The sequence below is a fragment of the Balaenoptera ricei genome, chromosome 3 (assembly GCF_028023285.1).
Source record: "Balaenoptera ricei isolate mBalRic1 chromosome 3, mBalRic1.hap2, whole genome shotgun sequence".
Lineage (NCBI taxonomy): Eukaryota > Metazoa > Chordata > Mammalia > Artiodactyla > Balaenopteridae > Balaenoptera > Balaenoptera ricei.
In genome coordinates, this window is record NC_082641.1 from 125244552 (window position 1) to 125388730 (window position 144179).

Consider the following 144179-nt stretch of genomic DNA (forward strand, 5'->3'; position numbering starts at 1 on the left):
CATTGTTAGAGAGCTTTCCCTTTCAATGGAGTCATAACAGCCTCTAACTAACTTCAGTCAGGTTCTAGCTTTACTTTCTTGGGTTACGTGGAGTTAAACTTTTTTTTTTCTGCTAGATCATAAAGAATTTCAAGACTTTCCTAAGTATTCAAAATGCCAATGAGTAACAATTCTGGCTTAAGGTGGGTTATAAACAGATACTATGATTTATAAACATGTGAATGCTTGGTTTTCATCTAATGAAACAATAAGAAATATTCTCTCATGTAATTTCTATAACTCTTGACTACCTCTCCTTTGTTAGGTACAAACACTTTGAGTGGTAAAAATGTCCTCTTGGTGAATTGGTATCTTTGTCATCATGAAATGATTCTCCTTATCTCTGGTAATATTCTTTGCTCTGAAATCTACATTGTCTGATATTCATATAGCCAATCAAGCTTTCTTTTGATTAATGTTAGTATCATATATCTTTTCCCGTCCTTTTACTTTTATTAAGGTGTGTTTCTTGAAAGCAGCAAATAGTTGGATTTTCCTTTTTTTATCTAATTTGACAATCTGTCTTTTAATTTACATATTGACATATAACACATATGTTTATGTCTAATACATTTATATAGAATATATTTACATTTAATATATATTTTACATAAAATATATATGTTTAAATATAATATAGATTATTGATATGGTCAGAGTTGAGTCTGCCATCTTTTTGTTTTCTATTTGTCCTTTCTGTTTTCTTGTTACCTTTTTCCTTTTTTCTGCTTTTGGATAAATCAAGTATTTTATGATTTCATTACATCTCCTTTGTTAATTTACTACCTATAGATCTTTAGTTCTTACTATTAAAGCAGTTATTTTTTAAAGAGATTTAAATAATAAGAAAAATTCTCATATATTTACCCATGTAGTTATCCTTTCTAATGATTTTCTTTCCTTTGTGTAGATCCATATTTTCATGTGGTATGTTTTTTTCTCTTGCCTGAAAATCTTCCTTTAATATTTCTTCCAGTAAATGTATGGAGTAAGGGATGAATTCTTTTAACTTATATACATAAAAAAGTCTTTATTTCACCTTCCTTTTTAAAAGATATTTTTATTGGGCATAGAGTTCTAGATTGACAGAATTTTCTTTCAGTACTTTAAAGCTGTTGCTTCACTGTGTTTTTACTTGTGTTATTTCCAAAGAGAAAATCTGCCATTTTCCTAATTTTATTATTCTGTATATAACAGAGCCTTCTCTCCCTGCCCCACTCACCCACCCCCCTGCAACTGCTGTGAAGATTTTCTCTTTCTCACTGTTTTCGAGCAACTTGATAATGATGTGCCTTGGTATAGGTTCTTCACATTTCTTGTGCTTGGAGTTCATTGAGATTCTTGACCTGTTGGTTTATAGTGTGGAAAATTTGGGGCCATTACTACTTCAAATATTTTTTCTGCCTTTCCAGGCCTACCTTTGGGGACTCCAATTACACTTATATCAGTCTTCTTATATTAGTTGTCCCACAGCTCACTGATGCTCTTGTCTTTAAATTTTTTTCCTCTGTGTTTTATTTTGTATAATTTATATCATATGTCTTCATATTCACTCATCTTTTTTTCTATGACATCCAATTTATCATTAATCATATTTAGTATATTTTTCATTTCATACTCCAAAGTCCAATTTGTATTTTGTTTTTATGTCTTCCATATTTCTACTTTATATTTTTGAATATATGGACATATTTATAACTGTTTTAATGTCCTTGCATTCTAACATCTGTAACAGTTTTGAGTTAGTTTTAATTGATTAATTTTTCTCCTCACTATTTCCTTGCTCTTCATATTTTCTTGCTTCTTTAGCATGCTTGGTAATTTTTTATTGAATACCAGACATTGTTAGTTTTATATTATTGAGTAGTGAATGATTTTGTATTTCTATAAATAATTTTAAATTTTGTCCTAGGACACAGTTCTGTTAGGAAAAGTGTGTGTATCCTTTTGGATCTTGCTATTACCATTTGTTACGTAGGACCAGAGAAATATTCAGGCTAGAACTAATTATCCCCTACTACTGAGACATAGCCCTTTTGAGTACTCTATCCAATGCCTTATGAATTTTGAGATTTTTCCAGTGTGGTTGATAGGAACAGGTACTAGTCCTGACCCTGTATGAACATAAGGTGCTATTCTAATTATTTCAGATGGATCTTTCTTTGGTCTTGAATAGTTATGTCATGTGCCTTTGGTAATCAATACTGTGCTGAATCCTTAAGTGTTACTCATATTTCTAGGGTACTCACTCTGTTCAGCTCTCTCATCTCTAGTATTCTGTTTTGGTAAATTCCAGCTGCTTTCATCTCTCTGGAATCTCAGCTGTCTCCTTAACAGAGTCTGCATGGCTGTGCCTGAGTTTCTCCTTCATTCTCTATGACTTGGAAATTGTCTTAAGACAGTAAGCTGGGGCAATTTTAAGTCTCAGCTTGTTTGTTTACTGTCTCTCATGGATCACTTGTCTGCATTTCAAGAGACTGTTGTCCAGTATCTTGAAAACCATTGTTTCATATATTTTATCTGTTTGTTTTTATTTGTTTGTTTACTTATTGCAGGCAGCAGTGTAACTCCAGTTCCTATTACTTTCTTTTGGCTAGAATCATGAGTCCAGTCAATTCTTTTGATTGATTTTTCTTCTTAACATAAATTCTGTTTCCTGTTTCTTGGTTTGTCTGGTAATTTTGGATTGTATGCTAGTCATTTTATGTTTACTTTGTTCAGCGATGAATATTTTTCTTTCCTCTAAATGTCCTTGAGGTTTGTGCTGGGACACAGTAAATTTACTTGAAAATAGTTTGATCCTTTCTAGCCTTGCTTTTAAGCTTTGTTAGGTGGAACCAGAGCAACCTTTTGTGGTTAATTTTTTCTCACTACTAGGGAAATACCATTCTCAGATCTCTAACTGAATGACAGGTTTTTCCCTTTGATTGGTGGGAACACAAGCCATCTCCTCTCCTGTTTAACTCTGGATATTATTCCCTCTACTTCTTAGCACCCTTTTTCCCACAGCCTTGAGTAGTTTTCTCACACACAGTTACTGACTATCACTCAGTTGAAGACTCTAGGTGGACAATTTGCTACAAATCTCTCTTTGAAGTTCTCTCTTCTTGGTTTCATGCCATGTAAATTTTACCTCCCTTGGTCTCCTCAACTCTCAGCTTTGTATCCTCATCTCAGGGAGACTGCTGTGCTCTACCTGTGTTTTCTCTCTCTATTCAACAGACTGGAAACTATAGACAGTAAGCTGTGGCAATGTAGAGCTAACTTGGGTTTTGTTCCCACTCCCAAGGATCATGACCTGCCTTATCTAATGTCCAGTGTCAGAAAACTATTGTTTCATGTAGCTTTTTTTTTTTAACTAATTTTTTTCTTTTATTGTTTCAGGTGGGAGGAAATATTCTTTCCTTGTTACTGCATCTTGGCCAGAAGTGGAAATCTTATCCTTAAAAAAACAAAACAAAACAAAACCTGGTGTATCCCTTAGCATACAAATTTTTTTGTTTCTCTTTTCAGAAAATAACTCAGGTATTTTAGTCTTCTTATTTGCCTTCTCATCATTTTCTTCCTAATGAAATTATGAAAGCTTCAAGCATCTTTCACAGTGTTCCAGAAGGATTATTCTGTATAAACTACACATTAGTCTTCAGTAGAGTATCTTTTCCTTTTCCTTTTTCCCCCTTTTTTCTTTCTTTTTTTCCCTTTTTCCTTTTTTTTTTTTTTTTTTTTTTTTGATTTTGGTTGTTTGATGTGCAATATGTTTTTGTATGCAGGTAGTAAATAAACTTTGATCTTCCAAAAAAAAAAAAAAAAGCCAAAGGGCATAGGGAAAAGACAATGGAATCTTGATTGAGTAGACTTCTGATTCCAGCTTTCACCACTTATTGTTTGTATCTTTGGGAAAGATCTCTCTAAATTTTAGTAAAATGGGGATGCTAGCAATAATGTATGTCCAACCTACTCAAAAGGTTGTTCATGAGGCCCAAATGAGAATATGTATTAAAAATTGTAATTTGTAAAGCATTTTACATGTTAATATTGCCCTTCATCACCAAGATTGGTTCAAACTTGATTTTTTCTCTCTTTCAGTATATTTGGTGTCCTTCTGTTCTCTTTATTTTCTTTCTGAATACATGCCTCTCTTTTGTACTCTTTCGATGTTTTCTTCTTTCCTATCCTAATCTCACTGAATTTGTGTTTAGACCTCTGTTAAATATGGTAGAGTGTGAAAAAAATATATCAGAACAAATACATATATATATATATATATATATATATATATATATATATATATATATATGTATATATCAGGAAACTTGAATTCCTGTCACAGCTCTTCCACTTATGGCTAACAGACTAGAGGAAAATCATTCAACCATGCTGATTTTCAGTTTTACTGACCATGAAATGGAAATAAGATATTATCTGCTTACCTCAAAGAGTTAATGTGAGGATCAAATATATAAAATATAGACAGTATATAAATATTTTTATATATACATATTGTGTACAAATTAGTATTGTACTCTATTATTATATAAATATTATCCTATTATAAAAATAAATTTTATATGCAATTGCTCTATAAGTACAATAAGTATATTAATAGCCTTTATTAATGCTAGTAACTGCATAGAGTTCTTAAATAATTTCCTATACAGTTTTACAATACTTCTCAGAAGCATAAGTAGTATTTTCTATCTAGAAGTGAGAGAAAAAATAATCCCTATCTATCTTACACTGTAGACTAAAGCTGGTTATTGCATTTTCCAAGGTTGTGTATGTAGATAACAAATAAATGTACACTACTTACAGCTTCTTGCTCAGAAATATTAAAATTACTTTCTGGAAAAATACCTTCTTAAATAGAGGTGTTTTATAGTAAGGACATAGTGATGAAATGCATTAATATCATGTGGGAGGTGTTACTCAAAATAAACAAAAAACCCACTAAATGCAAAATAATTTCTATATTCACTTTTAAATTCACTTTTAAATAACTCCTGCCCCCACCAATAGTGTTAGTTAACTAACTAGTAATATAGTGGAAACTAAAATTCAGATAAAAGAAATTACTACAGCAAAATTTCATTCTCTGATTCATTTAAAATATATATTTTTAAATTTTTATTGGAGTATACTTGATTTACAATGTTGTGTTAGTTTCAGGTGTAGAGCAAAGTGAATCTGTTATACATATACATAGATCCATTCTTTTCTAGATTCTTTTCCCATATAGGCCATTACAGAGTATTGAGTAGAGTTCCCTGTGCTATACAGTAGGTCCTTATGAGTTATCTATTTTATATACAGTAGTGTGTATGTGTCAATCCCAATCTTCCAATTTATCCCTTCCCCTCCTTTACCCGCCGGTAACTATAAGTTTATTTTCTACAAGGAATGATTCATTTTGATTAACTGAATTTTTCAGATGATTGAAGGCTATACACCTTTTTAACCCCAGCTTATTTTCTTAAGAATTGAGAGTATCATCAGGGAATTCCCTTCTAGAGGCCAAATATCTGTATTATATGCTAGTTTTACTCTATGGACATTGTTTTTAAAAGATTTTCACAGATTCAGGTGAACAATGATTTGTATGATTATTTTCTACTTCTTCCACTAGACTATAATTTCTTAGAGATTAGAGCCCACATCTATTTTATTCACAAGCTTAACGCTGGGCTCTCACATGATAACAGATAATTGTATGCATTCAGTAAATATTTGTTGTATTCATGTGGGGAGTATTATAGAATCTATTGGAATACCATAACATCTAACTTTGGACTTATATTTTTAACTTGTTAAATCACATTTTGGTAATTTGGTCCCATACCTGAGGATTCTCTGATTTATTATTCATTCTTACTGCTTTTTTCTGTCTAGTGAATCAAGATTGTTGTATGACACAATGGCTGGTCTATTTAACTTGCTACTTGTTTGAATGAAATTTTTAAGTCTTAAAACCTAGATGTGAGCCACAGCTTGACTGCTTGCAAACGATGTGGCCTGGTGTAAGTGACTGTGCACAGGCATCCCTGGTGTCTCTCTCTACATCCAAATTTCATCCTATAAGGGCACCAGTCAGTTTGGGTTAGGGCTCAACCCTAACGGCCTCATTTTAACTTAATCACCTTGTTAAAGGCCCTCTCCTCAAACACAATCACATTCTGCAATACTGGGGTTTAAGACTTAAAAATATGAATCTTGGAGGGACACGGTTCAGTCTATAACAGGAAGTGTCTGAGGTAAACTAGTTATAGGTGTAAATAGTATGGTCACTACAGTGTGTGTTATTTTAGAGCTTGGACTCTGGATTTCACTGCCTTTATTTTCATTGACTGTTATCATTTGCAAAGACCACTGCTTACAGGCTGTATGACCTTGGAAAAGTTATAGAAGCTCACCAAATCTCCATTTTTTAACCTGTAAAAAAAGAAAAAAATGATACTTACTCTTTATTGTTGTACCTGTCACTTAGTAAGTGCACCATAAATGATAGAAAATTTTATATTTTTTTGCAAATAATTTAATAAAGATATATATACCACCTTTTCCTAATTTTGCTTATAAATCTAACAGTTTTCTTCTTATTGTATATATACACACATAAAAATATTTCACTGTAAAATATGCACTACTTTTTTTGCCAAAACTCATTATACTAGCTACTTCAGAATTAATTCATTGTGATTTTTTTTCCAAAGGACTGTAGCTCCACAAACTTGTTTTGTACAGTCAGAATGAATCCTAGGAGACTTGAGAATGTACAGAATTTTCAAGTGATGGATAGTGTAGGGTCATGGAATAGGAGTTCCAGTAGCATCAACTGTAGGGAGAAGCTGGATATTGTATTTAAGAACAAAATATAACCTGATACATAAAATTTAATACAGTTAAAAATTAGGTATTAAAACATTCCTGTTTTCTTAATCCTAATCTAACATAAGCAACAATTATATCTATAAATAGTAGGGTCTGTATGCTTAGTGATCAAAGAATGCCCATCTCATCCTGCTCTTAGATAAAATGATATGCTTATCTTTATAGTTTCTCAGCCTTTCTAGACAAACAGAAAGGAACTCCCAGAGAAGGAGTAAAGGTACCTGTTAATGGGACATTTCAAGATAAGAAGGGGGGTAAAAGCTATTTTCCAGTTAGTGTCTTTCAAAAAAGGAGAATACAGACATGTTAAATTAATGGGGGAAAACATGAGAATTTTAGGAAAGGAAATTAAAAATTAAGAAAATAAAAAAGAAATTAATTCATCTTCTAAGAACTGTTAGGACATATACTTTTTCAGTCATGGTCACAACGTAATTCTTTCTGTCATTATGGGTTTATGGTTGTGTGTGTGTGAATGTGAGAGCAGGGGATAAACAGAAAGGACTACCTTAGCAGTAGAATGTTGAACCCAGTTTAAAGCACTGTTAACGTCCGGATTCTCTCTGAACTGTCTGAAATGCTATGCGATGGCCACATAGGGTGTAAAAGGTGAGAAAGTGGCAAGGCTGGTATTATCATCCAAGCTAGTTCCTACTCTGAGGTTTATCAATGGCACCATTTTTGGCAGGTAAGGAAAGGACAATAACACCTACTCTGCTGCATCACTGCATTGCATAAACAAGTCATGAGAGCTAATGGATGACAGATTGTTTGGAAAGATGCAGAAGGTGATTTAATTGTAAGGGACTATAATTATTTATTAAACTATTGTGATCATCAAGGATATCTCAGCATAGAAAAAGAGAAGATCTGAGCAATGATCTGCTAACTTTGGATTTTGGAAATAACCTTTGTCTTTAGTAACATTACTGATCTACAAAATCTTGTTTACTTTATATTTTTCTCATCTCTTCCCTCTGTGTCAGTATCCTTGATGTGAATTCAGATTCTGGGCCACTTGATACATGTTTTGAATTGTAAAGTTTATACTTTTTACAACCTAACTCCATTCCTTTTTAATGAGAAGAAAAAGGGTTTTACACGTTTGATGAATAACTGAAAGAGCTGGCAAAAAAAAAAAAAAAAATAGAATTTAGAATTTCAGGAAAGTACTCTGATAACCTAATATAAAAGTACTCTATTAACCCAAAACCCAGTTCTCTAAAACCTCAGTCCCATTCATTTGAATTTAAAGTCCATGGTTTTCAAAAATAAGGAGTGATTAACAGAGTGTATGATTAATCACCTCTGGATTTACATTTCTAAAATGAAATGCAGAAGTAGGTCTGATGACAAGAGCCAGCTGACATGTACTTCCAGTATTGGGGGTGCTCACTGAATCTTCTCTTGACCATCTTATTCTCCTGGAAGAGGTTATCAGTCTGAATCCTCTTATTCATCATTTCAGAAGGTTCTGGGTGGTAGTAAGGAACTCTTCTCCAGTAAGAAAGAAACCAACTCCTTCAACCTTTCCTCATAGCAGGGATACTTTAGAGATGCAATCATCTTTTGGTTCTTTTGTTACACCCTATCACTACTTCCACTCCTGGGAATACTGTCCATTTGGGCTAGATTTGGTGTTCATCAGAGCATAGTACACAGTCACCAATTCTATTGTAAGGCATTAAACTTTTCTACCATCAATAACAGAGTGTATGGTTGGGACACATTTCATATGGTCTAACAGAGCAAATGGAAGATTAAAAAATTAGTATTGGTATGTCATTATGCAGAGGAGGATTTTTACAGACATCAGTGACGACCGAAACCTAGCAATGGCTTTGGCAAAGTTTAGATGGCTAATACTTTGATCTATTTCAGGTGTCATGGTTTAGAACACAATGATAGGATGAAAAAGAGAACCTATATCCTGACTTTTTGATTTTACTTCAGAATGTTTTGGGATTGTTATTTCTATGCCGAGTAAACCTAAATCTGTCATTGTGGACCACGTTTAAGAGATGTTGACTTTTCTTGGAGTCTTAGAAATTACCTAGTAAATCACATCATTATAATGAGATAAAAATGCAAGGCCAGCTATCATTAACTATAAAACTTACCACATATGCTTGGAATTGTTCTAAACATTACACACACACACACGATTTACCTCTAACTCTTACAACAATTGTACAATATAGTTTTACTATCTCTATTTTACATATTAGGAAACTGAGGCTGAAAGCAAATAAGTGACTTGCCCAAGACAACATAGCTAGTAACTCAGGAGTCAAGATTTGAACCCAGATCTATTATGCACCAAAGCCAGGTTCATTTCCATTACACTGTGTAGTTGCAAAGACAGGAATAGAGACAAATTTTCTGACTCCCTGTCCCATTCTTTTTCCATTAAGCTAAGACAGTCAATTTTCTAGCCTGTGATAGTAATGAAATTTGAACTTGTTTTCCATGGTCACTAATTTCACTAAACCACTGGAAAGAAAGCTAATAGCACAGACCTTGAGACCAATGATTATATTTTATAGGAAAGAAATTAATTCATGAAAAAAAGAAAGGGAAATATTCTAGCTTTGATGGGATTCAGAATATTGACATGATCTCAGCGTTGTATAGCCTTAGATCAGTTTTCTGGAACAATATTTAAAAGGGCTTTGATCCCATCAATTCTAACCTATGTATGTGTCTGTGACACTGAATTGAGACACTTTAGAACAGATGCAGATGTAAGCAAAAGGAATCCTAGGTGCTCTTGCTATAAGCAGCTTTCTTCAGATGTAGAAATCTTTAAATCTTTACTTGGCTTGTAGGACAACCCATCTGTCTTCTTTTTCCCTCCCCTCCCACTTATGAAGGGAGCTGAGTTAGAAACATGTTTGTCTACGAGGAAATGTGTCTGGTGTTGGTGAGGAATTCAGTTCTGATATAGGATTATGGAGTATTAAACTTTGAGTAGGGTCCTTGGACATAATCTGTTGCATTCTAGGGGAGGTATCATGAAAACACATTAGAACTACTTTCGAAATAGTGTCTGTTCAAATCTGCCACCTTGACAGGATCCTAAAAGATGGAAACTAAATTGATGTGGTATATTAAGTTTAGCATGACCTTGAACAACTGGTTTTACAGTTTGGCTGTTGTTGTGGGTGTCACCCACAGCATACTATAAAAGTGAGCTGCATCTCCACGGGTTCAGTCTTAGAGCACCAGCTGGTGAGCAATGCAAGGAGCAGACGTGTAACCAACTTACATCATCTTCAACATGAAGATAGCTACAGTGCCAATGCTTCTGACCCTGGCTCTTTGCCTCATACAAGGTGAGCAATTTACCTGTAGTCTAAGCCTCTTGCCACACATCCCAAAGCTCTGGGCAGGGACTTGTCTCTCTCCCTCCCTCTTCAGTATATATATATATCCACACATATATATATATATATATATATATATATCCCTGAAATACCTTGTCAGACATAGAATTTTGAAGAATTACATATGTGGTTTTATAACTATGTTATCTTTAGAAATGACAAGTAGATTGAGATAATCTGAATTTTTATCCATCAGAAATTCTTCCATTAATTCAACATTAATTCTGAAAAGCTAATAGATTCTTCTCCGTATTCCCCTCACCAAACATAAAAGTTCATAACAATATGAATTACATATATTATACATACATAGGATATTAAGTCTATGAATTGATGCTGATATGAATTATGTGTATAACAGATATTTAAAACTTAGATGTACTTAATATATATATTTTAATACTATATTTGTAAATAAAACATTAAAAAATCAAATTCAGTCATCTGTTTTTATTTTAAAGCAGTAGTGCTTTTAGCAAATTTTATTCTTGTGTTTTCAAATCCTAAATGGATTGAAAATATTTCATCTAATTGGTAAGGGACTTCTATGGGAGCTAGGAAGTAGGTTTTTCCTTTTGCTATTTGAATTTGAAGGGAACACAAGATTGCCTAGACTTAACCTGCTGTGAAGCATTTACATATTTTAAAAGGAAACCTCAGAGATGGAGAGTGAGGAGACCATTATACACAAATGATGCCCACTTTCCTAAAAAAAGTGTATAGGTACAAAAAAAGTCTGTTAATGAGAGAGTATATTAGTCTGTGATTTTAATTAATCTTAATATTTACCAGATCTCTAATTTTTGTGGCTATAATGAGGAGGCAGAGATACAAGAATTCAGAAAATTTAATTTTATGTATATATATGATATAAACTGTATGCTACACTATACCTTAAAACTATAATTGATATATTTGATAGGTGTACTATGTTATAATTTTAAAAGAGGCCTGCAATACTTTGTTCTGAAAGGATCTTTTAGAAATTAGATATTTTGAGGGGGTCAGAAAGCATATGAGTAAGTATTATTTTTCGAAGTAATTGGAACTTTATGAGCGAGAGATCTTTGTGACTGTATATACTGCCTGGTGCAGTGCCCTCACTTCATTTGCCATGGTAAATTTTAATGTGTTCAAATCAATTTGTGGTTTTAAAATACACTGCCATTAAAATAAGCAAGATACTACACTCAGTACATTGTTTGTTTTACTTATTAAATGTTTTACATTCCCTTAACTTTGGTTTCTGTATTTTTGTCCCAGATGCTGCCAGTGAAGGTGAAAATCAGGTTAGTCCTGCTTTTGCTCTTCATTGAATTCATTCCAAGATCCCTAAAGAAAAATGTTCTGTGGCCAACACCTTCATATTATAATACAGATATATTATACTCATGGGTACTAATAGCTCTTGTTAAAAACACAGAAATAGGTCTTTATGAATCAAGACATGAATCACACACACACACACCAGTCAATGTATTAACGATAATGGATATCTGCAAGAGGCAATCTACCACACTAAAGGAGTGCTTTAAAATTCCATAAACAAACACACTAGTGAATTACTATTGTTCAGTTTAACAGCTGAAAAGTCATGATACACATAGGAAGCTGAAATAAGTTTTCTTGTGATCATTATGCAAAAAGGGGCCATCTGTATCTTGTATATAGTCAGTGTATATATTTCATTCAATACATATTTACTGAGCATCTGTTGTATGTCAGATCCTGTTTGAGATGCCAGGGATATAAAAACAAAAAAGAACCCTGCTGTCATGGAGCTTACATTTTAGTGGAAGAAAACAAACAAGTTAATAAGTAAATTAGTAAAATATATACTACATTAAATAATGATTAGTGCTAGAAGAAAAATAAAACAGGATGGAAGACAGGAATTTCTGGGGATGGAGATGGTATCAGTTCAGGTGGGAGTGAATCATGAAGTTACTTGTAACTCACAGCAGACCAGGCAGAAGCACCTGTGATGGCAGAGGCCCTAACACTGGAAGGGTCTGTACCAACTCTTAGGGATCTTTTGATTGAGAAATGAAGGAATCATTTTCTATAGAAATTAAACATTTTTTAATCTATTTGAAAGGCACGTTGAAAGAGCCAGTTACACACACGCACACACACACACACACACACACACACACACACACACAACTGTGCCTTTATTTCAGATTGAAAATATTTCTACTTATGTAGCAGATATTTGCTATGTTTCTCAAAGACCACGAACATTGAAAGAATAAAATAGTAAAAAGATTCTTTTCTACACCAAAACTCTTATAAATGTGGTTAAAATACTCTTGCTGTATTTTATTGTTACATTTTTTTTAAAAAAAGGAACAGGAATATTCTAGAGAATTCCATTATAGTCTCTATTATTTCATTTAAGTTTGCTGATTAAAGAGAGGTTCAGAAACTTCTATTGCAGAAGTAGAGTGGGATGGTAGGGTAGAAAAAAGCCTGGATTTTTGAGAATCGAACAGCATGCTCATTTGGATATTTCATATTGGAAAAAGAAGGGTATTGTGTAAATCTTACTGAGCATGAAGCCATAATTTTCTTTTTTCAGTGTCTATGATAATGGGTAGTAGTTTTGGTGGATATTTCAAATTTTGCACTGATATTTCTCATACTATTGAACTCTATTTCACTGAAAAACATTTTAAAAGCAGAAATTTAGCCACCTCTCATGTTGGCATAAGCAAAAAGAATATAAAACGTAATTATTTATCTGGAAATATTTCTGATCATAGTCTTTGGATATTTTGTCAGAAATGAAAACTATTAATTTAGTCTTTCTTATAGTGCTGGAAATTTTATTTTCCAAGTTCAGTAGCTCAAGTTCTTTCTAGTACCATAAAAACATGTTGAATGTTACAAACATGAGCCAGAATAGCACAGAAAAGCACTGGAGTAATCTGCAAGGATCTTTACCATATGCTTAAATTTGTCATCCCAGAAGGGTTATTACGAAGCCACGGCAACCTTGTTAGTGCTCTAACACAGAGCAGGGGTGATGCCAGCTCCTGAGGGGTTTATGATGATGCCTGGGGAGGAAAAATGGAAAACACTGGGCGATATCACAGCCAGTGAAGGAAAACAGAAAGAGCTTGGCCCTACAGGGCTCCAGTTTCTCTGAGACAAGTGGAGAAAACACAAAGAGCAACTATAACAAACAAAACAAAACAAAAATGAGCCAAAGACTGGAAGTTAGATTGCAAGTAATTGGTTGCTGAGAAGTCATCTCACCAACTCAGGATTCCTTTATGGTCCAGACCTGTTCCTGTTTCAGCCCTCTCTATTATGATCATTGGGAGGCTATTTCATTTTTCCCAGAGAAAAACACAACTGCTGATTTCAATTTTTATGGCCTTTTCCTATTTCCCAAGAGAATACACTGGATAACCTCATGACTCAGAAAAATAGCATCAAGTTCCATCTTTACTAATGACAAACTGTGAACAAATTTCTTAACCTGTTCTCTGGGACTCAGTTGTCCATTCATTATAAAAATAAAAGTGTGTCTTTCTAGGATTTAGGTATTTTTCTAATTATGACATAGGAGAAGTCCAATTCAGGAATTATCTTGATTGATAATGTTCTTTTTCAGTTGACCGCTAAAAACTATTTAAAGCTTCATTCTAGTGTTATGAATCTTTGTTTTCAGCACTTTCTTTAAGACCTACCTCACAAGGGATATATTTCTATTACAGAGACACCAGGCTGTTCTCTGATTCCATGACAATGTTTTTATCTAGACTTTATAGAATCAGTTATATCCAGCCAGCTAAGCAGTAACTTGCAATACTGGCATAAGATACTATAGAATCAGAGACCAGACACAAATCTCAAGATGCCCAGTTGTCAGTCTGTTGCCGGAAATTATTGCTCTGCTACTCAGATAAGATCACTGGGTAGTGATAATAATCTTAGAGATGTTTTAGTAGGTCACCCTTAGCGAAATTTCCTAGGGCTGGTCTCTGAAATTATTTATTCTTCTTCACCATTAATCATTCATTCTGCAAGTGCTACCAACTGCCTCCCGTCTATAGGATGCTAGGTTAGTTACATGATTATCCATTAGATGGTAAGCACCATTTAGGCAAGGATCCTTCCTACCTTATTTAATGCTGTATCCATGACACCCAGAAAAGTATAGTATCCTCATAATAAGTGTTTGTTGATTAACTGAATTATTATTATAAAGATATAGGAGGCTGAATAGAATTCTATAATCTGTCCTTTGGAAGAGGTTGCATATGTCAGAGTTGGAGCAAAGGCTTGATTGATTTACTTAGTTTTTCTGGTACAATGATCTTTATGCTTTGTTTTTTCAAAGTCAAAACAAAACAAAAAGCCAAAAGAAAAAGAAAAAAGAAAACATAGATTACAAAGGCTTTAAAGGACCAGTGGATTTCCTAAACTAATAGGTAGTATAACATTTTAAATCAGTACTTTACTAGGTAGTGCAAATGCACCATTAATATTAAGCTCCTAGAAAAAAAGTGAGTGACATATAGCAGGCCTTCATCAAATATACTGCAACATTTTCATATACCTTTTAATGGCAAATATTATTGAACTGTGTGCTAGGTATTTTATATGCATCATCTTAGCATACTCCAATAATAATAATGGCAATAGCAACAACAACTATAATAGTAAAGCAGGAGGAAGAGGAGAGGTAGAGAATCTAATTATTGAATATCTGCTAGGTATCAGGCACTCTTCGAGGGATTTACATGCTTATGATATTTAATCCACACAAAACTTATGAAACACATATACTTATATCCTCTGTTTTTACAGATAGGGTAAGTGAGCCTTTGAGAAGTTCATTTGCTATGGCTGTTGGGCTTGTAAATGCGAACCCTGGAAGATAAGCTCAAATCTTTTGACTCCAAGTCCCTTGTTCTTTCCATTTCACTAATGATTTTAGATGAATGCTTTTAGGTGAATTTTCAATCTCCAACAGACAATCCAGACTCATTACTTTTATTTGTATTATCTGTATCAACTGAGTGAATGTTTTCCATACAAAGGGGGTGGTGGTCATGAAATAATATTGTTCTTAGAAGGTAAAGTCTTGCTTTGATGAGGTTTCTGTAAACACTTTTTTCATATTTTCCTAAGGAAACATGCAATGAATATAGGGCACTGATGAAAAATGGAAAACTGTTCTGTTCCCAAGATAAAAACCTTTTTCAAAGCCCTGATGGAATAGTGTTCATCAACAAATGTGCCACATGCAAAATGATATTGTGAGTAAAGTTTAATCTTTCTTTCAAGTGTTTTGAGTTACCAGTTATTCTCTGAACTACTAAATGTTATTATTTTTATTTTCTGTCAAATATATTTTTCTAAATCTAAGTGGGTAAATAAAAATGCTTAGCAGATCACTGTGATACCTAGCATCAAGTAAAGTTGGATAAATGCCACCCACTCGGAAAGATTTTAATAATCACTCATGGTATTCCAGAATATCCCAGAGGGCTTGGTATCAATACCTTATGCAGCACTTAATAGTTTTTTGAGGATGTACTTCCAAGTTGAGTTTTCTGACCCTGGGAGAAAAGAATTCTTGAGCCTGTTAAGACCTGACTCTGTTGTACCCCTGAGAATGATGCCAGACTCTTCTTGTGAGAGCCAACCAGGAGAATCAGGATACACCCTGACTCTGTGAGCTGCCAGTGTCTTCAGACATCTAGGATTATGCTAGCATGAGATGGACACTAGGATTGACTGTGGCTTCCAACTCCCCACAACTCAGAAAGAATTAATATCCCGGAGGTTTACTGACATCTTTGCAATGCTTTTTAACTATTTCCTTCTCTCCAGTGACACTCCATAGGTGGTAAAGGCTTGAGTTATCAGTTGCAAGTCCTCACATCAAAGGGACTGAATTTGTTTTTGAACAGGGAATTCATTCTTGGTTTCTGACCACCATCAAAAAACATCAACTCTGGTACCAAGCCAATACAAAACTTACCCACTGAAGATAATTATGTTATAATCAGCTTTTAAAATGCCAAGTTGGTAATGTGTCAAGGGATTTAATCTGACATAGTCATTAATATTGGGATAATGAAGCTCTGATCACATGTGCTGCTACTAATGAAGACACTGTAGGAAGATGAAGGAAGGCAGGGCAAAATTTAGGGAGGGAGGACTCCCAGGGCAAGTTGAACAATCCTTTCTTAGTCTCTTGAAAGCTGAATGTAAACCAGCAGGTGTAATATTTACTAAAGAGTTTCCTCCTTGTTACATAGGATGTTTCGTTAGGAGACTGAAACTATAAATAGAATAAATTTATTGAAAAATAATTTAAAATAAAAATTAAATGCCTTTAGACATACAAGGCAGGTTATTTATCACTTTGAAGTCACTCACGCAATTATTATCTTTATTACTTATGTAAATTATGTTGGGATAAACTTGGCTTCTTAACCTGGAAAGGAGGAGACTGTATGAGGCATTAAAGTTATCTTTAAATTGCTGAATTTACTCTGTGGGTCCTTAGAGATTGGAACCTCAGACCAAGACAGGTGGGTAGATTTTGGATCAATCTGAATATGGTCTTTCAAAGAGAGCATTCCAAAAATGATATAAATTGCTTTTACAGTTGGTGACAACCTGGATGATGGAAGTATTTAAGGTGGGTAATCTGTTATACAGTTAACAGTAAAGATTCTTGCCTTTAATAGAACCACATTTGAGATATATTTCAGCACTGAGGAGAGATTTACAGTACCTGTGGTCATTTCCAGACATACCTCCACTTCTGACAAGCTAGATTAAGCTGAGAAGAATAGCCAAAATTAAGTTTACCATGTATGATGTTAGACCTAAAATTGGTCAAGCATGTCTGAGCTATTCTATTCTTTGCTCTCTTCCAGAGAAAAAGAAGCAAAATCCCAGAGAAGGGCCAGGCATTTAGCAAGAGCCACCAGGGCTACTGCCCCAGCAAAGGTGAGACTATTCGGAGTCAACTTGTCATATCTGCTTTGGAGATTACGTTCGACTCTATTTAGATCTCTTTATTTCCTAATTACTAGGTCATACCTGTTGTGAGGCCAGCTACTTAGAAGGGAGGGAACATGGCGTAGTACATGGGTAGGCTAAATATCTGGTACAGCTTGTCCATAGGCCCAACCCATGACCCAACTCTCTGAAAACATTTAGGGCACTGACAGATGCTAAGAGGTGGTGTCAGCCAGTGTGATGTCTGCCTTCCATGGCCATTTCTCATTTCTACTGTCCTGTCTTAGTTCCACAACAAGAGACTTCATGGGACTGTAGAACTAAGTTCAAGTCTCAGAATTTGGACAATTTATGTATATCTGGGTCTCAATTTTTTCACCTGTGAAATGGAATGTGGATCAAATGAGAAACTAAGTTTTAAAAGCCAGCTACAATGTTTAACATGTGTTAGCAGACATTTGACTCATTTTATTTCCTTTCTCTTTTCCTCTTTTTCTTCCGACTGAACGTATTTTCTGATACTTGGAGATTTCCCCTAATTCAAGTAGACTTGCTTGTTTATATCTATTTTGCAAATTGGGATTCAGGCTAATATTTGTTGGAGAAAACTGTTCTGGGGTAAAAATTTTTTTTTAATTAAATAAAATGAAAGAAACTCTACAGATGCAACCCAACACATAACCATTTCCCTTTATAAATAATTTATTATACAAAAATTCTTATTTATACAAAAAAATAAAAGTTCTAGGCCCAGACTGGGTGAAATCTCTGTCTACAACGTCTTACAATACGTTATTGACAAAGCTGGGGCTATTGCCAGGTATTCTGACAACTACTTATATTATTCCAGGTCTCCTACATAGCGTCTTCTCCAATATCTTCTTTCTCTTCCTCCTCTCCTGCCTCTGACACATAACTAAAATGATCGGTCAGGGAAGGCACACCCAAATTACGTTAATATCCCTGGTCTAACCAAGCTACCATCCTCCCTGTCAGTGTTACTCAGGACTGTCTGAGCAGCTCAGCCTCCGAAGTAGACTGAGTCAACCAAAGTCTTTGCCCCGGCTCAACCAGTCTCACTTTTAAAACAATAACATAGCTCAATTGACCACACAATTGGTCAATAACTACAAACTCTTTGAGCAAAAGGGAGCTGCTTCTATGTTCCCCCAAATCTGTGAGGGTCAGAAAGCTTTACTGGTACTTTTCAAATCTGCCTTTCTTTGTGACATTTAGAGAGAGGCTTACTCTAAAAAATCCATTCTCTTCCTCCTCCTCCTTTTTCTTCATGAAAAACTGATATATCATTGGTGTTTAAAAATATAAAATACCAGAAAGTGACAAACAAAAATCCCCCAAATACACACACACACACACACACACACACACACATCATTCTTAAACCTACTATTTTAAAACATTACTAGTGGTATGTTTTCATATGTAGACACACATTTACTGAATTTTAATGAAATAGGATTTTTAAGAAATAAAATTATAGACTATTAAGACATTATACTTCTCTGTTACAATTTTATGCCTGAATTATAATTTTGACCTCTAGATAAAGTTCCTATGGTTACATGTTTTGCTACCTAGGAAATTATTTACTTATAAATTAAGGCATTTAATATTTGGCTGTTTGCCTTCAAGTAATTTCTGTCTAGATGTTTACTTGTCTGTGTGTGACTAGATTAATGCAATTATAGTATGTTTTTACTGCTGTTATTTTCCTCTTAACTGTAAAAGAAATCAATCTACTTTCTCTGCATAGATTTTTCCCATCAAAAATTAACCCTTTTCTCCACACCCTCTCCAGCATTTATTGTTTGTAGATTTTTTGATGATGGCAATTCTGACTGGTGTGAGGTGATACCTCATTGTAGTTTTGATTTGCATTTCTCTAATGATTAGTGATGTTGAGCATTCTTTCATGTGTTTGTTGGCAATCTGTATATCTTCTTTGGAGAAATGTCTATTTGGTCTTCTGCCCATTTTTGGATTGGGTTGTTTGTTTTTTTGATATTGAGCTGTGTGAACTGCTTGTAAATCTTGGAGATTAATCCTTTGTCAATTGCTTCATTTGCAAATATTTTCTCCCATTCTGAGGGTTGTCTTTTCGTCTTGTATCCTCTTGCCCTGTTGGTAGGAATGTAAATTGATACAGCCACTATGGAGAACAGTATGGAGGTTCCTTAAAAAACTAAAAATAGAACTACCATACAACCCAGCAATCCCACTACTGGGCATATACCCTGAGAAAACCATAATTCAAAAAGAGTCATGTACCACAGTGTTCATTGCAGCTCTCTTTACAATAGCCAGGACATGGAAGCAACCTCAGTGTCCATCGACAGCTGAATGGATAAAGAAGATGTGGCACATATATACAATGGAATATTACTCAGCCATCAAAAGAAACGAAATTGAGTTATTTGTAGTGAGGTGGATGGACCTAGAGTCTGTCATACAGAGTGAAGTAAGTCAGAAAGAGAAAAACAAATACCGTATGCTAACACATATATATGGAATCTAAGAAAAAAATGGTTATGAAGAACCTAGGGGCAGGACAGGAATAAAGATGCAGACGTAGAGAATGGACTTGAGGACACAGGGAGGGGGAAGGGTAAGCTGGGATGAACTGAGAGAGTGGCATGGACTTACTTATATATACTACCAAATGTAAAATAGATAGCTAGTGGGAAGCAGCCACATAGCACAGGGAGATCAGCTCGGTGCTTTGTGACCACCTAGAGGGGTGGGATAGGGAAAGTGGGAGGCAGATGCAAGAGGGAGGAGACATGGGGATATATGTATATGTATAGCTGATTCACTTTGTTGTAAAGCAGAAACTAACACACCACTGTAAAGCAATTATACTCTAATAAAGATGTTAAAAAAAAGAAAATTAACCCTGCTTCTTACTCTCAGAATAAGATGCTTTGTTCAAGAAGTTTCCTCCTATAGACATCCTCTCTCTCTTGCATCATCAATTTCTTCTTCATTACTATGTATGTCATTCTTTAACCTTATGACTCTGATATCCAATCCATCAACAAGTCTTGGTTTTGCCTCCAACGTATATTCCAATTTGACTCCTTTTCATGATTTCCATTCCTACCACCCAAGTTTTCTGAAATCCTCCATAATTTCTAATCACTAACATCTTTGGCCTATGTAGAAACTTTTGTTTTTTAATTGATCAATTCATTCATTCAATGTTTCTCATTAAGTTGCCAACTTTGTAGGATATTGAATTTATAGGTGTGCATGTATGTGTTTCTAAGTTCCCTTTTTTGTTCATATTGTTCATTTCTTTAATAACTAATAAGACAAGTCCCCTTTCTTAGCTCACTTTTTCAAAGTTGACTTACCTATGCACAGATATATATTTTTCCACATATATATTTGAAATAAAAAATTTACTAAGTTTATTAAAAATCCAACTTGAGTTTGGGAACTCAATGTGGTTACAGCTACAGAGAATTTATAAATTAATTTGGGTAAAATTGACTTTTTACGATAGTAACTTGCCCAAGTCAAAGGCATAGAATATCTTATTAATTCATATAATTCTTGTGTATCTTATGAAATCTATGAAATATTCTCCACAGGTATTTTTTGCCAATACCTAGAAAATTTGTAATTTTATTGCTCTTTTGAGTGGTATTTTGTTGTTTATGGTATTTAAATCTGATTATTGTTGGCATAGACAAATTCTATTGATTTCTATAGGTTTATGTTCTGTTAAAAACCTTTCTGATATCTTGTTAATCCTTATAATTTATCTGTTAATTCTGTTGTCTTTTTCTTGGAAGTTGATCACATCATCTGCAAATAATAGAAGCTTTATAACTTCCTTTTCAATCTTGTCACTTCTTTATTTCTTTTTCTTTCCTTATATCATTGGTGAGGATCTAGAGTTCAATACAGTAGTTCAACAGTAGCAATGATAATGAACTTCAATCTGCCCTTTCTCTGCGTATATTAAATGCAATATAGCTAAAGTTTCTCCATTAAGTATAATGTTTACCATAGGTGTTTTTTCTATAAACTTTAGTCAGTCAGTTTAGGAAGTTCCTTTCTGTTTTTATTCTTCTGAATATGTTTTGATCATTATCACATGCCTTCTCTGCAACTATTGAAATAACTTTATAATTTTTCTCTTTCAGTCTATTAACGTAATACATTTTTTGATAACCATGCTAAATGTTAAATCATTATTATCTTCTTAGGGTAAATCATACTTAATCATAATGCATTTTTAAATACACTGTTGAATTTGCATAGTTATTATTTAGAAAATTTGAAAGTATTTTTGTAAGTAAAATGAGTCTATACTTTCCCCTTGCTAATTATTCTTATCTGGTTTGGGAATCAATATAAAATTACCCTGAGGGGTGGCACTTCAGACTATTGCTGAATAAGGAGGTCAGCTAATTCCCTCCCCAAAGAACAACTATAAGGCTACACAAAATTGAGTAAAACAACCATTTTAGCATTCTGGAAATTGACCAGCAGCCTGTTAATCTGACAATCAGTTATGCTTGAAAAACTGTTGAACTCTGGGTAAGAACAATGGAATTCTGTGATGTTCTTGCTTAATGATAGTCCCATCTCACTCCCATGGCTTGGTTGATATGGAGGGTCTACCAAAGCAGAGCAGGCTATGTGGATCAGCAACTGCACTGCAAATGTTGAAAGGGGTTTATTTAATTTTGAGTAGTTGGAAACTGACATATCCAGAGATATTTTTGGTTACTCCAGTAAGGAGAATGATCTTAGGTTATAGCAGTAAGCATATTTCTGGCTATGTCTTCATAACAGGGCAGCAGAGACAAAAAGGGACTAAGCAATTCACAAAGTCCTGGACAATCATAGGGATGTGTGCAAGCACTTAGAAGACACAAGAAAATCCCAGTGGAAAGCAAATGCTAGGGTAGACGTAAAAATAGCCTGAATTTTGAGTACCCTCTCCTACATACACAGGTCCATCTGTGGAGGATGGACACCTTACTGGCTTGAGGCGTTTGAGCATAAACTGTGTCTAATCATTGGCCTACTGCTAAGTTACACAGATCCAGGGAGAAAAAACCTAAAAAGTCAGGCTTAAAAAAAACAAAAAACTACAGTCATCCCTCCATGTCTGTGGGTTCCACATTCATGGATTCAAGCAATCACAGACCAAAAATATTAAAAACAGACAAACTCCAGAAAGTTCCAAAAAGCAAATCTTGAATTTGCCCCATGCTGGCCACTATTTACATAGTATTTATATTGTACTTACAACTATTTACATAGCACTTAAATTGTATTAGGTATTGTAAGTAATCTAGAGACAACTTAAAGTATACAGGAGGATGTGCATAGTTTATATAAGGGACTTTAGTATCTATGGATTTTGGTATCCATGGGGGTCTTGGAACCACTCCCCCAATGGATACCAAGGTATGACTGAATAAACATTTTCTTAGCGTACACATCAACAGCTGCACACTATGGGAGAGCAAAAGATCAGAGATTTAGCTCAACCAAAGAAGCAAACAATAAAACAGTGAAAATAATCTTTGGAATAAAATCATAAATTGAGTTGCTAAACTATATTATCTATAATGTCCAGTTTTCAACAAAAATTATGAAATAGGCAAAGTAAATAGAATATATGAACCATAGTTGGCATGAAAAAATGTTAATGGAAACTGTCTGAGTGGTTCCAGATGTTAGTTTGACAGACAGGGACTTAAAGTAGCTATTTATAAGGTGTCCAACACTAAAGAAAACAATATTTGAAGAGTTAAAGGAAAATGTAATAACAATGAATAGAGATTTTCAGTGAAAAGTTATATATAACACCTTCATATACACTTGTATATGTATATGTATATATATATACATATATATATGTATATATATAACCAAATGAAAATTCTGGAGATGAAGGGCACAATAACTCAAGTTTTAAAAAATCAGTAGAAAGGCTCAAAAGCAGCTTTGAGATTGTATAAAAAAAAAAGAATTAGTAAACTTGAAGAAAGATTAATAAAGTTTAACAAAAGAAGTACAGAAGGAAAAAATATTGACAAAAAATGCACAGAGTTGCAGAGTCCTTGAGACATCAAGAATGCCAGTACGTGTGAAATAGGAATGCCAGAAATAGAAGAGAGAGACTGGATAGAAAAATTACTTGAAGGAATAATGGCCTAAAATGTATCAAATTTGATGAAAGAATGAATCTTTATATTCAAGAATTTCAACAAACTCTAAATGGGACAAATCAAAGAGATCTACACTTAGGCTCATCATGATCAAAATGTTGAGATCAAGAGAAAGTTTTAAAAGTAGCAAAAGAAAAATGACATGTTATATATGACTGGCTTCTCATTCAAAATAATGAAGGTCAGAAGGCAATGGAAAGAGATGGAGATATTCCCATATCAATGAAATCTGAGAGAATTTGTTGCTAACAGATCTGTCTTATAAGTAATAATAAAGTTCTTTAGTTTAAAGGAATGACCACCAGATGGTAACTTGGAATTAGAGAAAGAAATAAAAAGCACCAGAAATGGTAAATATAGGGGTTAATATGAAGTACTCTATAAATATATGTCCCTTATTTTCACCTAGCTTCTTTTAAAGATATAATATTGTATATAGCAATGATTATAATGCTGTTTTATTGGGTGTATAAATATAACATGTATGATAGTTACAGTACGAAAGGAGACAGAGAAAATAGAGCTACAATTGGGGCAAAGTTTCTATATTTTTCTAGAATTAAGTATTAATTGGTAGTAGATTGTGATAAATTAGGATGCTTATTGTAATCACTAGAGTAACCGATCAGAAAATGACATGTATAATAAATGCATAAAATCAACAGGAGAATAAAAAAGACGCACTAGTAATATTTAACCCAAAAAGAAGGCAATAGTAGAAGAACAGAGAAGTAAAAAGAACAAGAGTATATTAAAACCAAATAGAAACATAGCATATGTAAATACAATCCTATCAATAATTCTATTAAATGTAAATGGTTTTAACATCCCGATCAAAAGGCTGAGACTATTACATGCTAAAAAAAAAACCCCAACTATGGCTCCAGTACATACTCCTTAAATTCAAAGTTTTAGAAAAATGTATTTTAAGTCTATTAGAAATGGGGCATTTTGGGGAGAGAATATCTCAGACCAATGTATCAGTTAGTTAATATAGTTATTGATATGTTCAACTTTCCTCCTGCTTAGTACACCAGCGGAGGTATTTTCTACTTTTTTTGTAGCCATGTCTCCATTTTGGTTTTCAAATGCATTAGCGTATGGATACTCACAATATGCTTTCATTGTATTATTTCTCAATGTTCAATTATTTCCAATGTCATTATATATATTTTTAAACTGTCATCTTCTCTTTCTTTCTTTTTTTTATCAGTTGTACTAGAAAACTATAACATTAGCTTTTTTATTAATTTTCTCTGTAGTTTCTGTTCTTTACATCATTCATTCCTATTTGTTTGCTCTGCTGCTCATTTTACAGTGAATTGAGCAATACTTAGTCTTTAAATTTTAACTTTTAAAATTTCATGACAAGGGTATTTGAAGGTATCAGTGATCATCTATCTCAGATTTGTACTTGAAGTGTTTTCATTTGTCTTTCTTTGCCAAATATTTCTTAATTTTCCTCCCTCCCAAATTTATTTAGTAATACATTATTTGATTTACAAATATGTGGTACTTTTTTTCCATTTTAAATTAACTTAATTTTATTGAATTGTGGTCAAAGAACATGGGCCATATGACACTGATCCTTTGGAATTTCCTAAGACTTTCTTTGTGGCCTGATAAATATTCTACTTTTATAAATGTTTTATATCTTCTGAAAAAATGTTTATTTTCTGTCTCTTGGATGTAGTTTTCTATTAAAATCTAATGACTTAAGCACCTTAATTTTTTCCTTTGATATATCAGCTTCTGAGAAGTGTGTGCTAAAAACTCTAACACCAGTTATTGATTTATTTAATTCTATTGGTTATTGTTTGACATATTTAGAGCCTGTATTATTGAATGTATGCTCATGATTATTATACCCTCTTGTTCTTTTCTTCTTTTTAGTTTATGTAATGTCCTTCTTTGTTACTTATGATGCAATTGGGACTGAATTCTATATATTAAGTATTAATATTTTTGCGTCTGCTCTCTTCTTATTCACTTTTGCCTTGTATCTTTTCTTATCCTATTATAATATTTGTGTGCTTTTTAATTTTAATTTTTCTGTAGTAAATTTTTTTCTGCTAAAGTGAGTTAGAAAATATTGAAGCCAAGCTTCAGCCTCTGCCTCTCCTGGTAAGTGTCAGGAGAGGACAAAGGATAAGGCTCAGAGATGAAGGTTCTAGAACCAGTGTTAACTACAGTTTGCTGCCACTTCACCAGGTCAGGAATCCATCTGTAAGCTCTCAGAAATTGTCAGTATCAGGAAGAATTGTTCTCTGTAGGCTGTGACCCACCAGCCCTTGGGGTTTGGAGGAGGAGGAGGTGGAGTAGTAAATGCTTACACCTGTTCTCATCACCTCCCAGCTGGGCTTTTCATCTGTCCATCAGCCTGCCAACATCTGTGACCTAGTATGCTGCTGTTGATTTCACTGGTGAAGCGGGAGAGGAGTGATGGCCCCAAGTTGATTGCTTGGATCCCTATCCCCATGCTTCTGCAATTTCTCCAGAAATGATTTTTGAGAGAAAACCAGCTTTTCCTTATGCTCCTGCTTTTTCCTTATGCTCCAGCCACACTTCTCTTCTTTCTGCCCCTTAAACAGGAGAATCTAGTTCCTATCACAAATCTTTTGCAATTGCAGTTCTCCATGCCTGGAATGTTCTTTCCGCAAGTCTTTAATGCCCGGCTCCTCCTCATTAATGCCATCTCACCTCAAATGTTACCTTTGCAGAAAGATCTTTCTTGACACTATATTTAAAATAGCCCCTATTCTGGGTGCTATCATATCGTGCAGTTTATTTTTCATAGCACTTGTTATAATTTAAAGTTGTTGTATTTACTGTCTATCTCTTCCCCTCAGAATGTAAATCCCTTAGAGTACGTATTCCTTTTCTCTTTTTTTGCTGGGTCAGGGTCACAGTCTAGTGGAACGCCTAGAGCCTAGTAAATGTGTAATGGGTTTTGAGGAATAAATGAACAACCAAGTGAATGGGGTAGCACATATAGCCATGACTTAACCTGTTTTCACTCTATTTTTAACTTCTTCCTAAATATATGACATGAAGAGTGGGGTATGTTTCATAGATTTTCTTTTCTAGTTTAAATTCTTTTTCCTTTTTAATTGTCTTCTAGGAGAGTTCCTCAGTGTAATCTTCTGGTTCAAAAATTTATTTTACATTTGTGTCTATCCTACTTTATTCTTGATATTGTGTGCCATACTAAGTCACAGGTCCATATCCTAAGTTTTCCAAATCTATAATTAAGACATTTTTGTTACGACAATAATGACATCAAAAAATTTGTTTTGCAATGTGATATCATATTCTTTGGTTTTAGATAGAAATTAAATCCAAGTTAACTCTGAATCAGAATATCTAGCTTATGTCACAATAATGAGTTGCCAAATAATGTTTCATAACTATTTATTTCTTCTTCACCACAAGCCTGTAATGTGGATAGGGTGTGAATTCCCATTTTTCAGATAAGGAAAGTGAGAATCAAAGAGGTGAAGTGAGTGGGTGGAAGATCTGAGATTCCAATACTAGTCATCAGTTATTACCTAGTGCAATTGTTTTTCTCACCAAATGGGTTTGTTCTTATGTATATGTCATATTATTAGAGCAGAGATGTTGGGATTTCTCTCATCATCCCTAAAAGGTGTTTAGCTTTATTGGCTTGATTATCAGTAAAGAAAACATTTAAAAAACAACAGCAACAACAATAAATGGTCAGGATATGCTAGGTACTGTTCTAAGAACTATACATGTATTAATACATTTAAATCTCTTTATAATCCTGAGAAGCTGGTAATATATGCATTTTGCAAATGAGGACACTATAGCACAGAGTGGTTAAATAACCCAAATCACACAGCTAATAAGTGGCAGATTTAGAATTATGAACCCAGCAATCTGGCTCTTGATCATTACTCTAATCTATAATACTATAAACTTTATTGTAGCTTATAGTTTGCAGAGAGCTTTCATATCCATTGTCTACTGGACCTCATGAGTACTCTATAGAGAAGGCAGGCAGGTTTTGATTGACATACAGTTTGCTAAGTTTCAAAGAGGTGACTTGGCCCACCTCACCCAGATAGCAGGTGTCTGAAATCATTTTTTCTGAAATCCGATTATATGTTTTTGTTCTTGGACCATGCTTTATTAACCACGATTTTATTCCTTCACTGCAGTCTCCTTATTATGTTTTCCTTCTCCACTGAGTTATATTGTTGTGGGCTTAAAATATTAATCTATTTATGCATCTAAGGAATATTTTATCTCTTATAGTTTGATGTTCCTTGATCATGTCTCTTGCAGTTGAATTGCAATGATTTCAAGCCAGGAAAAAGGGATGAGCATTTTCTATGTACCCTTGATTATACACCTGTTTGTGGCACAGATGGGAAAACATACAGCAACAGATGTGCACTATGTGCTAGGAACGCGTGAGTATTCTCTGAAGCAGGCTTTCTCCCTAAAGCATGTTCTCTGTATAATTATATGACACATTTTTTTCTTACATCTTTAAGATAACAATCCATTTTGTGGGAGTTAGCCATCTATAAATTATTAGGATCACTTCTTTTACTATTCTTAAGAGAAAAAATATATAGTATAACACTTTATATTTTACAAGCACACTTGTGTGCAATTTATCAGATGGTTGTCACTTTCTGTGAAGTAAGACATCTTATATATCTATACCTGTATACACACACATACACATATATATATTCATACATACACATACATACACATTTATCTGTTATCTATTTATCTATCTCCTTTCTACCTATTTAGGAGTATATCCTTTTTCATAGAGAATTATTTAATTATCAAATGATATTTATTTATTAAATGCTCAGTAATTTATAATATTAGGGTAACTGGGACTTAATATTGAACTTCTTCCCATCTATTCAACATTCACCAAATGTAGCTAAAGCATCTCACTGCCCTATATTTTGTCCTCATTTGGTTCTTTCTCCACCCGCAGTGCTAGGTTTGGTTATTGACTGTCTTCAACCAACAAGATGGCATACCTGCTTTGCAGATTCTGGCTTATGACCTCAGTCTTGAATTGGCTGCTCTTCAGTTTTTACAAATATAACAACCAATGTTTGAGAAGGCTAGTAAGAGATAATGATAAATATTCAGTCTTAAGGTTCTACAAGCTTTATCCTTCCTTATATTAAGTATCTTTACCAAACCACAACTGAATTAAATCACTCTGATCCCTGACATGACTGCATTTTCAGAAATACACTCTAAAACTATGTCTTCCACTTTCACCAAGGGTCAATATAAAGAAACAGAAAACAGAAAATAGGTAAAGAAAGAACAATTTTTTATTACACATGTATTTGTAACACTACTATGAACACACTGTACACTAGTTCTTACCATGTTTTATGTGGGGAATCCTGATAGCTTATTTAAGCCTCTAATTTCTGGTATATGACTTACTATTATACAATGAGAATCATCCTGCTCATTGTGTTTCTTTCTTAGTTCTGTCTGCTAGGAAACTCTGCAATAACACTGGAATCCAATTTTTATATTTTTCCTCAGCTGATCTCTTTTGGTATAACTTTTTTTCTTATCACTTTTAACTACTTAGGTTTTTTCTTTCTGTTGTTTTTATTATATTTTTATTGTTATACAGATGTTATAGATCTTTTTAGAGAGTGAGAAGTGTATCATATTTATGCTACTATGTTTTCAGATATGCTTTTAAAGTTCTATTAGACTGAACAATACTAATTAGGGCCTTACATACTTTCCATGAAAAACAAAATATTAGTTATCATAACCCAAATGAAGAATGGTGTAATAGTATGCTGGATACTATAAACTTGAACTCGATTATTTAAAACAACATGATCATCAACAACAACAAACTTCCTTGGGTGGCATCTAATATCTAGTTACAAGATTTACTTTTTCCCACTCTTCTGATATGGGTCCTCTCTGGAAACAGGAAAAAAAATCTGGAAATAACATTTACAGGTCTGAATCTTATCAGCTCTCCAACATGCTCTCCAAATTTCTTTGACTGTAATTTATAAACACAGACTTGCATTAGAAAAAGTAAAGAGTGCAGTGTGACACCTATTTTCAAAAGCAAAGGAGAATCACAATATATAAAGAAAAATTCCATTTGGTGAGAAGTTCCATGATATTAAACTGCTGTGTCTACTAACTTTTAATTCCAGTAAAACCAGATCTCAAGTTGGCATAAAAAGTGAAGGAGAATGTAAGAACAGTAATCCAGAGCAGGTGAGGACGAATGTCAGAGTTGGGGGGAACACTGGGGGGGCTGACTTTGAAAAGAAAGAAGATGGTCTCCTCTTCCTTCTTTGATGGGGGTGTTTGGAAAGAATTCATTCTTGCTGCACCTGAAATGGAATACTGCTCATTTAGATGAAAAGCAACTGGTAGTTCCCAAAACGGAAGCAGGTTACTTTGGTATTTAGACCTTTCATCTCTATTTCTGCTTTCTATGAAAACAAAGGAAGGAAGGAAGGGAGGGAGGGAGGGAGGGAGGGAAAGGAAACTACATGTGTTGTAGAAAGGGAACTACTTCAGTTACTTAACCTGAGTAGAAAACCCAGCACTGTCACTTGCAGTCAGGAGATTTTGGGCAGATTACTTAACCACACTTTACCAGTGTTTCCATATCTAAAAATGACAATTGGACTAACACCTTTCTATGCTAAAATTCTGTGAGCCTGTGATAATAGGGGAAGTGAGTGAGGTTACCCCCATCAAGACATTTAGCACATTGTATCTTTTTCTTTAGATTTATTTAAACTATACTTTTTGTCTTTTTTAATTGAAGTACAGTTGATTTACAATGTTGTGTTAATTTCTGCTGTACAGCAAAGTGATTCAGTTATATATATATATACACACATTCTTTTTTATATTCTTTTCCATTATGGTTTATCAAAGGATATTAGCACATTGTATTTTTTTTTTTAGCTGTATAGCATTATTTTTATGAGAAAAAGATAAATATATGTATATGTGTGTAAATATGCTTTTGCTTTTATATGCTTAGGGAAAAAAGGGAGATACCTAAAAAATCACAAATACATTTATCGCTGGAAAGTAGGATTACTCTAGGATAGTGGTTTTCAATGTTTTTTGTCTTAGGACTCATTTAAACCCTTAAAAATTATTGAGGACCCCAAGGGGCTTTGTTTATGTGAGTTATATCTATAGATATTTATTGTATCAGGAGTAAAAACTGAGAACTTTAAAAATATGTTTATTTTTCATTTTAAATTACAATAAACCCATTACATGTTAACATAAATAACCTATTTATATAAAAAAGCCACATTTTCCATAATTAAAAAAAAACAGTGAGAAGGTAACATTGTTTTACCTTTTGTAACTTTCTCTTTTATTGAAGTATAGTTGATTTATAATGTTGTGCTAATTACTGGGGTACAGCAAAGTGATTCAGTTATAGATATACATTCTTTTTTTAAATATTCTTTTCCATTATGGTTTATCATAGGATATTGAATACAGTTCTCTGTAGCACGTTGTATTTTAAATGTCTCTTTGTATCATCCAGTAGATCATGAGCAAGTTGAGGGAAAGGACTGTGTTCTACCTTCGTTCTAACACATCATAGGTTATCCATGTTTACTAATAAATGAATAAACAAGTAAACGAGTTCTATAGTTAACCATGTGAATTATACTTACTGACCTACTTTTACATGACTGGCATTGCTCTAGGTAGCTACTGTGCACTAGGCAGAGGGGCACTGGGCTCTATAAAATTTCTGAAAATAGTGTTGTAAGCATTACCATCCAGATGGTAAATGTCAAGTTTCTTTCCCTGTTCTTCAGGATCTATGTAGTGATTTTCGGCCTTATGCGAAGAATGGAAGACTTGGATGCACAAAGGAAAATGAACCAGTTCTTGGTCCTGATGGAAGGACACACAACAATAAGTGTGTGATGTGTGCTGAGCTATTGTAAGTATCCTCACCCCCAAGCTGGCCAGCAGGTGGACCTGATGAGAATGCACTTGGTTGCTGTCCTGAGAACCACTCCACAGAGAGATAAAGTCCTTTTCCTCAAGCATGTTATCCTTTGTCTTTATAAGGTGAAATGGGCCTTGCTCCCAGAGTGGCTTCTTCTCTTTTTAATTCATATTATCTGATAAAGTTTCTTAAAAGGAGTGGATAAAGCGGTTATGCTAGTTATTTAATTTATTTAATTATAATGACTTGAAAATGCACAGTGTTTTATAAGGCATAATATTTCAAAATTTAAAAGGTGCTCTCTTGTGGAATAACCTAGGTCAGTCATTTGACATGCATTGCTTCATTCAGGCATGTATAGAGACTCTTACTGAAGATGACAGTCTAATTTAAAATAATGTCATGTGGCTGAATTTATTAGTTGTATAAAAGGTGGGACTTTATGAAAGGGAAGAACTGGTGGGCTAATCTTTCTCTCAGTGCCTGACACTGCTCTGAGCACTGAGACACAGATATGAGTAAGATTCAAAGAGTCTTTCATATTCTGGCTGTTAAAGCACAGATTCTCTAATCTGTTTGTCAGCAAGCCTTAAAGTGCTCTATTTATATCACTGGATTTTTAAAATCAGGAGAGAGAAAGATTTAACAGATTAAAGGACTTCACATCTGTCTTTGAAAATTATACTATGCTGTGTGGAATTCAAGGGCATGTCCTCTCAGGTTTAAAAATAGTTATTATAACTGGTTTCCAGACAGGAAATCATCCTCATTTCCACTTTCCTATCTAGGAGGCATGCACTTTTAGTGCTCAAACCTGCCCTAATTCTATGATTCTGTGTTTCTTTTCATGTGCTAGCTAAAAAAGAGAATCTGACCTCCCTGACTCCTGGTTGGTTTCTTCCTCTGTAGAACTAAGATAGTCTTGTCTATCTCCAAGTTGAACTGCAGTTAGGTAATAGATCTGAAAGGACTTAGAAGCTCAGTTCAATGTAGCTTTTATTGACAAGGGTGCTTTTACGTGAAGGCAAACAAGTACTTTACAAGGTATAAAAAGCTATACATAAGGGTGTGGATGACAACATGTACTTCAAATGCTTAGTTTGGTTTCATCCTTGTCACAGCATTGTTTTAAAGCTCTTGGTTCTGCCTGCTAAAGCAAGTTTTCCTGACAATCTTCTGTGTGTCAATCAAGGAGTCACACCTGTCCAGTTTTACAGAACAAGGCTTCTAATTGATTGTCAGTGAGTCAGTTTCACACCCATCCTTATCATTGGCAATTTTCTGGCTCAAACATTCAAGACAGGGCAAAGCTTGTCTCATGTAAGTGGATGGGTTGAGCAAGTTGAGCAAAGGATATGGAAGTGCTTAGCACAGAACTGGACACTGAAGATATGATAAAGTCATAAACCGACCAACTATTTTCTTTTCTTAACAGCTTAAAAGAAGCTGAAGAAAATGCCAAGCGAGGTGAAACCAGAATTCGACGAAGTGCTGAAAAGGTAAATTTCTCATCAACACAATTTGGTTCTTGTGGACATAAATATTGACAATTTCTACTTGAACCTTTAAGGTAATTCAATAATGTCATTGTTCTTCATTATTACATTGAACTTGTCTCCTTAATGTTAAAGTTCCCCAAGTTGAATTCCTAGTACAATATTCCTAGTATAATATTCCTAAGTATATTAATCACTAGATTCAAAGTTAAAATAGCATTTCCCACCTAAAGCTCAAAATACTCTGCTTGCTTAAAAAAAACAGGAGAATATAAGACAAAGCTTATGCAAATTAAATTCTGCTTAGTTTCCACCAGATTTCTCTTTGACTTAGTGTAAATTACTTTTGCTTTGAATAAATTAGTTAAAAAAGCAACATAATATAAATTTGACAGGAATAACTTGAAAATAATTCCAGAATCTTTTAAACAGTATATTCACTGGTGTATTTTATGTATATTCCCACTGATGCAAATTAGTTATTCAGTTTTTCCATTATGGTTATTATGTTCAGAGAGGCGTGCATTTATAAAGGTCATGCTTCTGACTAAACAAAAACCTCAAGCAATTATTGATATTGTTGTTTTTAAAATAACCTTAAAATTAAGGTTTTTCAAATTATTCGATGATTTAGTTTTTCAATCTAGTATAAAAAATTATTCTTTTCGTTAATTGAATACACATTGTAGATAACACAGCCTGGATTTCTTAAATCACCAAGGTTATTAAACCCTACTTTCATTGAAAGTGATAGCAGCTACTTTGGTAATGAGTAGTCTTTTGTTGAAAAGTCAGAACACCTGAGTTTTAGTCCTGCTCTGGGTGTGTGAAACTGAGCAACTCATCTCTTCTGTCCAGGTCTCAATTTTCATTATTAGTAAAATAAGGAGGCTGGGTAAATGATCTCAATTTTACCCTCCTGTTGGATTCTGATTCTGTGTCCTGCACCCTTTTGTGCTAATAAAAAGATACTATTTTTGTGGATTGTAGGGCATATGTTTTCTTAAGGGGAGACACAGGTGCAATTTTTGGTAGTTAAGAGCTGAACTTCCACTTCATAATGCCGTTCAATGAAACAAATGTCCCACCCTAAATAGGGCATTCAGAATTTAAATTAAGAAACACAGAGCATTCATAATTATCCATAATGTGTTCAACACTCACTGAGATTTGAAAAGCAATTTTGTTGTGGTGGTTGTTAAATTTCAGTATAACACTTCGGGTCATCTTGTGATATTCAACATTTTATTACTTCATAAACAGGGAGTTTCTTTTCCCTTGTCTTTCATCATGCCTCAGCTACTTTTCCTTCTTTTTGTCTGTGGCTGGGGTCATTGTTTTGGTGGGGTCATTGGACATGATTATGTTGAACAGGACTGCATTATTGTGATGGCTCAATATTTGCCCCATAATTAACCTGTCAGTGGGTTGATCACACAGCATTTCTTTAGAATCTCCTTGGATGAATCACAACTTATAAACTGAAATTATCATTGTTTCTTTTTGGGAACCATTGAGCATTAATTTTATTACCACACTGTGATTATCAGGTGACTGTCTTCTGCGTCTGTATTCCCAGATTGTTACAACCAGGAAGTTCGGAACACACCCATTACTCCTCTAAAGACAAATATCTTCTCATTAGATTCTCTTTTAAAGTGTCCTAATGAAGTGTAAGTTATATATTTTTTTAAATCAGAGAATACTAGATCTAGAGAAGGTCCTAAAGAGAAGCTATTCTGAAAACTTCCTTTGTGTTGGTAGTGAGACTGAAGTCTCAAAGGTGATGTGACTTTGCTCTGGTCTCCCAGTGAGTTAGAGCCACAGTTTAATTTCCCTTCTGACTCCAAACCACACTCTTTTTTTAAATAAATTTTTTAATTGAAGTATAATTGATATGCAATATCACATTAGTTTCAGGTGTACATCATAGTGATTTGAGATATATATATATATATATATATATATACACATTTCAAAACGGTCACCATGATAAGTCTAGATACCATTTGTCACCATACAAAGTTCTTATAATATTATTGACTATATTCCCTTTGCTGTACATTACATCTCCATGACTTATTTATTTTATAACAGGAAGTCTGTACCTCTTAATCCCCTTCACCTATTTCCCCCATCCCGCCCCACTCCCCTACCCACTGGCAACCACCAGTTTGTTCTCTGTATCCATGAGTCTGTTTTATTTGTTCCTTTGTTTTGTTTTTTTAGATTCCACATATAAGGAAAGTCATACAGTAATTACCATTCTCTGTCTGACTTATTTCACTTAGCATAATACCCTCTACAACCCATCCATACTGTCACAAATGGAAAGATTTCATTCATGACTGAATAATATTCCATCCATACATACATATACATTGTATATACGTATATATCACATCTTCTTTATCCATTCATCTACTGATGAACACTTAGGTTGTTCCACGTCTTGGCTACTGTAAATAATACTGCAGTGAATAAACCATACTCTTTATGCTCGCATTTTTTTAGCTGAAATGGGAAGATGAGGGTCATACAGTTGAAAAAGGCCACAGAGAAGCATTTTTATAGATTATATTATAGTAATATATGCTATCAAGTAGTGTTTTAGTATAGTGTTTTAAAGTTTATATATATATTTATCATATATAATTAAATATAACTATTTTGTATACACACATACCCACACACACATATATATGGCCCTTATCAAATAGAATTTTCAAAACACAGAGAGAAACTTGAAAATACTGAATCCAAGTATCAATCAGGAAATTTGTGTGTATAAACCTCTTCTGAATTTTGGGAGGAAGTCACAACCTTTTTAGGTTTTCTAAATAAAGATTAGTCTTGATGGTCTGCATTTCTAAGTGGGTAATGAAGGAAAATTAGGTTCACTCCTTCTGAGGTTTCCACCTGCAGTGTTAGAAATGAACATTGATAAAGGTGGCAGAGTATATAAAAATGATCCACAGATCCACAGAGAAAACAAATAGAGTAAGCATAATGCTGTTGGATACCATCTTATTCCTTTTTCCTTGCAAACTAAGTAAATTGTTCTTGACTTGTTCCATATTAAGTAGCTCTTAAGTATCTCATCTTACAGATTCTATATTCTGCTCATTGGCAACACTTTTGTTTTGTCTTTGCTGCTGTGTTTTGTTATGTCTTTGTTGGAACCTCATGACAGATCTTTTATTTATTATCTTTACCCATAGATTTGAAAGTTAACAAAAACTATCTGATTTTAGAAAATATTTGCTCAGCCTTATTCTTTCCTAGACTCTTTTACCTTTTAATAAATACATGACATAGTATATACAGGTACCAAGTAATTTGACAATGTAATTACTATTTCTCATTAATATGTTGTGTGTGTTCACTAACACTTTCTAGAGATGACATTCTTTGACTATAAATCCATGATGCACATTTTCTAGATTAAAGAGTAGAAAAGTGCTAAATGTAATTACTTGTCTTTTTAAAGAATTTCTGCAAGGAATATGAAAACCACGTGAGGAATGGAAAACTTTTTTGTACACGGGAGAGAGAGCCAGTCCGTGGCCCTGACGGCAGGATGCATGGCAACAAATGTGCCCTGTGTGCTGAAATTCTGTAAGTATAGATGTGGTTTCTTCGGAGTTACTCAAAAGGTGAAGTGGAGGTTGACTAAAATGATGAATAAGAACAATGTTCATGGGAAGATTTGTTGTTGAGAATTCCTGAGCAGTTTTATGTCCTCTACAAATCATAATACCACCTAATAAGTAGGCTCTAATGCTATATATTTCTTTTTTAATACAAATGGATTCTAATTTCCAGTAGGATGATTGGATTACAAAATACTTGTTAACATTTTCTCCCATGACCTTTGTAAGCCTTTTTATGAGCTAGTCATAGTACAGAATGAGGGTTAAAAGCAGGCACTAGGACTTTGATTCTTTTCCTTCAGTAATTACCCCATTGTGGCAGAATAGACGGGATGCCCACAAAAAAATCCATGTTCATACGTGAACTGGATTAACTCTATCTTTTCATCTTGGACATCTGACCCTGGGGGAAGAGCAAATCCCACAACATATAAATTATGGCATTTCTAAAGATGGCTCAGGAAAGGTCTCATCACATTTTCTTTCAGATCCTTGAACTCTATGAGCTCTTTCCTACACTTTCCAACTGCCAGTTCTTGTTTTGGCCAGCTAATGTCTCTTCCATGGTTTGCATTTCAAGATTATCCTTCCTTGGATGAGATCTCCTAAAATCACTAATTAAATTCAATCTTTATAACACTTAATAATTTTATTTTATAATAATCATCATAGTTGGTATTTGTATAATTATTTCTAGTACTATTTGTTGACTGTCACTCTTCTCTACTGGTCTGTAAGTTCTAAGAAGATAGGGTATGTGTTTATACTGTAAACTACTGTACTATATGCCCAGGGTGCTGTCCAATGCTTGCCAAAAAATAATTACTAACCAAATGTTGAATAAATAAGTGAATGAATGTATGGACAAAGATCCCTGCTCTCAAGAAGCTTAAGGCTAATAGCAAAAATAATCCTTGGATGTACACACACACACACACACACACACACACACACTGCAAGACAGAATGAAAACTATCCTATAAGAGAAGAATATCCAAGTATGAAAACACACTGAAAGATGTAGAACTCATTTCCACTTTGAGGTATGGGATGTCTTCTTAAAGAAGGTAGAATTTGGGCTTCCCTGGTGGCGCAGCGGTTAAGAATCTGCCTGCCAATGCAGGGGACACGGGTTCGAGCCCTGGTCTGGGAAGATCCCACATGCCATGGAGCAACTAAGCCCGTGCACCACAACTACTGAGCCTGAGCTCTAGAGCCCGCAAGCCACAACTACTGAGCCCACGTGCCACAACTACTGAAGCCTATGTGCCTAGAGCCCATGCTCCGCAGCAAGAGAAGCCACGACAATGAGAAGCCCACGCACCACAACAAAGAGTAGCCCCCGCTCACCCCAACTAGAGAAAGCCTGCACACAGCAACGAAAACCCAACGCAGCCAAAAAATAAATAAAGAAAGAAAATTAAAGAAAAAAAAAAAAAGAAGGTAGAATTTAAGCTGGGGAGGTTTAAAAGAAGGGAAGATGACAAAAAAGAAAAAAAAAAGATTGTTACAGTGGAAGGAAATGGCAAACTTAAAGGCAAAATGAAAGGGGTTCTTTGGGGAAATGGTGAAGATTTCAATTTAATAAGGGGCTTTAGGGTGATTTGAAAATGTTTGTTCTAAAACTCAGGAACACTTAGCTGTTCCTTTCCACTTGCATCTAAACGACTATTTTGTAGCTTGAAGATTCAAAACATCTATATTCACTTCCTTATTTTTGTTTCTTTCTCCAGCAAACAGCGTTTTTCAGAAGAAGAAAATAAAGCAGATGAACACCTGAGAAAGGCTAAAGAAAAAGTTAAAAGAGAAACTGAGGTGAGGATTAGTTTGATCAATTTAGTTACGACTTTTGTAGGGTGTGTGTGTGTGTACTTTAGAATGCATTTTCAATATTCATTTATTTTTCCTCCACTACTAATGGGTTTCTGGAAACTAATTTTTAGTTACTATTTTATAAGATTTAGAATACTTATGACATTACAATTTTTAGCTCTATTTGGAGGAAATTAAGGCACATTAGTAAAAACAGTTCCACACTCCTGAATGAAGGTGATATATCAAGCTTTATCTGAATTCAAAGTTGATATACATTCTTCAAATGTGTGACAGTTGTTTTGGGGGTTTTCATTTTGAAAGCAATAGCAATGTAAAATTTTAATATGATCCTTTTAAAATCATACGACATTCTACTTTTAAAACACCTCTTAACTAGTCATCTGCCTTTTTTCCACTGCTACCATCTTAGCTCAGATACCTAATAGCTTTCTTTTGCATTGATACATTAGCATCCTGCCTGGTCTCCATACTTCTAGCCAACATCTTCCTCAATCTTCAAGATTCAATTATTCTTCCATGTTGTTTTCACAGACTAGGAAATATTTCCATGAACCAATGGCATTATGAAAATCTAATGTTTAAAGGTATTCTAGAGTGTATTTGGACCATTTCACTCCATTAAAGAGACCCTATTTAACTTATTTCTTAGAGTTATCCCACCTTCTACGAAGTGTAGTTCAGTTTCATAAAATACCTCATTCCCTTAGTCCACCTTCTGCCTTCATGTAACTATATCTTAATTGCTAAGGCCTCAGTTTCAACTGCTTTCTTTCCTTCAATCCTGGGTTACAAACTCCTTTTAATTTTAGCTGTTAAATGTCCCTCAACTATCCTCTTATCTTTCACTTTCAATTTCTTCCTTCCTTTCTCTCTTCCTTTTCTTTTTCTCCCTTCCTTCCTCCCTCCCTCCCTCCCCTCTTTCTCCCTCCCTCCCTCCCTTCCTTTCTTCTTCCCTCCTTCCTTCCTTCCTCCCCTCCTCCCTCCTTCCCTCTCTCCCTCCCTCCCTTCCTTCCTTCTCTTCTATAGTTTCCCTAGCTTCAGTCTTTAGTCACTTAAACCCTCCACACATCCGACTGGATAATCTTTCTAAAACAAAGATTTGATTAGGTCCTTCTCTGCTATAAATATTGTTTTCCATTTCCTAAGAATAAAGTCCGAAGTCCTTTCAAAGTTTAGTAGTCTGATTTTGACTTATCTTCAAGGTCTCCTTTTTTTTTTTTTTTTTATACTGCAGGCTCTTATTAGGCATCAGTTTTATACACATCAGTGTATACATGTCAATCCCAATCGCCCAATTCAGCACACCACCATCCCCACCCCACCGCAGTTTTCCCCCCTTGGTGTCCATATGTCCATTCTCTACATCTGTGTCTCAACTTCTGCCCTGCAAACTGGCTCATCTGTACCATTTTTCTAGGTTCCACATACATGCATTAATATACGATATTTGTTTTTCTCTTTCTGACTTACTTCACTCTGTATGACAGTCTCTAGATCCATCCACGTCTCAACAAATGACTCAATTTCGTTCCTTTTTATGGCTGAGTAATATTCCATTGTATATATGTACCACATCTTCTTTATCCATTTGTCTGTTGATGGGCATTTAGGTTGCTTCCATGACCTGGCTATTGTAAATAGTGCTGCAATGAACATTCGGGTGCATGTGTCTTTTTGAATTACGGTTTTCTCTGGGTATATGCCCAGTAGTGGGATTGCTGGGTCATATGGTAATTCTATTTTTAGTTTTTTAAGGAACCTCCATATTGTTCTCCATAGTGGCTGTATCAATTTACATTCCCACCAACAGTGCAAGAGGGTTCCCTTTTCACCACACCCTCTCCAGCATTTGTTGTTTGTAGATTTTCTGATGATGCCCATTCTAACAGGAGTGAGGTGATACCTCATTGTAGTTTTGATTTGCATTTCTCTAATAATTAGTGATGTTGAGCATCTTTTCATGTGCTTCGTGGCCGTCTGTATGTCTTCTTTGGAGAAATGTCTATTTAGGTCTTCTGCCCATTTTTGGATTGGGGTGTTTGTTTCTTTGATATTGAGCTGAATGAGCTGTTTATATATTTTGGAGATTAATCCTTTGTCCGTTGATTCATTTGCAAATATTTTCTCCCATTCTGAGGGTTGTCTTTTCGTCTTGTTTATGGTTTCCTTTGCTGTGCAAAAGCTTTGAAGTTTCATTAGGTCCCACTTGTTTATTTTTGTTTTTATTTCCATTACTCTAGGAGGTGGATCAAAAAAGATCTTGCTGTGATTTATGTCAAAGAGTGTTCTTCCTATGTTTTCCTCTAAGAGTTTTATAGTGTCCAGTCTTATATTTAGGTCTCTAATCCATTTTGAGTTTATTTTTGTGTATGGTGTTAGGGAGTATTCTAATTTCATTCTTTTACATGTAGCTGTCCAGTTTTCCCAGCACCACTTATTGAAGAGACTGTCTTTTCTCCATTGTATATCTTTGCCTCCTTTGTCATAGATTAGTTGACCATAGGTGCGTGGGTTTATCTCTGGGCTTTCTATCTTGTTCCATTGATCTATGTTTCTGTTTTTGTGCCAGTACCATATTGTCTTGATTACTGTAGCTTTGTAGTATAGTCTGAAGTCAGGGAGTCTGATTCCTCCAGCTCCATTTTTTTGCCTCAAGACTGCTTTGCCTATTCGGGGTCTTTTGTGTCTCCATACAAATTTTAAGATGATTTGTTCTAGCTCCGTAAAAAATGCCATTGGTAATTTGATAGGGATTGCATTGAATCTGTAGATTGCTTTGGGTAGTATACTCATTTTCACAATGTTGATTCTTCCAATCCAAGAACATGGTATATCTCTCCATCTGTTGGTATCATCTTTAATTTCTTTCATCAGTGTCTTATAGTTTTCTGCATACAGGTCTTTTGTCTCCCTAGGTAGGTTTATTCCTAGGTATTTTATTCTTTTTGTTGCAATGGTAAATGGGAGTGTTTCCATAATTTCTCTTTCAGATTTTTCATCATTAGTGTATAGGAATGCAAGAGATTTCTGTGCATTAATTTTGTATCCTGCAACTTTACCATATTCATTAATTAGCTCTAGCAGTTTTCTGGTGGCAGTTTTAGGATTCTCTATGTATAGTATCATGTCATCCGCAAACAGTGACAGTTTTACTTCTTCTTTTCCAATTTGTATTCCTTTTATTTCTTTTTCTTCTCTGATTGCCGTGGCTAGGACTTCCAAAACTATGTTGAATAATAGTGGTGAGAGTGGACATCCTTGTCTCGTTCCTGATCTTAGAGGAAATGCTTTCAGTTTTTCACCATTGAGAATGATGTTTGCTGTGGGTTTGTCATATATGGCCTTTATTATGTTGAGGTAGGTTCCCTCTATGCCCACTTTCTGGAGAGTTTTTATCAGAAATGGGTGTTGAATTTTGTCAAAAGCTTTTTCTGCATCTATTGAGATGATCATATGGTTTTTATTCTTCAGTTTGTTAATATGGTGTATCACATTGATTGATTTGCGTATATTGAAGAATCCTTGCATCCCTGGGATAAATCCCACTTGATCGTGGTGTATGATCCTTTTAATGTGTTGTTGGATTCTGTTTGCTAGTATTTTGTTGAGGATTTTTGCATCTATATTCATCAGTGATATTGGTCTGTAATTTTCTTTTTTTGTAGTGTCTTTGTCTGGTTTTGGTATCAGGGTGATGGTGGCCTCATAGAATGAGTTTGGGAGTGTTCCTTCCTCTGCAATTTTTTGGAAGAGTTTGAGAAGGATGGGTGTTAGCTCTTCTCTAAATGTTTGATAGAATTCACCTGTGAAGCCATCTGGTCCTGGACTTTTGTTTGTTGGAAGATTTTTAATCACAGTTTCAATTTCATTACTTGTGATTGGTCTGTTCATATTTTCTATTTCTTCCTGGTTCAGTCTTGGAAGGTTATACCTTTCTAAGAATTTGTCCATTTCTTCCAGGTTGTCCATTTTATTGGCATAAAGTTGCTTGTAGTAGTCTCTTAGGATGCTTTGTATTTCTGCAGTGTCTGTTGTAACTTCTCCTTTTTCATTTCTGATTTTATTGATTTGAGTCCTCTCCCTCTTTTTCTTGATGAGTCTGGCTAATGGTTTATCAATTTTGTTTATCTTCTCAAAGAACCAACTTTTAGTTTTATTGATCTTTGCTATTGTTTTCTTTGTTTCTATTTCATTTATTTCTGCTCTGATCTTTATGATTTCTTTCCTTCTGCTAACTTTGGGTTTTGTTTGTTCTTCTTTCTCTAGTTTCTTTAAGTGTAAGGTTAGATTGTTTACTTGAGCTTTTTCTTGTTTCTTTAGGTAGGCTTGTATAGCTATAAACTTCCCTCTTAGAACTGCTTTTGCTGCATCCCATAGGTTTTGGGTCGTCGTGTTTTCATTGTCATTTGTCTCTAGGTATTTTTTGATTTCCTCTTTGATTTCTTCAGTGATCTCTTGGTTATTTAGTAACGTATTGTTTAGCCTCCATGTGTTTGTCCTTTTTACGTTTTTTTCCCTGTAATTCATTTCTAATCTCATAGCGTTGTGGTCAGAAAAGATGCTTGATATGATTTCAATTTTCTTAAATTTACTGAGGCTTGATTTGTGACCCAAGATGTGATCTATCTTGGAGAATGTTCCGTGCGCACTTGAGAAGAACGTGTAATCTGCTGTTTTTGGATGGAATGTCCGATATATATCAATTAAATCTATCTGGTCTATTGTGTCATTTAAAGCTTCTGTTTCCTTATTTATTTTCATTTTGGATGATCTGTCCATTGGTGTAAGTGAGGTGTTAAAGTCCCCCACTATTATTGTGTTACTGTCGATTTCCTCTTTTATAGCTGTTAGCAGTTGCCTTATGTATTGAGGTGCTCCTATGTTGGGTGCATATATATTTATAATTGTTATATCTTCTTCTTGGATTGATCCCTGGATCATTATGTAGTGTCCTTCCTTGTCTCTTGTAACATTCTTTAATTTAAAGTCTATTTTATCTGATATGAGTATAGCTACTCCAGCTTTCTTTTGATTTCCATTTGCATGGAATATCTTTTTCCATCCCATCACTTTCAGTCTGTATGTGTCCCTAGGTCTAAAGTGGGTCTCTTGTAGACAGCATATATATGGGTCTTGTTTTTGTATCCATTCAGCCAGTCTATGTCTTTTGGTTGGGGCATTTAATCCATTCACGTTTAAGGTAATTATCGATATGTATGTTCCTATGACCATTTTCTTAATTGTTTTGTGTTTGTTTTTGTAGGTCCTTTTCTTCTCTTGTGTTTCCCACTTAGAGAAGTTCCTTTAGCATTTGTTGTAGAGCTGGTTTGGTGGTGCTGAATTCTCTTAGCTTTTGCTTGTCTGTAAAGCTTTTGATTTCTCCATCAAATCTAAATGAGATCCTTGCCGGGTAGAGTAATCTTGGTTGTAGGTTCTTCCCTTTCATCACTTTAAGTATATCATGCCACTCCCTTCTGGCTTGCAGAGTTTCTGCTGAGAAATCAGCTGTTAACCTTATGGGAGTTCCCTTGTATGTTATTTGTCGTTTTTCCCTTGCTGCTTTCAATAAGTTTTCTTTGTCTTTAATTTTTGCCACTTTGATTACTATGTGTCTCGGCGTGTTTCTCCTTGGGTTTATCCTGTATGGGACTCTCTGCGCTTCCTGGACTTGGGTGGCTATTTCCTTTCCCATGTTAGGGAAGTTTTCGACTATAATCTCTTCAAATATTTTCTCTGGTCCTTTCTCTCTCTCTTCTCCTTCTGGGACCCCTATAATGCGAATGTTGTTGCGTTTAATGTTATCCCAGAGGTCTCTTAGGCTGTCTTCATTTCTTTTCATTCTTTTTTCTTTAGTCTGTTCCTCAGCAGTGAATTCCATCATTCTGTCTTCCAGGTCACTTATCCGTTCTTCTGCCTCAGTTATTCTGCTATTGATTCCTTCTAGTGTAGTTTTCATTTCAGTTATTGTATTGGTCATCTCTGTTTGTTTGTTCTTTAATTCTTCTAGGTCTTTGTTAATCATTTCTTGCATCTTCTCAATCTTTGCCTCCATTCTTATTCCAAGGTCCTGGATCATCTTCACTATCATTATTCTGAATTCTTTTTCTGGAAGGTTGCCTATCTCCACTTCATTTAGTTGTTTTTCTGGGGTTTTTTCTTGTTCCTTCATCTGGTACATAGCCCTCTGCCTTTTCATCTTCTCTATCTTTCTGTAACTGTGGTTTTTGGTCCACAGGCTGCAGGATTATAGTTTTTCTTGCTTCTGTTGTCTGCCCTCTGGTGGTTGAGGCTATCTAAGAGGCTTGATGGGAGGCTCTGGTGGTGGGTAGAGCTGACTGTTGCTGTGGCGGTCAGAGCTCAGTAAAACCTTAATCCACTTGACTGTTGATGGGTGGGGCTGGGTTCCCTCCCTGTTGCTGTGGCGGTCAGAGCTCAGTAAAACCTTAATCCACTTGACTGTTGATGGGTGGGGCTGGGTTCCCTCCCTGTTGGCTGTTTTGCCTGAGGCAACCCAACACTGGAGCCTACCCGTGCTCTTTGGTGGGGTTAATGGCAGACTCTGGGAGGGCTCACGCCAAGGAGAACTTCCCAGAACCTCTGCTGCCAGTGTCCTTATCCCCACGGTGAAACAGAGCCACCACTCGCCTCTGCAGGAGACCCCCCAACACCAGCAGGTAGGTCTGGTTCAGTCTCCCCCAGGCTCACTGCTCCTTCCCCTGGGTCCTGATGCACACATTACTTTGTGTGTGCCCTCCAAGAGTGGGGTCTCTGTTTCCCCCAGACCCGTCAAAGTCCTGCAATCCAATTCCCACTAGGCTTCAAAGTCTGATTCTCTAGGAATTCCTCCTCCCGTTGCCTGACCCCCAGGTTGGGAAGCCTGACGTGGGGCTCAGAACCTTTACTCCAGTGGGTGGACTTCTGTGGTATAAGTGTTCGCCAGTCTGTGAGTCACCCACCCAGCAGTTACGGGGTTTGATTTTACTCTGCTTGCGCCCCTCCTACCGTCTCACTGTGGCTTCTCCTCTGTCCTTGGACGTGGGGTATCCTCCTTGGTGAAGTCCAGGGTCTTCCTGTCAATGATGGTCCAGCAGTCAGTTGTGATTCTGGTGCTCTCGCAAGAGGGAGTGACAGCACGTCCTTCTACTCCGCCATCTTGGTTAATCCAAGGTCTCCTTTTAACCAGTTCCCAAACCTTCCTCTTTGTGTCCTGCTAATTCTTTAGCCACTATACTCCTGACTGTAATAGATTATCTCAAAATAACATATTCTTTTACACCTCTATGTCTTTGCATATCATAATTCCTCCTGGAGGACTTTTTTGCCACATTGTTCTCCTAGGCACATTCTAAAGATACAACTCAAATATAAGCTCTTCTCTGAACTTCCTTGGATCATTCTTTCCTATATGCTGGTGCACACTTAATTTAGACATGTGTCATATCCCTTAGCTTTTTATATTGCAAGTCCTTATCCTTTTCACTTGACATAAAAGCGCTAAATCACATTCATATTTAATCCTTTTAACTTAATATATTTGTTAAACACTTAAATGGATGAATCTTATAAGAGAAATATCACAAAATTTTTGGACAATTATAAATCCTAAATGTTTTATTTTTTTATCCTTAATTCCTCTTTTCCAATATCTTTGATAAAGAGTATCTAAAGTTTATAGAGAACCATATCTAAACTGTCTCATTTTCTTTATTCAGAAACTCTGCAGTGAATATCAGGATCATGCAAAGAATGGAATACCTTTCTGTACCACAGAAAATGACCCTATTCGTGGCCCAGATGGGAAAATGCATGGCAACTTGTGTTCCATGTGTCAAGACTTCTAGTGAGTACAGAGTTTTAGAATGTCGAAGAGAAAAGGGATCCTACAGTAATCTAATAGAACTAGCTTGTTTCATGGATGGGCAAACTGTGGCTCAGAACTGGGAAGGGAGTTGAAGAAGTTACACAGAGAATGTAAGTAATAGAGCTGGGAATAAGTACCTAGAGCACTTATGCCAAGATGTCTGTTACCCCCGACACTCATTCTCTTAGCACTGGAACATCCTGACTTATGCAAATATCAAATTCTCCCTACTGCTGAAGCTTCATATTGTGAACCTGTTGTGCAAGTTTATAGGCATCTCATCTTCCAGAGGGACGAAGACCCAAAGTTAACACTTACTGCAGAAATTGATTATTGAAGTTGCCCATGAAACAACCATGAACTCTTATTAAATTACAGTAAATGTTACTTTATATAATGTGACATTTCTCAGTAAGTTATAACTGAGTTTGGTTTCAAAATTTGGGACTGCACTCAGTTTATCTGATTGAGTTCAGATTAAGTAGTTGACTACATTTAGAATCTTTGGTCTTTTGTAATTCGATTGACAACCATGTATGGTTGAAATACCATCAGTTAACTGTGCATACCATGCAATTCCATTGTACAAAGCAAATTTAGGCTCATTTGGTTTATCAGTGTATGGAAATTATTAATATTTTTCCACCCATCCTACATTTTCTTACAGATAACACAGCCATGAGTAAGCAATACATGTAAACTGAATTAATAAAGCTACGGCATACACGACGTGGTAGATAGAACATAGACTTGAGAGGAGAAATTTGGGTTAGTTGTGGTCATATCCTGAGATTATAAGCAAAGCCCTCACCGCCTCACCTTGTCTCTGTGAAACAGGGGACTAGTCAATGTGCTTTATTAAGGCCACTTTCAGGCTCCAGGTGTAATGTCACCAGGGTACTAGTTTTGATATCTCCTTGATGAACACTGATGATGTTCCTTTTCTGATCACAGCCAAAAAAGGTAATTTACAGAAAGCAAGTCTCCCAAATCCACAAGTAACGTTATCTTTATTTCAGTGTTATGCAGAAACTATGAAGACGTTAAGGTATCTTATCATACTGGAGGCTGTTTTGTTGCTTCTCATTAGTATGTAGTGATAAAAGGGCAAAGTCGCTCCTTCTTGAGGAGGGAGGACAGATTAGCAATGCAGAAATGTGGAGAAACCATTGACTGTGTTTGGTCCTATGGATCTGTCCTGTTTTTGTTTTGTTTTTTCTCATTCAGCCAAGCAGAAGCTGAAGAAAAGAAAAAGGCTGAAGCAAAAGCAAGAAGTAAAAGAGAACCTGGAAAAGCACGCTCATATGCAGTGAGTAGACTGTAATTTGAACACACTTCAAAGAGCCTAAAGGCTGGAATATTGCCCTGCAAAAATCCCCAGAAAATCTTAACCTTTCAATCTGGAGATGACATTGAGATGAATGATATGGGAGTTGATCAATTCTTGCTGCTTCAGAGACTAACTCTGTACAGTAAAAAGAACTTATTTGCAGTCTGAAACAAAATGATTTCTAGTTCTAGTTTCATCACTTACAGACTATGCTAGCTTTTGCTTACCACTTTCCTGAGACACTTAGTGTATATTTTCTATATGTGAATTTTTGAAATTTCATATCTGAGTTGGGTTCAAAATACATTGTACACACACAGAAAACATGGTTTTTACCTTTGAAATATTACAATATTCATTTTCATGGCTTTATATAAGTTACCGTTAACTTCTTCTTTAGATGATGAAAGTCTCCTAGTCTTCCCTTTAAGTTCTATTCTTTTTCTTATCCAACCATCCTCCCTAACACAGCTGGAGTAAAGTTTCAAAATATTAACTAGATCATAATACTGCTCTTCTTAAAATGCACAAATAACTCATTATCAACTAAAGGATGCATTTCAATCTCCTTAACTCTCTTATTTGGCTCCTTACCGTCATTCAGAAATTCATGTTCTGCTATAGGCCATGTAGTGTCTGACATGTGCTTCTCAGCTTATTTTAGCAATCTAAAATGTGTATTTCTCAATCCATTTCTTAACCAGGAAAATCCTATTTACTCTTCAAAGTCTCACTCAAAGTATCCTAGTTCCCTGACATCTTCCCTGATTTCCACAATCAGATTTCATGGTATGAACCTCCGAGTTCTCAGATTTTCTTGTACCTGTATGTTTGCACTTATTTTATTCTATTTAGATTATAGTGGAGTTTACTTATCTACCTCTTTTATTATACATCCTATTATGTCTTATTTGTTTTCATCTCTTAGCAAATCACGAGGTTTTTTTGGTTCAATTGAATTTTATATTTGAGAGAAACACAACTAAAATCCTGGGCTCAAAGATTAGTTTCTACCAATGTAGATACTTCAAACTTCTGCTTTGAATGGGAATAAAACGTGTGTCCAAATTACCTTCTCTATCTTGGCAGAAGCTGTGCAGTGAATACCGCAAGTTTGTGAGAAATGGAAAACTCTTTTGCACCAGAGAGAATGACCCCATCCAGGGCCCAGATGGGAAGATACATGGCAACACCTGCTCCATGTGTGCGGCTTTCTTGTGAGTAGAGCTGCTGCTGGGAAAATGAGGGAGGGTTTTGTCCTTTCTGCTTCATTTCTCTTTTTTGGAGCTTTATTCTATTTTGTTTCTTAAATTGTGTTTGTTTCTTATCAATGGCATTTTTTTGTGACACATTTTTGCACAATGTCATAACTGTCAAAGAATGATTCCTGCATATCAATCACTGGTTGAGTTTCCTTGGAAGTGTAAATGACATGAAACAAAGATCATACCCTTGCAGAGTGGCATATGAAATCATCTGAAAACACATAACAGATCACTAGCAAACATATCAATATGCCAAACAGTACCTCAGTTCATACATGGTTCATAATATATATAACTGTAATAACTGAATGATATTTGAGTATTTTAGATCACTTTCAATCTGGAGATTCTATGATTCTTACTCATCTCTTTTTAAATCACTCTCTTTCAGCCAAGCAGAAGAAAAAGAAAAGAAAAAGAAGGAAGGTGAATCTAAAAATAAAAGGCAATCTGAGAATACATCTTCCTTTGAGGTGAGGGGACCTTCTTCAACAAGTCAGAGGCATATGGACCTGGGATCCATAGATGGCATTCAGGGAACCCATAAATTCCCTTAAACTGTATGAAACATTGATACAGTTTGTGGTTTGTGTATTTGTTTATATGTGTGCATGTATACATGTGCATATGTGACTATTTCTAGGTTGAGGGTCTGTAACTTTTATCATTTAAAAATATTCACGTCTTCAAAGTTAAGAACTATTCTAAAATTTGCTAAGTGCTGACCCCCATTTAAGAAAAAAGTCTAAACTTCAGCAGTTTTTGCAATCTGATCCAACCCGTGTTCAACACCTCAAACTTCCCTCCTTGATTTCACAGGAGATGTGCAGGATATACCGCAAATCCAGGAAGAATGGACAGCTTTTTTGCACTAGAGAGAATGACCCCATCCAGGGCCCAGATGGGAAGATGCATGGCAACATCTGCTTCATGTGTGAGGCTCTCTTGTGAGTAGAGCTCGGGGCTTCTGAGGCAGTGGGGACAGGGAACTGCTAAGGGAAGTTTTCCAACAATTATGAATAATGCGTTTTCCTCTTCAGTGTAGCATTCTTTTGTGTGTCACATTTAAATGAACTAAAAAACAAACACACAAAAAACTCCAAAGCCAAGTGGAGAGCTTTCAGATAACTACTGTGATATAAAAAACGCAGAATAATTTCAGGACATTTAAGAAAGAACTCAGAATCCTTTTTTCAGAGAAGTGAATACTCTATGACAACCATACTAATTGCTTTTAGTTTTCTGAAGGATTATCAGGTGAAAGAGGAAATGCATGAGATTACATGTAATATATTGATATCATTATGGTGCATGGCAAATTTTAGGAATTTTTGTTTTGCTTTGGTTCATGATTTTTCTTTCTACTCATTCTGTGTGACCTCAAGGAACAGAATTAAAATTGATGAGAGATATAGGGAGACATATTTGGGCACAACATGAAGATGAACTCTGCAATAGTTAGGCTGCTTCAGGAATGATGATTTTGTTGTATAGGAGTTGAATACCCCATTTACAGGGGACTAAAGTATGACTTTAGAATAGACAACATGGTACGTCCTCTCAAACCAGAGTCTATTGTATTCCTTAAGTCTTTGTCCCAAGGGATACTCTATTTTCTATATGCCCAGAATCTCTGAAAGGATTCAGTCATTCCGTCTTCCCTAGTGGAGAGCAATACAACCCAGCAGATTTGTCCCATAGTGTAAGTGAGCCATGGAAGCATTAAAAAATCTGTTAGATGGAAGTCATGACGATGACCATATAATTATCATAACCAACATTTATTGAATGCATATAATCGGCATATACTTGGGTTTTGCTACCCAATCTCATTTAATCTTCACAACAACCGTATGAAATGGGTTCTGTATTATCCCAAGTTATAAATGAAAAAAAATTAAGGCCCAGAGAAGATGAGAATGATGGAAATTTCAGCCCAGGAAAAATGAAGAAAATGTTAAGATGATAAGAAAATGATAAGATTTCTCATTGTAGGGTGTAGACAGGGTATAACTATTTAGCAAAACCATTATCAACTTCTGGTAGTAACATCTGCCTGTTACGCTCATTTCAATCTGTTTTTCTTTACATTAATCTTTCAGAGATGAGGAAGTAAGTCTGCCACCTAGTGGTCATCTCTGCTGTTTCCTCTGACAAGTTTCCATTATGAAAAGAAAATGCTTCTTAAATTTTATAGTCAACTTAGACTCACAGTAAAGTTTGGATCAGTTTCCATATAAAGAAGTATAAGAATATACTTATACTTATATAATTGTGGGAATATCCTCCCGCAATTTTGGAGCTATTTTAGTTAGTTTCTTCCATCAATATAAAAATTCCTTATCCAATTAAAATTTTATCGCCTCATATTTTACGGATATGTTAGCAAAGGCTATTGCCTCTCTTAGGAACCATACTTCCCTCCATAGTCATTTCTTAAGCACTTTAATATCATATACAAATAGTGTTTTCAACTTTTTAAAAAGTTTTAATTTGATCAATGAGCAGTTTTTACATTGACTGTAATGTATGAAAACATTTTAGCAAATTATTTTTGTCTCTACAACATGACTGAATTATCTGCATTATAGATCCAATTATGCTGCAGACTGAGCATATTAAACTCAATTTGCAACACTGTTACTCATCCAAAATGGTTAAGAGCTATTACTCTCATTTCATTTTCATCATATGCCTGTTTTTTTGTTGTTTTTTTAAAATTTATTTATTCAGTTTTGGCGGTGTTGGGTCTTTGCTGCTGCACACGGGCTTTCTCTAGTTGTGGTGAGCACTCTTCCTAGCGGTGAACGGGCTTCTCATTGCGGTGGTTCCTCTTGTTGCAGAGCACGGGCTCTAGGCACATGGGCTCCAGTAGTTGTGGCACGTGGGCTCAGTAGTTGTGGCTTGTGGGCTCTAGAGCGCAGGCTCAGTAGTTGTGGCACATGGGCTTAGTTGCTCTGCGGTATGTGGGATCTTTCCGGACCAGGGCTCGAACCCGTGTCCCCTGCATTGGCAGGCGGATTCCTAACCACTGTGCCACCAGGGAAGCCCAATATGCCTGTTTTTGGAGTGTTCACTTTCAATAATGCTTACAATGCTGATGATAACAATCACTTTTATCAATCACTTTATTATGTACCAGATACTAATTCTAACTGCTTTACATGTATCAACTTATTTAATGCTCACGACAGTCCTATGAGAGAAGTATTCTTATTACCTCTTCTATCCCTCCACTCCATTTCCCCATTTAAAGATGAGGAAAACACAGAGAGGTTAAGACACTTTTTGTGTTCCTTATTCTATTTGGCTGCAGTCTTTCTTCTTAACTTTCTTCTTAATCACCATGCTATACTGCCTCCCAGAAGCTAAATATCACCACTTTATAAAGAGTTCTGCAACTTTTGCAGATGTAAAAGAATCAGCAAACAAGAAAGTCCTATTCCAGGATATTTGCTGGGAAGCTAAATAGGTTTACTCATTAATTAAGGGGTTTTCCCTGGAACACCATTCTCTTGAGGTGTGGTAAATCATTCTAATTATTACCCAATAAAATTACACCTACTATGAGTGGATCTTTGGAGTTGCTTGAGAATAATCAAAGCAATGAATGATCAACTTGTGAATGTTAAGAATACACACTACTGTATTAAGATTCTTCTGTCTCTCTTTTTTCCTGTTTCTTACAGTCAACAAGAAGAAAGAGCAAGAGCAAAGGCTAAAAGAGAAACTGCAAAGGTAATTTTCTCACAAATTCTTATATCATACCCTGACGTTTTTTCTCTACAATAACATTCTAGATATCTCATTAGCATAAATGTTTTCCTGTTTAATTTTTATGGGACAGAGAAAGACGAATATCATATGATATCGCTTACATGTGGAATCTTAAAAAATGGTACAAATGAACCTATGAAACAGAAACAGATGAAATGAAACAGAAATAGAGTCACAGATGTAGAAAACAATCTTATGGTTACCAAAGGGGAAATGGGGGTGGATAAATTGGGAGACTGGAATTGACATATACATAGTACTATATGTAAAACAGATAACTACTAAGAACCTACTATATAGCACAGGGAACTCTACTCAATACTCTGTAATGACCTATATGGGAACAGAATCTAAAAAAGAGTGGATATAGGTATATGTATAACTGATTCACTTTGCTGTACAGCAGAAACTAACAAACACTGTAAATCAACTACACTCCAATAAAAATTAATTTAAAAAATGAATAAATATAACCTTTAACCTGGAAAAAAAAGTCTTAAGTACAAGTTTCCTGAGTGTCAATTTTATTTCATGATAATTCAAAATTTAAGGTTTATTTCATAAAAAGTGGAGTTTAACTTACTTTGTAAGGAATATTTCCCATATTTGGCTTTTCTTAGGATTTCTGTTGTCAGGCACAGGTTATTACTATCAAGTTTTACAATTTACTAATTTCAGGTTACATAATTCCTACCTCTTAGCTATTTTAAAGAGAGAGTACAAGATCCCTATCATTCACATTAGTTCAATTTACAAAACAAAGTGCACATATATTATCATATTTGATCTTTGTCAGCACCCAGCTATGGAGGAATACTAGTATTTTCACTTTCAATTATGACTATTAATTAAATCCTTTGACTTTCTAATTATTTTTAATCTACTTCACATTTCTATAATTTTACAGTTTTATAAGTAGCAGAGCAAACTCTGTCTTTACAAAGATGTAGGATTACTCTCACATAGCCTTACACAAGGTTTACCTTTATTTATTCTATTTCCTAACAACAGCCTCAAAAGTATAAGCCTAATAATTTGGGGGGAAAAGTTGACACAGTTTAAAAGGTTGTCTTTAAACTGATTCATTTTCTCAGTAACTTTCTGTTACCTGGAACCATCTTTTTATTAGTAATTCAGAATTGAAAATTTGTTTTATCCGTAATGTTTGATCAGTTTCTAAATCCTATTAGATTTTTCAAATGGTCTTAGCACATTCCTCCTCCTCTCCACTCCCATTGTTACTCTTCTGTTTCAAATACGCATCCCCCATCCCTGGACTTTATCAAGTAACTCCCAGAAAGATGTCAGTTTCTCCAGGCATCATACTTTCATATTTGTTCTCTCCCCCATATCTTTGTTTCACATATGTCTTTCTTTTTTTTTTTTTTTAATAGATCCTTATTGGAGTATAATTGCTTCAAAATACTGTTAGTTTCTGTTGTACACCAAAGTGAATCAGCCATATGCATACATATGTCCCCATATCCCCTCCCTCTTGAACCTCCCTCCCATCCTCCCTATCCCACCCCTCTAGGTTATCACAAAGCACAGAGCTGATCTCCCTGTGCTATGCCGCTGCTTCACACTAGCTAACTATTTTACATTCGGTAGTGTATATATGTCAATGCTACTTTCACTTCACCCCAGCTTCCCCCTTCCACCCTGTGTCCTCAAGTCCATTCTCTATGTCTACATCTTTATTCCTGCCCTGCAACGAAGTTCATCAGTACCATTTTTTTTTTTTAGATTCCATATATATATGTGTTAGCATCAGTATTTGTTTTTCTCTTTCTGACTTACTTCACTCTGTATGACAGACTCTAGGTCCATCCACCTCACTACAAATAACTCAATTTCATTTATTTTTATGGCTGAGTAATATTCCATTGTATATATGTGCCACATCTTCTTTATCCATTCATCTGTCGATGGACACTTAGGTTGCTTCCATGTCCTGGCTATTGTAAATAGTGCTGCAATGAACATTGTGGTAAATGTCTCTTTTTGAGTTGTGGTTTTCTCGGGGTATATGCACAGTAGTGGGATTGCTGGGTCGCATGATAGTTCTATTTTTAGTTTTTTAAGGTACCTCCATACTGTTCTCCATAGTGGTTGTATTAATTTACATTCCCACCAACAGTGCATGAGGGTTCCCTTTTTACCACACCCTTTCCAGCATTTATTGTTTCTAGATTTTTTGATAATGGCCTTTCTGACTGGCATGAGGTGATACCTCATTGTAGTTTTGATTTGCATTTCTCTAATAATTACTGATGTTGAGCATCTTTTCATGTGCCTCTTGGCCATCTGCATGTCTTCCTTGGTGAAATGTCTATGTCTTCCGCCCATTTTTAAACTGGATTGTTTGTTTTTTTGATATTGAGCTCCATGAGCTCTTTGTATATTTTGGAGATTAACCCTTTGTCTGTTGTTTCATTTGCAAATACTTTCTCCCATTCTGAGGGTTGTCCTTTTGTCTTGTTTATGGTTTCCTTTGCTGTGCAAATGCTTTTAAGTTTAGTTAAGTCCCATTTATTTATTTTTGTTTTTATTTCCAATACTCTAGGAGGTCGGTCAAAAAAGATCTTGCTGTGGTTTATGTTATAGAGTGTTTTTCGTATGTTTTCCTCTAATAGTTTTATAGTGTCTGGTCTTACATTTAAGTCTTTAATCCATTTGGAGTTTATTTTTGTGTAGTGTTAGGTAGTGTTCTAATTTCATTCTTTTACATGTAGCTGTCCAGTTTTCCCAGCACCACTTACTGAAGAGGCTGTCTTTCCTCCATTGTATGTTCTTGCCTCCTATGTTGTAAATTAGGTGCCCATATGTGCGTGGGTTTATCTCTGGGCATTCTATCCTGTACCACTGATCTATATTTCTATTTTTGGGCCAGTACCATACTGTCTTGATAACTGTAGCTTTGTGGTATAGTTTGAAGGCAGGGAGCCTGATTCCTCCAACTCCGTTTTTCTTTCTCAAGATTGCTTTGGCTATTCGGGGTCTTTTGTGTTTCCATACAAATTGTAAAATTTTTTGTTCTAATTCTGTGAAGAATGCCACTGGTAGTTTGATTGATAGGGATTGCACTGAATCTGTAGATTGCTTTGGGTAGTATAGTCATTTTCACAATATTGATTCTTCCAATCCAAGAACATGGTATATTTCTCCATCTGTTTTTGTCATCTTTGATATTTTTCATTAGTGTTTTATAGTTTTCTGAGTACAAGTCTTTTGCCTCCTTAGGCAGGTTTATTACTAGATAAGTTTATTCTTTTTGTTGCAGTGGTAAATGGGAGTGTTTCCTTAATTTCTCTTTCTGATTTTTCATTGTTGGTGTATAGAAATGCCAGAGATTTCTGTGCATTAATTTTGTACCCTGCAGCCTTACCAAATTCATTGCTTAGTTCTAATAGTGTTCTGGTGGCATCTTTAGGATTCTCTATGTATAGTATCATGTCATCTGCAAACAGTGACAGTTTTATTTGTATTCCTTGTATCAGTTTTATTTGTATTCCTTTTAGTTATTTTTTTCCCTCTGATTGCCATGGCTAGGACTTCCAAAACTATGTTGAATAAGAGTGGCGAGAGTGGACATCCTTGTCTTGTTCCTGATCTTGGTGGAAATGTTTTCAGTTTTTCACCATTGAGTATGATGCTTGCTGTGGGTTTGTCATATATGGCCTTTATTATGTTGAGATAGGTTCCCTCTATGCCCATTTTCTGGAGAGTTTTTATCATAAATGGGTGTTGAATTTTGTCAAAAGCTTTTTCTGCACCTATTGAGATGATCATATGGTTTTTATTCCTTAATTTGTTAATGTGCTGTACCACACTGATTGATTTGCGTATATTGAAGAATCCTTGCATCCCTGGGATAAATCCCACTGGATCATGGTGTATGATACTTTTAATGTGCTGTTGGATTCTGTTTGCTAGTATTTTGTTGAGGATTTTTGCATCTATGTTCATCAGTGATATTGGTCTATAGTTTTCTTTTTTTGTGGTATCTTTTTCTGGTTTTGGTATCAGGGTGATGGTGGCTTCGTAGAATGAATTTGGGAGTGCTTCTCCCACTGCAATTTTTTGAAAGAATTTGAGAAGGATGGGTGTTAGCTCTTCTCTAAATGTTGGACAGAATACACCTGTGAAGCCATCTGGTCCTGGACTTTTGTTTGTTGGAAGATTTTAAATTACGGTTTCAATTTCATTACTGTTTATATTGATAGGTCTGTTTATATTTTCTAATTCTTCCGGGTCAGTCTTGGAAAATTGTACCTTACCAAGAATTTGCCCATTTCTTCGTGGTTGTCCATTTTATTGGCATATAGTTGTTTGTAGTAGTCTCTTATAATCCTTTGTATTTCTGCAGTGTCAGTTGTGATTTCTCCTTTTTCATTTCTAATTTACTGATTTGCATCCTCTCCCTTTTTTTCTTGATGAGTCTGGCTAAGGGTTTATCAATTTTGTTATCTTCTCAAAGAACCAGCTTTTCGTTTTATTGATTTTTCCTATTGTTTTCTTCATTTCTATTTCATTTATTTCTGCTCTGATCTTTACGATTTCTTTTCTTCTACTGACTTTGGGTTTTCTTTGTTCTTCTTTCTCTAGTTGTTTTAAGTGTAGGTTTAGATTGTTTACTTAAGATTTTTCTTGTTTCTTGAGGTGAGATTGAATGCTATAAACTTCCCTCTTGGAACTGATTTTGCTGCGTCCCATAGGTTTTGGGTCATCGTGTTTTCCTTGTCATTTGTTTCTATGTATTTTTTAATTTCTTCTTTGATTTCTTCAGTGATCTCTTGGTTATTTAGTAGCACACTTTTTAGCCTCCATGTATTTGTGGTTTTTACAGTCTTTTTCCTTTAATTAATTTCCAATCTCATAACATTGTAGTCAGAAAAGATGCTTGATACCATTTCAATTTTCTTAAATTTTCTGAGGCTTGATTTGTGACCTAAGATGTGATCTATCCTGGAGAATGTTGTGTGTGCACTTGAAAAGAAAGTGTATTCTGCCACTTTTGGGTGGAATGTTCCGTAAAAATCAATTAAATCTATCTGGTCTATTGTGTCATTTAAAGTTTGTGCTTCCTTATTTATTTTCTGTTTGGATGATCTGTCCATTGGTGTAAGTGGGGTATTAAAGCCCCCTACTATTATTGTGTCACTGTCAATTTCTCTTTTCATGGTTGTTAGCATTTGCCTTATGTATTGAGGTGCTCCTATGTTGGGTGCATAAACATTTGTAATTGTTCTATCTTCTTCTTGGATTGATCCTTTGATCGTTATGTAGTGTCCCTCCTTGTCTCTTGGAACAGTCTTCATTTTAAAGTCTATTTTATCTGATATGAGTATTGCTACTCCAGCTTTCTTTTGATTTCCATTTGCATGGAATATCTTTTTCCACCCCTTCACTTTCAGTCTGTGTGTGTCCCTAGGTCTGAAGTGGTCTCTTGTAGACAGCATATATATGGGTCTTGTTTTTGTATCCATTCAGCTAGTCTGTGTCTTTTGGTTGGGGCATTTAAGCCATTTACATTCAAGGTTATTATCAATATGTATGTTCCTATTACCATATTCTTAATTGTTTTGGGTTTGTTTTTGTGGGTCTTTTTCTTCTTTTGTGTTTCCTACCTAGAGAATTTTCTGTAGCATTTGTTGTAAAGCTGGTTTGGTGGTGCTGAATTCTCTTAGCTTTTGCTTGTCTGAAAAGCTTTTGATTTCTCCGTCAAATCTGAATGAGATCCTTGCTGGGTAGAGTAATCTTGGTTGTAGGTTTTTCTCTTTCATCACTTTAAGTATATCTGGCCACTCCGTTCTGGCCTGCAGAGTTTATGCTGCAAAATCAGCTGATAACCTTCTGGGGATTCCTTTGTATGTTATTTTTTGTTTTTCCCTTGCTGTTTTTAATATTTTCTCTTTGAATTTAATTTTTGTTAGTTTGATTAATATGTGCCTTGGTGTGTTTTTCCTAGGGTTTATCCTGTATGTATACTGTTTTTCCAGGAAGCTTCCCCTTTCAGGCCTGTTGAATCTCCTCACCTTGATCTTTCCTAGCCTTTATAGATAGTGATGTGCAACACATCATAAACATATATATTTTATATTGGTCTCCACCAATTTTATCAGCCTTCTTCTGCACCAATATTTAAGTACCCTCAAAAGAATGTTGATGGTAAATATTTACACATCCACTATAGTGACATCCCAATTCTGAGTCTGTGATAGAAGCCTTTTATTTTTTAAAATTTATTTATTTATTTATTTATTTTGGGCTGCATTGGGTCTTTGTTGCTGCACACGGGCTTTCTCTAGTTGCAGCGAGTGGGGGGGCTACTCTTCGTTGTGGTGCGCGGGCTTCTCATTGCAGTGGCTTCTCTTCTCTTGTTGTGGAGCACAAGCTCTAGTTGTGCAGGCTTCAGTAGTCGTGGCATGTGGGCTCAGTAGTTGTGGCGCACGAGCTTAGTTGCTCCGTGGTATGTGGCATCTTCCCAGTCCAGGGCTCGAACCTGTGTCCCCTGCATTGGCAGGTGGATTCTTAACCACTGCGCCACCAGGGAAGCCCCGATAGAAGACTTTTAAATGCTTACTGACTTACTGCTACATGTAATCACTTTTCTTTTTACTTCCTACTCTGCGTTACTTATTCTTCATAATAGACAAAAGTGTAGGGAGGGTAGGAAACCACTCTGAGAACATATTTTCTTCATTTTCCAGGAACTCTGCCATGAATGTCTCTGCTTTTTCTAGCTTCTAGAGGCCATTCATGTTCCTTGGCTCCTGGACTGTTTCCATCGTCTTCAAGGCCAACAACATTGCATCTCTAATTGTTCTTCTGTAGTCATTATCTCCCTCTCTCCTGTCTTTCTCTTCCAGTTTTAAGGACTGACCCTTTTGATTTCATTGGGCACACTAGGATAATCCAGGATAATATCCCTATCTCTAGGTCCTTAACTTAATCACATCTGCAAAGTCCCCTCTGCCCTGCAATATATTCACAGGTTCTGGGTATCAGGACTTGGACAAATTTGTGGGCAGGAGCTATTATTCTGCCAACCACAAATTGCTTTACAAAAGGGACAATAAATCATTCTTTTTTGTATCTCTCACAGTGCCTAGCCCAGAATAGTATTCGAATAAATTGAAGGTTTTATAATTAGATAAGTGACAGCAATCTTATATTCCAAACAATGTGTGACCTAGGCCTCTGAAAAGCGTCTTGGCTAATACTGACCTTCTGCATCATCTTCTTGATGCATCCATTATGTTTGGGACATTATATCATAGTTTTCAAAGGGGTAATGTGGAGGAAGCTTTCAATATTTAGTTACCTGATTCTTCAACCCTCCCTCACTTGGCAGGAGCTGTGCAGTGAATACCGTAACTATGTGAGGAACGGACATCTTCCCTGCACCAGAGAGAATGACCCCATCCAGGGCCCAGATGGGAAAATCCATGGCAACACCTGCTCCATGTGTGAGGCCTTCTTGTGAGTAGAGCTGCAGTCACTGCTCCTGCTGAGTGTCGGAGAAGACAGGCCTGTGGTGGGCGACAGAGATGATATTGAAGGTTTTTTTCTAGGAGGCAAATGGCTACCTTTGCACTGAGTTTGGGGATTTACTCTTACAAAGCCATATACTTGGTGTATTTCTTTGTAGTGTTCTCAGTGTTCTGAAAGGTACCTGGATTGCCATTAAGGGGGGACCAAGTGCTAAGAGGAAACTCCTCCAGAGATAATGGCATATAAGGATTGGAATTTTTGTTCTCTGCATACGTACTGTCATGAATAATCCAAAGACGTAATCACTGGGTGCTAGCAAATTAAAAATTTGCTAATATTTAGTCATTTTTTTTAAGTATCCTAGTTGCTTTCTGAGGAGAAGGCCGATATCTTTGTTTTCCAAAAGAAACAGAGTAGTGAAAATTTATTTACTGGTTGGCCATGGCGTATGTGTCTTATTCTTTAAGCAACACTAAAAACAAGAAGAACAATATGGAGAGGTGTACATTTACCTTTCTACTCCCAAGCTAAGTTGGTATAGGTGTAGATGTAATGGAATATATCTATCAAGAGAGATTACCCTTTAGGATAATATGTATTGGGTACTAGGAATGATTGTCCCCCCTGCCTTTCTCTTACAGCCAGCAAGAAGCAAAAGAAAAAGAAGCTGAATCCAGAAGAGCTAAGAGAGAAGCTGAAAAGGTAGTTATCTTGGAAGCGTCGTACCACAATGCGGTTTTTCAGTTTCTCTTTAAAAATAATTCATGGATTCACTGAAGGCCTATGTGAGAGAACTCAAGGTTTAGTTAGTCCAGGGGTTGATAAAATTTTCTTAAAGGGCCAGACAGTAGATATTTTAGGTTGTGACCATTCAGTCTCTGTCACAACTACTCAACTCTGCTATTGTAGCTCTAAAACAGCCATGGATGATATGCAGATGCATGGGCATGGCTGTGTTCCAATGAAACTTTACTTACACAAAAAAGGTGCTAGGCCAGATTTTGCTCACGGGCCAAAGTTTGCAAACCTCTGATTTACTCCATGCCCTATTTTTAAATGAAGATTTAAAATCCAGAAGGAGGAAGAACTTGCTTACAAAGGTAGTGAGACTATTGGTATCAGAATCTTCATATTTTTTCAAAGTTCTCACAGTTGCAAAACAGGAACAACAGAATTCAAACTTAGACTTCCTGACACCAAATCTAGCATTATTCCTAACACACTATGTAGCTTTGGATGAGCACATTTGGTCAAACTAGGTGTGTTCCTTGCTTTAACTTTAATTATCTCTGGTGTCAGCAGTTGGCAAAAAAATAGAAGAGCAACTTTCCCCAATAATATTTTCTTGGTTTCAAAATGACTGACTCCAGGTAGATTTTTCCAGGTTTGTGGATATTTCCTTGCCCCCATCAAAAACTATTGACATTAAAAATAATCTCTAATGAAGTATCACTTGGAATTCTGTATGATTGGTTTGTTTACAGTTATTTTTCCCACAATTGTGAGCCTGACTTTAAAAATAAATGAGTAGCTCATATGCTTCCCTTTTCAACATCAATAAGAAAATATTCTTCAGTATCAGACAATTTCTGATTTCACATTAGCTACTACCCATAAACTATCCTCTCATATCATATTTCTTTTGCTAAATATGACCAGTTAGGGAATCAGGCAGTGAACCTTGAAGGAAAGCTAGGAAAAAACTCACTCTTGTCCTCACTGAGTTTTGACTTGAACTAAAAAATACAGAAAAAAACACAAATTTAATCTTACTTGCCACCAGTAATTAATTATATGATCTTAAGTGATTTGCTTATTCTATCTCAATTCCTCATAACTCTGAAGCTAAAATTTACTGAGTACTTCCTAGATGTCAGTCATTGTAGATATAGTAGATATATATTATTTCACATTATTCTCATAACAATTCAGCACATATATTGAATACTTAATACATATTGGCCATTATTATTTTAACTGTGTGGAATAGATACTATCATTATTTCCATTTTATAGAAGAGGTAACTGAGGCACAGAGAGGCAAGACCCCTTCATCCAAGGTCTCTTGGTGACAGACTGGAATTCTAACTAATGATATTATATAGCTGTCAACATATTGGGCTTGTCTGGACATACCTGGAATATTATGTTAAATTCTTTAGGAAAGGGGAAGAATTAAGAATGCAAAATGGTGCAAATGACTGAAACAGATTGGAACAGAATGACTGAAGTATCTGGGGATGCTTTGCTCTTGGAAAAGAACATAGGGAGCTATGGAGAAGGACAAGAAAGCTTTCTCCAAATATTTGAAGAACTCTCTGTGCGCAAGAAGAAAAATATCCTCAGTTTTTCTGAGGGAAGTAAAATATGTTGACTTTGCTTACTGGTTTGAAAGAACGTATTCATCCTATGCAGTGACATCTTAGAAAAATAAAACTCTAAGAATAAGGATCCTATAGGATTGATTAGAGATATTTTCCAAGATCCTCCCAAAGTAGCACTATGGCTAATCTGTGGGAATGATCTAAGAAATTTTGGAATGAACTATCTGGAGGGTAACGAACTCATCACTGCAGGTGTTCCAGTGCAAATTAGACCACTTCTTGGCAGGCATGACATAAAGGGGATTGAGACATAGTACAGATGGTTGCACCAGGTGAACTTCAAAGTTCTACCTAAACCTTAATTCTTTAAAATTCTATGCCATGTACAGTGTTTTTATTGCGTTATAATATAACAGAGAGGGACAATAAAATCTTGACTAAGGACTGTGACCAGTCTGCAGAGAACCCAGTTTATTAAGAGGTTCTTGCTTGTGTGTGACTACAGGTTCAGTCTGGATTTGGAGGCTGTACCTCAAGGAAAAAGAAACAGAAACCTCTTTTTAAGTCCTGTGTGCTTACTAGGAATTGAACAAAACAACTGCCAGAAAGAAACATTCATAGGTCATTTTCTTTTTTTTTTTCCAGGAAGCACTTAGTAGGGACCCAACAAAGTAATTTCCAAGAAAATACCCAAGCTCTTGCCTTTTCTCCTCCTTTTAGGATACATGCAGTGAATTTCGGAGCCTTCTGAAAAATGGAAGTCTTTTCTGCACTCGAGAAAATGATCCTGTGCGTGGCCCAGATGGCAAGACCCATGGCAACAAGTGCTCCATGTGCAAAGAAGTCCTGTGAGTGCACAGATGAAGCCCATGCTGTGGGTGGCAGAGCCGGGAGGCAAAGAGCTGGGAAGATAATATAGATTGTGTTTGTCCTTTCCTTACATGTAAAAGTGACAAATGATGATCTGTAAAGCATTTTGAGGTGAATCTTTACAGAGGCTAAGATTCACAATTCTAGAAATAGGCAATAGATGACTAAGTTATTACACTACATTCTCCATTAGTTCTGGGGTAGCACCTCACAATGATCACACCATCTTTCTTGATAAAATCCTAAGTCCTTTGCTGTCAGGTGGATCCCTTTTCTGGATTATTTTGTAATCCCCATCGGGAAGAACATACACAGATTTTACTATCAATCTAATGCCTCTACCTGCATTTTTGAAAAAAAAAATCTCACTTTTAGGAAATTAAAAATAGCTTTACACAAAGTTTGGAAGTACACCTAAAATATTTGTCATTAATAGTCATTTGCTGAACATCTACAATGTATAATGTGTATAACGGTTGGTTATACAAAGTTGAATGAAAGAGTATTACCAAAAATCATATAGTTCAGTAAGGTTTAGACATGGGCATAAATTAATATAACACAAAGGAGGACTTGCCAAATGAAAAATGATATATACAATGTGCTATGGTAGTTTAGGAAAGGGAGCATTAACAGAAAGTTTTAAGGAAGAATAGAACTAGATCTGGTAATTTGGATCATATGTGAACAGTATGGGAAGGAATGAGAGGAAGAAGCAACAGCACAGATAAAATCTAAAATTAAAGAAACTGTAGTATGTACATAAAGAGAGCAAGTCATTTTAGTTTAGTTAGAGCTTACCCACTTCACCAACTTTGAATGCCAGATCATGGATTTTGAAGTCAATTCTATATACAGTGGCAAGCTGCTAAAATTTTTCAGCTTGGAGAGTAAGTGGCGTAAATATGGTTCCTTTTGGAAGATTCATATGTCAGCAGTAAAAAGGAGAAAAGAGGAAGGGACTAAAATTCAGAATACCGCTGGTGGTAGTAGGGGATTACAGTAATCCAGTGAGAGGTAACTAGAGCAAGGGAGCAAGAATAGAAGGTGAGTGGGTCAACACAGGAGACACTGTGAGAGTGAAACCGGTGTCCTGTGGCAACAGCTATGTGAGCTGAAGGAGAGGGAGCAGTTAGGGATGGCTCCAATGTTTTGTTCTTTGTGAAAGAGAATCCAGGAGGAAGAACACATTTGGCAGAGAAGATAATTATTTTGGGACCTTTTGAACATGAGGTATTTGAGAGAAATCCAGCTGGAGGTGCACATGAGCATTTACAAAATGCTAATTAATTGCTCACCTAGTCTTGCTTGAGGTTATGTAAACGCTGGTTTTCTTCTCCTGCAATGAGAGCTCTTCCAGGCAAAAGGATGCGACATAATTCATCTTTCTATTGATATTTTCAAAGAAGAGGGCCTGCAGTGTAATAGGTGTTCAATAAATGCTGGTGAATTCCATACAAATCTAATTTGGTCATATGATGAGAAACTCACAGAAATGCATTCCACTCTCTGTAATCTATTATTCCCTACCTCCCACTTTCCAATTTCCAGCCAGAAAGAAGATGAAGAAAGAAAGAGAAAAGAAAAGAAACATCAGAGAAACACTGCAGAGCATGGTTCCAAACATTTCGCAAAAGGGAAAGCTCAGGTGAGAGCAGCCTCTAATTTCCACAACCAGAGTGGGCTCAACTCAATGGCACTGGGACCCCGGCAGACCCTATGGTCAAAGGCTACGAATGTATGTAGTGCTGAGTTGGAAAGCATCCTTGGAAGGACAGGGGATTTTCCCCTTAAGACTGTAGAGTAATATCTGAGCAATTTTTAGTTTCTCTAGGGCTCACTTTGACTTCTTTAAACTTGGAAATAATTAACATGAATACCAGATCCCAGTCTCTTGACTCCTCTGTATATCATCTAGCTTTCAGGCCAATAAATGATCCTAGGAGAGTAAGTGGTATAAATGTGGAGATGTTCCACATCAGCATCACGTGCTCTTCATTTCCTTTCATTATTCTCTCTTTCCCTGAATGGAGCCGCTTTTTGGAGGTATATTTTCTATTGTTCCCAGGCAGGATAATATGGTGAAAGAGCACAGGTTTTCGAGTCAGGTAGTTTGAGGTATCATCCTACCCATGCCACTTGGACTTGCAAAGCACTGAATAAATCACTTCATCTCTCTCAACTCTAGTCTCTCTTACTTAGCAGTACTCTTATAGGGATACAATAAAATAATTTAGGCAAGTGTTTAGCACATTTCCTGAGACTTCTTTTTTAAGTGTCAGCATGACAATGTTGCATGTAAGCCCACTCCTCAGGCATGTGAACACAGCTGCCTGAGATCACAGCCACCTTATTTCTATTCTTATGACCTGGGGATATCAAGACCATCTCTTTGCCTCCAGATCTGACACAGGCCCCAATATCTGCCTTTGATAAATTTTGGCTTTTCTGTTTTTCCATATTTTCTCCTGTAGGAAGCTGAGTTCTCACTCTCAAATGATAGACTTGTTAAGACCCTTTTTCTATCTTCATAATTTGCTCAAGCCTGTCTTCCTTGGCATTTTGCATGATTCTGTGCTTTCTCCCAGCACTTCTTTCTCCCTTCTATCTACATCAGAGGTCAGCAAATTTTTTTTTTTTCCTGTAAAAGGCCAGATAGCAAATATTTTAGGCATTGCGGGTCACACGGTCTCTGTTGCAACTATTCAACTCTGTTGAATAGCCACTGTTGTGGGAAAGCAGCCATAAATAATATTTAAATGAATGAGTGAGGGTGTGTTTCAAGTTTTATATATAAAACGTCATATGTAAGAACAGACAGCAGGACAGATTAGTCCCGTAGGCTACAGTTTGCTTACCCTTGATTTGTGCGATTAAGTCCCAACCAGCTTTATAATTTCCCTTTGTAGAACCTTAAAAGCAACATTACCCATGACAACTGATGTCTTAGAATATGGATGATTCCAGCCCCTCCTCTTCGGTAGACAGCAATCCTAGAAATTGCATGCCTTATAAGAGGACATAGACAAGAACTTCTTACTCAAATTATTTAACAAACTTAATAACAATACAACAGACCAAGTCATCCAAGAGGCCTGCTCTCTTCTTCCCTTTCAGGACCAATGTGCTGAGTATTGGGAACAAATGAAAAATGGAAAACTCAGCTGTACTCGGGAGCGTGATCCTGTACGCGATGAAAATGGCAAACCATACAACAATAAGTGTACCATGTGTAAAGAGAAACTGTAAGTAATTTTCTCAACCTGCATGTCTAAAAGATAGCCACATATTCCTCCTGAATTAATGGTTATTTCTCATTTGCCTATAGCTCCTTTCGTGAAAACTACCCTTTTTGTTAATTCTCAAATATTATCTCTTTCTCTTGCATCCCCTAAGGAACAATGAGCCCTAGTAAGGGCAGCTAATCAGTGGCTGATTCCTACTCTATTTTCTATCATAATTCTGTGAACTGTAAGTGTCATCATGGTAGATAATTGCTCTTTAGAATACCTCATGCCTAAATCCTAAGGAGGGTTTGCAATGGTCATTTGGAATAGTTAACCAACATAGTTTAAGAGGGTTGCTTCTTGTCATATGTATGGGACACATTTATTGCACAATCCAGGGTTTGTTCCTTCTATTTATTTTCTTTTGGTGAATGGTACTGATTGGAGTGCTTAATGATCCAACTCAGCCACTCTTGATTTGTGTTATTGCAGCAAGTAACATAACCACTATTGGTCCCATCTGTATATTGAGGTAGTTTTCTAGGTAACCTTGATGGGTACTTATAGCTCTAAAATTTGATGCATATATCTCAGTGCTATTAATTATGGTATTTAATTGATATGCATTTAATAAGCACTTAATGCTTCTCCACACACATTTTTTTTCTCCTTGAAAAAAAATCACAGTCTTGTGATTGTGGTACTATAGGCCATGTGATAAAATCTAGTTATTCCAAATGCTGCATTTTACAGATGAGAAAAACTGAATTTTTTTTTTTTAAGTACAAGGTCTCATGGGGGAGTGGCTTCAGAGCTGAAACTAGAATCCAGTTCTTCTGAATACCAGCCTAGTATTTATTCCATGTTATAAAATTCTTTAATAGAAGCAGGGTGGCAGAATGGGGCAGTGCTAGGGTATTAGCATCATATGGTTATTTCAGCTCCGTGTTCTTGGACAGGTTATTTCACTTCCCTAGGCTTTAATCTGCTCACATTTACAGTGGGGGTGGGGCAGCCATAATCATAGTAGCCACATGATGTTTCTTTTGAAAGTTAAATGAGAAAAACTATGTAAAACTCTTAGCACAGTGCCTAGCACAAAGTAGGTGCACAAAAAATGTGAATGGTCACTATTAGCACTGTCATTAGTGTTCAGCAAATAACAGGTGTCACCATTAATAGCAATAAAATAATGACTATTATGATCTCTTACGCTACCCTATGTTGCCCCTTTGCACACCTCATACTTTGTAGGTATGATGTACATAATTGAGATAGCTCTTCACATATGACTGTTTCTTTCTGCATCACATATTAATAGTGGGTAATTTTGTGAAGGAACAAATGATGATTCTCAGATGCAAACAATTATTAAGATAAAACTTTGCTGATACAATCCATGTCATCTGTGTTATAAGATACTTACCTGGTACTCCAGGTAACAAAATATTTAACAACATAACAAAGTATTTAACAACATAAATCGAATAATTTTACAATCTTTGGAACCCATTCATCTGACAATAAATGGTTTTTGACTGCCTACTATATAATAGGCACTCTTCACGGACAGGTGCTCTTCAAGTGAACAAGACAAAATTCCTGCCATATGGAACTATAATATAGGAAAGACAGATTATAAACAAAGAAGTAAAAAGCTACATAACAAGACCAGGTGTTGATAAGATAAATAAAGCAGAGTAAGGCAACAGAAAGGGATTGGAGGTGCTACTTTATGGTGTTTGGGGAAAGTCTGACAGGTAAGGGAGACCTGAAAAAGGGAGTGAAATGAGCCAGCTGGCCATCTGAAGGAAGAAAGTTTCAGGCAGAGCAGGAGCCAATGCAAGTTTCTGAAGATATATATGAAATTCTCAAGCTCAGGAAAGAGAGAGGAGGTCATTATGTCTCAAGATTACTGCGTGGAAAATTGCAGAAATTAATTTGGAAAGATCATATAAGGCTTTTTTAGGCCAAGAGGAGGACATTGGATTTTATTCTATGTGTGATCAGAAGCCACTGGAGATTTTTGAGCAGAGCTGTGATTGTAAATTGAATTCCACCAGACTGAATCATTATAGGTGGTCTCTTTTTCCTAGTATTTGATTAAAATTTCATGACTTTATATTTGTTTGAATTTTCAGGATACATTTACTACCACTTCCCTATTTCTTATATATGAAAAGGGAGCTCCCTAAAATACACACACACACACACATATTCTTGTTATATACATTCATACATGTTTCTTTTAAGCATAAAGCCAAATGAAACTTTGAAGGAGAAATACGTGTACTAGAGTTCTGCAGTATTTGTATCTTGCGCCAACTGCATCAGAATCACCTGGCTTGCTTGTTAAAAATCAGGTTACTGAATCCCAATGTAGATCTTGTCAGTAAAATTGTTGGGATTGACAGTGAATCTGATTTTTAAAATCTCATAGGTGATTCTTAATGTACATGAAAACTTAGGAACCACTGGCATAAATATTTTATCAGAAAGGTGAAAGGTTAAAAAAAAAAACCCAAAAAACCATGATCCTAAGGTACTTCCTATATCACTTGTCTTCTTTCTATCTTGGGCTCCAATGATATTATAATGAATTGAAATGGTACTATAATAGATTGACCTACAAATGGAGGAATAAGAATGGTGAATTGGTAAGGAATTAAAACCACAACTTATGATAAAAAGGTGAAAGAACTGAGGAAGCCAGACTTGGAGACCTGAAACTTGCCTTTAGATATCTAAAGGATTAATATCAGGAAGAGGTAATGGATTCAGCAGGCTTGCTCTGTGTTTTCCTGAGAATGTGAAGTAAGATTAAAGGATGAAAGCTATAGGCAGATTAATTTGGATACAAATAAAGGAAACTCTGAGATTAACTTGACTTGATCTGCCTAGAATATCTACCTTGTAATGAGGGAGCTTTTTAATAACCAAAGTCACCGTCCATCTGTGAGAGGTGCAGAGAGGTTCTCTGTGAAGGAGGTGGTTTAGTATACATAAACTCTAAGGCCCCTTCCAAATCTGAGTATGTGTCTGCAAGATGACTACTGACTCTTTTCTTCTCCAGGCAAAGAGAAGCAGAGGAAAAAAATAAGACTTCTGGCTACAGATCAAATGGGAATGAATCAGCATTAGGAAAGGTGAATCATTAACTAGGTTTTGGCAAGAATGGTCTTTCTGTAAGTCGTTACTTAACTATCAAAAATGTGGAAAGAGGGTGTCAATGTTGCCAGTCAAGATATTGCCCTTAGAACATCAGAAGTCATCATTAATGGGAATATCCCTGATAACTTTTTCAGTGTAGAAATTTAACAGCAAATGGAAATCTTTCGGTCTAACACTTTATAAAACAGTTTTATAAATAGTAGTTTATTTAAGTATCTCCATAGCCTGGTCAACTAAGTTTTTTTCAACCTCATTTTATAGATGGGGAAAATGAGGTTCGGCTGTTGTAACAAATTACTACCAACAGTGGTAAAGCAACCCAAATTCATCATCATACATTTCTGGAGTTCAGAAATCCTAAATGGGTCTCACTGTGTTACAGCCAAGGTGTCAGTAGGGCTGCTTTCCTTTTTGGAGGTTCTGGGGAAGATCTATTTCTTTGCCTTTTTTAAAAATTTCTAGAAGTGCCTGCATTCCTTGGCTTGTGGCCATCTTTAAAATCAGCAGAAGCCAGTTGATTTTTTTTTTAAGCTGCATCATTCTGACACTGATTTTCCTGCCTTCCTATTTCACTCATAGGAATCTTTGTGATTACACTGGGCCCACCCAGATAATCCAGGATAATCTCTCCATTCTAAGGTCACCTGGTTAGCAACCTGAATTCCATCTTCAACTTTAATTCCTGCTTGCCATGTGAGGCTACATATTTTCAGGTTCCAGGAATTATAACTTGGACACCTTTGTGGTCCGTTGTAGAGCCTCCCACAGCAAGGTTAAGTGGTTGCCCAACTCCTGAGTCAAAATCTTCCAGTTTTCAAGCTCAGTCATATACTATGTGAAAATAGCCATTTCCAATTTAATCTTTCCTTCTTTTCAGGATATATGTGATGAGTTTAGAAGTCAAATGAAAAATGGACAACTTACTTGCACCCGAGAAAGTGACCCTGTCCAGGGTCCAGATGGCAAGACATATAGCAACAAGTGTGCTATGTGTAAGGAAAAACTGTGAGTTATTTTTCAAAAATGGGCCTTTAATTGTGAGTCTTAAAGGAAATAATCATTTCTCATCAGCCTGAGAAAATGACGGTTATTTTTAAAGCACACCTGAGGTGTTTGTTCACTTTAGTTGAAACGTTTCTTCTCATTTTTTTCTTCAAGGGGAAGGGAAGCAGCCGAAAGAAAAACGAAAGCGCAGGTCTACGTGAGAAACACAGCCGAAAAGAACAATGGAAAAGAGGTAATATATGTTAGATGTGCTTATACTTAAATTTGGATGATTGGTTGCAAGACTGATTCATTCAACAAATACTTATGGAATGCCTACTCTGTCCCAGTCGTTGTGGATATAATGATAAACAAGAAAGACATGGCCAGAACTTCAAAGAAACAGCATGGAATTCAATGCCCTAAGAGCAACTCTGATGCAATTACCACACATTTGCAGGAACGTGCTGTCAAATTATTGTTATTATCAAGTGGATTTGTTTTTCTGAAGTTTTAAAACAATTAAGCAAATAGATGCCAAAATTACAAACAAGAAAAAAAAGTATCAAAAGCTTGGAGCTCCAGATTATAAATTCTTGACTTGGCATTCTAGTGCCATCTTGTATTCAATTTGGGGTTTTAAAAATAAGGTTCAGTGCTTTACAACAGCAGCACATAGGATATGACACAGCACAATCTCTTCTAATCCATCTATGGACTTCAATTAGAAAAGTGAAATAGTGAAATTTCCCCAGGAAAGTTTTCCCATTAATGAGGCAACTTTCCATTAGTTCTATACTGACTACACAAAATGAAACATTAATAGTAATGTTCATTTTTGAAAAATATGTTGGGAATTATGCATTTTGGTAGATGAATGGCTTTGAGAAAAGACTTTATTGTACAACTTCAAATGATCTCTACTGGACATCTATTCTATTTCTAATATTGATCATTTTTTTTCAAGTTTTAAAATATCTATTTTAGGAATTTCAAACAAGAAGAAATACTCTGTATATATGTATGTATAGAAAATATCCAGATACTTTTTGTGCATGTGGTAAAAAGAAAACTATGGTCTTATCTACATATGCAAAGTAAAATAAGCTTTACAAAGCACATGCACCATCATATTTAAACCTGCCCCAAATTTATGCAGTAGATGGTATTGTTCCAATTTTACAGTTGAGAAAAACTCAGAGGAGTTAACTACACAAAGATAACAAATAGAAGAGCCAGAGATTTGCACCCAAAGAGCAAAGGCTGCAACACAGGCAGATGGGTGCTATCATAAACATAGATGTATGTGGTATATTGGGTACCGGAAGGAGGAAAATATATTCTAGTAACTTTTAAAAATGATGGCTATGAGACATTTCATGTTGATGAGGTATTCAATTCCAGAGAATTGTTAAAATGCTACAGATAAAAGTAGGTCTGGAGTTGTTCATGGGTACCACAATTGAAAGTAAGAAGGATAACTTCAATCTAGGTTACTGGCAGTATTTTTTAAGGTAATCTTCCCATATCTCTACTATGGCTCCTTGGGCTTAAAAAAAGTTTAAGACAAACTTCTATGGATGTCCAAAAATTTCAGCAGAGGTCAAATCCTGTGGGCCCATTCCATTGCCTTCTTTTTAAGGTTCTTATTTGTTAATGAGTGAAAAAGGCAGCTTCATGTTCTTATAGATGTATTAGGAGTCTTATTCTCTGCCCTGTAAAGGCAAAGAAGGCAAGAAGTATAGCCTGGTTGTTAGCAGGTTTCTGACCACAGTTCCAACACTGATTTTAATTACTTAATCTCTCTGAGCCTTATTTTTCTTATCTGTAAAATGGGCATAATGAGTGTTTATCTTATAGGTTTTTTAATGACAACCAAAGGAAATCCATTAGAGCACACAACAAAGTGCCTGGAATATAATACAGATTTGATGAAACAATTTAAAAAATTTTTTGTTCTTGAGGAACAAAGCTAAAACTTTATATGTCTTGCCAAAAGAGCATCTTTCAGTGCATTCCGGGGCTTTTTATGTGTGGAGTAATGAGTAGAGGTGCAGGAAGACAGGTTTAGGGTTTAGCCTAATGCATACTGTATAAAAATGGCATGGGCTGCTTTAGGTGGCAGTGAAATTCCACTGGGGCAGTCAATTATTTGAGAGGGCTGTTATGGAGAGGATTCAAACTTCTTAAGCAGATATTGAATACAGTGCCTTTAAAACACTTTCCATCTCTAAAATTTTATTTTCTCTAGATTTTTATTTTCCGCCTCAAGCGTTACCAGTTTACATATAACCAATCAATCATGTTTTCAGTTATAAAGATCAGACTATCATAATAACATCTTTTTTTTTTTTGTTCCCATTGGCAGGATCAGTGTCGTGAATTCTGGAACATGGTGAGAGACGGAAAGCTTATCTGCAACAGAAAAATCGACCCGGTTCAAGATCCATATGGCAAGATGCACATCAACAAGTGTGCTATGTGTCAGAGCATCTTGTAAGTGAAGAGGTTTATGGATCAGTTTGATATGTTGTGACGGTCAGAAAATAGTTCCTCTTAATTTAAAACTTAAGGCGCTTAGCATCACACATTAAAAATATAATAATAGCTCCTCATTTTAGAAGAGGACAGTAAGTTTCCAAAGCACTTCCATAAGAAATTTATATTTTGATTATTATGAGCATAATCATACCTGGGGCATCTGGGATAGGAGAATACCTTGTTGTATCATGCCAACATCATTGACCTTCAAAGAGGAAGTATATCGGATAAGTACCATGGAGCAGGCCAGTTCACTTTGCAGAGCCTCGGTTCCTCCTGCACATAAAGAGAAGAATAACTACACAATATAGTTTTTGTAGTGATTCAAGGAGATAATATTTTTTAAATGTTTATAAACTTTAAAGCATGATAACTATGTAAAGAACAATCAATACAGGAGAGTTTCATTATAATTCAATAACAAAATAAAAAGGGAAATGAAGCAACTCTCTCTATGAGAGTCATAAATACATCCTATTAAGGAAGAAAAGTAATGGCCTTTTAGATTTATATCATTCTGGATGATGGTATAGTAACTGGATTTATGAAAGTTGATAGCATTGTCACAAATGTATTATGAAAATTCCAACGATCAGACCTCATTAGTTAAAAAACTATCTTAGATATTTTTTAGATATGAGAAAACAGTGTTAGATATTCTAATGTTTAGAATTGGAGAAATACTTGGTTAAAAAAATTCAATAATAACTCTGGAAAAACTACCCTATCTTTTTTTTTTAATTCTGCAGTGAGCAAGAAGCTAGTGAAAGAGAAAAGAATAAAGAAGAAAAATCAAGTGTCAAGCCCTCAAATGATGTAAAGGTTATTTCTTAAAAAACACAAAAATAACTATTTTCATCTTCATCCTCAGATTCTTCTCCACTTTTTGGATAATAAAGTTGCTAATCTTCTGCTTCAAAGAAAATTGATTTTTATCAATATTGTCACTTTGGGTTATAAGATTTATCTTCTGGCTTTGAGGTTTAATGTTTTTCTCAATTTTATAGAGAACTCTCCTGCAGTATGTATCAATTATTGCTTTAGTCTCTCCTGTTTGGGAGAAATGTGGATTGAAAGATAGTGGGTAAAATTCTTTACCACCTCATCCGCATGCTTATGTCTGACACTTTAAATGTGAAATGAGGCTTCATGTCGCTTGTTGACGTTGACTTTAACAATTCAGGTCAAATAAACTAGTCTCAAAGTCTCCCCTTTAGTGTCTCTCCTTGTTGTCTTTTCCCTGTTTTCTCCAGATGGTTTTCTGAGCAACAGTGAATCAACAGCATGTATGCATGATGCTGCCTTTTCTATTTGCTTTTCAAGATCACAAAGAAGACATCTTCAATCAGTCCTTTAACCGTGATAATCACATTTGTAGAGTTAGATTCCTGTGGGATTGTCCTTTGGTCAAGAGTATATCTCATGTGGAAAATGGGGGAAAGGAAGGATTGATGGAAAGGGCAAGGGAGATGAGGAGGTCTATCAAGTGTTGTTTTGTGTTTCCTTACATTTCCAGGACCAGTGCAGAGAGGTTCGGAGGATGGAAAGTTTAGACAGTCTGGGCGTATCTTGGCCTCCATTGCCGGGATAAGTGTAGTGAGTTTGAGACTAGAGCCAAGAGAGGACTTCCTAAAACCAAGTTTGAGAAAACCACCAATCCAAGAAGGGAAAAAACCATGCCCACTTCCCCTTTCTCATTTTCTAGGATGAGTGCTGTAACTTTCGGGAGTATGTGAGGAATGACGAGCTCATGCGTACTCGAGAGAATGACCCTGTGCGTGGTACTGATGGAAAGTTATATAAAAGCAAGTGCTGCATGTGCAGAATTATCCTGTGAGTAAGAGGATCCTGTGACCCCTTCAGCTAGTGGGGGAACTGCATTTTTAGAGACTGTTGATTAAATACACTTGTGCTCATGAATCCATGTGGACCTTAAACCAAGTCTTTAGATGCAAGGCTCTTAAGTTGAGAACACCTGGTACAGGAGAAAGAACACGTGGATTTGAAGACAGGAAATCCCAACATAAGTTCTAACCATGATATTTACTAGCTGTGTAGCTTAAAAAATGTTTTCAACGCTCAGGATCCTAGTTACAAGAAATTATTCCAAATATTTGTTCTACAACTAGATCAGACTCAACAGAGAAGTCTTAAACACACACACACACACACACACACACACACACACACAGATTTTTGTACCTCAAAATATATTAATTCAGACTCTCCAAGGCTAAGGAATTTGTTTTTTAGAAAGGGTCTCTAGGTTATTCTGATGAACAACCATCTTTGGGGACCAATGGACATGATAGATGATGATAATGATGGTGATGATGATGGTTGTGAAAAAACACTATGAACACAATAATAATAATATTTATTTTTTTAGCTCCTCATAGTATGTTCCTTGAGGTAGGAATTACCAATACTATCCTCTTTTTATGTTCTAGGAAATCTAAGTTCAAGGAATTTAAACAACTTAACCAAGGTCACACATCTATTAAGCAATGGGAGTGTTAAGCCAGCTCCCAGCTGTATACTTTTCTTAACATGTCATCCTGGTCACTCTCTCATTCAATGTTCTGTGGTTCCATCATATTTTATTAGAAATGTTTAACTTCCCACTGGAAGTTATAGGAGCTAGTCTTTGTGGATGTAAATTTAAAATACTTGTCTTCTTCTCTAGTCAAAAAGAAGCTTTGGAAAGGACAAGAATTCGAGAAAAGCCATCCCACGTTAGATCTTCTGAAGAGGAAGACAGCCCAGATTCCTCCATTTCTTCTCTGGTAAGAATTACTATTTCTAAAAAGTTACTCATTAACTTAATTTGCTTATTCTGGGGGGGGGGCCTGTTGACATTTGCCCTCTATAAACCTCATTCCATGTAAAGGTCTAGGAAGGACTGATTCAGTACAGCCTCAAGTACTTTCAAGGATTAAATAGAGTTCATGCTTAGTAAAGAGTTCTGAGATTACTCACTGGTGCATTATGCTGTGCTCTTTGAGATTATTAGCCCTGTTCCAAGCGAATTTAATACATTTTTGAAATTTTAAAAAGTGGGTGTATAATGAATGTGACTTCTGGCACATGCAGTCAGATAAGCAGTTAGGAGCCTCAATTCTTTAATTTCAGCAAACCAGAAAGGCTCTTCACCCAACTTCCTCCCACTCCCCCTCCAAACCAAGTCCTTTTCCCAATAGCCTGGAATGCTATGCTGAACTTATTTATACTTATTATATACTTATGTAAATATAAATATGTAATTTTATACTTATTATATTTACATTGAGCCTAATGGGATTGCTTTTTTAGAGCTTTGCCAAGGTCAGGAGTAGAAAGAAGTAAAGAAGATGAGAGCATGAAGTATATTCATTCACAAAGTGCAATCTTGAATTGGGTCCTAGAAGGGAGACTTTAGCACCTAATCTGATGACCCAAAAAAGAAGAAAGAAAGGTATCAAACATGAATTTTATCTAATTATTTTCCCAAATCAAGTAGAATAATAGATGAGTTACACTAGTGAAATACATACTAATTACATATTTCTAGTAAATTAGGCACTATACTAGGGATCCCTAAGCATGGAGAAGAGCTATTCACAAAATCTGCTCTTTTGCCCCCAGCTTTATTGAGCTATAGTTGACATATAACATTATGTAAATTTGTGTACAACACATTGATTTGATAGACTTACAGACTGTAAAATGATTACCATTATAGTGTTAGCTAACACCTCCATCACCTCACATAATTACCATTCCTTTTTTGTGGTGAGAATATTTAAGATCTACTCACCAACTTTGAGTATATAACACAGTATTATTAGCTATAATCACCATACCATATATTAGAGCCCGAGAACTTATCTTTTAACTAAAAGCTTGTACCCTTTGACCAATGTCTCCCATTTTCTCCAGTACCATCCCCTGGTTAATGACCCTTCTATTCTCTGTTTCTATGAGTTCAGCTTTTTTAGATTCCACACATAAGTGATGTCATACAGTATTTGACTTTCTTTGTCTGACTTATTTAACTTAGCATAGTGCCCTCAGGATTCATCCAAGTTGTCACTAATGGAAGGATTTCCTTTTCTCATGACTGAATAATATTCCATTGTCTCTGTGTGTGTGTGTGTGTGTGTGTGTGTTTGTGTATCTTGGCTATTGTGAATAATAAAATCTGTTTTTTTTCATATTTTTATTGGAGTACAGTTGATTTACAATGTTGTATTAGTTTCAGGTATGTGGCAAAGTGAATGAGTTATACATATACATATATCCACTCTTGGTTTTTAGATTCTTTTCCCATATAGGCCATTACAGAGTAGTGAGTAGAGTTCCCTGTGTTATATAGCAGGTTCTTATTAGTTATCTATTTTATATATAGTAGTGTGTATATGTCAATCCCAATCTCCCAATTTATCCCTCCCAAAATGTGTTATTTTAAAAAAAACAAACATTTTACTGAAGTATAATAGTCATATAGAAAAAGTGTATATATCATAAGTGTACAGCTATTACTAAGTGATCACATCTGTGATATTAACACCAGATCAAGAAATAAGATATCACCAGCAGACCAGAGACCCGATCATGCTTCCTCCTGAATAACCTGGTTTTGAGCTGAGCTTTCTCTTGGGGAAGAGAACAACATTCATTATTCACTGTCATTTATTTAGCTATCATTTATGCATTCTACAAATAATTATTAAGCACCTACTATTTTCCAAACATTACTGTGCATATGAGAACAACAGCCATAAACTAAACAGATAGAACTCTCTACACTTATGGAGTTTATACTGGAAGAACACAGATCATAGATGATGTGAATAAATAAAATGTGATAGCAAGGGGGAAATAAAGTAGAAAAATGCTATAGTAAATGCTGGGATACAATTTCAAGTAGCTTGTACAGGAAAGAGCTCTCTGAGAAGGTGACATTTGCACCTCCTAAAGGGATTAATTCCATACATGTAAGTGAGGGGAGAACATTCCAAGAAGAGGAACAGCAAAGCCTTGAGGCAGGGATCACAGTACAGCAAGGAGCCCAGTACAGCTGACACAGAGTGACCACAGAGACAGTCATAAAGGAGGAAGTCATTAAAGTAACAGGAGGCCATCTTATGTAGGATTTTGTAGACCTTTTTTTTTTTTTTTGTAGACCATTTTAAAGGCGTTAGTTATTATTCTGAATGAAGGTTTTGAAAAGAGCAGTGACGTGATGTGATTTATGTTTTAAAAGAATGACTCTGCCTGCTGAATTGAAAATACACTGCAGGAGGACAAGAGCAAAATCTAGACAGCTAGTTAGCCACAGCAGTAATCCACAGAGGCTGGTTTATACCAAGGTGGTAGTGGTGGAGGTCATGAGAGGTGGATGAATCCTAGGTCTATTTTGGAGGTGGAGAATTTGTTCAGAGTTGATGTGCTATGTAAGAAAAGAGAAGCATAATTCTGTCCTTGTTGCTTCTTTATAATCCTTTATTTTAGTAGTTCAACCTTGGGGCAGCAGATACCTGAAAAATACTAAGGATATACCTGGTTCAGTCCTAACTTTACCAGTGATTCTTAGAAGGTGCTTGTCTAAACTCTCCCTGAATTATCTCTATTGATATGGAACTCACCACAATCTAAAACAGTCCCTTTAGATGTTTGAATTATTTAACAAAACAAATTAGAAAATACTTCTTTATACCTCTGAAATAATTATCAACAGACAGACTACTATTAAATTTTCTATTTCTTCTCAGAAAGTGGTTTTCAAGGAATTTGTTAATTCGGCCTAAGTGGTCAAATTTATTGGCATACAGTTATTAATAACATTTCCACATTATCCTTTTAATATCTATATTTATATAGTGTACCACTTTTTATTTTTAATATTGCTAATGCGTGTTTCTTGCATTTTTGTCAATTTTGTAAATAGTTTATCAATTTATTAATCTTTTCACACAACCAATGTTTGGCTTTGTTCTGTTTTCTATTTCATAAATTTCTTTATTATTTGTTTTCTTCTATTTCCTTTGAGCTTAATTTGCTTATTATTTGCTAGTCTCTTGAAATGGAGGTTTATTGATTTTAAAAGGTTTTCTATTTATGTATTTACTTAAAACTTTCCTTCAAATCACTGCGTTAGCTACTGAGTTTTGATATTTTGTATTTTCATTATCATTCAGTTCAAAACACTTCTACATTCCATTATGATTACTTTAGAGTCATGAGTTCTTTAGAAGTGTGTTGCTTAATTTCTAAATACTGAGGAATTTTATAGCTATCATTTATTACTATAATTATTCCACTGTGATCCTAAAACTTACATTTTATGACTTCAATTTTGAAATTTATCAACACTGGCTTAATGACCCAGAATGTGGTCTATTTTGGCAACAATTTCATGTCCACTTGAAAGGAATGTATAGCCTGCAGCTGTCAGATATAGAGGTCTATAACTATCATTTAGGTCAAGCTGGATAATTTTGTTTTTCAAATATTATATGTTGATATTTTTTGTCTGTGGTATCAATTATAAAAAGAAGTATGTTAATATTTCCATTTATGTTTGCAAATTTGCCAATTTCTCCCTTCAGTCAGTCAATTTTTGCCTCAGATATTTTGAAACTATACTTTAGGTACATAAATGTTTGGGATTGTTAATTACTGAATTTATTATTTTATAATTAGAAATTCTCTTCTTTATCTCTGCTATTACTTCTTGTCCTAAATTCTACTTTGTGGGATATTAATATAGATATACCACCTTTTATATGACGAGTGTTTGCATGTATATATTTTCCATCCTTTTACTTGTAACCTACTGGTTGAAATATAAAGATATAGTTAAAGAATCATTAGAGAAATGCAAATCAAAACTACAATGAGGTATCACCTCACACTGATCAGAATGGCCATCATAAAAAAATCTACAAATAATAAATGCTGGAGAGGGTGTGGAGAAAAGGGAACCCTCTTGCACTGCTGGTGGGAATGTAAATTGATACAGCCACTATGGAGAACAGTATGGAGGTTCCTTAAAAAACTAAAAATAGAACTATCATACGACCCAGCAATCCCACTACTGGGCATATACCCCGAGAAAACCATAATTCAGAAAGAGTCATGTACCACAATGTTCATTGCAGCTCTATTTACAACAGCCAGGACATGGAAGCAACCTAAACATCCATTGCCAGATGAATGGATAAAGAAGATGTAGCACATATATACAATGGAATATTACTCAGCCATAAAAAGAAATTGAGTTATTTGTAGTGAGGTGGATGGACCTAGAGACTGTCATACAGAGTGAAGTAAGTCAGAAAGAGAAAAACAATTATCGTATGCTAACATATATATATGTATGGAATCTTAAAAAAAAAAGGTCTGAAGAACCTAGGGGCAGAACAGGAATAAAGACGCAGATGTAGAGAATGGACTTGAGGACACGGGAAGGGGGAAGAGTAAGCTGGGGTGAAGTGAGAGAGTGACATGGGCATATACACACTACCAAATGTAAAATAGATAGCTAGTGGGAAGCAGCCACATAGCACAGGGAGATCAGCTCGGTGCTTTCTGACCACCTAGAGGGGTGGGCTAGGGAGGGTGGGAGGGAGACGCAGAGGGAGGAGAAATGGGGATGTATGTATATGTATAGCTGATTCACTTTGTTATACAACAGAAACTAACACACCATTGTAAAGCAATTATACTCCACTAAAGATGTTAAAAAAAAGTTATTATAAAAAAAAAAGATATAGTTAAAGTATACTTCTTGTAAATATTATAAGTTGAGTCATTTTGTTTCTCCAGTCTGATAATCTCTGTTCTTTAACTGAAGTACTTGGTCCTATTAATATTAATGTAATTATTGACACCACTGAATTTAAGTCTTTCATAATCCTATTTTTAAAATTTCTCTGTGTTTTTTTCCCTTTGGTCCTACTTTAAGATTAATAAAGTTGTTGTTGTTATTATTATCATCATCATCATTATTAAACTCACACTTCCAAAAGACTGCCAAGAACAAATAATGTTCCTTCTTCTACATGAAAAATCTATGTATTTTTTACCTTGGGAAACATACTGACGACTAACATATACTGAGCACTTAGTGTGTGCCAAACACCGTATTATGTATGCATATAAATGCATTATCTGATTTGATTCCCTAAAACAACAATATGAGGCAAGAGCTATTATTCTTCATGTTTTTCAGATGAGAAACTAAGGCTCAGAGAAGTCAGATAAATCACTCCTCTAGTTAGTGGCAGAGCTGGGACTCAAAAACCCATGTGGTTACCTAGCATTTACCTCTGAGTCTCTCCTTTCTAGATTGTATATAACCAGTGTCTTCATTTAAGAAAACAAAAAGGAATATTATTTCTTGCATGGTAGTTTTTTTCCTATGGGCATACCTCAGTTTATCTGTGCCCAGTATCATGTAGGATTTCTGCTTTCTTATTGCTTTGTTTTTCCTTGTATCTTGGTTTAACTACTAATCTTCCCTAGTAAAAAGAAGCCAAATCCAGGAGGTTAAATCTACCTAACAATGGTGTGAAACGAATATGTGGGTTTGTATAACCTATGTTACAGTTCCTTTACTAACCATTTATTCATACATGATTGAGGAAATCAAGAGGTTTTCCCCAAGTTCATATCTTTTGAGTGCCATTGAGCAAATGTGCTTTATGTTTTGCTTGTTCAGAACTCTGAGATGTGCAGACCGTACCGAGTATTACCCAGGATGGGTTACCTTTGTCCAAAGAATTTACAGCCTGTCTGTGGTGATGATGGCCAGACATACAACAATCCTTGCAGGCTCTGTCACGAAAATCTGTAAGTACACAAGTCCAATGAGCCCACCTTCCAGTGTAGAGGCTCTTGATGACAGTGTTGACCCACAGCAGTGTACTGATATGAATGTGAGGTGTGTTGCAACCAATTTACTAATCACAGCAGCTAAAATTCAAATGTTGTGAATGATCTTATTCATGCATAAAATACAGAGGATTTAAGGTTATCCCTTTAATAAAACTTCATATAGTTTACTGAGTGGAAGAGAAAGGAAAAAGTGGTGGGGTTACAATAATTAGAGAAAATCTAAGCCCATGTGCACTCATGGGGGCGTGAACATCATCTACCCTTCGTGTAAAGAGAAAAAAGTTGAAAATCATTGCGATACAGAGTCAGCCCAGCCTCTAATCTCTAATGGCCTTATTATGACTACCTGATAGTCGCAGATTTCCCATCCTCTCCAAGTCTTCTTGGAGCAGGAAGTGCTATCATGCAGAAGAAAGCACACTGGAGCAAACGGCAGACCTATTCTCAATTTATTATAATCTGTCTGTGGGCATATTATCTCATCATTCTGAGATTCACTTTCTTCCCTGGAAAACTTGACATAGTTCTCTGGGCCAGCTGACTTCACAGGATTATTGAGAAGAATTGCGATTTTTATTTTAGTTAAATACAAGGAATTTGTTTTAATACTTTAATTATTGGTTGTAGATTTGTTGCTTTTCTGCTCGAATGCTGTTTACTCTCACCTCCATTCACATTCTTCACCTGTTCCCAGCCTTCATTTGACCAGCTTTAAATAAGGGCATGGTGGCAAATCTTGACTTTTCTACCCCACCCCACCTCAGACTTACATTGCAGTCCATATATGTTCATTCTCTCCTTCTTAGAACACTATAAGCAAGGCCCAGAATGGGACTGATATCCTGCTTTTCATCCCAGGAAAATATCTGAATTTACATTTATTTCCTTTTAAATCAACTAACTCACAAAAGCAAGAGCCATTCTGCAGTTCATATACATAGACTAAAATCTGAATATGAGTGCTTTATGTGTTATATCTGTAAGTAAGTCACTTTCATATTCACAGTTTCAATGAATCCTCACTGCTCACTACAAGAGTGGTATCATCTTCATTGCACAGAAGGTTAATCTGAGGCTCAGAGAGTCCAGGTAATTTGTTTAAAATGACAAAGCTAGGAAGTAGATCAGACTGGATTTTAATCTTGTTGATTTGGGTCTAAACACAGTTTTCTTTTCTCTCCACTACACTACTGTTATATCCAAGGCCAAATCCAGGAGGTTAAATCTACCTCCTTAGTGTGTACAACACCTCTCAGAGTTCCTTAAACATTTGGGGATCAAAGATTCCTTTGATAATATAGAGAAAGTTACCTCTTTCCACAAAGGAAAAGAAAATGATGAAACATTAAAAATTTGTATGCATAATATCTGTGGGCACATAAATCTCTTGAGGTCTATCCATGGATCTTACAGAGTTTTAATAATTAAGGAATCTTAATTCTTAAATGTCTTAAATGTTTAAGGAATGAGTACAACCATTCATGAATCTGTTGCTATATATGTCTTATTTTCACCCCAGAAATCCTTCAACTTCTCTTTTTTGTAAATGTCAGGCCCTAAATTATCCATCCAGTGCTCTACAAGCATTCCATTAACTGTATAAACCCACAGTAAGTTTACTCAAGGGAGCTTCAGAAATGACAGAAATGCCCATAATAAAAATATTGATAAAGGATACCTCAAGATGGATTGTTTAGCTAAAGAACTGGGAGTATACATTAGGAAGAGAAGGTTCAGGCTATCCCAGGCAAGATGGAACATTATTGGTTTCCATGGTCTTAGAGGAAGTTATAGGGAAGCAATTTCAACTTGCACAATGTTCAAAGACAAAATGAACTGTCCTGATAGACGGTGAGTTTCCTATCACCAAAGCAAACAGGTAGATGTTTGCTATATAATATTTCTTATGAGAAAGGCATTAAAATTCATCTTTTAAGATTCTTTCCAACTACTGATATAAAATTCACACTCTATGATCATATATTGTTATATTTTATAACATACATATAGAATTTATATATATTTATATAAAATACATTTTACAAAATATATTCTATTTTATAATCCCCAAGTCACATTATAGGTATCCAATAAAGTCAAACTTCTCTCTGGGATCCAGTTTTCCCATCTATAAAATAATGGCTTTTGCTCTAGATGATCTCCAAGTTTATTTCCGACATTCAACAATTCCATGACTGTATAGTGTACAGGAGAATGAAATGTGATGAAATAGATCCAGGCCTGGAGCACAAATCTGGGGCTAAATCAGAAGAGAGAGAATAAACCTGAATGATGCCTACTGGAAAATAGTTGAATGCAGATCCCGGCCCCTACCCCTAATTTCAGTTCTGGTTTGATGCCCAAATGTCACTCACATTGATCCCTGGTTGTGTTTTGTCTTTTTTTTTTTTTCATTATAACTTTGAGTTTTCCCATCTTTGAAACTTCCTCTTCTGTTTTAGAATACGCCAAACTAATACACGCATACGCAGTGAAGGAAGGTGTGAGGAGAAGAGCAACCCAGAAACAACAGCTCTCAGAGTGCCAGCATCTGTAAGTACACCGGCCTTCGTGATTACAGTGTTAGAACCAGGTGGTTCTGCTTCTGTTCTCTTGAACTGAGTGATCGACATTTCTCTGGCCAAGGAAATGATACTAGGTCAGATAACCCCAGAATTGGTCACATCTTCATTGTGAAGATAATTAAGTAATTACTGAAATATGTGGGAATAAAAATATAGTAGTTAATATTTTTAAATGTTTACAGTTTACTGGGATCATTGACAGACTGTTTATGAGCAATGTGCATAATGTAACACTTCTGCAGAGTTGGTTTTATTTTCTGTGATCTGCAATACAAAGATGAGACAGAGACCAAGCGTGGTCAGATACTGACAGAAGTGGACTTAAACCTTATATCCTCGTATCAATACTTTGCATTAAACTGTTTCCCAACATGAAAAGTTGCCTTTTTCATTTAAATCCCTACAAGGATGTTATGACACACATTACAGTAATTTCACCTTATCTGAGGCTTTGCTTTCCATGGTTCTAGTTACCCAAGGTCCAAAAATAATACTAAATGGAAAATTCCAAAAATAAACAATTCACAAGTTTTAAATTGTGTGCTGTTCTGAGTAGCATGATGAAATCCTGCACCGTCCTGCTCCATCTCACCCAGGAGGTAAATCTTCCCTTTTTCCAGCATATCCCACCTCTTAGTCACTTACTAGCCATCTAGGTTATCAGATCAACTGTCATGACATCACAGTCTTTTGTTCAAATAACCCTTATTTGAATGAATAATGCCCCCAGAGTGCAAGAGTAGTGACACTGACAATTCGTATATGCCAAAGAAAAGCCAAAAAGTTCTTCTTCTATGTGCAAAGTGAAAGTTCTCACCTTAATAAGGGGAAAAAAAAACCATTGTGTGCTGAGGCGCTCAGATCTTTGGTAAGAATGAATCTTCTATCCACAAAATTGTGAAGAAGGAAAAAGAAATTTATGTTAGTTTTGCTGCTCCACCTCAAACTGCAAAAGTTACAGCTACGTTGTGTGATAAGTGCTTAGTTAAGATGGAAAAGGCATTAGATTGGTGGGTGGAAGACATGAATAGAAAATGTGTTCTGACTGGCAGCAAGGTGCTGGGCCAGAAAGCATCAAGCCTCTACCAAGACTTCAGCAAGGGATCCCCTGAAATTAGTGACACCAAGCCATTTACTGCAAGTAAAGTATGGTTACACAGATTCAGGAATAGATTTGGACTGAAAAATATAAAAATTACTGGAGTGGCTGCGTCTGCCAGTGAAGAAGCTGCTGCCACATTTCTGACAGAGTTGAAAAGGTTGATTAAAGAGACAGGATGTCATACAAAACAAGTCTTCAATTACAATGAGGCTCCTCTGAAAGAAGATACCCAATAGAACCTGCATTCGTAAAAGTGCAAAGGAGGCACCAAGGCATAAAACATGGAAAGACAGATTAACTCTGGTACATACCACAGGGCATATGATTAAGCCAGGCATAGTGTACAGAGTGAAGAACCCACTTGCTCTCAAAAACAAAAATTATCTGCCTGTGTTCTGATACCATAATCAGAAAGCATGGGTGATAGCCATCTTGTTTATGGAATGATACCACTAATGCTTCATCCCGGAAGTGAAAAAATACTTGGAAGAGGAAGGCTTGGAATTTAAAGTCCTACTAATGATAGACAATGCACCTGGCCATCCTGAATCTATTTGCTATGAAAATGAAAATTTCAAGGTTGTATTTTTGCTTCTATATATAACCTCATGACTTCAGCCCCTTGACCAGGGCATCATTCAATTTGTCAAGGTCACATACACCTGCCTGGTATTTGATTACATTTGAGCAGCAATTGATGCAGATCCTAATCTGAACAAAATGCACTGCTGGAAATCATTCACTATTGCTGACACAATAACATTCCTCAAAGCTGCAATGGATAAATTAGAACTAGAAACTGTAAATGCCTGCTGGAAAAATTTATGAAGTCATGAATGATTTTAAAGGCTTCCTGGGGATCAATGGAGAAGTTAGGAAAATCATTCACAGGGCAAGACAAGTTGATGGAAAAGGATATTCTGACATGCTTGATGAAGTGGAAGAACATATTGAAGGCCACTGAGAAGTGTTAAAGACCGAGGAATTGGAAGAACTTATTGAGTCATCTACAGAGGGAGAGGAAGATGAAGAAATTGAAGCAGAACCAGCAATGTGAACATTACCAAAATTTGCCAAAGTGTTTCAAATTGCACAGATATTAAAGGATAAAATTATGGAATACGATCCTTGGATGGAACACAGCATTAAAGTCACCCATATGATCACCTTTGCAGCAACAGTTTGATGAGTTAGAAAAAAAGAGCGACAACTTCCGATTACAATGTCCTTCCAAAAGTTTTTGGCAAAAAAACCCTTAAGCTATCAAAGATTCCCAACCATTGACATTATCTGCTCCTGTCATCCAGCCATCCACATCATCATAGTTTGATGGATTACCTGAAGCAGATGATCCTCCTTCTGACCTATTCAGAAGGTCAATGGTAGCCTAATGCTATGTCACAATACCTATATCATTCACCTCAATCTCATCACACAGGCATTGTATTATCTCATATCACCACAAGAAGAAGGGGTGAGTACAGTGCAATAAGGTATTTTGAGAGAGAGACAGAGAGAGAGAGAGAAGGACTGCATTCACATAACTTTATAATTGTTCTATTTTATTATTATTGTTAATCTCTTACTGTGCCTAATTTATAAATTAAACTTTATCAGAGGTATGTATGTATAGGAAAAAAAACATAGTATATATGGGGTTTGGTGCTATCTATGGTTTCAGGCATCCACTGGGGATCTTGGAACATATATCCCGAGGGTAAGGAGGACTACTGTATTGAGTTTAACATTCTCCCTGGTGATGGCATTTGAGGAGTCTCTTCCTCAGGCAAGATGATATGTGACCTGGGGAAAAAACTAGGAATTTTCAAATAAGAGAAAATTTTTTGTTACCAGATAAATATGGGTTCAGAGTTTTTGATGCTTTTCATATGCGAGACCTTTGGCAAATCACATAAATATGTAAACCAAAGCTCTCACTGAGTTATTGAAAATATTTAATAAATACTTCTAAGCATTTGGCCCAGTGTTTAAAAAGCAATGGCATTTATTATTATTATCAGGCCTAGGAGTCTAAAGTATGAATGTAGAGAAACAGACCCTGGCACAATGCTTATTTCTTTTAAATAATTTTAATAAATTTATATTTGGTATTAAAATATACTTATCTTTAATAAAACAAACAATATTTTAATAAGTTAAGATTTAATAGCTAGTTATTATTCACAACTGTTTTTACTCTATTGCACTGCCACAGAAAGCTTTGGCAATAATGGAATTAAAAACAATTCCGCCAGACTTGAGGATTTTAAGCAATACTAGATGAGACCATATTCAAAAGAACTCAGCAAGCCTTGATATGGGAAAGTGGAAAAACAAGAGCTATAAGCTAGGTGTTTCTGGTTTCACACTGGCAGCTGGAACACAGGGTAGGAGGCAGGGTACTGGAATGAAGTCAGGAGACCTTCACTGTTTTCTCATGTGGGTTAAAAAAGTCATTTATCTACTCTGGGCATTACACATATATAAAGAGAGGTTTTAAACTTTTGCTCTAGTCCCTATGTTGTGTTGGCTATCTTCTTATCTTATTAGATATAAACTGTTAGTGGTTTGCTTCTCATTTTATTGCCAGAATATAGTGTCTCCCCATCTTACAAACACACCTGGTCACATACATCTCAAACAGGGAGGTAAAAATAATCTTTATGCAAGTCTTATAGACCACACCTTAGACCATGCCTTGCTGTAATCTCATGTAGACAACATGATGAAAACTACTTTATGAGGAATTTGCCATAGAATAATACTAATAAGATGTATTTATTCAAATAATGAAGCATCTTGCCAGAGCTAAGAACAAAAGGTTTTGCAAGTTCCTTCCTTTCATTTTGGGGTGTTTTTTTTCCCGCTAGAGTTATATAACAGGCATTATTAATGACAGGAATTATTTATGGTTTTATCTGATGGAACAAATCATTAGAGCAAGAGGTGTCCTGGGCATGAGTTCAGTTCCTGCTGTATGATTCAATTATGTGATATTGGATACCCCAAGGTGATATGGGTGGGTCATGGCCGAGCACTGCTCTGATAACCATTATGGGTGTAAATCCTGGAGGCTGGAAACTATTGCCTAAACCTTGTTCCTCTGTAGAAGATTCCCTAAGAGAGTCTGGAATCCCAAGAATGAATAAAAGGCCTGGCACAACTTCCAGTCACAACTTTCCTGGAAAAATAGACTGAAAATCCTACTTTTACTTACTATTCTGAGAGGTACTTTTCATTATACAGTAACTACTAAGATTTATGTAACTCTTTAGAGTTTTATCTGCTCTTTCCTTCTGCATCCTCACAGTAAATCTGTATTTAGGGCAGGGGTCATTATCTTTCCCACTTTACAGAAAATCAGCCTGGGAGAAATCCTGCAATTTACCAAAGTTAATCAGTATTTGTTCGGGGTCCACTGTAGCCCTGACTTCATTTCTTGTGCTCTGCCACCATCCTTTAGTTGTCAGGAGATTCTGAAAACCAACGGCTCTAGAAAAGGCATTATCTCAATTAAATAAAGATTAGCTACACTGGAAGGAAATGCCTATGTTAAGAAAAATACCAGTACTATTTTCTGAGATGAATAAATGACTATTCTCAATTCCATGACAAAGATTTTCAAGGATTCAACAAGACCATAGCTTGCCAACTCAAATCAAAGGAAGCCTGATGGGGTTAATGTGAGAACTAAAATGGAGATTTGAGTTTGGAATAATAATGCTGCTAGCGTTCCAGGTAGTACCAGCAGACAAGATGCAGTTACCTTTTTAAAAAATTTAAACGTTGATTTAATGTTTTAAATGTTGATTTCAAGAATATACAACTACATGGATGAGTCAGGCAGGAAGACAGCTGATTAAAATCTCATGGCCTAAAACAAACTATAATAGTAAAGCATTAATTATTAGAGGAATTAGACTTAAGTCCTGACCAAATGTGACATCTTGGCAAGTCAGTGAACTTCTCTGAAGCTTAATTTATTCCTTTGTGAAAAGATGTGAATGACACCTTCCTTTTTTCATTACCATGAGGGTCTCATGTAATCAAGAGCAGAGTTCATTTTTGTATCTACCTCAACAGGGAGTATGTACTAGATACTCAATAAATACTCACTGAATCAACTGAATACAATGTGAAAGTGATTTGAAATTGTGCATTCTTAGCAGAATGCAGGAATCTATGGATTTCTTTGACTATGTTATTACCATCATAAATGTATAGCCTGCATTTCTACAATGTCTTTGAGTTTCTAACATCTAACCTACCCATCTTCTCTTGTAGGTCAAATGATGAAAGAGTTGGTGAAAGCCATGAGGGAAAATGTGTATCCCAATTCTGAATCGCCTACCTTCACCATCTGTATATACAAAGAATTCTTCAGAGCTCATCTTATTTACTATAGAAAACAATACAGAACTGTTGGGGGAATGGACTCACTGACTTTCAGTCTTTTCCATCTCTTTCCTCCTAGATTCTGTGATCTGAGGGCACAGAGACATCTTCATCCAGTCTGTGCTGTGGAAACCTCCTGATCACAATGCTGTCTGTCCAACTGCTTGTTCAATAAAAGTAAACCCCGCAGAACGCCATTTCTGGGATTTCTTTGTCACTGCCTGGATAATAGGAACTTGTTTGTGCAGAAGCTGAATGAACTCTACCTTTTTGTTTTTCTAAGCCTATCGGTGGACGGAGAATGCTTTCTTCAAATTCAAGTTGCTGCCACGATTGGGAAGGAATGTCTAGAAGAGAGGTGGGGATGTAGGGGTTCCCAGGCAGCCAACAGCTATATAAAGCCAAACCAGCTATGAATCAATAATTCATAATTTCCTATTATCAGGGCCTTGGACCCATACATAGTCTGGGGGAAGACCAAGGCAACAAGAGTTACCAAGGTGTGCAAGTCTGAGCAGCTCTGTCTGATAGAAATATAATACTAGTTACATATGTAATTTCAAATTTTCTAGTAGCTACAAAAGAAATGGGTAAAATTAATTTTAGTAATATATTTTATTTAGCCCAATATATCTAAACTATTATCATTTCAAAATATAAAAGATATATAACATTATAATAATATAATCTTTTTCTTTTTTTTTTTTACTAAGTCTTTGATATTGGTATGTATTTTATACTTACAGCACATCGCAATTTGGACCAGCCCCATGTCAAGTGCTCAAGAGCTACATGTATTATAGCTAGAAGCTACTAAACTAGACAAAGACCTAATACACATGAGAAATCCACCAGAGAATATAAGCACTACATAACGGTGGGATGGAACACGTGTAAGCTCCTGCCTCAATGCTGAAACACTCTCATGCTCAGGACCTTGCTACCAGTGTCCTGTGACAGTATCTAGTTACATTGTTCACTTGCAGATTCCAGGCTAATGCTGAACACACTGTAGATGGAGGAAGCTGTGGGGAATCCACCATGCTTCTAGTTGTTCTCAGCTCTAAAACTGTGCCGGGAATGGCAGGCCTACTTGGATTTGGGAAGTTAATTTTGTATTTATTCCTCTGCCCTTTTTCTTTTAGATAAGTTGCCACTAGGCCCATTATAGTAGGATTTTATGATCTTTGTCCTCTTTAACTGAGTGAAGATAAATCATTCCCTATGATGTTTTTTTTTTCTTTTTATGTTATCATTAAGAAAAAAGAAAGAAGACTTGTAAATCATTTTTCAAGCAGGAAAACACAGAGCCATTTCAGAAAAAAAAAAAAAAGTGAGAAAACAATGTTGCTATTGTCTTTGGTAATTCCAGGACATACAGAATGGGTTTACAGATACTGTAACATCTGAGATTGTATCTCCTTCCTGGTTATTTCTAGGAAATCCAGAAACACCATTTTCCTGGCCAAGACATATGATTTTTGAGAAATAGTCACTTTATGTCATTTTGAATATTTTATTGAGATAACAACAACAAACCCCCTGTACTGCCTTCATCATTATTATTTTGATTATGATTATCAGGTAATATGCACAAAAGACTACGTTCTCTCACACTCAAGACTTAAGCAACCCTTGATAATAATTCTGAGCACCAGGGAGAAAGTGTGGCTCAGGGATATGGTGAGGTGAAGGATAGGGTGGTCTCGAAAAGGATGAGACACAAGAATGGAGAAAATTCCAGGGACCCAGTCAAAGTCAAGGGTGAAGTGGAGGTACAGAGGTCAGGGATGAAATGAGAACCAAGGAAAATAAAGCAGGGAATGGACTGAGGCTCAGGGATCGAGGTTAAGAGTGTGAATGTGTTGAACACATTACTTGGGATTAAAAAAAAAAACAACTGAAAGTTGTTTATTTTGGAGACACAATCTGGAGGCAAATATAAAATGTCATCTGTGTCAAAATGGTCACAACAAAATAGCTGTATTAACTATCAAGTAAACTGATTTTTGAGTTGCTTCCTGAGTTATATCTTGACATCCGAATGGGAGGTCAATGAAAACCAGACCCATCTTACTGATGTTTCACAAACCAGCCCTAAAATTCTAAACCGGGAAGTGACAAATGATCCTGAGATGGACCTAAAGAAGGCCAGACTATTTCTATCACCTCTTCCTGGTCACTACCACAGACTTATGCATTTCTCTATAACTATACTTCAGATTCCATTTTCAGAATGTGGGTTTTCACAGAAGTACCACTGTCAAACTCCTTATTTTTTCATGTAAGGAACTCACCTGAAGTCTCCCCCTCTCTCTCAAGGCTTCAGAAGCAAGTACAGAGAGCACCTGTATAGGCTACAGGTCAGAAAACTTTTTCACTAAAGAGCCAGATAGACTTTGCAGGATACACAACCTCTGTCACAACCACTCAATGCTGCTGTTGTGTTAATATAATGAATTTACATTATGTAAATTCATATGCATAGCTATGTTCCAATAAAACTGTATTTATAAAAATAAGTGGTGGGCCAAGTTTGACCTATAGGCTGTAACTCAGTTATGGTTAAGAATCTGTCTCTTTAGCTACATGTAAATCAATGAAATTAGAACACTCCCTCACACCATACACAAAAATAAACTCACAAAGACATGACACCATAAAACTCCTAGAGGAGAACATAGGCAAAACATTTTCTGACATAAATCGTAGAAATATTTTCTTAGATTAGGCTTCCAAGGAAAAGAAATAAAATTTTAAAAAACCAAATGAGACCTAATCAAACTTAAAAGCTTTTGCACAGCAAAGGAAATCATCGACAAAACAAAAAGACAACCTACAGACTGGGAGAAAATATTTGCAAATGATGCAACCGAGAAGGGATTAACTTCCAAAACATACAAACACCTCATACAACTCAATATCAAAAAAACTCAATCAAAAAATGGGCAAAGGGAGAGGAACCAAGATGGCAGAGTAGAAGGACGTGCTCTCACCCCCTCTTGTGAGAACACCAGAATCACAGCTAGCTGCTGGAAATTCATCGACAGGAAGACACTGGAACTCACCAAAAAAAGATACCCCACATCCAAAGACAAAGGAGAAGCCACAATGAGATGGTAGGAGGGGCACAATCAGAGTAAAATCAAATCCCATAACTGGTGGGTGGGTGACTCACAGACTGGCAAACACGTATACCACAGAAGTCCACCCACTGGAGTGAAGGTTCTGAGCCCCACATCAGGCTTCCCAACATGGGGGTCCAGCAACGGGAGGAGGAATTCATAGAGAATCAACTTTGAAGCCTAGTGGAAATTGATTTCAGGACTTTGACAGGACAGGGGGAAACAGAGACCCCACTCTTGGAGGGCGCACACAAAATAGTGTGCGCATCGGGACCCAGGGAAAGGAGCAGTGACCCCAGGGGAGACTGAACCAGACCTACCTGCTAGTATTGGAGGGTCTCCTGCACAGGCAGGGGGTGGCTCTGTTTCACCGTGGGGACAAGGACACTGGCAGCAGAAGTTCTGGGAAGTGCTCCTTGGCGTGAGCCCTCCCAGAGTCTGTCATTAGCCCCACTAAACAGCCCAGGTAGGCTCCAGTGTTGGGTTGCCTCAGGCAAAACAACCAACAGGGAGGGAACCCAGCCCCACCCATCAACAGTCAAGTGGATTAAAGTTTTACTGAGCTCTGACCACCACAGCAACAGCCAGCTCTACCCACCACCAGAGCCTCCCATCAAGCATCTTAGATAGCCTCAACCACCAGAGGGCAGACAGCAGAAGCAAGAAAAACTATAATCCTGCAGCCTGTGGAACAAAAACCACATTCACAGAAAGATAGACAAGATGAAAAGGCAGAGGGCTATATACCAGATGAAGGAACAAGATAAAACCCCAGAAAAACAACTAAATGAAGTGTAGATAGCAACCTTCCAGAAAAAGAACTCAGAATAATGATAGTGAAGATAATCCAGGACCTCGGAATAAGAATGGAGGCAAAGATCGAGAAGATGCAAGAAATGTTTAACAAAGACCTAGAAGAATTAAAGAACAAACAAACAGAGATGAACAATACAATAACTGAAATGAAAACTACACTAGAAGGAATCAATAGCAGAATAACTGAGGCAGAAGAACGGATAAGTGACCTGAAAGACAGAATGGTGGAATTCACTGCTGCGGAACAGACTAAAGAAAAAAGAATGAAAGGAAATGAAGACAGCCTAAGAGACCTCTGGGACAACATTAAATGCAACAACATTCGCATTATAGGGGTCCCAGAAGGAGAAGAGAGAGAGAAAGGCCCAGAGAAAATATTTGAAGAGATTATAGTCGAAAATTTCCCTAACGTGGGAAAGGAAATAGCCACCCAAGTCCAGGAAGCACAGCGAGTCCCATACAGGATAAATCCAAGAGAAACACGCCGAGACACACAGTAATCAAATTGGCAAATATTAAAGACAAAGAAAAATTATTGAAAGCAGCAAGGGAAAAACGACAAATAACATACAAGGGAACTCCCATAAGGTTAACAGCTGATTTCTCAGCAGAAACTCTACAAGCCAGAAGGGAGTGGCATGATATACTTAAAGTGATGAAAGGGAAGAAACTACAACCAATATTACTCTACACAGCAAGGATCTCATTTAGATTTGATGGAGAAATCAAAAGCTTTACAGACAAGCAAAAGCTAAGAGAATTCAGCACCACCAAACCAGCTCTACAACAAATGCTAAAGGAACTTCTCTAAGTGGGAAACACAAGAGAAGAAAAGGACCTACAAAAACAAACCCAAAGCAATTAAGAAAATGGTCATAGGAACATACATATCAATAACCACCTTAAACGTGAATGGATTAAATGCTCCAACCAAAAGACACAGGCTTGCTGAATGGATACAAAAACAAGACCCATATATATGCTGTCTACAAGAGACCCACTTCAGACCTAGAGACACATATAGACTGAAAGTGAGGGGATGGAAAAAGATATTCCATGCAAATGGAAATCAAAAGAAAGCTGGAGTAGCTATACTCATATCAGATAAAATAGACTTTAAAATAAAGAATGTTACAAGAGACAAGGAAGGACACTACATAATGATCAAGGGATCAATCCAAGAAGAAGATATAACAATTATAAATATATATGCACCCAACATAGGAGCACCTCAATACATAAGGCAACTGCTAACAGCTATGAAAGAGGAAATCGACAGTAACACAATAATACTGGGGGACTTTAACACCTCACTTACACCAGCGGACAGATCATCCAAAATGAAAATAAATAAGAAAACAGAAGCTTTAAATGACACAATAGACCAGATATATTTAATTGATATTTATAGGACATTCCATCCAAAAACATCAGATTACACTTTCTTCTCAACTGCGCACGGAACATTCTCCAGGATACATCACATCTTGGGTCACAAATCAAGCCTCAGTAAATTTAAGAAAATTGAAATCATATCAAGCATCTTTTCTGACCACAACGCTATGAGATTAGAAATTAATTACAGGGAAAAAAATGTAAAAAACACAAACACATGGAGGCTAAACAATACGTTACTAAATAACCAAGAGATCACTGAAGACATCAAAGAGGAAATCAAAAAATACCTAGAGACAAATGACAATGAAAACACGATGATCCAAAACCTATGGGATGCAGCAAAAGCAGTTTTAAGAGGGAAGTTTATAGCTATACAAGCCTACCTAAAGAAACAAGAAAAATCTCAAGTAAACAATCTAACTTCACACCTAAAGGAATTAGAGAAAGAAGAACAAACAAAACCCAAAGTTAGCAGAAGGAAAGAAATCATAAAGATCAGAGCAGAAATAAATGAAATAAAAACAAAGAAAACAACAGCAAACATCAATAAAACTAAAAGCTGGTTCTTTGAGAAGATAAACAAAATTGATAAGCCATTAGACAGATTCATCAAGAAAAAGAGGGAGAGGACTCAAATCAATAAAATTAGAAACGAAAAAGGAGAAGTTACAACAGACACCGCAGAAATACAAAGCATCCTACGAGACTACTACAAGCAACTCTATGCCAATAAAATGGAAAACCTGGAAGAAATGGACAAATTCTTAAAAAGGTATAACCTTCCAAGACTGAACCAGGAAGAAACAGAAAATATGAACAGAACAATCACAAGTAATGAAATTGAAACTGTGATTAAAAATCTTCCAACACACAAAAGTCCAGGACCGGATGGCTTCACAGGTGAATTCTATCAAACATTTAGAGAAGAGCTAACACCCCTCCTTCTCAAACTCTTGCAAAAAATTGCAGAGGAAGGAACACTCCCAAACTCATTCTATGAGGCCACCATCACCCTGATACCAAAATCAGATAAAGATACTACAAAAAAAGAAAATTACAGACCAATATCACTGATGAATATAGATGCAAAAATCCTCAACAAAATACTAGCAAACAGAATCCAACAACACATTAAAAGGATCATACACCATGATCAAGTGGGATTTATCCCAGGGATGCAAGGATTCTTCAATATATGCAAATCAATGTGATATACCATATTAACAAATTGAAGAACAAAAACCATACGATCATCTCGATAGATGCAGAAAAAGCTTTTGACAAAATTCAACACCCATTTATTATAAAAACTCTCCAGAAAGTGGGCATAGAGGGAAACTACCTCAACATAATAAAGGCCATATACGACAAACCCACAGCAAACATCATTCTCAATGGTGAAAAACTGAAAGCATTTCCTCTAAGATCAGGAACGAGACAAGGATGTCCACTCTCACCACTATTATTCAACATAGTTTTGGAAGTCCTAGCCATGGCAATCAGAGAAGAAAAAGAAATAAAAGGAATACAAATTGAAAAAGAAGAAGTAAAACTGTCACTGTTTGCAGATGACATGATACTATACATAGAGAATCCTAAAGATGCCACCAGAAAACTACTAGAGCTAATCAATGAATCTGGTAAAGTGGCAGGATTCAAAATTAATGCACAGAAATCTCTTGCATTCCTATACACTAATGATGAAAAATCTGAAAGAGAAATTAAGGAAACACTCCCATTTACCATTGCAACAAAAAGAATAAAATACCTAGGAATAAACCTACCTAAGGAGACAAAAGGCCTCTATGCAGAAAACTATAAGACACTGATGAAAGAAATTAAAGATGATACCAACAGATGGAGAGATATACCATGTTCTTGGATTGGAAGAATCAATATTGTGAAAATGACTATACTACCCAAAGCAATCTACAGATTCAATGCAATCCCTATGAAATTACCAACAGCATTTTTTAAGGAACTAGAACAAAAAATCTTTAAAGTTGTATGGAGACACAAAAGACCCCGAATAGCCAAAGCAGTCTTGAGGGAAAAAAAATGGAGCTGGAGGAATCAGACTCCCTGACTTCAGACTATACTTCAAAGCTACAGTAATCAAGACGATATGGTACTGGCACAAAAACAGAAACACAGATCAATGGAACAAGATAGAAAGCCCAGAGATAAACCCACACACCTATGGTCAACTAATCTATGACAAAGGAGGCAAAGATATACAATGGAGAAAAGACAGTCTCTTCAATAAGTGGTGCTGGGAAAACTGGAAAGCTACATGTAAAAGAATGAAATTAGAACACTCCCTAACACCATACACAAAAATAAATTCAAAATGGATTCAAGACCTAAATGTAAGACCGGACACTATAAAACTCTTAGAGGAAAACATAGGAAGAACACTCTTTGACATCAATCACAGCAAGATCTTTTTTGATCCACCTCCTAGAGTAATGGAAATTAAAACAGAAATAAACAAATGGGACCTAATGAAACTTCAAAGCTTTTGCACAGCAAAGGAAACCATAAACAAGACGAAAAGACAACCCTCAGAATGGGAGAAAATATTTGCAAATGAATCAATGGACAAAGGATTAATCTCCAAAATATATAAACAGCTCATTCAGCTCAATATTAAAGAAACAAATAACCTAATCCAAAAATGGGCAGAAGACCTAAATAGACATTTCTCCGAAGAAGACATACAGATGGCCAAGAAGCACATGAAAAGATGCTCAACATCACTAATCATTAGAGAAATGCAAATCAAAACTACAATGAGGTATCACCTCACACCAGTTAGAATGGGCATCATCAGAAAATCTACAAACAACAAATGCTGGAGAGGGTGTGGAGAAAAGGGAACCCTCTTGCACTGTTGGTGGGAATGTAAATTGATACAGCCACTATGGAGAACAGTATGGAGGTTCCTTAAAAAACTAAAAATAGAATTACCATGTGATCCAGCAATCCCACTACTGGGCGTATACCCAGAGAAAACCGTAATTCAAAAAGACACATGCGCCCCAATGTTCATTGCAGCACTATTTACAATAGCCAGGTCATGGAAGCAACCTAAATGCCCATCGACAGACGAATGGATAAAGAAGTTGTGGTACATATATACAATGGAGTATTACTCAGCCATAAAAAGGAACGAAATTGAGTCATTTGTTGAGATGTGGATGGATCTAGAGACTGTCATACAGAGTGAAGTAAGTCAGAAAGAGAAAAACAAATATCGTATATTAACGCATGTACGTGGAACCTAGAAAAATGGTACAGATGAGCCGGTTTGCAGGGCAGAAGTTGAGACACAGACATAGAGAACAGACTTATGGACACCAACGGGGTAAAACTGCGGTGGGGTGGGGATGGTGGTGTGCTGCATTGGGCGATTGGGATTGACATGTATACACTGATGTGTATAAAACTGATGACTAATAAGAACCTGCAGTATAAACAAACAAACAAACAAAACAACTAATACTAAAGTTTCATTGGGTTATTTGTATGGAAATATGTTAATATAAATGTTTCAGACATTACATGAAATTTCTAAAAATCTTATATGTTCTGGTATAATGTTATAAGTCATAATTCTAGTTATTACTTTAAAATGTATATCTCAGAAATAACTAAATTTCCTTGTCAATTGCATTATTATGAACTTTCATCAAATCTTTAACCGTGGTCATTTCTAAGTTTTTTGTCATTTTCAGACAGTTCTGGATGTACTCTGATGCTTTTGCAAATATGTTCATATAAAAGGGTTTCATCTTCAAGGAATTCATGGAAAAGACTCTGACAAGTACAGGTTTCTGGTAACTGTCTGTACTGCTGAACTGAATGAATAAGCATTTTCAGAACTCTAATGAAAAACTGATGAACTCATAAAAGTGCTAACAAAAGATCAAGATGAAAAAAAAAATTAATTACATGGGACTGAGTGAACTGATGAGGATGAGTATAATTTTTGTGACTTTCTGTCTGAATTTAAAAAAAAAAAAAAATTCCACAAGGACTCAGAGGCAAAGAATATACAAATCAATTTTCACTGCAAAGTAAAGGAGCTGTTACAGTGGAGGATTACTGGACTGAATGTCAATACTATGACATAGTATGAGTGTGTTTCATGTTTGGTAATTGCAATCATTGTTGCTTTTGTTGTGGTCATCCATGTACAATGCTTGGTGTCAGTCGATTTATCTCTTGTAAAAATAAAATACAGTGTGTGTGTGTGTGAAAAAAAAAAAAAAAATAAAAAATAAAAAAATAAAAAAAGAAAAATCCCACAAGGACTCAGAGACAAAGAATATACAAATCAATTTTCACTGCAAAGTAAAGGAGCTGTTACAGTGGAGGATTACTGGACTGAATGTCAATATTATGACATAGTATAAGTGTGTTTCATGTTTGGTAATTGCAATCATTGTTGCTTTTGTTGTGGTCATCCATGTACAATGCTTGGTGTCAGTCTATTTATCTCTTGTAAAAATAAAATACAGTGTGTGTGTGTGTGTGTGTGTGTGTGTGTGTGTGTGTGAAAAATAAATAAATAAATAAAAATTTAAAAAATAAAAAAAAGGGCAAAAAATCTAAGCACACATTTTTCCAAAGAAGACACATAGATGGCCAACAGGCACATGAAAAGATGTTCAACACATCACTAATTATTAGGGAAATGCAAATCAAAACCATGATGAATTATTACCTCACACCAGCCAGGATGGCTATTATCAAAAAGAACACAAATAAACAAATGTTGGCAAGGATGTGAAGAAAAGAGAACCCTTGCACACTGTTGGTGGGAATGTAAACTGGTACAGCTGCTATGGACAACAGTATGCAGGTTCCTTAAAAACTAAAAATAGAACTACCATATGATCCAGTAAATCCACTCCTGGACATATATCCAGAAAAGATGAAAACCCTAATTCAAAAAGATATATGCATCCCAGTGTTCATAGCAGCACTATTTACAATTGCCAAGACACAGAAGCAAACTAAGTGTTCATCAACAGATGACTGGTTTAAGATGTGGTATATATATGCAGTGGAATATTACTCAGCCATAAAAAGAATGAAATATTGCCATTTTCAGCAACATGGATGGACCTACAGAATATCATACTAAGTGAAGTCAGAGAAAGAAATATTACATGATATCACTTACATGTGGGATCTAAAAAGGAATATAAATGAATCTATATACAAAACATAAACAGACTCACAGACATAGAAAACAAACTTATGATTACCAAAGAGGAATGGGAGGGGTGGAGGGATAAATGAGGAGTATGGGATTAACAGATACAAACCACTATACATAAAATAGATAAGCAACAGGGATTTACTGTATAGTACAGGGAACTATATTCAATATCTTACAATAACCTATAATGGAAAATAACCTTAAAAAATATATCTCTAGATAGATATAGATGTAGATAGACAGATGACTGAATCACTTTGCTTTACACCTGAAACTAACACAATATTGTAAATTAACTATATTTCAATTTTAAAAAGAGAATCTCCCTTGTCCTTCTTCTTTGTAACTTAGTTGTCTTCTCTTTGCTTCCTTCTGTACACTTAAACACCAACCACACTTCTTATTCTATGATAATAATAGAAGATAATAAATGTTGACATTTCTAAACATTTAATATGTGCTTAAAAATGAGAAAAACACATTCAAAATGCACATTTGTACTCCAATCCAATACTCTTTGTGGCCTTGCTGGTTGACTTTGACCAAGGCCAGTCTCATATATAGCACAGTTAGATTATGGTAAATGAAGGGAATGTGCCCTCAAATAGCACTCCCTGTGGCCTTTACCAGTGATGGATAATACTTGTTTCCCTCATAGTAAAAAGCATAACAAGACATCTTGTTCTTTCCCTGATACCATCCTGGCACACAAATCCCTTTTTCTTTCCAGTATTGAAATGAAAGTTCATTATAAATAATATGTGACTATAAATCATTCTTCAAGCATGAAGGGAGAACAGAAAGAAAGACTTGGTCATTTGAAAATCAGTCGCAAGAAAAAAATCTAATAAAACATTCATCATCCTTGATGGACTTTTCACTTGACAGTAGTTCCTTCTGGGTTATTTTGAGGGATGATGAGCCGTCTTCCTTATCTGTTACAGTCCTTGTAAGTATCTTTCTCGCCTAAAGACATTTACTTTTTACCTTATTTTTTTCTTTAATGAATTTTAGATCCTCTTTTTCATTTCAGTGGACTTTTCAATGGCCTAACAGACTTGCTTGTCTCCATCCTTTACAGCTTTCTTTTTTTTTAATCTCCAAACGACCTCTTCCAAACACAGATCTGTTTAATTCCCCATTTTAATTTTTTTTTGGAAAACTCCTACTAAGCAGCCACACTGCACTAAAACACAGTAAAACGAGACAAACCTGAAACCCAGGCATTATCTTCCCAGATCCCTTTTATCCTCTGTACAGTTAATCTCTAAATCTATTAAATCTTTGGTTTAAGCCATCATCAATCTTTCATGATTGACCGAAACAGCCTCATACATGATCTCCCTGCTTCAGCCTTCTCCCATCCATTGCATTCTCCACTGCACAGTGATGATCTGAAATCCAAATTTGATAGTACTATGCATGAAACTTTTAAGTGGCTTCTCTAGCCCCCAAGATGAACACCAAACTCCTCCTGACATGCAAGGCCTCTGTCCATCTCTTCAGGCTCAGCTCTTACACTGTCCTCTTTCCCTTCTACCCTTGAATAATTTCCTTAAACTTGTTCCTTTATGTCCTCTCCTCTTAACATATCCTCTTTATCCACCCCTGGTCCTTCTCCCACTTCTTCCTTCCATCTCACAAGGTTCATTCCTTCAAACTCTGGAATAATTTTTTCCCACCTCATTAAAGGTGTAGCTTTTTTTCTAGAAGCCTTCCGTGACTTCTTTCCCCTCTGTGAATTAGTTATTCCTTTCTTATGCTCCCGTAACATCCTGTCCTTACACCTATATTACCAGCTGTCACTGTTTCCTAGTTGCTTATTTACACGTCCATTTCTCTCACTAGACTGTGAATTCTTTAAGAGAAGAGATGGTTTAATGTTCTTGTTTTTATTTCCAGTGCCTAGCAAAATACCTAGCATGGAGCGACTGCTTATTAAAAGTTGTTGAGTAAAGCTAGACACTTAAGAGACTTAAAAGAAAATTTAAAACAGGCACTCTCAGTTATGGTCAATGACATAAAGCCTACAAGGACTTTTGTTTTCAAAGAACTTAGAGATCCTGCATTCCCTTCCTGGTACAAATTAAAAATTGCTGGCACTGATGGTTGGAAACAAGCTAATTACCTGAAAATATGAACTTATAAAATGTATCTCCTCCCCAGATGAAGGCTAGATTCATGAGATGTTTCTCAGAAATATTAGAAAAAGCTGCAGCTAAAGAGGAATGCAAAAGCAGTATGAGCCCAGAAAAAAATACGCTGTGAAGTATATTGTTATAATTAGCCTTATTGTAACTTTCAACTAATTAATTTGCTCTTTATCGGCTAAATATATGATATGTAGTGATAAAGAAAATCTTGATCAGGGAAAGGTTATTTTATTTCAGATTGATAAACTCCCAGGTTGACAGAGCTAGAAGAAAATTAGAGATGATTTATCCAGCATGTTTAGTATATGGGAATCCTGAAGCCAAAAGAGGGGAAGTGATTTTTCTAAGCTTACCCAGATGAGTGCAAAGGAGAAATACAAATTCAAGTAAATGGTTTTTAATCTCATGTCCCTTATGCCACTCCCTCTGGCCTCATGAACCACAGTTCCATGCTTTTCATGTAAATAAAATTATCTGTCTGATTATGTTTTCAGACAAAAGGGTGACAAATGGATCAGACAAATGATCCTAGAAAACTGTTCATTATCTACAGAAACAGTCACGTCTGTTAATTTGTGGAATACTTCACTTCCAAATCTATGGATCATGTGGCAGGAGACAGTACACATGCAGATTTTTTAGCATAGAGTAATAGGATTAGCAATGAAAAGTGAACTCTAATGGCTTGACTTAACACTAAAGAAGTCCTGGGAGCAGTAATAAAATGGAAAGTTGCCAGCAATTATATTCTCATCTCTGGATCCACTTTGCTCCTTAAATTTTAAGTTAGAAAGTTGCCAGAACTCCTACTGCCAAGGTCTCTAAAAATGAGTTTTGACAAGTTGTGTTCACAAAGGATATTTGCTTAGGTCCTGGCCTCTGGTCACAAGACAGACATGGATGATTCACGAAGAAAATGCCCCATCCGTCTCTACCCAGAGGCTGTTCCCAGGCACCCAGGAGAGGTGTAGGCAGTTGGAGAACCTCCAGTTGTAAGTACCCACTGAAGAATTTCTGGTGGAGCTGTTTACCCCCAGGTTAGCACTTATCTGGAAGCACAAGGTAGGTTTCTAAAGATGAATGGAATTTTGACATAGTCATTTTAATGTCAATATGTCAAACAAGAAGTAATAACACAGCATCAACAACTAAGGCAGTAGTTAAAAGCTATTAACTAGTTTTCTTTTTATCTTTCCTTCAATTATTATCACAAAGCTTGAAGAAAAAGGTATGTATTTTTACTTTAGAGGATATTTGAAATAAACTGGACAAAAACATAAAAAGGGGCAAAAAATTACTCTTAATGGCTTGAGTACTTTAGAAAGTAACCAAAGCAGAAGAAATTAAATTTTCAAAAGAAATCAAAGGGATGGAGTACTAACACTGACCAAGACTGCTGCCCGGCAGCTTCCTGAAGAGGAAGAGACTGCTGAGTGTATGACTATACAAAGTATCTGCTGAACCCGAGATTCATGGGGTTCTCAATCTCAGTCAAAAATCACCCTGTCTCACGGGTGGCACAGAATCATGGAGCAGCCTCAGTGAGGGGAACCATTTAAGGCTGGCTTGCACTGCTGAGATGCAGGCAGCAACCATGACGGTTCAGAGATAATACGGCCTGTTCTCGTTTTCTGTGCACTGCTTAAGCATCTCAGAGCCTCATAAACTCCAATAATGAATGAGACCAAATCTCCCCAAATCTAGGCAGAATGAAGATCTCAGAGTCAGACATAATTTTATTTAGAGAAAAAGAAACAGATAATGTTGTACATCTACACTTATTGATCAAAACTGACATCTACTCTGTGTGGGACCCATGTTGGGGATTGCTAGGAATTCCTGTGCAGTGCATGTCCACATTAAAGGCTGGCTGCCCTAGAATCACAGCTAATCAGTTAGTTTTGAAAAAAAAACCTTGAGCCTGTTAAGGAACTGGTATCTCTATAGATAGGTGCAGATTTGTTGAAGGGTTTTTTGATTTGGGCAAGGTATTGTGATGATGTTGAGTTTGAAGTAATTCTATATACTGTTTTTAAATCCTTAGTTACTGAGTAGATGGTGAAAGGAAAATGCAGTCTTGTTAGTTTGTTGACCAGATTAATTTTTCGTATAAGTATTTCCAGAAAGAGAAGAACATGGGTAGTGGATTTATAGATCATTATTCTTGAACCCTGAATTTTTTAACATCTTTATTGGAGTATAATTGCTTTCCAATGTTGTGTTAGTTTCTGCTGTAAAACAAAGTGAATAAGCTATACATATACATATATTCCCATATCCCCTCCCTCTTGCATCTCCCTCCCACCCTCCCTATCCCACCCCTCTAGGTGGTCACAAAGCACGGAGCTGATCTCCCTATGCTCTACGGCTGCTTCCCACTAACTATCTATTTTACATTTGGTAGTGTATATATGTCCATGCCCTCTCTCACTTCCCCTTTCCATGTCCTCAAGTCCATTCTCTACGTCTGTGTCTTTATTCCTGTCCTGCCCCTAGGTTCATCAAAACCATTTTTTTTTTTTTAGATTCCATATATGTGTGTTAGCATACGGTATTTGTTTTTCTCTTTCTGACTTACTTCACTCTGTATGACAGACTCTAGGTCCATCCACCTCACTACAAATAACTCAATTTCATTGCTTTTTATGGCTGAGTAATATTCTATTGTATATATGTGCCACATCTTTATCCATTCATCTGCCGATGGACACTTAGTTTGCTTCCATGTCCTGGCTATTGTAAATAGTGCTGAAATGAACATTGTGGTACATGTCTCTTTTTGAATTATGGTTTTCTCAGCGTATATGCCCAGTAGTGAGATTGCTGGATCATATGGTAATTCTATTTTTAGTGTTTTAAGGAGCCTCCATACTGTTCTCCATAGTGGCTGTATCAATTCACATTTCCCACCAATAGTGCAAGAGGGTTCCCTTTTCTCCACACCCCTTCCAGCATTTACTGTTTATAGATTTTTTGATGATGGCAATTCTGACTGGTGTGAGGTGACACGTCACTGTAGTTTTGATTTGCATTTCTCTAATGATTAGTGATGTTGAGCATCCTTTCAAGTGTTTGTTGGCAAGCTGTATATCTTCTTTGGAGAAATGTCAGTTTAGATCTTCTGCCCATTTGTGGATTGGGTTGCTTGTTTTTTTTGATATTGAGCTGCATGAGCCGTTTGTATATTTTGGAGATTAATTCTTTGTCAGTTGCTTCATTTGCAAATATTTTCTCCCATTCTGAGGGTTGTCCTTTCATCTTCTTTATGGTTTTCTTTGCTGTGCAAAAGCTTTGAAGTTTCATTAGGTCCCATTTATTTTTGTTTTTATTTCCATTTCTCTAGGAGGTGGGTCAAAAAGGAACTTGCTGTGATTTATGTCATAGAGTGTTCTGCCTATGTTTTCCTCTAAGAGTTTTATAGTGTCTGGCCTTACACTTAGGTCTTTAATGCATTTTGAGTTTATTTTTGTGTATGCTGTTAGAGAGTGTTCTAATTTCATTCTTTTACATGTAGCTGTCCAGTTTTCCCAGCACCACTTACTGAAGAGGCTGTCTTTTCTCCATTGTATATTCTTGCCTCCTTTATCAAAGATAAGGTGACCATATGTGCATGGGTTTATCTCTGGGCTTTCTATCCTATTCCCTTGATCTATATTTCTGTTTTTGTGCCATTACCATACTGTCTTGATTACTGTAGCTTTGTAGTATAGTCTGAAGTCAGGGAGCCTGATTCCTCCAGCTACGTTTTTCTTTCTCAAGATTTCTTTGGCTATTTGGGATCTTTTGTGTTTCCATACAAATTGTGAAATTTTTTGTTCTAGTTCTCTGAAAAATGCCATAGGTAGTTTGATAGGGATTGCATTGAATCTGTAGATTGCTTTGGGTAGTATAGTCCTTTTCACAATGTTGATTCTTCCAATCCAATAACATGGTGTATCTCTCCATCTGTTTGTATCATCTTTAATTTCTTTCATCAGTGTCTTATAGTTTTCTGCATAGAGGTCTCCTTAGGTAGGTTTATTCCCAGGTATTTTATTCTTTTTGTTGCAATGGTAAGTGAGAGTGTTTCCTTAATTTCTCTTCCAGATTTTTCATCATTAATGTATAAGAATGCAAAAGATTCCTGTGCATTCATTTTGTATCCTGCAACTTTACCAAATTCATTGATTAGCTCTAGTAGTTTTCTGGTGGCATTTTTAGGATTCTCTATGTATAGTATCATGTCATCTGCAAACAGTGAGTTTTTGTTCTTCTTTTCCAATTTGGATTCATTATATTTCTTTTTATTCTCTGATTGCTGTGGCTAAAACTTCCAAAACTATGTTGAGTAATAGTGGTGAGAGTGGGCAACCTTGTCTTGTTCCTGATCTTAGAGGAAATGGTTTCAGTTTTTCATCATTGAGAACGATATTGGCTGTGGGTTTGTCATTTATGGGCTATATTATGTTGTGGTAAGTTCCCTCTATGCCTACTTTCCACAGAGTTTTTATCATAAATAGGTGTTGAATTTTGTCGAAAGCTTTTTCTGCATCTATTGAGATGATCATATGGTTTTTCTCCTTCAATTTGTTAATATGGTGTATCACATTGATTGATTTGCATATACTAAAGAATGTTTGCATTCCTGGGATAAACCCCACTTGGTCTTGGTGTACAATCCTTTTAATGTGCTGTTGGATTCTGTTTGCTAGTATTTTGTTGAGGATTTTTGCATCTATGTTTGTCAGTGATATGGGCCTATAGTTTTCTTTTTTTGTGACATCTTTTTCTGGTTTAGGTATCAGGGTGATGTTGGCTTTGTAGAATGAGTTTGAGAGTGTCTTCCCTCTGCTATATTATGGAAGAGTTTGAGAAGGATAAGTGTTAGCTCTTCTCTAAATGTTTGATAGAATTCGCCTGTGAAGCCTTCTGGTCCTGGGCTTTTGTTTGTTGGAAGATTTTTAATCACAGTTTCAATTTCAGTGCTTGTGATTGGTCTGTTTATATTTTCTGTTTCTTCCTGTTCAGTCTCGGAAGGTTGTGCTTTTCTAAAAAATTGTCCATTTCTTCCAGACTGTCCATTTTATTGGCATATAGTTGCTTGTAGTAATCCCTCATGATCCTTTGTATTTCTGCAGTGTCAGATGTTACTTCTCTTTTTTCATTTCTAATTCTGTTGATTTGAGTCTTCTCCCTTTTTTTACTGATGAGTCTGACTAATGGTTTATCAATTTTGTTTATCTTCTCAAAGAACCAGCTTTTAGTTTTATTGATCTTTGCTATTGTTTCCTTCATTTCTTTTTCATTTACTTCTTTATGATTTCTTTCCTTCTGTTAACTTTGGGGTTTTTTTGTTCTTCTCTCTCTAATTGCTTTAGGTGTAAGGTTAGATTGTCTATTTGAGATGTTTCTTGTTTCCTTGAGGTAGGATTTTATTGCTATAAACTTCCCTCTTAGAACTGCTTTTGCTGCATCCCATAAGTTTTGGGTGGTCGTGTTTTCATTGTCATTTGTTTCTAGGTATTTTTTTTATTTCTTCTTTGATTTCTTCCGTGATCTCTTGGTTTTTTAGTAGTGTATTGTTTAGCCTCCATGTGTTTGTATGTTTTACAGATTTTTTTCCTGTAATTGATATCTAGTCTCATAGCATTGTGGTCGGAAAAGATACTTGATACAATTTCAATTTTCATAAATTTACCAAGGCTTGATTTGTGACCCAAGATATGATCTATCCTGGAGAATGTTCCATGAGCAATTGAGAAGAAAGTGTAATCTGTTGTTTTTGGATGGAATGTCCTATAAATATCAATTAAGTTCACCTTGTTTAATGTATCATTTAAAGCTTGTGTTTCCTTATTTATTTTCAGTTTGGATGATATGTCCATTGGTGAAAGTGGGGCGTTAAAGTCCACTACTACGATTGTGTTATTGTCGATTTCCCCTTTTATGGCTGTTAGCATTTGCCTTATGTATTGAGGTGCTCCTATGTTGGGTGCATAAATATTTACAATTGTTATATCTTCTTCTTTGATCGATCCCTTTATCATTATGTAGTGTCCTTCTTTGTCTCTTGTAATAGTCGTTATTTTAAAGTCTATTTTTTCTGATATGAGAATTGCTACTCTAGATTTCTTTTGATTTCCATTTGCATGGAATATCTTTTTCCATCCCCTCACTTTCAGTCTGTATGTGTCCCTAGGTCTGAAGTGGGTCTCTTGTAGACAGTAATATATACAGGTCTTGCTTTTGTATCCATTCAGCCAGTCTAATGTCTTTTGGTTGGAGCACTTAATCCATTTACATTTAAGGTAGTTATTGATATGTATGCCCCTATTACCATTTTCTTAATTGTTTTGGGTTTGTTTTTGTAGGTCTTTTCCTTCTCTTGTGTTTCCTGTCTAGAGAAGTTCCTTCAGCATTTGCTGTAAAGCTTGTTTCGTGGTGCTGAATTCTTTTAACTTTTGCTTGTCTGTAAAGGTTTTAATTTCTCCATTGAATCTGAATGAGATCCTTGCTGGGTAGAGTAATCTTGGTTGTAGGGTTTTCCCTGTCATCACTTTAAATATGTCCTGCCACTCCCTTCTGGCTTGCAGAATTTCTGCTGAAAAATCAGCTGTTAATTTTATCGGGATTCCCTTGTATGTTATTTGTTGCTTTTCCCTTGCTGCTTTTAATATTTTTTCTTTGTATTTAATTTTTGATAGTTTGATTAATATGTGTCTTGGCGTGTTTCTCCTTGGATTTATCCTGTATGGGATTCTCTGAGCTTCTGGGATTTGATTATTTCCTTTCCCATGTTAGGGAAGTTTTCAACTATATAATCTCTTCAAATATTTTCTCAGACTCTTTCTTTTTCTCTTCTTCTGGGACTTCTATAATTCGAATGTTAGTGCATTTAATGTTGTCCCAGGGTTCTCTGAGACTGTCCTCAACTCTTTTCATTCTTTTTTCTTTATTCTGCTCTGTAGTAATTATTTCCACTATTTTATCTTCCAGGTCACTTATCTGTTCTTCTGCCTCAGTTATTCTGCTATTGATCCCTTCTAGAGAATTTTTAATTTAATTTATTGTGTTGTTTATCATTGTTTGCTTGCTCTTTAATTCTTCTAGGTCCTTGTCAAGCATTTCTTGTACTTTCTCCATTCTATTTCCAAGATTTTGGATCATCTTTACTCTCATTATTCTGAATTCTTTTTCAGGTAGACTGCCTATTTCCTCTTCATTTGTTTGGTCTGGTGGGTTTTTACCTTGCTCCTTCATCTGCTGCATATTTCTCTGTCTTCTCAGTTTGTTTAACCTACTGTGTTTCAGGTCTTCTTTTTGCAGGCTGCAGGTTCATAGTTCCTATTGTTTTGGTGTCTGCCCCCAGTGGGTGAGAATGGTTTAGTGCCTTGTGTAGGCTTCCTGGTGGAAGGGACTGGTGCCTGTGTTCTGGTGGGTGGGACTGGATCTTTTCTTTCTGGTGGGCAGGGCCACATCCAGTGGAGTGTTTTGGGGTGTCTGTGAACTTAGTATGATTTTAGGCAGCCTCTCTGCTAATGTGTGGTGTTGTGTTCCTGTCTTGCTAGTTGTTTGGCATGGGGTGTCCAGTGCTGGAGTCTGCTGGCCATTGGGTGCAGCTGGGTGTTAGTGTCAAGACGGAGATCTCTGGGGGAGCTCTCGCCGATTGATGTTACATGGGGCCGGGAGGTCTCTGGTGGTCCAATGTCCCGAACTTGCCTGTCCCACCTCAGAGGCTCAGGGCTGACACCAGGCCGGAGCACCAAAACCCTGTCAGCCACACGGCTTAATTTAAAAATACTGCTGGTGGAATAATGGTGCCAACAAACTTGCTTAACACAGATTTTCCACAATCCTTCAATTTGTAAAAACTGCAAAAGCTCTTCTAATAACAAAATACATTCAGATTAAAATAACCTTTTCTTCTCCCACCAATAATCCCAAATTAAACACACTCAGTATTGGTGAGGGTAGATGGAAATGGGAGCTTCCAGGCTGAGCAAATCACTGGTACACCTGTTCTCATTTGTAGGACAAAAATCAGCCACGAAGGAAGCTCAGGCAGAATGAACCAGCTTTCCTGTCCAATTGCTCTTATAGTCAGCTCTCAAGATTGGCCCAGTGCAAAAATCAGGGTTTTCCATAAGAGCAGGTGACATATGGGTTACGTCCGACTAGTTGAACATTTACTCAGCACTTCTGCCTTTCACTGGTGTGGAGCAAGGGGACAAAATATCCTCAATGACGCAACCTTTTAATAAATTCCCTAGTTTTTTTTTAAAAAGTACAGGCCTAGGATTTGGAAGAACTGGCTCTCCCAACTGTTAAGTATGTGACTAAAAAGAATATATATTTTTTAAGATGAAGTTTTTAATATACATTTATTTATTTACATTTATTTTTGGCTGCGTTAGATCTTTGTTGCTGCACGTGGGCTTTCTCTAGTTGCGGCGAGCGGGGACTACTCTTCACTGCAGTGCATGGGCTTCTCATTGCAGTGGCTTCTCTTGTTGTGGACCACGGGGTCTAGGCGTGCGGTCTTCAGTAGTTGTGGCACGCCGGCTCAGTAGTTGTGGCTTGCGGGCTCTAGAGCGCGGGCTCTAGAGCGCTGGCTCAGTAGCTGCAGGGCACAGGCTTAGTTGCTCCGTGGCATGTGGGGTCTTCCCACCCCAGGGCTCGAACCCACATGTCCTGCATTGGCAGGCGGATTCTTAACCACTGCACCACCAGGGAAGCCCAAAAGAATATACTTAATGTTTTTGATTTTGTTGTTTCATCTGCAGAATAGCAATAATACTGCTCTTCTTATTTCATAAGGTTAATCATTTAACAAGCCTTCATAAAATGTTGTAAAGTGTGTTCATGCTCTAGAAAAGCAAGGTTTACAGTGCTATTAATGTTGTCTACTACAGTACATTTTAAAGAAATGTGCTTCTATGATCCTTTTCAACTTTCCTGCATTTAATATAATCTTAATACCCTTTACAAATCATCTAAATGTCTATTTGCTCTTTACTACACCTATGATTTTATTTGTTCTCAAATATAGCCACACCATTATATTTGCTGAGCGATCAAAGGGTTATTATGTAAAACATCTTCTGGTAGATGAGCTTCAGGATGTAACTGTTCCAACTGTCTGTAGCTCAAGATAATAAGGAAGCTTTCCTTGACAAATGAAATAAATACCCTAGCTTGGATTAACAGCCAATCATCATTGCAAAGGCCAATTTTAATGAGGGTGGGACCCTGCCTTGAATATATATATATGTGTATTTGGCAGACTGCTGTTTCTCTCTTTCTCTCTGAACTTCTTGCCTCAGAGCAGCATCTCTCTACTACCCTCATTCATCATCACTATGAAGAGTATCACTGCTTTTGTCATCCTTGCTGTGGCAGCCACTACATGGGCTGTCACTCCACCTGGTAAGTTAGGATTCCTTTTTAATATTCATGCTTTTACGTTAACTGCAACATATTCAGCCTTCAGTAATTATAGAATGTTAAAGTCAAAAGAAAATTTAGAAGACATCTATTTGGATTGGTCTAATCCACAGAGTGGGGGTGAAACAGACCTTGAGGAAGAGGAAGAGAGACTGAGAAGAATAAAAAGATTGTGAGCTTTCTGCTCAGTTCCTCATCGGGATCTCTCAGGTTTCTGACTTGGCCTTTCAGAAACCACCTATACAACTTTGAGACCATAACCCCAACTCTACCCTGGGCATGCCCACAGGATCTCCTGGATACCTAAGACAACCCTTTCTCCAATGACCAGAGATTCCCCCCACCACCTCATTTTTTTTTTTTTTTTTGGTCAGGATCATGTATCTCTGACTTCCCCCTGAGTTAGCCCTGAGTAAAGAAGTGACCTCTTTTAGGTCTGGCCTGGGCAAGGGATGTTGGGAAATGGGTTTTAGTTACTATGAACAATGAAACAATGAATTCAGCTTTGCATTTCTAACTGTGGATTTTACTATTTCTCCAATTCCTTCTCTCGAAATGAATCTCATCCTACTCTCTTCTGGTGATCAAGCAATAGGGACAGAGGTGAGTACCTTTTCGGCATGCTCTTGGTCAAAATGAAATCAGAGCTAATGTGTAAATGAGTCATGAAAGTAGCTAAACTGACTCACAGTGGGCTGAAATAATTCCCTAGGATGTAAAACTGTTCCTACTGTACTTTCCTGGTGGTGTTTCTTTCTTTAAAGGTTGCAAAATCAATCTCCTTGCAAAAGGAGAAGAGCAGATAAAGTAAACTTTTACTTTTGGGTAGCATTTTAAACTTTTCTCAGTATTTTTCACATTCATTATCCCACTGGACTCTCATTATAACCCTAAAAAGAGAGATTAATATTTCCTTCTTAAACTGCTAATTGTCATTTAAGGACTATTCTAGGTCTGATTTATTTTTGCAGCACAGCACCTGGTCCATAAAAGATCTTCTAGACATGTTTGCTGAAAAGTTGAAGAGTCTAGTACTCTTCCTACTCTCTTCTCCCTCTTTACCATCTCAATATGAGAATGACGGCAGAATTGAAGGAAGAGAATGTAGGGTATTATTTTTCTTCCAATTACAGGTGGACTGCACCAAATACAACAGAAAAAGTGCCAGGATTGCACGCACAAGGGAATGGAGACCATTATGTGGCATAGATCAGAAAACTCACAGTAATGAATGCATGTTTTGTATGCTAAATCAGTAAGTATAGTACTCAATTTGTGGCCCTGTTTTGCTTTTGTTCTATGATCACAAAATTCACATTGGCCAAAATCTGCTTGGTTTTTAAAAACATGGTTTGACAAATCTTACCTTTTGTCATGATCCTCCAGTACTCTTTGGACATTGCTTTGTTTTAAAAAAAATAGCTATATGTAAGGATATATGTGCATATATATTTCTTTGCTATCCAGCCAAATTCTCATTTATATTATACAATGTCCTTCAGATTAGCTGTTACATATAGACATTTTTATTCCCACATTACATTTAAGGAAACTGGGTTTCAGGCAGGAAATGTATTCTTGGTCAAAGTTTCATGAATCTCCTGTGTTATATCTTTCTTATCACTTAGTGGAAACTCAGAAGACAGCTGTCTCTATTTGGGCTGTTAGCCATGGACACTGTTATAAGACTGATCTATTCTTCATACCCCAGAGGAGAATCATGTTGCTTCCCTGATTGTCCGGAAAAGTCTAGGGAAGAGAATGAAAGCCCAAACGCATAGTTGGAATTAGTTGGAATCCTCACCGCCACCAGCCCCACCCATTAAGTATTAAGTCCTCACTATAAACAACATCTCAGCTTCTAGGAGACTTTAAGAATGGTTATTACCAGCCATTCCAACAACTTTTTTTTTTTTCATTCCAACAACTTGAATTCACTCCTTTCTGATTAGTAGTTAAAATCACGGGCTTTGGTGTCAGACATCTGGATTAGAATCCACGCTGCAGTTAGTATATCTGTGACATTAGGCAAATACCCAATCTGCTACACACTTCTGTATTCAGTAAGACAGAAATTATAATAGTGTTTAGGATTCACTGTGATAAAACATGTCAAACCTTAGCTAAGCAGCTGACACAGAGTGAATACTCAAAGAAATAAGCTCTTCTTCCTTTTTATCATTTTCCTCCTTCTTTTCTAGCCCTTCTGAAAATTTACAGTCAAATATAATAGCAAGTGTTATCCAAAATAAAGTCTCTCAGGATATGCAAACTCATGCCCTAATAAAACCATAAGAGACTGAAGACTGAGATGGTATTGATTATATTACCTCATATCTTCTTTTTAGAAGGAAGAAATCTAATACTCAGAAAGGAGAAATGACTGTAACAAAATTACATAAATTGTAAGTGCCAGAGATGTATGTGTGCACATTTTCTTTTAAAACTGCAAAAATGTTTGCACAGTATATTATGCTTTTGATTTCCATCTGAATATTCGTGAACTATTTTAAAAGTGCCCAATCTCCTTTTAATGTTGATATTACTTTTTATATTTTTATTTGTTTGCAAAATGATCATCTATCAAAGATGTTAATGGTAAATATCAGCTAACTAGGGTAGAATATTAACCAGCACTCTTCATTCTCAGTTCAGGTCAGACAACACAGAATGACATATGACTATGTTTTACTCCATAGATTATGAAATATCAAATAACTGTATTACCTATTCAATAAAATCTACTTTTCCAGATAGAAAGGATCTCAACTTAGGAAACTTCATGATGATGAATGTGTAAGTATACACAGAAATTTTATTTATTCTTAATATAAAATGTTTTAACAATTTCTCACTTTCATCGAGAAAAACTATTTTCAGATATGTATTCTAGAAATTATCTATGACTATGAGTAGTCATAGATAAGACACCTGGCCAGCCTAAACAGAAAACCTGAAGTATAATTTATTTACCCAGAGGAAGACTCCACACACTTTATTCGTAGCCCTTAACTGGGCAGATTGATATACATGTGGTTATTTTCTAATACTGCAACTAATTAGCAGGTTAAGAAAAGAACATTAGGGACTTAAGAACACTAATAACAGTAAAAAAAGTTATTTAAAAAAGCACGAAAAAAATTCAAGAACACAAATGTAGAGATAATTTAGGGGTAAAGAGCTATGTGAGTGGAAAGTCAATAATTTTAATAGAGTTTGAAATGTGATACTATAAGAGAACGGCAAACAGGGGGTTGTGGTAATAAAGAGAGTTCATTTTAAGGATGGGCACCTAACCCATTGTGGTGGGTGAGGGAGAGAAATGTCGCCATGAAACTGTTACAAAAGTAAACTGATATTTGAAGGAGAAGTCGGGGTCAGTCTGATGGATGAAGTGGGTAAGGTCATGCAAAGTAGGATAAATACGAGAAGCAAAGCACAGGGATGTTCAGGAGCAGGAAACACTGGGAATTCAGTCCTTAAATTCAGCTGGGATAAAAGGCAGAGCAGATGAGACTGGAGAGATAAGCATGGGTCATGAGGGGGCTTTCTGTTGATGGAATCAGTTAAATATTTGAACAAGATCGGATTTGGTTTCTAAAAATATCACTCTGGCATCAGTGTGGAGGGTGAGTGAGGGTGCTGTTAGTCATATAATGAGCTAGTGTATTAGTATGCCAGGCTGCCGTAACAAAATACAGATCCTCCTCCATTCAGGGTGGGGTTACATCCCGATAAACCCATCATTAATTGAAAATATCATACGCTGAAAATGCACCTAACCTACCTGCCTCGCCTACCTTAAATGTGCTCAGAACACTTACATTAGCCTACAGTTGGGCAAAATCATATAACACACAGCCTATTTTATAAAATAATAAGGTGTTGAATAGCTCATGTAATTTATTGAATACTGCAAAAGTGAAAAACAGAATGGTTGTATGGGTACAGAATAGTTGTCAACATACGGATTGTTTACCCTGGTGACTGTATGGCTGACTTGGGTGCTGTGGCTCACTGCTCAGCATCACAAGAGAGTATTGTACTGCTTATCACTAGCTCAGGGAAAGATCAAATTTCAAAGTACAGTTTCTACTAAATGCATATTGCTTTCACATCACCATAAAGTCAAAAAATTGTTATTTGAACCATCATAAGTAGGGAACTGTCTATACCACAGATTGGGTGACTTAAACAATAGGAATTTATATTCTCACAGTTCTAGAAGTCCAAGATCAAGGCACCAGAAGATCTGGTGTCAGGTAAGAGCCCACTTCCAGGTTCACAGTCTACTATCTTCTTGCTGTGTCTTCCCATGGTAGAAGAGGCAAGGTTGCTCTCCGGACACTGTTTCATAAGGGCACTAATTCCATTCATGAGGGCTATGCGTTCACGACCTAATCATCTCTTAAGAGTTCTACCTCCTAATACCATCACATTGAGGACTGACTACAACATATGAATTCTGGGGGGATACAAATATTCAGGCAGTAACACATGCGAGACTTTTAGGATGATGGTCATTCTAGCTCATGACTGGAATGGTGGGCACATGGGTGTTGATCCTATAATAATAAATAATTTGCTTAACTATAAACAACAACAATGACAAAGTCTACATATTGTTGAGTGGATATATTGTAGAGTACATTATATAACCTATGTTTTAAAAATATATGTAATTATACAATAATTACATAATTTTCTTTTTTAACCTATAAATTGAAAAAGTGAGTTTACTTACGTAAACTCTGCTTTTGTCTAAACAAAATTTTCCTAGGCAGATATGCAAGTCTGGACAATGTTGTCCTGTGGCTTCAATAAAAAATCCTGAGAAGGGAAAGACTTTCCCCTACGGTCCAGGGTGGGACGGATCACTTGTGTGGTGGCTTTCCTGTGATGGAGAAACAGCTCTGGGGACCTAAAGAATGGCAGCTTAGTACTGTGGTGGAGTTATAATTGGTTAAAGAATGGACTAGACTGTGAAAGTTCTATGGTTTGGGCAGTGGAATTGACTTTCCTTTCTACTGGAGAACATGCAGTCTTAGGTTAAATCCTGTGAAGGATTTTCACATCCCTAAAGGTGGTAAGAATCTGCTTTGGTCACACACCTATGGTCAATTAATCTTCAACAAATGAGTCAAGAATGTAAAATGGAGAAAAGACAGTCTCTTCACTAAGTGACACTGGGAAAATTGGACAGCTACATGTAAAAGAAAAAACTTAGAACATTCTCTAACATCATATACAAAAATAAACTCAACATGGATTAAAGAGCTAAATGTAAGACTGGATACTATAAAACTCTTAGAGGAAAACATAGGCAGAACACAGTTTGACATAAATCGCAGTAATGTTTTTGGACCCGTCTCCTAGAGTAATTGAAATAAAAGTAAAAATAAACAAATGGGACCTAATTAAACTTAAAAGCTTCTGCACAGCAAAGAAAACTATAAACAAAATGAAAAGACAACCTGCAGAATGGGAGAAAATATTTGCAAATGATACGACTGACAAGGGATTAATTTCCAAAATATACAAACAGCTCATATAGCTTAATATCAAAAACAAAACAAAACAAAAAAAAAGAAAACAACTCAATCAAAAGATGGGTAGATGACCTAAACAGACATTTCTCCAAAGAAGACATATAGATGGCCAACAGGCACATGAAAAGATGCTCAACATTGCTAATTATTAGAGAAATGCAAATCAAAACTACAATGAGCTATCACCTCACACAAGTCAGAATGGCCATCATTAAAAATGCTGGAGAGGGTGTGGAGAAAAGAGAACCCTCCTACACTGTTGGTGGGGATGCAAATTGGTGCAGCGACTATAGAGAACAGTATGGCGGGTTCTTTAAAAACTAAAAATAGAGCTACCATATGATCCAGCAATCCCACTTCTGGGCATATATCTGGACAAAACTATAATTCAAAAAGATACATGCACCCCTATGTTCACAACAGCACTATTCACAATAGCCAAAATATGGAAACAATCTAAAGGTCCATTGACAGATGAATGGATAAAGAAGATGTGGTACATGTATACAATGGAATATTACTCAGCCATAAAAATTAATGAAATAATGCCATTTGCAGCAACATGGATGTACCTAGAGATTATCATATTAAGTGAAGTCAGGTAGAGAAAGATAAATATCATATGATATCACTTGCACATGGAATCTAAAGAACAAAAATGATACAAATGAACTTGTTTAAAAAACAGAGACAGACAGACACAGAAAACAAACTTACAGTTACCAAAGGGGAAAGGGTGGGGGAGGGATAAATTAGGAGTTTCAGATTAACAAATATACACTGCTATGTATGAAACAGATAAACAACAAGGACCCACTGTATAGCACAGGGAACTATATTCAATACCTTGTAATAACCTATAATGGAAAAGAACCTGAAAAAGTATATATGTTACATGTATTATAATATATATATATATAACTGAATCACTTTGCTGTACACCTGAAACTAACACAACACTGTAAATTAACTATACTTCAAAAAAAACAAACTTAAAAAAAAGAATCTGCTTTGGACTGTAGAGTGAGGAGTTGGTTTTTTAAAATATTCATTTGAGGTGACACTGGAACATACAAACTGAATTATTTCATAGCTAGGAATAGAAGCCTGACATCTAGGAACAAAGCCCCAAATTGTAGCTTCTGGAATTCAACCATGGGTATGAGAGATGATGAGGAAGTCAAAGACTAAGGATTCTTTGAGGAAGATGTGATCCCTCAGTCTTATTTACTCTCCTCTCCCAATATTAATTAGTTCAACTGGAATTTGGAGGAATTTGGAAAAGCTAAAAATATTTTAGCTTGAGTTTTTTCCTCTTCTATGTATTTTCCTTTATGTATTTAATCTACAGGATTAAATACTGTTTGTAGACCTCTCTCCGTTACCTTATTTTTGCAGCTATTAAACAGGGCCACATATTGATAATATGCAATTCCTTTTATCTTAGGAAAGTTTGCTTCACTTTTACCTAGTCAATATATTGGATTTGTGGAAATTATTGTTTGATTTCTCATTGCTGTTATGGATGAGAATCAGAGGGGCCATGATTCATACTGGAATGTCACAAGAGTCAGGAAACTCAAATGTTAAAATTTGCTTCCTCAAGTCTGCCTTCCACGAGTAATTATTTACTTAATAATATTCTCTTGCCAAGGTATAAGCTCCATTAAGGTAAAGAATATGCCATGCTTTTTCACTGCTATATTTCCAGGGCCCATACAACTCCTGACAAACCAGAATCCCAGACAGTAGAAGGCCTACGGGAACTCATTTAACCAGTGATACCCTGCTAATAACAAAATCTGTGACAAAGCAAAGTTGAGAAAAATGTAAATTATTTGTTATCAGGTGGGAAGTAATTTCACGCTCATTATTACCTTTGAATACTCATACAATGCAGTGAATCTGTGGTTCTGAGCCTATAAAGCCCATATCAGTAGCGGAGGCAGGCAGTTTTCCAAGCTGTTTAAATGTTAGCTCACTTAAACCTCCAAAGAGTTCCTTAAGGAAGGTTTGATTACCCCATTGTGCAAATGGGAAAATTGCGTCCAGAGAGGAAAAATTACTTTTCAAGTTGACAAAAATATTGTAACTTGATCTTTTGCTTTTATGTCCAGAATCCTTCCTAAACAATGGGATGTCTCTACCTCTCTGAACTGGGAGATGACCAATTTACTTAGGAAGGTGACAGGGTATTTTCAAATTGTTCCATATTAGACTTACAGAGCCCACAGGTTGGACGAAAACCACTTCTTTCATATTCTAAGTGACCCAGGTCCTTTCTGGAAGTTTCCAGTAGGTCTGTTTTTATGCTTTTATTGAAATGAAGTAATGAGACAAATTAACTGAGGTAAATAAAAATTTGTTCATTCCAGTATTGTTAAAAATAATGAAATTGAAATCAGCCTAATTGAGCAACTATGGAAGAATATTAATATAATAAAAATCCATATATGTGATAGAATATGACACTAGGCATCTAAATTCATGTTCTATATGACTATATTTAAGATCAAGAAAATGTCACAGTACATTTCTAAGTCAAAAAAGTGTAAAACAATATATACTACAAAAATTTGATTAAATATGACAAGAACACATATATATGTTCATCTCTGTGTATGTATATATAGATTTTTTTTAAAAACTGGAAAGATATAATTCAATACAGTTTATGTTTCACAGTTATCTATGGGTTTTGAGGTTTCTTGTCTTTTTATTTCTTTTCTAATATTTCTACTTTTTGAATTTTCTAGACTAAACTTGTATTTCCTTGACATAAGAAGAATTGTTTTCTACAAAATGTAACATAGAGGCAGGAAGTTCAGAAATTAGGAGGAAACCAAGCTCTGATAAAGGAATCTTCCTTGTTACAAAGCTGTAAAGGTCTGGATTGCTACAGGACAAGGCTGGACCCACTGCAAATGGCATCCACAGACCTCATCTGTCACGGCAACCTCCTCTCTTCCTCAGCTGTTTCCACATTTTTCATTCTGGCCAAAGGCGCTAATTATTGTTTTGGAACATTCGATACTTCTTCTATGCTCTTTCCTACTGTGGTATGTTTCTTCTGCTATTGCCTCTTTGGATTGCCCACCCAGGGCTGCCCTGGCCAGCGATCTGTTCCCACCCCCCAAGTCCTGTAGGCATCTCTGTGCTCCCTTCCCCAACACCTCCTGCTGAGTTTGTCTTTGACTCATCCTAAATGTTTGGCCTCCCAGGGCCTGCTCAGCCCAGCACACAACGCATCAGTGCCTTCTCTCTCCTACGCAGCTATTCTATCCCCTCTTGAGGCTCTAACACATGCTCCTTAAAGGAGAGGCACCAGCCACAAAGAATTACATTACATCTCACTTCCTTTCTGAGGTGAGTCAACCTGGGTACACGTTGTAGGGAGAGTGGGTATCTGGCATTGTGTTCTGGTACAGCTGGATCTTCCACTGTTGAAGCTCCATTCCTAAAAGAATCCAGGGAAGATGTCAGGAAGAGATGGGGATGTATTTAGAAAAACATGGAGTCATAGACTGTCTCAGGAGCGGGCCAAGCAGACAGCTCTGGACATTGTGCCAGGAGCCTCCAGACATCCTGGAGAGTGGAGTACTGTGGAAACATTTCAGTGTCTCAGATAACAAATATTACACCATAGCATAAAGGCAAGGAGTTCATGTATATTACCTATCAACATATGCTACAGAGCAGAGAAAAAGGCCTCTAGGACACAGGGAGGACCAGGTCACTTTTGCAGGATCAGGAAGACAGGGAGAGTTCAATGTGGTCTTTGGTCAGGACCTGGAACCTCCATATACCATTCTTTAGGGTCGGAAAGGCTGCTACAAGGAAAGGCAATCCCAAGGGAGGATTTGCTCACTGAATTCTCCCTTTCTGTGTCTGGATGAAAATAGCTTTGGAACTCCTGTGAGATAAGAGTATTTCTTTTTTTCTCCCTATACAGTCTCTCAGAATGCTCCAACAGGGTTTAGCTTTCCAAGTCAGAAGATTCTCAGCACAGCCAAGCAGGCCTGGAGTATTAGAAATCTTTATCTTAATTCCAAGAGGCATTCTCTGCTTCATGACCAAGTACAGACCTGCTTCCTCTATTGAGAAGCTCTTGTTGTCTAGAAGCCTCTAGCGGCCTCATCATTTTCTTTGTATCCTTTCAAACAAAAAAATTTTGAGAGAATCGTCAGGTAAGGTGCCTTTTCAAGACACTTAAAATACCTCCATTCTAACATAATACAATTATTCCCAAACAGTAACCTCTGATTTACTTCTGTCTTCTAAGTAGTCACAGGTCTGTCACTGAGATCTATACATTTATTTATAACTAACCAAAGTTTAACTATTCCTGAGCATTTGTTCTCGGAGAAGGAGCATACAATAGGTATATTGGAGATGAATATTCACTTCAAAAGTGGTCTTAATATCCTGATAACCTCTTCTCTGGTGATTGTATCAAAAGGCAACATCCTGAAGCAGTATCTCAGAGCATTATTCTAAGCACACACCAGGAGGAAAAATGGCCAAATCCTTCCCAGTACTCTGCTCACTTCTGTTCTTTATCCTGATACATTTGACGTTACCTTCTGGTGAGTAATGTAGCTGTTTTGGGCAGGGATGTCAGGTTGACTGCTGGGCTGTGACATGATAATCTGGAAGAGGATGCTTTGAGATTTTTGTGTATATATATTTTTATTAAGTGTATCATTTTACTATACTTATATATCTGTATATATAGAGAGACAGACAATGGAGTGTGATCAAAAAAAAAAAAAAGGCTCTGGGCCAATGGGCAGGGGCCTTAGCTTTCCCATCTATTAATGCAGACTATAAGACCTAACTCGTGGGGACCAGGGGCTTGGGTGACTGGGTGAGGTAACGTGTGAAAGTGACTGGCAATATGCCTCCACCACAGTGCATCACAAAAATTCAGAACTTTTGAAAATGCTCTGCCATATATTTGACTGGGTCATTATCTTTTGTGTCCTTTTTTAGAGAAGTCATGTAAAGCAACCTAGCTTCAAAGACTGAAGAGCTTAGTTTTCTTACATATCTGCCATGAATTCTTGGGCATTTAGTCTTCTTACATATCTGCCATGAATTCTTGGGCATTTCATAAGATATGGGGATTGGGTTAAAAGATCTCTTGAAAGTTCTAGCATTTCTTCATTTCTTTCATATATTGGCTGTCAGCTCTGAATCCTCTCAAGCCCAGGCTAATTACTGTTAATCAAAAAATTATTTGGTACACTGGACTGGCAGTGATGCACCTATATAATCTGCTGCTGATTATCTACCAGGAGTAAAAGAATTACACCACATTTTTAAAAAATGAATGAATATATGTATAAATGAAATAATGTTTTCAATTATTGCAAGCTTTCTTGGTACTACATTAGAACTCTTTTATTCTGTCAACAAATTGAGCTATGACTTACCAGATACTAGATTCTTTAACTATTTTCATTTGTTATGGTTTCAGGCCCTCCACACTGGTGGCCACCACATGGAAATATTAAGGTAATTTTCCTCTAAATTTCCTGGGAACAAGACTCTGAGTTTTCTTTGGAATTACTATTTTAGAACCTTACTGAGGCGAGTGATGTTCTTCAATGTTACATGAATGTGGCAGGTACACTGTAGGTATAGGAGCTCAGAGGAGAGTAACCCAAACTGGGAACCAAGCTGAGATTTGGTCATAGGTATACCACAGAGCCCTCGGTAGTGCCTGGAAAAGGTTTATGGACACTGGCGGTTGCCAGGGGGCAGGGCAGGTTCTTATATGCCCACAGACTTGGGCATAACATGGTTTCTGCTCTGGAGGGGCCCACAGTTTGGTGGAAAGAATGCTCCTAACTGCCCTGTGATATGCAGAGAATGCCTACGGGAGTTGTGAATGGCAAACGCCAACTCTAAGATATAGACTGAGGAAATGTGAAGGAACAGGAAATCTCTGAACAGAGCCTCAAATTCTGTTTCCAACTTGTATGAGGGCAAAGTGACAGAGACACCTTTTTCATTTTCAGCTATACCTCTGAGCACTGAATATATTGTGGGGTAAAATAAATGTTTAATAAATGGGGGAAACGGTGAAATGAAAGATTTTTTTGGTTTTTTGATGTGGATTTGCATCACTGTACTCCTTCACTTCAGGAGCATTTGCACTTCAAGCTTTTGTCTCATTAGTAAATTTTAAATTTTACTTCTTAAAAAAATACATTCATGAGTTGACTGGTGAGAAAGATGTTTTGAGGGCAGCTTGGCCTTCAAGGGACCCATAGATCAGAGTGCAGAACCTGTCAGAGGCTATAGCTCCAGCAAAAAAGTCTATAGAATTTGTCCAGGATTTATACTCTAGCCTCATAGAGTTGAGTCCTAGATTTTTCCTCTCAAGAAGGTTGCCTGCAAGAGTAGTCCTCCACTTGTCCATCAATTTATGAACAAAAATAAGCTTACTCATTCTTACTTATTTTCTCATGAAGCTTACAAAAATAGCCAGAAAAAAGGAAGAGAGTGACTGTTTTTATAGTAAATTCTATAAATAATTCTACAAATGAAAGAAATAGGATGATACAATAGAGAATATCTATTGACAGTAGAGATACTACTATCAACAATGTGATCAGTGAAGGCTTCTTGGGCATGGGGATATCTGAGATGCGAAGGGTGAGAAGGAGCCACCCAGATGGAGAGCAGTGAGGAAGATTTACCTACTTGAGTCACTGATTAAAGACCTGTGTGACTGGAACACAGAGAGGGAGGGAGAGGGTGCAGCAGATGTTATAGTTACACAGCAGATGAATACATAGCCTATTCACCTGATGAATATACATCCTACTCTAAAGAGAAAGAAAAGCTATATTTACAGATGATACTAATTATTCTTGCTATTATTTGACTATATTCATTCAGTTTGAACTATTTTATATCTTATTGATTTTGCACATATTTATAGAGCAAGACTAAGTGCCAATATATGTGCTGGACACACAAAAGTTAGTCTAATCAGAAACAGACCTTACCCTTATGGGCTTATAATTCTTTGGAGTGTGGAATTAGTCAAATAATTGTACAAACGCTTTATTACACACTGATTAGAGATACTTAAAAAGGAATGGAAAGTTGGGATTGTATTTTGGGAAATCTCTCTGAGAAAGTAGGTCATAACCTGAGCTCTGAAGGTAGAATGAGTTTAGGTTCAAGAAAAAGACAATACATTTGATGGGGTGGTTGTGACAAACCACAAGACTCTAAGATGGAGGGACTATGGAGCATTTGAAGCAAAAACAAAACAAAATTTTAAAAAAGACAAAAAAAAAACCCATGGAAAATGGCAAAGAGCAAGGTGGTATAAGGCAAGGTTGGAAAAGTCAGAAGGGTACAGATCACATAGGGTCTTTTAGCTTATACTAAGAAGAAATTTTTTATGTGCAGTGAAATGCAATTAAAAGAGCATAAGTACAGGAGTAATATGATTCAATGGATGTTTAAATTACAGAAATTAGAGGCTACAGAGGAAAGGAGAAAGTGGAGGGATTAGTTGGGTGACAGACAGATGGTGGTGGCCTGGCCATGGTGGTGGTCTTGGATAAGGGAAGAAGGGAGAAGAGCTCAAATATAATCCCTCTTTCTCTAAATACTCAGCCCAAACTCCTTCCCACCTTGTATTAGAGGTACTTTATCTACCTATCTTATGGTAATCATAGAGCCCCTGAGACTATCATCGTCAAGCTCAATCATCCCAGAGTCACTGCTCTCAAGCCATCACTGATACCAACATTGCAAGCAGACATGGGTTCTGGTGCCACTGAGACATGCCCCTTCCTTTGTTTTCAGTTTTCCCTACAAAATCAGGGAGTTACTCTAAATGATCTCATGTTTCACAACTTCAAGATAAGAGTTAGCTTGGAGATATTTTTAGTAGATAAGATGTGATAAATATTTTAAGTCAAGGCATATAGATTTCAGTGAAACATCTTTTCTAATTATGGGGCTTCAGTTTCCTTAGCCGAGTTGCCATAGAAAATTTCTAAGACTAATTCCAGGTCAAATAGTCTGAGAATAAAGGAGACTGAGAGAGAAGCTAAATTTCCCAAATCTGTCCTGTTAACGCACTCTTCCTTTTCCCACTATAGCATAGCAGGCCTCCTTTCTCTCTTCCTGTCAGGAGGTCCCGACAACAAGGGCATCACATACGTTGTTAGCTGATGGACATACGTGGGTTCTGGTTCCCTTGTTTTGTGGAGGGAGAAGCTAGAGAGCTTTTGTCAGACTAGGATATGATTCTATGTTTAGATTTTCCTAGTAAAGTCCAGAGGTGTCTGTGAGTGTAATTCTAATCGTATCATTCTTTTCAACTCAATTTCAGGTGAAATGTCCATATAAGAAAGTAGACTGAGTTGGTTCAATGGAACAGTGAACCCCTGCCCTGGTATATATCAACCCATCTGTGGCAACAATTTGGTAACCTATGAAAACCCCTGCATCTTGTGTGTTGAGAGCATGTGAGTAATACTGGGAGAAAAGAAGAGAACAACGAAAAAGCTTAGTGCAAGGTGATTACCTCTTCTACCAAGTACAACAGCCTTGAAGCCAGGAATTTGCTCTAGTTTGCTCAGATAATAATCAGTCCCTGCTCAGGAGAACATGTGGCAATACAAAGCCCACTGGAGTAGAAAGCAGACTTGCTGTACTCAGTAGTGTTTGCTAGGCCCTTTCTTCTCTCAGCAGTCGCATTCCCATACGCCAATTGATAGATTTTTTTCACTTGAAGCTTTAAATATCCCTTTGAGTCCTTGAAATTCTTTGATTTTAAAACAAACTGTACTTTTGCCTTCTCTCAGATATCTTCAACTTCATATGTGTCTGAAACTCTGAGCTAGGATAGGTGACTATAAAGTTTGGGTCCTCTGGCTAGTTTAGTTTTTGGATTTATGTGACATGATTATCAGTGATTAGACACTAAGTCTCACAAAACTGTGGCTTCAGGGTTGATCTCTGTATAAGACAGTGAAGTTCACAGGGAGAAAAACTCTCCCCATGGCACCAGACTGGAGCCCTCCACCCAACGATCATTTTGTAATTTTCACAAAGAGCAATGAGATAGGAATGTGTACATCTCAGGCCACCCCCATTAATGAGGAATTCAGCCGAAGTGTAAGAGTATTAACAGAGTAAGATGAGGACTGATATGCCTCATATATCATAAGCTGAGGCCGGATTAAGTAACTTATTTTCAAAGAGCTTATAGTATAGGTCATAGTATCTTCAGTGGCATCTTAGAATCATGGAAGGATAACAGGGTAGGAAATCCAATAACCTGGCTTTTGTCTGTAATCAATGCCCTTTATGCTCTTAGTTTCCTCAAATATAAAATAAGGGTGATAGATAATTTTACAAGTATTTTTGTAGCTCTGACACTCTATTAATAAAATATTCTGATTCTTCCTTTAGGAAATCTCAGGGAAAAATTAGATTTCTGCATGATGGAAAATGCTGAGTGGACTCAGACATGAAAGAAGTACCTTTTTTTAATCTTTCCATTGAGAAAATCCTTCTCTTGCAACTCACCCCTCCTTGGATGTGTTCCTAGTGACAGAGAGCTACCCCTAGTGAGCTTGTAGACCTCTCCCCTCACTGATTCGCTGCCTTCCATATTCTCCCTAATAAATAAACTTTTCTGAAAGTCTCATTTAACAAGGGTCTCAGATCTGTGTCTCAAGCCTCAGAAGTAGAACAAAATGAACATTTGAGCCAAAGGTCAGAGACAAACACGGGGCTTAATCAGGTCTCTGATACTGTAAACTATGGAATAATCTAACAATATGTAAAGGCTCCTGGTTGTCTTCCAAGGAAGACAACAGAAATTTCTTCCATATTCCTTTAGAATTTAAAAAAAACCCAATTAATAGGAAACATGTCTAAAATAGCCAGCTGAGCTTCCCCTCGCAGCTGTAACCAGAGTAGTCATCCATCTACCAGCTCTAGTTTGTCTAAGACAGACTTGGTATGGAAAAAGTACACCCTGGGAGAGTGCTCTAAGCTTTCACAGCTCTTGTCTGAGAGGAAATTGCTATCTAGAAATTAAGTGAAGGTATAAGAGCATTCTCAGAACTACCAGTCTTGCCTGAACCAAGATGGCGGAGTAGAAGGATGTGCTCTCACTCCCTCTTGTGAGAACACCAGAATCACAACTAGCTGCTGGACAATCATTGCAGGAAGACACCGGAACTCACCAAAAGATACCCCACATCCAAAGACAAAGGAGAAGCCACAATGAGATGGTAGGAGGGGCACAATTACAGTAAAATCAAATCCCATAAATGCTGGGTGGGTGACTCACAGACTGGCGAACACTTATACCACAGAAGTCCACCCACTGGAGTGAAGGTTCTGAGCCCCACGTCAGGCTTCCCAACCTGGGGGTCCAGCAACAGGAGGAGGAATTCCTAGAGAATCAGACTTTGAAGGCTAGTGGGATTTGATTTCAGGACTTTGACAGGACTGGGGGAAACAGAGACTCCACTCTTGGAGGGCACACACAAAGTAGTGTGCACATCGGGACACAGGAGAAGGAGCAGTGACCTCAGAGGAGCCTGAACCAGACCTACCTGCTAGTGTTGGAGGGTCTGCTGCAGAGGCGGGGGTGGCTGTGGCTCACCGTGGGGACAACGACACTGGCAGCAGAAGTTCTGGGAAGTACTCCTTGCTGTGAGCCCTCCCAGAGTCTGCCATTAGCCCCACCAAAGAGCCGAGGTAGGCTCCAGTGTTGGGTTGCCTCAGGCCAAACAACCAATAGTGAAGGTACCCAGCCCCACCCATCAGCAGTCAAACGGATTAAAGTTTTACTGAGCTCTGCCCACCAGAGCAACAGTCAGCTCTACCCACCACCAGTCCCTCCCATCAGGAAACTTGCACAAGCTGCTTAGATAGCCTCATCCACCAGAGGGCAGACAGCAGAAGGAAGAAGAACTACAATCCTGCAGCCTATGGAACAAAAACCATATCCACATAAAGATAGACAAGATGAAAAGGCAGAGGGCTATGTACCAGATGAGGGAACAAGATAAAACCCCTGAAAAACAACTAAATGAAGTGGAGATAGGCAACCTTCCAGAAAAAGAATTCAGAATAATGATAGTGAAGATGATCCAGGACCCTGGAAAAAAGAATGGAGGCAAAGATCGAGAAGATGCAAGAAATGTTTAACAAAGACTTAGAAAAATTAAAGAACAAACAAACAGAGATGAACAATACAATAAATGAAATGAAAACTACACTAGAAGGAATCAATAGCAGAATAACTGAGGCAGAAGAATGGATAAGTGACCTGTAAGACAGAATGGTGGAATTCACTGCTGCAGAACAGACTAAAGAAAAAAGAATGAAAAGAAATGAAGACAGCCTAAGAGACCTCTGGGACAACATTAAACGCAATGACATTCGCATTATAGGGGTCCCAGAAGGAGAAGAGAGAGAGAAAGGACCAGAGAAAATATTTGAAGAGATTATAGTCGAAAACTTCCCTAACATGGGAAAGGAAATAGCCACCCAAGTCCAGGAAGTGCAGAGAGTCCCATACAGGATAAACCCAAGGAGAAACACACTGAAACACATAGTAATCAAATTGGAAAAAATCAAAGACAAAGAAAAATTATTGAAAGCAGCAAGGGAAAAACGACAAATAACATACAAGGGAACTCCCATAAGGTTAACAGCTGATTTCTCAGCTGAAACTCTACAAGCCAGAAGGGAGTGGCATGATTTACTTAAAGTGATGAAAGGGAAGAACCTACAACCAAGATTACTCTACCCAGCAAGGATCTCATTCAGATTCGATGGAGAAATCAAAAGCTTTACAGAAAAGCAAACGCTAAGAGAATTCAGCACCACCAAACCAGCTCCACAACAAATGCTAAAGGAACTTCTCTAAGTGGGAAACACAAGAGAAGAAAAGGACCTACAAAAACAAACCCAAAACAATTAAGAAAATGGTCATGGGAAGATACATATCGATAACTACCTTAAACGTGAATGGATTAAATGCTCCAACCAAAAGACCCAGGCTCGCTGAAGGGATACAAAAACAAGACCCATCTATATGCTGTCTACAAGAGACCCACTTCAGACCTAGGGACACATACAGACTAAAAGTGAGGGGATGGAAAAAGATATTCCATGCAAATGGAAATCAAAAGAAAGCTGGAGTAGCAATACTCATATCAGATAAAATAGACTTTAAAATGAAGAACGTTATAAGAGACAAGGAAGGACACTACATAATGATCAAGGGATCAATACAAGAGGAAGATATAACACTTATAAATATATATGCAGGGCTTCCCTGGTGGCACAGTGGTTGAGAATCTGCCTGCCAATGCAGGGGACATGGGTTCGAGCCCTGCTCTGGGAAGACCCCACATGCCACAGAGCAGCTGGGCCCGTGAGCCACAACTACTGAGCCTGCACGTCTGGAGTCTGTGCGCCGCAACAAGAGGCCGCAATAGTGAGAGGCCCGTGCACGGCGATGAAGAGTGGCCCCTGCTCACCGCAACTAGAGAAAGCCCTAGCACAGAAACGAAGACCCAACACAGCCAAAAATAAATAAATAAATATATTTTTTTAAAATGTTGATAATATTAAAAAATTTAAAAATAAATAAATAAATATATATATATATATATATATATATATATATATATGCACCCAACATAGGAGCACCTCAATACATAAGGCAACTGCTAACAGCTATAAAAGAGGAAATCGACAGTAATACAATAATAGTGGGGGACTTTAACACCTCACTTACACCAATAGACAGATCATACAAAATGAAAATAAATAAGGAAAAAGAAGCTTTAAATGACACAATAGACCAGATGGATGTAATTGATATTTATAGGACATTCCATCCAAAAATAGATTACACTTTCTTCTCAAGTGCGCATGGAACATTCTCCAGGATAGATCACATCTTGGGTCACAAATCAAGCCTCAGTAAATTTAAGAAAGTTGAAATCATATCAAGCATCTTTTCTGACCACAACGCTATGAGATTAGAAATGAATTACAGGGAAAAAAACGTAAAAAAGACAAACACATGGAGGCTAAACAATACGTTACTAAATAACCAAGAGATCACTGAAGAAATCAAAGAAGAAATCAAAAAATACCCAGAGACAAATGACAATGAAAACACGACATTCCAAAACCTATGGGATGCAGCAAAAGCAGTTCTAAGAGGGAAGTTTATAGCTATACAACCCTACCTAAAGAAACAAGACAAATCTCAAGTAAACAATCTAACCTTACACCTAAAGGAACTAGAGAAAGAAGAACAAACAAAACCCAAAGTTAGCAGAAGGAAAGAAATCATAAAGATCAGCAGAAATAAATGAAATAGAAACAAAGAAAACAATAGCAAACATCAATAAAACTAAAAGCTGGTTCTTTGAGAAGATAAACAAAATTGATAAACCATTAGCCAGACTCCTCAAGAAAAAGAGGGAGAGGACTCAAATCAATAAAATTAGAAATGAAAAGGGAGAAGTTACAACAGACACCACAGAAATACAAAGCATCATAAGAGGCTACTACAAGCAACTCTATGCCAATAAAATGGAAAACCTGGAAGAAATGGACAAATTCTGAGAAAGGTATAAGCTTCTAAGACTGAACCAGGAAGAAATAGAAAACATGAACAGACCAACCACAAGTAATGAAATTGAAACTGTGATTTAAAATCTTCCAACAAACAAAAGTCTCAATCCAGACGGCTTCACAGGTGAATTCTATCAAACATTTAGAGAAGCGCTAACACCCATCCTTCTCAAACTCTTCCAAAAAATTGCAGAGGAAGGAACACTCCCAAACTCATTCTATAAGACCACCATCACCCTGATACCAAAACCAGACAAACACACTACGAAAAAGAAAAATTGCAGACCAATAACACTGATGACTATAGATGCAAAAATCCTCAGCAATATACTAGCAAACAGAATCCAACAACACATTAAAAGGATCATACAGCACGATCAAGTGGGATTTATCCCAGGAATGCAATGATTCTTCAATATATACAAATCAATCAATGTGATACACCATATTAACAAATTGAAGGATAAAAACCATATGATCATCTCAATAGATGAAGATAAAACTTTTGACAAAATTCAACACCCATTTATGATAAAAACTCTCCAGAAAGTGGCCAGAGAGGGAACCTACCTCAACATAATAAAGGCCATATACGACAAACCCACAGCAAACATCATTCTCAATGGTGAAAAACTGAAAGCATTTCCTCTAAGATCAGGAACAAGGCAAGGATGTCCACTCTCACCACTATTATTCAATACACTTTTGGAAGTCCTAGCCACGGCAATCAGAGAAGAAAAAGAAATAAAAGGAATACAAATTGGAAAAGAAGAAGTAAAACTGTTTGCAGATGACATGATACTATACATACAGAATTCTAAAGGTGCCACTAGAAAACTTCTAGAGCTAATCAATGAATCTGGTAAAGTTGCAGGATACAAAATTAATGCACAGAAATCTCTTGCATTCCTATACACTAATGATGAAAAATCTGAAAGAGAAATTAAGGAAACACTCCCATTTACCACTGCAAGAAAAAACAAAATACCTATGAATAAACCTACCTAGGGAGACAAAAGACCTGTATGCAGAAAACTATAAGACGTTGATGAAAGAAATTAAAGATGATATGAACAGATGGAGAGACATACCATGTTCTTGGATTGGAAGAATCAATATTGTGAAAATGACTATACTACCCAAAGCAATCTACAGATTCAATGCAATCCCTATCAAATTACCAATGGCATTTTTTACAGAACTAGAACAAAAAATCTTAAAATTTGTATGGAGACACAAAAGACCCCGAATAGCCAAAGCAGTCTTGAGGGAAAAAAACTGAGCTGGAGGAATCAGACTCCCTGACTTCAGACTATACTACAAAGCTAAAGTAATCAAGACAATATGGTACTGGCACAAAAGCAGAAACATAGGTCAATGGAACAAGATAGAAAGCCCAAAGATAAATCCATGCACCTATGGTCAAGTAATCTATGACAAAGGAGGCAAGGATATACAATGGAGAAAAGACAGTCTCTTCAATAAGTGGTGCTGGGAAAACTGGAAAGCTACATGTAAAATGAAATTAGAATGAATGAAATTAGAACACTCCCTAACACCATACACAAAAATAAACTCAAAATGGATTCAAGACCTAAATGTAAGACCGGACACTATAAAACTCTTAGAGGAAAACATAGGAAGAACACTCTTTGACATCAATCACAGCAAGATCTTTTTTGATCCACCTCCTAAAGTAATGGAAATAAAAACAAAAATAAACAAATGGGACCTAATGAAACTTCAAAGCTTTTGCACAGCAAAGGAAACCATAAACAAGACGAAAAGACAACCCTCAGAATGGGAGAAAATATTTGCAAATGAATCAACGGACAAAGGATTAATCTCCAAAATATATAAACAGCTCATTCAGCTCAATATTAAAGAAACAAACAACCTAATCCAAAAATGGGCAGAAGACCTAAATAGACATTTCTCCAAAGAAGACATACAGATGGCCAAGAAGCACATGAAAAGATGCTCAACATCACTAATCATTAGAGAAATGCAAATCAAAACTACAATGAGGCATCACCACACCAGTTAGAATGGGCATCATCAGAAAATCTACAAACAACAAATGCTGGAGAGGGTGTGGAGAAAAGGGAACCCTCTTGCACTGTTGGTGGGAATGTAAATTGATACAGCCACTATGGAGAACAGTATGGAGGTTCCTTAAAAGACTAAAAATAGAATTACCATGTGATCCAGCAATCCCACTACTGGGCATATACCCAGAGAAAACCGTAATTCAAGAAGACACATGAACCCCAATGTTCATAGCAGCACTATTTACAATAGCCAGGTCATGGAATCAACCTAAATGCCCATCGACAGACGAATGGATAAAGAAGTTGTGGTACATATATACAATGGAATATTACTCAGCCATAAAAAGGAACGAAATTGGGTCATTTGTGGAGACGTGGATGGATCTAGAGACTGTCATACAGAGTGAAGTAAGTCAGAAAGAGAAAAACAAATATCGTATATTAACGCATATATGTGGAACTTAGAAAAATGCTACAGATGAACTGGTTTACAGGGCAGAACTTGAGGCACAGATGTAGAGAACAAACGTATGGACATCAAAGAGGGGAAGTGGCCGGGGGGTGGTGGTGGTGGTGGTGTGATGAATTGGGAGATTGGGATTGACATGTATACACTGATGTGTACAAAATTGATGACTAATAAGAACCTGCTGTATAAAAAAATAAATAAAATTTAAAAATTAAAAAAAGAAAAAGGAAACGTGGAGTCTTGTGCTCTTCCTGGCCATTCCTGTTTCCTACTTTCCACATTAAACAATCTCACTTTCAGACTCAGCCTTGAAGCAGAGGCATTTATGCATGTCTGGCTTGGATCAGCAGGGCCCTACATTTTCACCAGCCCCCTTTTCTCCGTAGAAGAGGTCTACATTAATGGTATTCATGAATGTCCCATTGATCATTGGTTTTTTTCTTAAGTTCTCTTGACACTCTTGACACATTTTAACCTTTGAAACATATAGGGACATGTTCTTCTTTGGGTTATATTCTCTCTCTCTCTGTCTCTTTTACATGTATGTGTGTGTGTGTGTATATATATATATATATATATATATATATATATATATACACACACACACACACACACACACACACACACACACACACACATACTTTATATGGAAAGAAGACTAACATAAAACTAACATGTTCTCTTTTCCTCAGCAGCTTGCTCCCTACTGGCCTGGGAAAGAATATCTCTTTTGACTCTGAATATCCTATAAGACTGTTTTCAGATTATTTATACGTTCTGTTGGCTCTTTGACCTTAACTACCATGCTGATTACATGGGGGGACACATGGCTCCAGGGTCCTCTTAAAATTATCTCAGCATCTTATTAGAAAGAAGCCAATGGACTTCTCCCACTGACACTTTGGGTATCTGTTACAGAGGCGCCAAGGGAAGGATGCCATCTGAATTGGCAGAATACGCAGTCTCTACCATACAGAGCTTAGGGTAAATCAGTGGAAACAATCATCTTGGGTCTATCATCTTTAGAATATGAAAAGCAAATAGCTCTGGGGAAAATGACAGTCTCTGTCTTTATAGTGTGTCAATTTCCACTGCTCTGAGTCCTGGGCCATGCAGGAACACCAAGAACTCCAGGGAGGATTGGTTTCCAACACTATTGCTTTGACTTCATGTTCACAAAGTTTTTCCTTCAGTAGTAATCCATCTTCGATTAACACCATTCAGTAGCTTTTTCATCTCAAACATTTTAATTTTCATCTCTACAAGTTTGATTTATATCTTCCACATTCCTAACTTTTTTTAACATCTGGAATACAGTTACAATAACTATTTTTATGGCTCTATCTGCTAATTCTAATATCTGTGTCCATTCTGGGTTTGCTGCTTTTCTTCTCATTATAGATTATATTTTAGGATATTAGACATTATGAATTTTACCTTGTTTGGTTCTGAATATTTTTGTATTTCTAGAAATATTCCTGAGCTTTGTTCTGACACATAGCTCAGTTACTTGGAAATATTGTTATCCTCTGGAATTTTGCTTTTAAGAGTTAGATGGGATCAGTGCAGTATTCACTAAGTGGGCTAATTACTCCTCATGACTGAGGCAAGACCCTTTTGAGTACTCTACTCATTGCACCATGGATTATAAGGTTTTCTGGTCTGGCTAATAGGAACAAGCACCATTACCAGCTCTGTATGAGACATGGGCTCTGTTATCTCTAATCCTCTCTGGTGGTTCTTTCTTAGCCTTGGGTAGTTTCCTCACACATAAGCACAAATCAGTAATCTGCTGAGCTTTCTCTACAGTTCTCCCGTGGTCCTGCAAACTATAGCCACTTTGGTCTCTCTCCTCTCAGCTCTGTCTCCTCAATTCAGGGAATCCACTTGCCCTATCGGGGTTCCTCTTTCCTATTCCTAGAATCTCTCACAATGCAGAAACCAAGGCCAACCATAGAGCTTACCATATTTGTTTCCCATCTCTCAGGAATCAGCACTCTTCATTGTCTGACTAGACAGTGTCATTGTTTCATATATTTTGTCTGATTTTTTGTCTTTTCAGGTAGGAAGCATAGCTGGTCTCTCTTACTCCATATTATCCGAAAGTAGAAGTCAGCTTTATCTTTATCATGTCATTGTACTTATGTTTTCCTCTGATATCTTCTAAAGTCTAGACTAGAGTACAATGTCATTATTTTACTTTTTCTAAGGACTCCAAAAGATAAGATCATGCTCTATAATAATACAATTTCCCCCCCCCCCCCACAGAGGATAATAAGACGTTTACTTAAATTTCCTATACACAACAGTAAGAACTTTCATAATAATATTTTTTTCTGTTATTTGAGAGTAGATATTTTCAAAAAAGGAAAGGAGGTGAGCATATTTACCTAAATGCAAGACTTCCTTCCTTTCAGTGCAACCCCTAAAAGATGATCAACTCCACAAATACCCTACCATTGTCAACATGAAAGGAGCATCCCCCTTAGCGTTCCTAGCTTTGACAACTGCCTGTGCTTTCTCTCTCTCTCCCTCTCTCTCCCTCTCTCTCCCCACCCACCAGCAGCAGCAGCTGTTTTGAATTTTGAAATCCCTCTGTCTGAAATCCCTAATTGTTGATCAGTCCCAGGTTTTTGTCATTGCCATCTTCCCTTTACCCATCCCCACCTCCTCTGCTTGACAATCCCTCTCAACAACTATAATTACTCTATTGCCTATATATACTTACAACTCACATTTTCACATCATGAGACTGTACCCATCTTCTTAGTATCAGATAGTAAACATCTTAATTTCACTGGCTCAGAATTTTTAAAATCAATCTATCCAATATAAATTTTATTTTTTCCTTTCTAAATGTGCTCCTCCATGTGCTTTGAGTTAATGAAAGTTAATGTCACTACTCTGAGTCCTTTCTCACTCAAACTCAATTTCAATATATAATTTCTATATATTCCTTATTTCATCTTAAGTATAAATTAAACCCATAAACATGTATTTAATCCAAGTCTTCATCACATTTCATGGGTTATTTTTATATTCTTATTATTATCTCAGCCTCCATTCCCTTCTCCCAGACATAATTCTGCCTCCATTCTATAATGATTTAAATATGATCTGCTTTTAAAAAGCACTATTTTTTGTGAGTTATAATACAAACATCTTAGTATGACTCATAAGATACGTTTTTCATCTGCTACAGGCACTCTATGCCCAACTTTAACCATAATAACTCTTGAAGAACTTTTAACAAACCCCATTTACCCATAAGGTGGCAGTAAAGCACTGCCGTTTAAATCAGTAACTTTGACTAGACCTATGAGCAACTCATAACATACCAATAATATGATTTTGAGGCAAGTTGCTAATGCTCAATGAGCTACATACTTCTCACCACTTAAAATGGTGATAATACAGGGCTCCAATCAAGATGGCGGAGTAGAAGGACGTGGAACTCACCTCCTCCCACAAACACATCAAAAAATACTTCTACAGATGGAACAATTCTCACAAAACACCTACTGAACACTAGCAGAAGACCTCAAACACCTGAAAGGACAAGAAAGTTCTCCATGTAACCAAGTAGGATGAATGGGAAAAAAAAAAAAAGAGGAAGCAGGACAAGACCTGCACCCCCGGGAGGGAGCTGAAAAAGAGGAAAGGTTCCTGCACCCTGGGAAACGCCCTCACCTGTGGGGAGATCAGCTGGGACAGAAAGAGAGCTTCAGAGGCTCAGAGAAGAGCATAATAAACAGTTTGTGGCAGGCAGAACAGAGAGAGACCTATACAGACGGTCATGCCACCACCCTGTGTGCCCCAGCCTGAGACATGCGTCTGCTGGTATGGGTTGGGACTGGGTGCTGAAACTTGGGGTTTAGAGGACAGACCCAGTGAGAGGACTGCAGTTGGCTGCACGAAGACAGCCTGAATGGGCTGGAGTGTGATATGGTCTCATCTGGGAGTCTTAGCGGAAGAAGCCCAGGCCTGCCATAGAAGCAAAGTGCCATTGCAAAGTGGCATGCAAAAGGAGGGGGTGGGGCCACCTTAGCAGCCTCTTTATCCACATGCCAGCCCCCACCTCCAAAGGCTCCAGGAGAGCACGCCCCAGCCACTGTCTTAGGGGTTCACCCCTCGGCAGACTCCGCTCCCCAGCTGCCACCTTGGCGGGCTCTTGCACCCCAACTACCACCTTGGCGGGCTCCAGGAACAATTGCAAATGGGTTGCCCACATGCAGAGGCAGGGCTGAAACCAGAACTAAGCCCCAGGGGCTGCACAACTTAGGAAGCAAGGCTAAAAATGTCTCCCCGCTGCTGCGCAAGCCTCAGAGTTACACCAACCACCACTGGCTTTCTAAATTCAGCACCTGCAAGACATCCGAGTGGACAATGGGTGCTCCTGTGGCCAAGATGGACCTGGCCTTAGCAGCTGTAGGCCACAGTGGGTCCAGGTGGATGACTACAGCAGTCTTGGGACCTGACTTCAATGGATCTGTGCTGGTGGCCTTGTGAAAACAATGCCTGAGGGACACCGGGTCTGAATGCCGACATTCCCACAGTTGAGGTAGGGCCAAGGGCAGTGCCAACAACAGTGTATTTTGTGAGCTTGCACAATGGGTGACAGGTGAAAAAACAGAACACACTCACTGGTGAACAGCTCTGGCAGAGGAATACTCAGTAGCTCCTTTCCCAGTGGGAGCACCCCAATCCCACCTACCTCCCAACACAGCTCAAAAATGCAGCTCAGAAATGGATCTGGGGCCCTCTACCACAACAACGAGGGAACAGACCCAGCCCCTGACAGGGCAGTGACAACCACAGCACAAAGAGGAGGTCCTGCTCAATATCGAGTGCAGGATCTGGTCACCACAACACCAGTCACACCTCCTATCAAGGGAAATAACATCCAGCATATACTGAGGAAAGAGGCAACAGGCATCCACACTAAAAATAGCCCTAGCAACAAAATATATTAAATCCACACAGGCTAAACAGGAACGCTCCCACATAAAAATAGCCCTCCAAGACCATAGTAGATAATGGTTTCTCCCAAGCTCATACAGCCAGAGAAATATAAGTAAAATGAAGAAGCAGAGGAACCACTCCCAATTAAAAGATCAAGAGAATTCCCCTGAAAAAACAATCAATGAAACAGACCACTTTAGTCTAACAGACACTGAAGTCAAACAGGAGATAATGAAAATACTGAAGGAATTAAGAAGGACTATTGATAGAAATGCAGATTACTATAAAAAGGAACTAAGAAAAATTAGAGAACTCATTTGCAGAGATGAAAGCTGAGCTAAAGGCAATGAATACCAGACTGAATAATGCAGAAGAACAAATAAATGACCTGCAAGATAGAACAATGGAAATCACCCAATCAGAATAGTAGACAGAAAGCCAAATGAAAAAAAATGAAAGCAACAGAAGAGACCTATGGGATAATATAAAGCATGCCAATCTACACATACTAGGGATCCCAGAAGGAGAAGAAAGAGAAAAGGGGATTGAAAATGTATTTGAGGAAATTACGGCTGAAAACTTCCCAAACCTAAAGGAGGAAACAGATATCCAGGTACAGGAAGCACAGAGGGTCTCAAACAAGATAAACCCAAACAGCACTACACCAAGACATACTATAATAACAATGGCAAAAGCTAACAAAGAGAGGATTCTGAAGGCAACAAGAGAAAAACAAAGAGCTAATTAAAGGAAACCACCAGAGGACTATCAGCTGATTTCTCTACAGAAATGTTGCAGGCCAGAAGGGAGTGGCAAGAAATATTCAAGGTCCTGAAAGGGAAAAATCCACAACCTAGGATACTCTACCCAGGAAGATTATTATTTAGAATAGAAAGAGAGATAAAGAATTTCCCAAACAAGCAAAACCTAAAAGAATACAGCAATACTAAACCTATGCTAAAGGAAATATTGAAAGGTCTTCTCAAAATAGAAAAGAAGTAAGAATCTATAGGACAGACAAAATCATAATTGGAAGGTATATCACTCAAATAAGCCAGTACACAGATTTTTTTTTAAAAATCAAAAAATTTCTATGAAAGCGATGATAACCACAATGAACAGCAAAAGGATGAACATCAAGCTATAAAAAAGGACATCAAAATCATAAAATGTGGGGAAGAGAGTAAGAAAATGTAGATTTTTTTCCCCCAGAATGTGTTTGAGGCTATATAACTACCACTCTAAAGCAAGCAGACATAGGAAGAGATTAATATATTCGAAAAACAGGGTAACCACAAATCAAAAACATACAATAGATTCACAAAAACCGAAAAGAACACAAGCATAATACAAAAGAAAATCATCAAACCACAAAAGAAAAAACAAAAAGAAAAAGAAAGGGACAAAGAAAAAAATATAAAATCAATGGGAAAATGAGGTTTAAAATGGCAATAAATACATGTCTATTAATAATTACCTTAAATGTCAATGGATTAAATGCTCCAATCAAAAGACACAGAGTAGCATACTGGATTAAAAAACAAAACAAAACCAAGATCTTACAATATGCTGCCTACAAGAGCCTCACTTTAGGGCAAAGGAAACACATAGATTGAAAGTAAGGGCATGGAAAAAGGTATTTCATACAAACGGAAATGAGAGGAAAGCAGGGTCACAATACTCATACCAGACAAAATAGACTTTAAAACAAAGGCTATAAAGAAAGATAAAGAAGGACACTATATAATGATAAAAGGATCAATACAAGGAGAGGATATAACACTCATCACCACTTATGCACCCAAATACATAAAACAAATAGTAACAGACATAAAGGGAGAAACTGATGGGAATACAATAATAGTAGGAGACTTAACCCCCCCACTCACATCAATGGACAGATCTTGGAGACAGAAAATCAATAAGGCAACAGAGATTCTAAATGATGCAATAGAAGAGTTAGACTTAATTGATATTTTCAGGACATTACACCCCAAAAAAGCAGAATACACATTCTTTTCAAGTGCACATGGAACATTCTCTAGGATTGACCACATACTAGGGCACAAAACAAACCTCAACAAATTTAAGAGTACAGAAATTATTTCAAGCATCTTTTCCAGCCAGAATGGCATGAAACTAGAGATCAGCCACAGAAAAAGAAATGATAAACAATTACATGGAAAATGAATGATACACTTCTAAAAAAACCAATGGGTCAATGAGGAAATCAAAGAAGAAATTAAAAAATACCTTGAGGTAAATGACAATGAAAACACAACCACACAAAATCTATGGGAAATTCCCCGGTGGTCTAGCGGTTAGGACTCAGCACTTTCACTGCCATGGCCCAGGTTCAATCCCTAGTCAGGGAACTAAGATCCCACAAGCCATACAGGATGCAGCAAAAAGCAGTTCTTAGAGGGAAGTTCACAGCAATACAGGCCTTCTTTAAGAAACAAGAAAAATCTCAAATAAACAACCTAACCTACCACCTAAAAGAATTAGAAAAAGAACAACAAACAAAACCTAAAGTCAGCAAAAGGAAGGAGATAATAAAGATCAGAAAGAAAATAAATAAAGATTTAAAAAAATAGAAAAAAAGTCAATAAAACCAACAGCTGGTTCTTCTAAAGGATAAACAAAATTGACAAACCTCTAGCCAGGATCACCAGGAAGAAAACAGAAGACCCAAATAAACAAAATAAGAAATGAAAGAAGAGAAATCACAACCAATACTGCAGAAACACCAAAAAAACATAATACTATGAACAATTATGTGCCAACAAATTCAACAACCTGGAAGAAATGGACAACTTTCTAGAAACACACAGTCCACTGAACTGAATCAAGAAGAAACAGATAATTAGAACAGACCAATCACTAGAAGCAAAAAAGAATCTGTAATAAAAAACAAAAACAAAAATAAGAATCCCTACAAACAAAAGTTCAGGGCCAGATGGCTTCACAGGCAAATTCTACCAAACATGTAAAGAATAACTTATACCAATCCTTCTTAAACTCCTCCAAAAGACTGAAGAGGAAGGAACACTCCCAAAGACATTCTATGAAGCCACCATCACCCTGATCCCAAAACCAGACAAAGACACTACCAAAAAAGAAAAGTATAGGCCAATATCTTTGATGAATATAGATGCAAAAGTTCTCAACAAAATATTAGCAGATTGAATCCAACAACAAATTAAAAAGATCATACACCACAACCAAGTTGGATTCATCCCAGGGTCATAAGGATGGTTCAACATATGCAAATCAATCAATGTGATAAACCACATCCACAAAAGAAAAGACAAAAAACACATGTTCATCTCAATAGATGCAGAGAAAGCATTTGATAAAATCCAACATCCATTCATGATAAAAACTCTTACGAAAGTGGGTACCGAGGGAACATATTTCAACATAATAAAAGCTAATTATGACAAACCCACAGCCAATATAATACTCAACAGTGAAAAGCTGAAAGCCTTCCTGCTAACTCTGAAAAAAGACAAGAATGCCCACTCTCGCCACTTCTCCTCAGCATTGTACTGGAAGTCCTAGCCACAGCAATCAGACAAGAAAAAGAAATAAAAGGTATTCAAATTGGTAGGGAAGAGGTAAAACTGTCACTATATGCAGATGACATGATACTATATATAGAAAACCCTAAATACTCTACACAAAAACTATTAGAACTGATAAACAAATTCAGCAAAGAAGCAGGATACAAGATTAATATACAGAAATTGGTTGCATTTCTTTACACTAACAGTGAAATATCAGAAAATAAATGTAAACAAACAATCCCTTTTAAAATCGCATCCAAAAAAATAAAATATTTAGGAATAAACTTCACCAAGGAGGTAAAAGATTTATATGCTGAGAACTACAAAACATTAATAAAGTACACTGAAGATGACTCAAAGAAATGGAAAGATATGCCATGCTCTTGGATTGAAAGAATTAATATTATAAAACGCCCATGCTACCCAAAACAATCAACAGATTTAATGTGATCCCTATCAAATTATCCATGACATTTTTCACAGAACTAGAACAAATAATCCTAAAGTTTATACAGAACCATAAAAGACCCAGAATTTCCAAAGCAATCTTTAGGAAAAAAAAAAAGTAGGAGGCATAACCCTCCCAGACTTCAGACAATACTACAAAGCTCCAGTAATCAAAACAGTGTGGTAATGGCAGAAAAACAGACGTATGGATCAATGGAACAGAACAGAAAGCCCAGAAGTAAACCCACACACCTATGAACAACCTTCAACAAAGGAAGCAAGAATATACAATGGGAAAAAGACAGTCTCTTCAGCAAATGGTGTTGGGAAAGTTGGACAGCCACATGTAAATCAATGAAATTAGAACACTCCCTCACACCACACACAGAAATAACCTCAAAATAGTTTAAAGACCTAAATGTAAGACATGACACCATAAAACTCCTAGAAGAGAACATAAGCAAAACATTCTCTGACATAAATCGTAGCAATCTGTTCTTAGGCCAGTCTCCCAAGGCAATAGAAGTGAAAACAAAAATAAACAAATGGGACGTAATCAAACTTATAAGACTTTGCACAGCAAAGGAAATCATAAACAAAACGAAAAGACAACCTATGGACAGGGAGAAAATATTTGCAAATGATGCAACTGACAAGGGATTAATTTCCAAAATATACAAACAGCTCATACAATTCAATAACAAAAAACAAACAACCCAGTCAAAAAAATGGGCAGAAGACCTAAACAGACATTTCTCCAAAGGAGACACACAGATGGCAATAGGCACATGAAAAGATGCTCAACATCACTAATTATTAGAGAAATGCAAATCAAAACTACAATAAGGTACCACCTCACATAGGTCAGAATGGCCATCATTAAAAAGTCTACAAATAATAAATGTTGGAGAGGGTATGGAGAAAAGGGCACCCTCCTACACTGTTGATGGGAATGTACACTGGTGCAGCCACTATGGAAAACAGTATGGAGGTTCCTCAAAAAACTAGAGTTATCATATGATC

The 144179-nt window shown here is 36.5% G+C and overlaps 3 protein-coding genes across 3 annotated transcripts; all 3 read left to right on the forward strand.

Annotated features, from left to right (window-relative positions):
* The first annotated feature begins 10187 nt into the window (after positions 1–10187).
* SPINK5 (serine peptidase inhibitor Kazal type 5) lies at positions 10188–90407 on the forward strand. The gene is given in 33 exon segments (XM_059919546.1): positions 10188–10259; positions 11574–11599; positions 15456–15583; positions 17219–17291; positions 27827–27954; positions 29725–29788; positions 31378–31505; positions 32950–33013; positions 36501–36628; positions 38397–38478; positions 46212–46339; positions 47588–47669; positions 48780–48907; positions 49347–49428; positions 49775–49902; positions 52645–52693; positions 60090–60217; positions 60871–60931; positions 63274–63401; positions 64975–65071; positions 66541–66668; positions 69724–69796; positions 70699–70826; positions 70980–71058; positions 73174–73301; positions 74096–74168; positions 74863–74878; positions 74881–74942; positions 75052–75179; positions 76033–76132; positions 82051–82181; positions 84689–84779; positions 90198–90407. Coding segments are annotated over 33 exon segments (3033 nt in total). The 5' UTR covers positions 10188–10204; the 3' UTR covers positions 90207–90407.
* Positions 90408–112368: 21961 nt separating this feature from the next.
* Positions 112369–113712, forward strand: LOC132363403 (double-headed protease inhibitor, submandibular gland-like). Its single transcript, XM_059919111.1, has 3 exons — positions 112369–112435; positions 113043–113056; positions 113587–113712. Exons 1-3 carry the CDS (start codon positions 112369–112371, stop codon positions 113710–113712), a joined length of 207 nt encoding a protein of 68 aa, XP_059775094.1.
* Positions 113713–122518: 8806 nt separating this feature from the next.
* On the forward strand, positions 122519–127498 carry LOC132363850 (serine protease inhibitor Kazal-type 14-like). The gene is given in 5 exon segments (XM_059919547.1): positions 122519–122586; positions 123474–123519; positions 126368–126389; positions 126392–126503; positions 127453–127498. Coding segments are annotated over 5 exon segments (294 nt in total).
* The last annotated feature ends 16681 nt before the right edge of the window (positions 127499–144179 follow it).

What these genes read in the sequence shown, in the direction of transcription:
- LOC132363403 (XM_059919111.1), top strand. Translation starts at nt 112,369, where the DNA reads ATGAAGAGTATCACTGCTTTTGTCATCCTTGCTGTGGCAGCCACTACA.